Genomic DNA, 144179 nt, shown 5'->3' on the forward strand with positions numbered 1-144179 from the left:
AGCGGGTAGATATATCACCTTCAAGGAGATCCGATAGAGTTGCTGCGAAGGGGCAACTAAAGAATACAAAGTTATCCCAATGAAGACTGTATTCTGGAATGTAAGGGGGCTTACAAACAAAAGGGCAATTGCCGCATTAAAAATTTGCTGAGATCATAAAATATAGAAGTCTTAACCATTGCAGAACCCATGATTACACCTTCAAAGGCTCCGGTATGTCTTTTATCTTCCTTGGATTTTGATTTAAATTTTGTTCATAATTCTAGAAATAATCAAAAGCCAAATCTTTGGTTTTTTTGGAAAAATATAATAAAAGCACCAAATGTTATTGTCTGTTCTGAATAAAGCGTTTCATTTTTTATAGTCAAGATGAATCGGTGCTCTTCTCTATCATCCATTCTCAAACCAGTTTGGTTAAGCGTAGGATCTTGTGGGAAGAACTAAAGAATCTATCTTGCAATTATGATATTCCTTGGGTGATCATGGGGGATTTTAATGCTATACTTCTCTCCTCTGAGAAAGCTGGGGGAAATCCACCTAATAGAACCTCTTGTGACGAGTTTGCAAATTTCGTAAACTCTTTAGACTTTATTCAACCCACTCATGAATGTATGAGATATTCATGGACAAATAATAGGAAGGGTGCTAAAAACATTAAAGCTTTATTGGACTGATGTCTTGTAAATGAAAGATTCCTGGATCTTCATGAAAATGCTTCTCGGAAAGTATTACAAAGAATCTCGTCAGATCATTCACCAATTATTTTACAATCTTGCCCTATGCCAAAAGCAAGAAATATCATGTTTCGGTTTCAACATGTCTGGACTGAACATCTTGAGTTCTTGGAAGTTGTGAAAGAGGTATGGAAACAACAAATCACATGATCTCCTATGTTCAGGATTGCAAAAACACTACAAATGCTTAAGAAAAAATTAAAAGTGTGGAACAAGAATATCTTTGGAAATGTGGACAAGAATGTTGTGATGGCAATGATTGAATTGGGTGACATCCAGGAATTACAAGAAGTGGTTGGGACCAATTCTATGATTGATGAGGATGAAATTATGGCGAAACAAATGTTCACAATGCTCTTGCAATCCAGGAAAAATTCTTGGCTTCCAAGTCTAGAGTTAGATGGTTACAATTGAGTGATAGAAATACAAAATATTTCCGCTCAATGGCAAAAATTCAGAAATCGAGAAACTTTATCCATTATCTGAAGATTAAATCAAACCAGGAATTGGGAGATCGTAACTCAATTGGATCTTATTGTGCGGAATTCTATAAACAAAATTTCAAAGCAAAAGGTTGCTCCATGAATAATGATCTCTTCAACCTCATACCAAATATGGTAGATCTGGCAGACAATAACTTCCTTGAAGTTGCTCCTGCGCCCTTAGAGATAAAAGAGACCGTTTTTTGAATGGATGCTTTTAGCTCACCCGGTCTAGATAGTTTTAGGGAAATTTTCTACAAACATTGTTGGGACATTGTGAAGTATGATGTTTGTCAGGCTGTAAGATGCTTTTTCATTGATGGATGTATTCCTAAGGGCTACAATAATAACGTTATTACGTTAATCCCCAAGGAACAGGGTGCAGATACCTTGTCAAAGTTTCGGCCAATTTGTATGGGGAATTTTTTCTTCAAGATTATTTCCAAAATTCTAGCCAACAGGTTAAGAGTAATTGCTCCAAAGCTTATATTGGAAGAACAAGGTGCTTTCCTCAAAGGCAGACATATATCTTCAAATATCTGCATGGCTTTAGAACTGCTAAATTCCTTTCCAAAAAAGAGTCATGGGGGACATTGTGGGCTGAAGATTAATTTTCAAAAAGCTTATGACTCCTTGAATGGCCTTTCCTTCTTGAAGTATTGAAGAGATTCAGGTTTACAACGAAATTTGTATCTTGGGTAAAGCAAATTCTGTTTTCAGCCAATATTTTGGTCCTGGTAAATGGGGGACCTTATGGGTTCTTAAGTAGAGGCATTGCTAATATGGTTCAAAAGAAAATGATATGTATTTTGAGGGAGCTATGGGTGTGGTTGTACTATCGCACTTTATGTTTGCAGATGACGTATTTATTTTTGCGAAAGCAGACTACCGCCACCTAAAAAGATTGAAGGAGTTTCTTTTAAATTTCCAAGAGGCTTCGGGACTCAAAATAAATTTCTCCAAATCACAGTTATTTTGTGGATCAATTCCTCAATCCAGACAATAGGCAATCAAAAGATTGTTGGGAGTCTTTTTTGGATGCTTACCCTTCAAATACTTAGGTGTGCCGATTTTTTTAGGTGCCCCAAAAGCAAAAATTTTGAGACCTCTACTACAAAGGATTCACAATAAATTATCGGGTTGGAAGGGCAAGATTCTAAGCTTCGCAAGAAGGATTCAACTGACAAGGTCTGTTATTGCGAGTATGCCTATTCACTCCTTTGCAATCTATCAATGACCAGCAAATCTGATAAAAGAAATAGAAACACATATGAGGAACTTTATTTGGATTGGGAACCATGAATTATCAAAAAGAATAATAGTCTCTTAGGACAAAGTCTGTAAACCTATTGATGAAAGTGGTTTGGGATTAAGAAGGCTAAGAGATGTTAATTTTTCCATTTTGATGAAGTTGGCTTGGAATGTTTTGAACAAGAAGGCAACTTGGTCAAAGTTCATTTTTGCCAAATATTTCAAGGAGGATGCTTCTATGAGATCATCGTTCCAGGTTTCTTCTGTGAGGCCTGGTTTAGTAAAAGTATGGCCGAAAGTACTTTCAAGGTATGGATGGATGATTGGAAATGGCTCATCTATTGATTTTTGTAAGGATGTGTGGATCGGAAATACATCACTTGCCTCTCTATCAGGTCTTCCATTGTCAGCATTGAAGAACTCAAATGCAAGGGTTTCACACTTCATCTCAGGTAACCCTCAAACATGGTGTTTTTCTATGGTTAATTCTACATTTTTAAATGAATATTTAACATCTGCATCTGGAATTGATTTACCCCATGCCCCTATACCGGATCAAAGAATTTGGAAACATACTATCTCTGGTGAATTCTCAACTATCTCTGCTTGGGAGTTCATTAGGGAACAAGGATGCAAGTCATATTGGAACGCCTTAGTTTGGAATAAGGGCATCCATCCAAGAGTTTCTTTTATGAGTTGGAAAGTTGCAAACAACGTCATTGCTATTGATGAGAAAATTAGGTCTATTGGCATCTCTTTAGTTTCATGTTGTTCACTATGTGGAAATAGCATAAACACTAGGGATCATTTATTTGTTACTTGCTTTTTTGCTAATAACATATGGAGCCGGTTTTCCAAGTTGTTTGGATTACCTCTTCCATGTGACATGTCTTTTTAAGCGTTTAGCAAGAAATGGAAAAGACCAGGATGCCATGGCAGAACGAAGGATCTATGGATTATTGGATGGTCCCACATCATCACTGCAATATGGATGTCAAGAAATAAATGTCGATTTGATGATGGCCGGCCAATGTCTCAAATTCAATGGTCAAAGAAATGGATTATGGAGCACATCTCTTCGATAACTTCTAATTGGCGAGATTTCAAAGCAAAGGTTATGAGTGATTTATTACTAATAAGAAGCCTTCTTATAACCCAAAATCCAGGGATTGATCCGTTCATCCTAGAAATAGTTTTTGCTTTTGCCTATACCTGGATGCATCAAACTCAATATAAATGGGTGCTTTAAGGGGAATCCAGGAAGATCGAGATTTGGAGGTATATTAAGAGATTCGTTAGGAGTCGTGCTTGGCTTTTTTTCAGGACCTATCCCTATAGGAACAAATTATCTTGCAGAGCTTAATGCATTTATTTATGGTGCCGAATATGTTATCAAAAAAGGTTTCACAAATGTCTGGATTGAATGTGACTCTTTTGGTATTATTTTGGCCATAAGATCTAGTATGGTACCTTGGTGTATTCAAACCAGATTGAAAAATGTAATTGCGTCCTTAAAAAAAAAGCTCATGGAAAATCTCACATGTGTATAGGGAAGCAAACACCGCAGCAAACAAAATAGCGAATATTGGTTGCCATATGACTTCATATCAATAGTGGGATACACACCCAAATTTTGTTGGATATCATATCTCATGAGATGTAGCTGGAATACAGATATACAGATTAAGTAATGGATTATGTGATGAAGAATCAGGGTTATAAATTTATCATGGGAGTGAGTTCGGATTTGTCATATGCCTGCATCCCTCATTACTACTGGCTATGTAGTGGACGATAATATCGGGAAATTTTGTTTTTTCTCACTACTCAATTGCAATGTAAACCACCCTCTCTATCTTTTTAAATTTTTTTAATGAAATTTGCTTGCTTCTAAAAAAAATAAATAAATAAATGATGAAGTTTGGCACGTATTAGTTTGGAGCATTGCGTCACTCAGACTAGACTCTCTCCAGTTAATGGCGCCTCATCTACTATATCCTAAATGTCTATTATTTTGCGTACATAATGGAAGTCATCATATGAGTTGTAGTTTCCCTCCTCATTTTCTTCTTCTTGTTCACATCGTTGTGATGTGCATGTTGTACACGTGAAGGAGATCAATGTTAAGAGTTGTTGGCTTATTTCTGCCCATCATTCACATCCATTGTTGGCCTTGGGCCTATAAAAGGCACATTCTCATAGAAAAATATTTTAATTACCTGATTTAGGGCTGAGAAATTACTCGATTTGGATCCCATCTGGATCTGGGTATAGATTTAAGATTTGGATCCGACAGGTTGGATCGAGATCCGAATAGCAATTTGGATTGGATCCGATATAGGTGGATCTAACCTAATTATTAATATATTATATCTTATTATATATATAATGTATATGTATGTACATATATGTTATATAGTATTTTTTGTTATATATTTTTATAGATATAAAATAATTTTTTTGGATCCGATCGGGTCTAGATCCGGATCCAAATATTCTGGATCCAATCAGAATCGGATCTTGATCCGGACACCATGTATACTTTTAAGATCCAAAACTGGATCTGATCGGACCCATTCTCAGCCCTAACCAGATTCATCCCTTTGACTTGAGGCACCTGCAGGTCATTTCCCATTTGTTTTGTTACAACATTGTAGTCGGCGTGTTTTTCCTAAAAGGTTTGGGTTCATTTCTGTTTTCTTATTTTGGGTGTTTTTGGAAGGCTAGATGGAAATAATGCATAAATTTAGGCTACTCATCCGTGATTAGCCTTTTGAATATAATGAATAATAATATAGTGGAATCTCAACTGTCAGATCTTCATCATGTGATTCAAAATGCTTGTCACGAAATGAATTTTAATTTTTTTAGAAATCTGATTATAATGAAATTTTAGAAGTCTGTACTAAAACATAGGGCACACAATTAAAAAATATATAAAAAATATTTTTTAAAATATAAAATGATCGAAATACCCTTGAAAAATGATAGGGGTGATTTGGTGATTTTAAATTATTGAAAATAATTTTTTTATAGTTTTATATGGTGCGCAATAGTGTTAGATAGATATACCAAAAATTTTATCTTAATTAGATTTATAACAAAATTAAAATTGAAATAACGACATATATTTTGAACCACTCGCTGAAGATCTGACGGCTGTGATTCCGTCTAGATCGCTATTCATTATAGCTACCTGTGTTTGTTTGTTTGCTTCGCTCTCTCTCTCTCTCATTATATATATATATATATATATATATATATATATATATATATATATATATATATATATATTGGGATTAGCCCACTAGCTCATATGAACATATGAGCCCAACAGCCCAGATTGAATATGAGCCGATCTAACGGTCACAACCTCATTTCATGTTTGAATTTTAATTATTTTTCAACAAATCCAAATAATTTAAAATTTTAGACGCTAATTCTTCTCATCAACACGCACACCTAATAAAAATATTTAAAAAATAATTTGTAAAAAATAAATTCATCAAAATACCCCCGAAACATTTCAGGGGTATTTTGATCAATTTATTTCTTGCAAGTTATTTTTTTGATATTCTTCTATTTTTGAATAACACACGCCCAAAATTTCAAGTTTTTTGGATTTATAGAAATGAAATTAAAATTCAAATACACAATAAGGTCTTGACCGTCAGATCGACCCTAGTTCAATCTAGGTCGTTGGGCTCATATGTTCATATGAGCTAGAGGGCTAAACCCATCTCTTATATATATATATATATATATATATATATATATATATATATATATATATATATATATATATATATATAGGGCTATGATTTCATGCAACCGTTGTATAGTAATATGATGCAACAACCATAAAAAACCATCTTATGGCCATTTGTTTTATCCAAAGTTTGAAATATACACTCTTTTCATTCTAATGAACAATCACAAAAAAATAAAAAATTCAAAACACAACTTAGAAAGTATGTTTTTAGCCCAATTAACATAGGCCATTCATTTTAGTGAGATGCTTAGATCTAGGCCTTAGAAGGATTTTTCATTTCCAATTTTTTTGGATGGCTTTATTATCATTAGATGAACAATGTTAAAAAAGAAAAAAAATGATTTTGAATGATAAAAATCATGCAAAATACCCCTATAAAGTTTTAGAGGGAATTTCATAATATATTACACAATATATATATATATATATATATATGGAAAAAGATGTGATTAGCCCACTAGCTCATATGAATATATAAGCACAACGTCCTAGATTGAATTTGGGCCGATCTGACGATCACGGATGTCCGGTAGTGTTTAAATTTTAGTTTTTTGTTTTACAAATCCAAATCACTTGAAATTTTAAGCGTGACTTTATAAAAACTAAATATCTTTGAAAAATATCAAAAAACTATTTTACATAAAATAAATTGACCAAAATACCCCTGAAATATTTTGGGGCTTATTTTGGTCATTTTTTTCACGAATAATTTTTTTAAATATTTTAATTAGATGCACCTTGATGAGAAGAACACACATCTAAAATTTCAAATGGTTTAGATTTGTAGAAAAATAAATAAAATTTAAGCACTATCGGACATCTGTTATCGTCTGATTGGCCCAGATTCATTCTGGGCACTTGGGCTCATATGTTCATATGAGCTAATGGGCTAATCCCATCTTTTCCCTATATATATATATATATATATATATATATATATATATATATATATATATATATATATATATATATATATATATATGAAAACAGTACAAAATGCCTATAGGTGAAGTTCTACAATACTTCACCTACGAGTTTATCATCTTTCAAAGTTTATCACACAGTCACAGATGTCTGATATTATTTTAATTTTAATTTTTTTACAAATCATAATAATCTAAAATTTTGTAGGTGTGTACGTCTTAGTGAGATGCATATGAATAAAACATAAAACAATAATTTGAATGATAAAAAATATGCAAAATACCCCTATAAAGTTTCAAGGGTAATTTCATCATTTTATTTGGACTACTATTTTTTTTATTATTTTATTTTGGTGTGACTTGGTCATATGTACATGCGCCCCAAATTTTCGAAAAATTCGGTTAGTAAAATAACTATAAAAATTCAAATACTACAAACGTCTATAGGTGAAGTTTTATAGTACTTCACTTGCGGCTTTATCACTGTTCAAAATTTATCACATGGTCACAGATGCCGGATAGTGTTTGAATTTTAATATTTTGTTTACAAATCGTAATGATCTAAAATTTTGTAGGTGTGTGCGCTTAGTGAGATGCATATGAATAAAATACAAAACAAATAATTTGAATGATAAAAATTATACAAAATACGCCTATAAAGTTTCAGGGGTAATTTCATCATTTTATTTTATGACTATTATTTTTTTAATATTTTATTTTGGTACAACTTGGTAATATGTACACACGCCCTAAATTTTTAGATAAATATGATTAGTATAATAATTATAAAAATTCTAATACTACCGGACAACATGTGGTTCAGAATGCGTATCACTAAATGAATTTTAATATTCTTTTTTAGAAATTGGTTTATAATGAAATTTTAGCAGTATGTACTAAAAAATAGGGCGCACAATTAAAAAATATATAAAACAATATTTTCTAAAATATAATGATAGAAATACCCTTGAAAAATGATGGGGTAATTTGGTCATTCTAAATTATTGAAAATAATTTCTTTTTTATATTTTTATATGATGCGCAATAGTGTTAGATATATACACCTAAAATTTTATCTTAATTAGATTGATAAATAAAATAAAATTAAAATAGTGATATGTATTTTGAACCACTCGATGAAGGGGTGACGGCTAGGATTCCACCTATATGACTTAAAATTTGGATCGTGTGTTAATAAAAAATAGGCAAATCTACGAAAAAATATCAAAAAAATATTTACATGAAAAAATCACCAAAATACCATCAAAACATTTCGGGGGTAGTTTGATCAATTTATTTTTACGAATTAATTTTTTTATATTTTTATTAGATGCGCCTCTCTAATAAATAAAAATAAGGGACAAGAAGAGAGAGAAAAAGATCCATGAGAGAGACAAAAGCTGATAATATCTTCCATTTTAAAAAAAGATTTGAGAGACATAAAAGAGAGAAAAACAAAAAAGATTGATTATTCACTCTATGCAAATAACCAAAACTGATAAGCAACATCTATTCAAGAACCAGAAGAAATTGAGAAGCATCTATTCAAGAAACAGAAGAAATTGAGAAGGCCAACAGGGGAAGAGGGTTTCAAGAAACAAAAGAAATTGAGAAGGGCAGCAGGGAGAGGGTTTCAAGAAACCCAAGAAATTGATAAGGGCAGCAGGAGAGGGATCGATATATCTGAATAATAGTTTCTTGAGCTGAATTGTGAGATGTGAAAATGAAGCTGCTGGATCTCTTTTTTCAATCAGAGTAAGTGTATACTATGCACCCCTGGACGTACACTGCACACGCTGAAATTCCAACATAACTTCAGAAAGAAACTACTTATTTTTCACTCGGCGATCACCCTAGAGCTCCGTTTGTGGAAGCCCTATTTTAGGTTCCATATTTTCCAAGACCGTAACCAAATTGATAGCCACATTTTCGTTCATTGATATGTTGCCATGACATTAAATGGAAAATGTTTTGATAGGGTTGGGGCCCTATCAAAATGAACAAAGCCTCACCTCATAACTCATTGAAAACTGCAATTCAAGCGTATTAAAAAACCTTTATATCTTGGCTTGAACATTATATTTAAGAAAAAAAATTAGGATTTGAAGCTCTAAAATGCAACAAATTATCTAGGCCGTCCATCTTGCCCTAAAAATAAGTGTTGATAGATTCGCAAGACTTTACTTTTTTTTAGTTTCAATTTTATTGGTGATGTTGGAAATTTATTTTAAAGCCATTATATCTAGATTTATGAACAAATAATCTTATTTTTCTTTCTTTTAAATGGTACACAAGATAAAATAAAAACGATTATACTAGGAATTGTGCTTGGGCTTGAGTGTTTAGCAACATACATTTAACAACACTACATCTCAAGTTTGATTCCTATAGCCGAACTAAGCCAAAAAGGTTTAAAGTTGGAAATAATACTCAACCATTTTTTAAAAGATCTCGAGTCAATAAATCTCCTCACCATGGTCCTTTGCTTCATTTTGATACCACAAGGAAATGCGTATATATATCAAGGCTTTTTCTCAACTAATTGAGGCCGACAACACGAGTCTTGGTCTGCTATTCTGCTCTATTAATTAATGGGCATACCCTCAATGAGGCTATAAGAACAAATATATTTTCTTACTACTTCCAATCATGTCATTTTGAGCCCACGCCTGGCCTTTTTTTAGCCTTCCACTTGAACTAACTTGCACTGGCTATGCACCTTCTGACAGGTATTATATTGGGTTGTCACACATGCGCAACCCACCTATGCCTACTCTCTCTCATCTTATTTCCTATTGGTATCGCACCTAAATTTTCACAAATGTATTATTTTTGAATTCTATCCCTTCTTGTCGTGTCACTTATCCATCTTAACATCCTCATCTCCGCTACACATATTCTTTGGGTTTATTATTGTTTGATCGCCCAACATTCCTCCTCATAGACCAAAACCGGTATCACAGTTGTCCCACAAAACTTGACTATCAGCTTCATTGGTATTTAGCAATCACGTAAAATTCCAATCGCATATCTCCACCTTGTCCACCAAACTCTAATTCTATATGTGACATCTTCTTCAATTGCTCAATTTTTATCGATTAAGTATCCGACTATTTTAAACCCATGTAAATCTATTTTAATGGTAGAAATTATGATTTGGAGTCCCAAAAATTAGCGTTAGAAACAGGTCAGCCAGCCTAGACCTGGCCTAGGGTTGGCCCAGGCAAGGTCCCTATAGTACTGGTCTTAGCCAAGTCACGCCAGGCTGGCTAGGCCTAATAAAACACAAAAACAAATATAGGGTTGGGTAGGGTAGGGTAGGGTATATCGTGGCCCTAACCTAGCCAAGCCATTTTCAACCAGCCTAAAATGCTGGAAATTTGATGGACCATATTGAAATTAGCTGTTTGGTTTGCATGTTGAGATGACACTATTGAGGTCTAGGGATCCAATTTTTTTTCTTTTTTTTTTAAGAAAACTTGATCCTTGGGTGTCAAGAGGATAAGTTTGGATAGTTTTTGGGTCCTTAATCATTGAAAATGGGAAAAATGATCAGGCGCCACATATTTAAGGCCGAGGCCCCACCTCTTTAATGGCTTTTCCATTTACTATTGGATATCTAGAAGCCTAGACACTTGAGGCCTAATATAGGTGCGGTTAAGCTCCTGAAATCATTTGAAGGGAAAGTATTGTATGCATCAGCGACGTAGTTCAACATAAACATCCCTTGATGCATCAAACATCCAATTTAAAGATAGATGTGGAATAAGGTGGCCCAAAATTTTTTATTTAAAGTTTATTTATTTTAATATCTTTATATTCCCATGATTAAGATTCTTAGCCCCTAAATTTTTGGATCCAAAATCAATCCCTAGGATGGATTTTGTAGGGATAATTTATAAAAAGAGATAAACCGGCCGACTCACTTACCCTTATTTGGATGCAAGTTTGCCTCCAAATTTGAATGGGCTTAAAAGTTTATGATTGGCATTTGCACCTTTGGACTAAGAACATCTCTGTAACATAAAAAGTATAGAAAGAGACCATTTACTTTTGGTATAAAGAGGTCACAAATACTCGTCTGTCATATTTTAAATCAAGTGGTTGTAAGAATGTCATTAACTAGACTCAAAATGCCGAAAAATAAAATAAAAAAATATTGAACTTTGTGACACATCCCAATTGATCTAATTTGACATCTAACGGCTAGGAGTAATTATCACCTCCTTGAAACAAAGATAACAATCCTTGACATAAAAGGGATGTTTTTTTTTTTTTTTTGACTAAATAAAGGGATTGTTAAAAAAATAGAACTGAGAAAAAGATAAAACACAATGTATCAACGGACACATTTACGTGGTTTAGCTATTCAGCCAACATCTACGAATGAGGAATAACCTTATTTTCATTCATAGGATTACAATAGTTCCTCACCCTAATATCTAGATAAAGGATAAATATGGGTCAAAGGAAATCCCATGATAGTAGCCCAAAATATTGAAGAATCTCGTACAACACAACTTGAAAAGGAAAGAGTCAAAGATTCTGATGACACACAACTAGCATGGCTGGCACGGTTAATATTCTTCCACAATCTTCTCTACACTCCCCCTCAAGTTGGGATTGAATAATGTCAAAGGACCCCAACTTGGACAAAATTTCATAGAATCTCGACTTTGTGACAACTTTAGTAAATATCTCTGCCAATTGATCTTCACTTCAAACAAACGGAGTGTCTATGACTTTAGCTTGAACCTTCTCTCGAACATAATAGCAATCAATATCTATGTGTTATGTTCTTTCGTGGGAGACCGGATTACAGGCAATATGGATAGTATCACGATTGTCACAAAGTAGTTTCATTGGAAACTTTGTTTGAAATCCCATATCATGAAGAAGATACTTTAACCAAATCAACTCACTTGTTGTTGATGTCATGGCTCTGTATTCAGCTTCAGTACTAAAACGAGCTACAACACTTTGTTTTTTACTCTTCCAGGTGACCAAAGTTCCTCCTACCATTGTACAATAGCCAGTTGTGGACTTTCTATTGTCAGACCTACCAGTCCAGTCAGCATCAATATAGCCAAGAATATCAACATTTCCATTACATTTCATTAAAATACCTCTTTTTGTGATAGTTTTTAGGTACCTCAGAATTCTATTAACCGCTTCCAAATGAACAGTTCGAGGTTAATGCATAAATTGGCTTACTAGGCTAACAACATGAGTAATTTCAGGCCTTGTAATAGTAAGATAAATCAATTTTCCAACTAGTTTTTTATAACGGCTAACATCATGAAGTAATTCTCCCCTTGAACTAGTTAATTTGGCAATGCATTCGATAGGTGTCTCGACTGGTTTAACCCCCAATTTTCAGTTTCTTTTAACAAATGTAGCACGTATTTTCTTTGCGAAAGAAAAATGCATTTCTTTGAATATGTGACTTCAATTCCGAAAAAATACTTAAGTTGCCTAAGATCCTTGATGTCAAATCTCCTATGATTTTTTTTTTTTAAGTTTTGAAATTCTTTCTTTGTCATCTTCAGAAATGACAATATCATCAACATAAATAAGCACTATAATTGTCCCATTTTCACTTTTCCTTGTGAACATATAAGAATCAGCATAACTTCTTTTAAAATCAATGCTTAAGAGAGCAGTGCTAAGTTTATCATACCAAGGCCGCGAAGATTGCTTTAAACCATATAAAGCATTTTTTAGCTTGCAAACAAGACCAGGCTTTCCTTCTTGTGGATGACCTCGAGGTAGATCTATATAAACCTCTTCCATTAAGTCTCCATGAAGGAAAGCATTTTTAACGTCCATTTGATATAAAGACCATCCACAATTCATAGCAACTGATAAAGGACACGAATCGTACCAATTTTTGCGACCGGATTAAAGGTCTCCTTGTAGTCTACTCCATAGGTCTGCGTGAAACCCTTAGCCACTAACCTAGCCTTGTGTCTTTCTATGGTTACATCACTGCTATACTTAATTTTAAATACCCTCTTGCAACCAACATGCTTTTTTTCCATTAGGGAGTTGAACAGTATCCCAACTTTGATTCTTGTCCAAGGCTTGTAACTCTTCTTTCATGGCCATTTACCACATAGATTGTCAATTAGCATCATGAAAGTTTGTTGGCCCAAGAGCGGAAATATAACTTAGAAATGTCTAATATTTATATGAGATATTTTCATAACAAATTTGACTTTCGATAGGATGTGAAACAACATGAAAGGTAACAAAATCTTTTAAGGAAGACCTTCGAAGAGTAAGAGCTTGATCAGGGAGACGGGCCACATGGGTATATTCATAAGTAACTTCTTCATTTTCACCAATCTGATTAGCTTCTCTCTCACTTTCTTCTTGTTGGCTTTCCTGTCCTCTTTCGTTGACATAATCGTTTCCAGTTCTATTTCTTTCTCTATCTGCTTGCATCTCAAAAATATTGCTAAGAATGGGTAATGGAAGTTTGCCTAAATTCTCCCCTTGAATCCTATTTTCTCGAGATTTTTGAAAATAGGATTCTTTTTCATCAAATTTAACCTCTCGTGAGATGTGCAATTTTTTTGATATAGGATTGTAGCATTTGTAGCTCATTTTTGTAGATGGGTACCCAAGAAATATGCACTTAGTAGTCCTAGGATCAAGTTTGTCCCGGTGTTGATCAATATTATATGGGAAAAGTTTATATAAGGTTGCAACCTTAAAATGTAGAATCACATATGCTCCTCAAAAAGCTATCGGAACCCTCTACTCGATCATCTCGACATTGAGATGTATGAATATGAAAAAAAAAGTTTTTGAGTCTCGAAAATAGTGCATCTTGCAGCACATTATCTAGACCGTCCATTTTCAACATTTTCATATATTTATAGATCTACTTGATTTTAACCATTTTTGGAATTTAAAATTTTCTAATTAGGTATGAAAATAGATTTTAAGATGACACTAAGAATTTTTTATAACAAAATTACATGTTATGATGAAATTTTAAGGTTTGCCTTAATTGGATTGTTTAAGGTTGCATCCTTATAGAAATTGCACCCATATTATATACACAACAAATGCAGCCAAATACACGTAAGTGAGACAAGTCGATTAATAACATCAAGAGGAGACTTATTTCTGAGAATTTTGCTCGGAAGTCGATTAATAAGGTAATAAGCGGTTAAGACCGCATCAGACCAATAAAATTTTGGTACGTTCATTGAATATGACGGTTTTTCCTTTCTGACACACCATTTTGTTGAGGTGTTCCAATACAAGATGTCTGATGTATAATGCCATAATTAGAAAAATAGTTTGTGAATGCATTATTTGCATACTCTGTTCCATTCTCTGAGCGAAAAATCCTAATTTTGGCATTATATTAATTTGATACAAAATTATGAAATTCTTCAAACATAGGTAAAACCTCATTTTTAGATTTTAACATATATACCCAGGTGGCACGAGTATAATCACCTGTAAATGTCACAAAATATTTGTAGCCATTATAGGATTCAACAGGGGTTGGTCCCCACACATCAGAATGTATCAAGTAAAAAGGTTCATCATATTCATGCATTGAAGATTTAAAAGGTAACCTGGGGAACTTAGAATATTTGCAAACCTCACAATCATGAAATCCTAGAGTTAGGTTTGGCATCAAAATCTTCAAACATTTTTAGAGGGATGGCTAACTATAGAGTGCCATAATCTACCAATATTATCATTATTAATTTTCTCAACCATAGCATAATTCTTTTGATCCAAAAAATAAAGACCATGATCCTTTTTCCCTTCACCAATCTTCATCCCCGTGGCCCAATCCTGAAAGATAACGGAATGAGGAGAAAAAATGATATCACAATTCAAATTTTGAGTTAGTTTGCTAACCGACAATAGGCTTGAAGGGAAAGAAGGCAAATAAAGATCCTCAGAATTATGGGTTTCAGAAAAGAAATTTGTTCTTCCAAAGCCATGAACAAAAATTAAAGAACCATTGGCAATTGATACCGGAGTTTTATTGACCGCTTGTTGAAACTGAGATAAGCAATAAGGATTGCCTGTCATGTGGTCAGTTCTTCATGAATCAATCACCCAAGTATAGGAATTAGAACTCAAAGAAGACAAGAAAGCAAACTAATTACCTATGATTAGAGGAGAAATCATGAGAAGATGATGCACCATTCTTACCCAATTGCTGAAGGATTTGGGTAAGTTTATCAATGGAAAAGTGAGAGTAGGCAGAAGCACTGTGAGTCAATGACCTTTCAAAAGACTTGTTACGTGCAAGATTAAGATGAGGATAGAGAATCCAATACCTATCCTTAATGTGGCCAAGACCTTTGCAATGCTCACAACGGGAAGTGGTCTTCCTCCATTTCCTCAACCCCTTCCTCTACCACGATATCCTCCTAGAGATCTCCCTTCAAAGTTGCTATTGGCAGGTTTGTTATTTGTTTCAGTCTTCTCTTTAGCAAGAGTCATAGAAGATTTTTTACTACTCTCAACTTCAATTTTTACTTCAACTTTCATCACTTTTTTCCTAGTTTCTTCGCGTAATATAGTAGAAAAAACTGATGAGAAGCTGGGTAGTTCAGATGACATTAAAATTTGGGTCCTTACTTGCTCAAAATCAGGTTTGAGTGTAGCAAGAAATTAAAAGATCTTATCATGCTTAGCTCTTTTTTGAATAGTAGAAATATCAGTAGTAGCAGGGCAGTATATAAATAATTCATCCCACATAGGTTTCAGAATACCCAACAATTCAGTAGCGGTCTTATTCTCTTGCTTGGTTTGGTATATTTTTTGTTTTAATTCAAATATTCGAGCAATATTGTTTTGTTGTCCATAAGCTTATTTTATGGAATCCCATAAATCCTTAGCATTCTTGGTATGAGTAAATATCTCAACAATCCTAGGATCCATTGAGTTTAATATCCATGACATTATAAGTTGATCATGTGTTTTCCAATCTTCATGCTCAAGGCCATCACTACTCAGAGCCTTTTTCTTACCATTAATATGCTCGAGTTTTGATTGGCCCCGACCACCAAGAGTAAGAGAGATGGCTCTGTCCCAAGATAAATAATTTTAACCATCGAAGAGTGTCGAAGTTAATTTCATAGAGGTATTACTTAGGATTCATGCACTACCATTTTAAAAGATTCTACTGTATTCTTTTCGTCCATGATATAAAAAAGGAAACAAATATAGTGTGATTAGCCACGTACCAGCCAAAGATGACAACCATTTTTTAAAAGAAAAAATGGAAAACAAACTTTTGAAGAGACAACACAGGTCCTTTTGCCACAATAAACAAGTTACAGAACCTAAGAAAGCAGCGATGGGTGATGATAACGTTTTGCTTTCTTTCTCAACACCTCGATCCGAGTTGATAACTAACTTATTGGATGAGACAATAAGTCCGCATCAATATCAGGGTCAACTTGAGGGTGCACAAAGTGCAACTTTTAGCATTTCAAAAGAAATAAACAGTATGCACAACCTTTGCTTTGCAAGAGAGACATCCGCTTAATGCAAAATTAATTTACAAAGTCGATACCATTGCTTTGCAAGAGAGGTCCACTCAATGCAAAGTCAGTTTGCAACAAAGAATGGAAAGAAAGTACCAAGAATAGAAAATAAGTCTTCATGATGTGCAGAATCAGTTTGTAACGAAAACATCAGTCTTCACGATGCTTGAGCAGCACGCATGATGGGCCGTGCAACAATGGCTTCAAGTTATACGCAACAAAAATGGGAGAAATGAGAGAGATCTACGCTCACCACACGAAGACTAAATATATCGATTATAAACTTCTATAAAGGCCTCGAGACTTTCGCTCTGATACCATGTTAAAAAAATAGAACTGAGAAAAAGATAAACACAATGTATCAACAGACACATATACGTGGTTCGACTGTCAGCCTATATCCACGAAAGAGGAACAACCTTATTTTCATTCATAGGATTACAATAGTTCCTCACCTTAATATATAGATAAAGGATTTATTTTCGTTCATAGGATTACAATAGGTCCTCACCTTAATATATGATAAAGGATAAACATGGGTCATAAGAAATCCCATGATACTAGCCCAAAATAATGAAGAATCTCATACAACACAACTAATTAAAGAAAGAGTCAAAGATGCTGATGAGGCACAACACACATCAACTCCATCAATATCTTGGGATGTGTTTGATTGGTGGAAGGTACAATTACCAAAGTTGTATTTCCGCCAATTTCAGAAACTGCAACTTTTATGGGCTAGAATGGAAGCGTGACTTCCCAAATCAATGTCTTTTAACATTGCTTTGGACATAACTTTTGAACAGCATACTACTTCCCATTTAACAAACACAGGGAGCGTTGCGATGTGTTTACAATGCAAAATCAGAGAGATCTTCAGAGAAAGATCCCTTAGATCTGAACACCACAAACTGATTTTAAAAGATGATGATAGAGAATGTGGGGAAAATCAAATTATGATATGAGGCTAGATCCACCCAGAAACGAGCGGATCTGTTCTCAGATTAGTAGCAGTGCCAACATTGATCCGAATATGAAACACGAAATAAAAAGCAGTAAAAACTAATCTAATATAATTAAAATGAAATAAAGCAGAAAATAAATAATAAAAGAGTAAGAAACGATACTAAACCGGACCAGATGGCCCGAGACTCCCGAGGCTTCAAGGGCTCGCTCGTATCAGAACCGATGTCCTCTTTGTCTCTTTTTCTCCAAGTGTTGACCAGGCTTTAGCCTGGTTGAATGATTTTTTTGATTTAAAGACAGCTTAGAACTAGGGTTTCTTAGGTCTAGGTTTTTCTTTCTATGGGCTCTCTCCCTCTCAAACTTCCCGCCTCCCTTGTCCCAGCTCCTTTCTTTTTAACCTACACGTTCGACCTTTTTAAGAGGTGTCCCTAGTCTCCCATGTGCCACCTCCTTTTCAAAAAGAAGGAAGTCAGTTTTATTTTTCTTAGAGACTTAATAGGAATGTAGAATAGATAACAACTAAAACATGGGGATTTGCTAGGTGTGGAATGGATAACTACTAAAAGCTGGGGATTTGCTAGGTGTGAATCATAGGATGGGACCATGGATTGTGGTGGTCTATGGTTTAGGGGTCTACTGAAATAGTGTGGTCCTATGGGTTTTCTAAGGTTAGAAAATTATAAAATTTGCCAATTTTAAAAATGGGGTGTCTACAGTTGCCCCTCTTTGGCACTCCCTGTCCTTCGAGGGACAGGTGAGTGGCAAAGAAGTAGACACTCTTTGGCGTTCCCTATCCTCGAGGGGCAGATGCACGATAAATATAATGTAGATATTTTAAATTTCATCTTGAAGTTTCGTAGTCAGAGGGCATACCAACTATCCCTCCAAGACATTGCGCTCCCCGCTCACCCACCTAGGGATCAACATCACATGCAATACATCATATTATATATATTATTGAGATGATGGTCACTAAGACCGAGTTCCATCAGAACACTCCCTTCTTGCTTACATATTTGAATGAGCTACACCCATCTCTTGTGTTTTATACTTAGGATTAAAGCCCTCGATCAAACTACATCTCCATGTAAGTAATTCATACTCAAGCACAAGGAGGCACAAAAAAACATAGGATCTTCAAAACAGGCTCTTTCAAATTTGTTAGCACCTATCAATTAATGTTCATACACTCCATACATATTCATAAAACAATTAGCTAAAATATAACTAAAACATATAAAATAAAAAGATATTGAATCATCTTTCTCTATATGACATTATCATGTAATGTGGGATAGATTTCATACCTAAAACTATGTAGTATGGTACTTGGGCTTTCTTGATTCATTGCTTTTATTTGTTTGACAAGCTTTTGTAATTTTGGAAGAGCACACAACTAATGGAGAATATATTGGTCATCGGTTTCACATGTCATGAAGTGTCCAACTTTTTGGCACTTGGATTTTCCCTATCTCACACTGTGAAGAAATAATCTTCTTCATCCCATGATTTCAAATATCACAATTTCAATTCTCCCACTAATCTTTAGCGTTTCTATGCTACCACCAAGTCTATCTATATATCCCTTCATTTCGAAAAAACCAAGATGGTTTTATGAGTATTGTGTTTCTTCTTCTTTCTGCTATTCCCAAATCGAACATTTTTTATATAAAGTGGCTTATCTTGCCATCTCTGTATTACATTTCTTTGAAGTTGTACTATAATAAACCATACTCATGGCACACTATAAAACTTTTTTAAAATGAGCTTTAAAAAGATCTTCATAATTAGGAATTCAAAGATATGCCTTAACATGCCACATCTTTTAATATACTGCAGCATAGAACATGAGCATCTCACAATAAAAATATGATATCTCTCAACTTATAAAGAGTTTCTCTCCGAATCCTTTTGAGGATTGAAATAGACTCAAAAATATAAAATAGCGCTCAGTTCCATCCCTAAATCATACCATTTAGTGAGTCTTCAGTTTAGTGACATTTAGGTCACTATGCAGTTTTCTCAGCAGAAAATCAAGTTGAGCATCTCTAACTAAAAAAAATTGTTTACCTCAATTCTCAAAGAAGTTCTTCTTGAAATATTTAGTGTTGAAAACTTGACTCAAAATTAAATCGCAACATCATTGTGTGAATCCCAAATAATACCTTTTTTTCAAAGAAATGAATCAGGTGACATACACATCACAAAATAAATCATACTACAGAATTCCAGAATGAATACTGCATAATAAAATTGTATTTTCTCTCTACCTTTATGGAGTTTTCATTTCAAACCAATTTTGTTTGGAATTAAACACATATTTATAACACATATATTTCGACAAGCATCATATGACTATGTTAAATAGGTTTGATAAATATAATTATTCATGTCTCAATGAAGAACATACTAAATTGCAAAAAATTTAGGATGAGACCTCTTCAATCCAAAATTTTTATTCTCCTGTTCCAATAGATATTTTTCTTTCAAATAAATTTTATTAGAAAATAGACTCAGAATGGAAGTCTAAAAATTTAGTGTGGACCATAAAACATTATGTTAAGTATAAAAATAAAATCATGACTTCCAAGTCATAAAAATAGTTTTCTTTGCAGAAAACTGCACTTGCGCATTCTTCAATAAATTGATTATATCTTTCAAACCACATAGACTTTCTTGATGAGACATTTTTTATTTGAAAGTAGACTCAATTTTATGAGTTGCAGTAGAATTTCAATGATAAATAAAATCATATCATTGGTGAGAAAAATCACAAAACTCAATGGACAATTTCTGAATTTTACAGGGTCAGAACTGACACCCTTCATTGATGATTCCATAACTCTCACTTCCCTTAGGATCTCCCACTAAAATTTTGCAGGTAGATCCTAATCTTAAAGACACAAAATATCACTGAGTATGTAATAAAAAAATGCCTCATTATCTATTTCATATCACTACTCCAAAATAGCCTAGAAATCTCATTATGCAGAGTGCTTGTTTGGTGTTGGAATATTTCAATAAGTCATAACCGTGGGTGTATTTCTTGAACACAAATGTCATTAGTTTTTTTATATCTCATTCCTAAGCTTGATCTAAACTCAATAAAGAGAAAATACAACTAATGGTATCAAGTAGCAATAGCTCTAATACCAATGAAAGAAAGACCTATGTGATCTTTTATCGAGGAATAATATATATATATATATATATATATCACCCCTTTTGTTTTGGCAAAAGATCACTTATAGGTGGTCTTATTACAACAACATATACTTCAAAATAAAATCAACATGACAATAAAACCAAGATCTTAAAACTTGCTGCTATTGAAATAACTATGCATTATGCTTGAAAATTAAAAATAAAATAGCAATAAATAAAAGAGAAGGGTGTCGGAGATTACCTCAACTGGGTTTATTACACCCCACACCGAGTCACCATTATTCGATGGCGCGGGATCAACGATCTTGCGTAAATCTTAAACTGAGAAAGCAAATTTAAGCCAAGCCACACCAATAGAATATGAACCCTTTTGATCACAAACTCAATCCCTAGATGAATTATCTTAGCAACTTAGTTTGAGAGAGATGGATTATCGTTTTGCTAACCCTAAATAATCCTTAGCCAAATATCCATAATTGAGAGATAGAAGAGAGAAAAATTTCATAACCTAAACCCTTAGGTTCTTTCACAATATAGTAGAGAGAGAGATCAAACATGAGAGAGATAGAAAGATAAGGTGTAGAGATTTTGGGTAGAGACAATCAATTTTGTATAGGCTTGAACAAGATTAGGGTTTCTTAAGGTTTTCCTTGGCTTGCCTCTTCTTGTGAGATTGAACATAGACCATCAATCAAGAGGGACTTGTAGGGTGAGAGATATGAGTCATCCATTTCATAGATGGGCCATCAACATTATGGAAGGTACATGAACCCTTATCCCCCTTTCCTAAATCATTTTCCCATCAATAAAAAATAAGTTAAATTAATTTTAATTAACTATTGTGCATTCTATAAAATAGCATATCTCTGCACATATTTTTCATAAAATCTATCAAAGATATATCAAGTCAATATCTACTTCTATATTAAGTCAATATATCATCAATACATACTCAATCCATAATTTGACCACATGTCATAATTTAAATTTACTAAAACATAAGGTCACATGGACCACAAAACAAACTTTCCATAAGATAGAAAATAGTAAGAGGTGGGTCGTGCCACCCATGGGAGGCACATGTGGGGCCCTACCTTTTAGAAACATGGTTGGCCCATGTGCACAATGGGCTCCCATGATTATTTTTTTAGGCATTTAAAATGAACAAAATAAATTTTAGTGAATATTAAAATATTTTAAAATCAATATCTTTAATTTTATAAATCAAAAAATTATAAATAAAATATCCAAAAGTCAAAATTCAAATAACAATTCTAAAATAATCATTATCATAAAACAAACACAATTAAATTAATTTGATGGAAAATGGATCCATATGGTTTAGGAATTAAATCAACAATCATGAGGCACTCCACCTTTAACTGTGGACTACGAGCCACACTTGCTTTATTAAATCGACCTAGTATTTTTCATGATCCACAGTCCAAGCAGGGGCTCATTAGCAGGTCACCAAAGTCTGGTCGATGAGCCAAGGGATCGTAATCTCAATCTGTGGATTTCAGGTCCTCCCCTATAGAGGAGTCCAGGTCACCAAGACCTGATGCGACCATAGCTATATGACGCATAAAAAGATCTCTCGCACATACATACACTTTACCTTAAAATGTGGATTTCTGGCTTTCACGAATGATCTATTGATATGCATGCGTCTCTGTAGGCCACCATCACATACAATGTTCACACAGTCCCTCGATTCACGCATCCAGGCATATTCTCCGAACTCATCAAGGGCTAACCTATGAACCCTCCTTGGTCTGTTCTTTATGCCCAGGTAACATGGGTTTTTTCCAACCGACTGGCTTAGATCGTTAAGCACAGTTCGGTATCTGCAAACATTGTTTGCATGGTATGGTCCACGAGGGACCACACTCCCACTAAGTTCATGTTCCACTATATTATTTCATTTTACAAGTATTCATAAGGCCTTCAAATGCCACATAAACCCAATAATTATATCTTGTGACGATCGATGCAAACATTCGAATACATATCGTCATCATTGGTGCCTCGTGCCTCGTGCCATATGATATTTATTTTATGAGTTTTGTTAAATTAATTTGTTACATATGGATGTAAAAGTTGGGTTTAGTGGTATCTTGAATCTTGAATGTGTTGTTGTTCTACCAACAAGGTTAGTAGCAGCTATTCTAGATGATGTAGTAGCTAATACAATTATTCCTTTTGTACGAACAATAGCTAATACAATTCTTCCTATAGCTTTGTACGAATAATAGCTAAATTTGGATTTGTAGAAAAAAATTTAAAATTCAAATACAAACTGAGGTCGTGACCATCAAGATCGACCGAGATTCAATCTGGGTCGTTGGGTTCATAGGTTCATATGAGCTAGTGGGCTAATCTGAGAATTTTCTATAAGTATGTATGTTCAAAATTTGAGCTTGATTGGCTCTATAGAGAAATAAATAAAATTAAAATACACCATATCCTTTAAGAAAAGTAGGACATTTTCAAATTTATAAAAAAAAATAGGATTTTCTCGAACTTTGTGATGCACCTAAGCCATCAGACTTCACATCATATAGTTGTAATTCGTACATAGTTGTGACCTATTTATATCAAAGGTAAATGGTCTCATAGTATATAATTCCTTTTTCTTTTTTTTGGTTAAAGAGTGTTGTTCATAATACCAAAATCTATTCCATAAATAATAAATTTATATTTTTAGGGAAAATAAATATATTAAGGAAGTCCAAATAATATTTTATCATGTATATGCAAAGAAATCTCATTTCTTAAGACCCTGTTGTTTAAGTATAATATTTTCTAATTCCTTATTTTGATGCGGAAAAAAAAAAACACTTTTTCTAATTATAAAATAAGAGAAAAAAAGTAAATATGCTTATAACTTTTGTTTGAAAACTAAAATTATCCAAAAAATCAGAATTTATCATAGTCCCTTATGTATATAATGAAACCTTATTTATCTCAACTTTATGAGTAAGAAAACCGAAATAATTTTGGAGACCTTATATGGTAAGCTTGGTGAGAAAGAAGATGTTCTTTGTCAAGTGGGGAATGGTGGTTGTTAAATCGAATATAACAAGGGGCTTTTTATTCTAGGACGATTAAGAAAATTAGTATAGATAGGGACTTTTTTTCCATAAATAACTAATATACAGGAATTGATTATTGCCTATTGTATAAATCGTGTCACAAGAGTGAAAGCTTCTAAAAAAGCAAGGGGTATGCCCAAAAGGACATAGATGAAAATAATGAGGAAAGATATAGTGACTTATGTTCTAACTATGGGTATGACCTTTGATAGAGCGCAATAGCGGAACATGATTCGTGTAATCGACCCAATTAGTTGGGATAAAGCTCTGCTGATGATGATGACCATACACAGTGTTAAAGACTCGTTTCATTGTAATTTACCTTATTTCGAAATTAAGACTTTTGAATAACATGTTGGAGTAAATAAGAGAATTAGAACATTTATCTAAATTAATGGTATGAAATAGAAGAAAATGGAAATATATTTTGATTCATTTGTATAAATAGATTAGGGTGCAGTTTGTATAAGGCCAAGGCCTCAACCAATCAAAGTAAGGCACACCTGTGTCGAAATATGTTGTTTCAATATCAGAAATCTTTGTGATAACCTGAAATTTTATTTTCATATCTAATTGTGAAATTTAAATATTAAAAAATAGTGTAGATCAATTAGATCTACGAACACTTGCAAATCTTAAAAATTGAACGTCTAGATAATACATTACAAGATGCACTATTTTCAAGACTTGAAATCTAGTTTTTCTTATGTCCATACATCTTGGAGTCAAGACGATCAATTTGAGGGGCTTTTAGCATCGAAAACCTCTTCAAGTGAATTTTTTAGATGCGTGTTAATTTAATTGTTACCACCTCATCCTTATATAAACTTTTTCTAATAGATTATAGCACCAATTAAATGTTACGCACTTAGGATTTTGTAGAAGAATTTCTACTGCTATTGAAGATAGGTAAGTATGGTGGAATGCATGAGAAACTTTTTTATTTATTAGATTTGACATTCTCAGGTGTCTTTCATCGTCAAGAGTGCTTTCAAAAAACAGATTTCTTAGGCTCTGATTTTATGGTAGGCACATCAATTTGGGTGAGAGGCATTTGGAACTTCAAATGATATTATGCTCCTGCCGGAGTATGCTATACACTTACCCCCAAGTAAAACCTTATTTAGGGTCAATTTTGATCCCAAATTAAAAATATTCCCAAATTACACCTTATTTGTAGTTGAAAAAAAATTAATGTCTTACGAAAGAGGGATCATCCAGTTATTAGTTAGTGAGATTTAAGTGTTAGAAACTTAAAATGTGAATTTTTTTCTTTTGAGAATAATCATCTAGGTTCCCAATATCATATTTTAAAAAAAATCCTCCCAAGTGGATCTTATAACCAAGGGAGTAGATGCACACTAGACCCCACAAGGGCAATATACATGTGCTCTAAGGCGAAAATGACCCACCAAAAAAAAAAAAAAAACTTATTTTTTGTCCTTCATTTTGATTCCTGAAACGTCCTCGGATAAATGTTATTTTTGGACTACAAAATTTAAGGATCTAAAACAGAAATTGGTTTACAATGAATTTAAATGCATTTTGGACCCAAAATTCTTTCATACCCAAAGTTGACACATAGGAAAAGAGCCAGGACTTAATTTGTTAGCGTTTGAGGATTTGCAACGTGACATCCTAAGCTCAATTCCTACAAAGGTAAAGGCCCTCTCCCCCACTGACTCGCCAAAAAAAAAAAGTTAGACACATGAATCCGTGTGGACTCGCCAAATATTCTTATTTGGAAAAAGTTTACATAGAGCCAAGGTTCTAAAAAATCCAATTAGAGCCCACCTCAAAAATTTCACTAGAAAAGGTTGTTTTGATGCGCAAATATCTTCAAATTAATCATCTCGACATCAATATGTATGGACATGAGAAAAAAAATGGATTTCTATATGGATTTCTACTTTTGGAAATAGTGCATATTCTAACGTATTTTTTTACGATCAATTTTCAAGCTTTCAAATATTTGTTCGATCTACACTATTTTTAAATTTTATAATTAAAAAATAAAAATATATTTTAATGCTATCCCAAAGATTTTCAGTATTTAAACTATATTTTTTTATACTATTCGAAAAATACGTTTTACTTTGATTGTTTAGACTCTAAACTTTAGAGCCTCGGCCCATACGAACCGCACCCTTTCTTTATTAGTCAATGGGTATTGTAAATTAAAAGGTAGGGTTTGGGTGCATCCACCCATTCATAAAAGCCGTCTTGAAGATGAATTGTGAATCCAAAATTTTGTTGGCTTGTTATCTATACTACCACCATTTATAGGGTTTCTCTGGATTTCAGTGGGCCATAGCTTCAAGGTTTTCCTAGGGTTTCTTAGTCAGCCATGGCCTGTATATACATTCCCGTTCAAAACTCAGAGGAAGAGGTGAGAGTTGCCCTAGACCAGCTCCCGAGAGACGCTACTGATATCGTCGACGTTCTAAAACCCGAGCAAGCTCCTTTGGACCTATGGCTCATCATCGCCCGTGAATGCTTCAAACAAGGAAAGCTTGAACAATTTCGCCAAATCTTGGAGGAAGGTAAGTCCAGAAATTTAGGAATATTATGCAGGAGTCACATATGAGCGAATCGCTGTGCTTAACGCATTCGGGGTTTATTATTGCTAACCTTGGGAAAATTGAAAATAAGCAAAGGGAAAGAGCATCCAATGCAACCACACTTTTAGAAAACCATATTTGTGGTGTTTGTATGGCCTCAAAATTTTCACCCACACTCTTTTCATCTCAATAATCATCAATCCCCCCAAAAGAAAAAAGAGTTCAATTTGAGCCTTAGATATACTCAAAATGAGTCCCCTCCAAAAACGAATCTAGACCATTCATTTTATGAATTTCAAGATCTTAGCCTTTATAAATTCAAAATCATTTTTTTATTTTTTAACATTGTTCATCTAATGATGATACTAAAGCCATCTAAAAAATTTGAAAATGAAAAAATCCTTTTAAAGCCTAGATCTAAGCATCTCACCAAAATGAACAGCCTATGTTAATTGGGCTAAAAAAATGCTTTTTAGGTTGTGTTTTCATTTTTTTCTTTTTATGTGATTGTTCATTAGAATGAAAAGAGTATATTTCAAATTTGGATCAAACAAATGGCTATAAGATGGTTTTTTTAAAGTTGTTGCATCATATTACTATACAACGGTTGCATGAAATCATTGCCCAAAGGGAAGAGTGGGAAAGAGCAATGATCTAATGCAATGGTTGTAGCATAGTATAATAACGACACTTCTAAAAAACTATGTTTGTGGTATTCGTATGACCTCAAATTTTACACACACTCTGTTCATCTCAATTATTATATTCCTGCAACGCAATACTACAACAGAGCATGAAGGATTGATATGCAAGAACCTTCCACTTGGGTTGGAAAAGGCCGGCTTTTACTGGCGAAGGCTATCTAGAACAGGCGTCTAATGCATTCAAGATTGTATTAGATGGACAACCTGATAATATTTCAGCTCTTCTTGGTCAGGCATGTGTAAAGTTTAATAACTGGTGATACATGGAGTATACAAGAGGGCTTTGCAAGGAAATCCAAACTACCCTGATGCAGTAAGGCTTGGTTTAGGACTTTGTCGGTACAAATTAGGGCAATTTGATAAAGCTCGACAAGCGTTTCAGCGTGTCTTACAGTTCGATCCAAAAAATGTTGAGGCTCTTAGAGTTATGAATTTACAAACTAATGAGGCCATTGCGATTTATTGGGGAATGGAGAAACTGCAAAGAGCTTTCGAGATTTTCCCATATTGCGCTACGGCTTTGAATTATTTAGCGAATCATTTTTTCTTTACCAGGCAACACTTTCTAGTTGAGCAGGTGATAGAGACTGCACTTGCTTTGGGCGATAATGTTATGATCAAACCACACTCATACCATAACTTGGCTAGATCTTATCATAACAAGGGCGACTATGAAAAACCCGGACGATACTACATAGCATCTATCAAAGAAAGTAACAGGCCACGAGATTTTGTATTGCCTTATTATGGGCTGGGACAAGTTTAGTTGAAGTTGGGAGCAGTGTTCGAAAAACAGGCCGGTCGGAATTGGAACCTGCCGGTTAGCTCTCTACCGGTGGGGTGGCGATTCCAGTTAGGTTTAGTTTTAGTGTACTAGTAAAAAAACACATCATCCTGAAAAAAATCGGCTAAAAAACCAGCCGGTTTGGCCTCGAACAGGCGACTTTTTGACAAAACCGGCCGGGCGGTTTTGTAGAAACCGGTCCGGTTTGGCGTTATATCGGGCGATATAACAAAATAACGGCGCCACATAAAATAACGGCTGTTATTTGTAACAGTGCCCGTTATTTGGGCAGAACCCGTGATCCGCCATTTTTTTGCAATTTTTTTTATGCTTTTTCTTGCCGCTTTTTTATTTTTTGTGGCTCAATTATTGTACTATACCTTTAAATCTTCTATATATCCATCAATATTGAATCAAAAACTCGAAGATTAGATCGATTTTGGCGAATTTTTGGTGCGTTTTTTGTGTTCTTCAGTTTTTTATGAAAAATCCGCCATTCATTTGATTTTGGCCTGGTTGTTTAGTTTTTTTCAATAAAAAGGTGGGGATTTTAATGATCACTGAGATACATATATTTCAAGACTCTTGATTTCATTGAAATGGAGAGATTTGGGGCTCGATTTTGAGATTGAAGCAGACAAGGTAAGCTCGAACCCAATTTTTTTTAATTTTTTTCTTAATTTTGCAGCTTTTTAAGAATTTTCAAACAATATTTGACTAGTATTATTTATAGCAATAAATAAAATAACGATTTTTGAACAACAAAAAAAAAATGTGGACCTCGATTTTAGGAATTTAGGGTTTTTTGGAGCTCGATTTTAGGAATTTAGGGTTTTTTTGTTTTTACTATTATATAATATATATATTTATAAAAATATTTTTTTTGTGATGAATATGAGAATATATATACACAATATTTGTGTGAGATTATTGATTGCATAAAATAAATGAATGAATTTTAGAACAAAAACAGAAATTTAGAGGTCAATTTTGGGGATTTTAGGGTTTATTGAATGAAAAATAAAATTGATATTTTTTTTGTGATGATTGTTTTTAATGTTATATAATACATATATAATAAAAATATTTTTTTTTGATGAATATGAGAATATATATATATAAACAATATTTGTGTGAGATTATTGATTGCATAAAATAAATGAACGAATTTAGAACAAAAACAAAAATTTGGAGGTCGATTTTGGGGATTTTAGGGATTTTGGGGATTTTAGGGTTCATTGAATGAAAAATAAAATTGATTTTTTTTTTGTGAGGATTGTTTTAATGTTATATGATATATATATTTATAAAAATATGTTTTTTGTGATGAATATGAGAAAAAAAAAAAAAAAAAAAAATATATATATATATATATATATTCAATAAAAAAAAAAATTTGTATTCCAAGTATTCTTTAAATTTTAGGGAGACATTTTTTATGAATGATTTGATTTTGTGAAGTCATTTTGATTCAAGCCGTCAACCTCAAGAACATGTAGTACCGGGTCGGGGAGGATGTGGGCCTTCATTGCTTAGATCCACATCTAGTAGATTGAGACGTAGTTTCTCCAGTCTCCTATCCTCTTATAGTCGGTCATCTACTACTCAACGATATGAACCCATAGATGTGTCATCAATGACCCGCGAACCCTCTGGACTTGATCCCCATAAGTCACAATATCATCAAAAAAAATTTAAATTTTCGTCAGCAGGTGTATTAATAGAAAAAGCGAGAAAGATGATTAACATTTTTTGGTATGCTAATGCACTGCCATTTAATTTTGCAAGCTCAGACTTCTACCCACAGATGGTAGCTTCTATAGCTGAGGCAGGGCCAGGTGTTAGAGGTCCAACTGCGAAGGAGCTTGCAGGGCCATGTTTAGAAGCTGTTGTTCATGATGTTGATAAGCATATTGCACAGTTCAAAGACTGTTGGCCAAGTACAGGAGTGACCATCGTGACTGACGGTTGGAAGGACAAGTCCCATAGGTATCTTGTCAATTTTTAATAGGTTGCCCTAGGGGCATTGTTTACCACTCTAGCATTGATTTATCAAGAAAGAGATATACTGGGAGATTGATATGCGTACACTTAGACAAAATTATAGATGAGGTTGGCCTGAAAATGTGGTCCACGTCGTGACTGATAATGCTGCGAATTGCAGAAAAGCAGGCTTATTGCTAATGGAGAGAAGACTCAATCTTTATTGGACTCCTTGTGCTGTCCATTGTATTAATTTGATTCTCAAGGAAATAGGGAAGCTGAAGAGGGTTAAATATTGTATTTTGAAAAGCAAGTTGATTACAAGGTTTATATACAATCACACGTATCTCCATGCTTTGATGAGCACACGTATCTCCATGCTTTGATGAGGGAGCATTGCATGCGAGAGATTGTCAGGGAGTCCACTACTAGATTCGCTACAGCATTCCTTACGATACAATCGATATTGGTAAACAAGACAGGATTGAGGTCAATGATACGCTCTAATGAATGGCAGACTGATAGGGCAGCAATGAGTCAATTTGGAAGGTAGGTTGAAACCACCCTTCTCGATCGGCGGTTCTTGGCTTGATGTAACCATGTTTCTGTAACTGAACCTTTAGTACAGGTATTGAGGTTAAGTGACTCTGATGATAAACCCACAATGGGGTTTCTGTTCAAAGCAATGAGACGTGCAAGGGAAGCTATATTTGAGAATAACATATGGAATGAAGAGATATTGGAGGTTGTTGATCGTAGGTGGAGAGACCAACTGCACCAGGATATCCATGCAGCAGGTAATTTATGATTCACTGTCGCAATTCATGACACTTTCTCAACTCCGAGAAAAGTTACCGTAATTAATAATATAACAAACCATGTGCAGGGTTCTTTCTTAATCCACCAAATTTGTACTTCAATCACTTTAGATGATGCAGATATCATGGAGGGGGTAAGAAACTGCATCTACAGGCTTGGACCTGATCTTGAAACTCAAATGGAGTGTATGCAACCGGTAAACCATAATCAAAACGTATATGTAATAAAATTTCAATTTACAATAATGAATTGCATTTCTATGTAGTACTAATTTCTTTTATATGCATCTTGTTATTTCTAGCTTATCGTGTACATGGAAAAAAATGGGGAATTTGCATACAACAATGCCAAAAAAGCAGCTGCAAAATTGCACCCAAGTTAGTTTTAAGTTAAAACTATTTGAGGTTTTTTTTAAGTTAATTTATTTTCTATTGTTAAGTATTTCTATGTTTGTCTGTGTCAGCACAATGGTGGATGATACACGGAATTCGAACAAAGCAATTGCAAAATATTGCCGTTAGAATTTTGAGTCAAACCTGTGCTGCTGCCTCGAGCTGTGAGAGAAACTGAAGTACATTTCAGTAGATACTCGCCCCGAGGCGGAATAGGTTAAAGACATAAACGTTGCACAAGTTGGTGTACGTTCATTATAATTTGAAATTGAGAGAGAAACATAAGGAGGAACCCCACAAACTACACGTCGATCAACCTTGATTACATCTTCCGGAGGGACCTCACCGATGAGTGGGTGTCACTAAGGACCCCACTACTAGACCAAGAGTTTCTTAGTGGGGCAGTTGCCGATATGGATGATAATGTGAATGTTGCTGCATCCAATGAAGGAGACATGTTAATGGACATGGATGACGATTATACACAGGATGAGGCACAGGATGATGAAACAAATGGGACAATGAAAAACAATTGGCAAGAACCAGTCATCCAGGAATGTGAACGGGCGCAACATGATGCGGTGCCTGATGAACAGGAATATTTAATGAGTTGGCTCGGGAGGAAGTCCAGGCATTGAGGCATAGGAGTTACTCAACAACAAGGGAGAGACGATGCCGTAGCCGTCACCGTAAAATGGTTATTCATGATAATGATAATATTGAAGATGCTGAGGGCCATAACACAGAAAAGGGTCGGGGTAATACAGAACAGGGTGAGGGTCACAAAGAACAGGATGCGGGTAACACAGAACAGGGTGGGGGAGAGCATGAAGGCTGGACGAGTCTAGGAGACTTTGGCCAAGGGGGTGCCACAAGAAATATTCCTAACTGGCGAGGGGGCACAACTGCGGCATTACAAACTCCACCAAGCCTTATTCAGATTTTTTGCCCCCGTAAATCCTGATAGTGAAACACAACAATATCATGATCCCCCTCGCTGCTCTCATTACTACTAGCATTGTTAGTTGGACTTTGTAACTTCATTAATTGAATTAATGTCAAATTCTAAATTGTCTTGCATATCTTCATAGTATTCAAATATTAATTTATATAAAAAGTTGTTTCAATTTTTTTGTAAGATAAATGTATGTAATATAATAGTATACACTTAATCTAAGTTTTTCGATTTATTTTCAATTTTTTTTTAATTGTTTTGGACGTTTTTTACCTTTAAAAAAAAAAACTACTTGACCGATTAAAACGGTTAACCGCCCCGGTTAGTTTGGTTCTGGTTCAAACTGCTCCTAGCCCCAAAACCGATTAACCGTTCTGATTCGATTTTGCGAACATTGGTTGGGAGAGTTAAAAGCGCCTCTTCAAATTTCAAAAAAGTTTTGGACGTTTACCCAGAAAATTGTGAGAGTTTGAAGCCTGTTGGGCACATTCATGCTCAGTTTTGGCAGATAGAGAAGGCCTTGGATACCTTTCGGAAGGCAACAAGAATAGAACCTCGTGATGCATAGGCATTTCTTGAGCTGGGGGAATTGTTAGTATCATCTGATACCGGATGCCCTGAAAACTGCATGCGGTCTTCTAAAAATAGGTGGCGAAGAAGTATCAATTGAACTGCTCAACAATATTGGTGTCCCCCATTTTGAAAGGGGGGAGTTTGAGTTGGCTGATCAAACATTTAAGGAGGCACTGGGTGAAGACATTTGGCTCTCTTTCATCGATGGGAAGATATATCCTCCCAGTGTGGATGCTAGAGCATGTGCTATGCAGTACAAGGACTTTTCATTTTTCCAAAAGCTGGAAGAAGATGACATACCTTTGGAATTGCCATGGGATAAAGTCACAGCACTATTTAATCAAGCCAGACTGCTTGAGCAGTTGCATGACACTGAAAAAACATGTTTTTTGTACAAGCTAATCTTGTTCAAGTTTCCTGATTATGGGGATGCATATCTGCAGCTTGCTGCCATTTCTAAATCTCGAAATAATATTCGAATGAGCATTGAATTGATTGGTAATGTACTTAAAGTGAACGAAAAGTGTCCAGATGCTTTATCAATGCTTGGGAGCCTCGAGTTTAAAGGTGATGATTGGTTTAAGGCAAAAGAGACATTCAAGGCTGCTCGAGAAGCAACAGATGGAAGAGATTCTTCTGCAACCCTTTCTCTGGGAAACTGGAACTACTTTGCTGCTGTTCGTAATGAGAAAAAGGAGCCTAAGTTGGACGCTGGGAGTTGTATGGAAAAGTTTTGATGCAAAGACCTGGTAGTTTATTTGCTGCCAATGGTGTTGGAGTTGTCCTTGTATAGAAAGGTCATTGTGATGTCTGAAAGGACATATTTACTCAGGTGCAAGAAGTAGCAACAGGTAGCATTTTTTGTTGAGATGCCAGGTGTGTGGGTAAATCTGCTACATGTTTATTTTGCTCAAGGCCTTCAGTTTGCCTTGGCTGTGAAAATGTATCAAAATTGCCTGCGAAAAAGTTTTACCATATCACTAACATCCAAGTTCTTCTGTACCTTGCACACACTTATTATGAAGCTGAACAATGGCAAGACTACAAGAAAACTTTTATTAGAGTGATTCATTTGCAGCCTTCAAATTATATGCTCCGCTTTGATGCTGTTGTGGCGTTGCAGAAGTTCTTAGCCTCTACTTTACAAAAGACACAGGATACCTGATGACATTCGTTTGGCAGTGGCGGAACTGAAAAATGCATTGAGGGAATTTAGCCAACTCTCAGCAGCAACTTGTTATCACTTCCCTGGATTTGATGAGAAGAAGATAGAGACTCATGCTGGATATTGCAAACATTTACTCAATGCTGCTAAGGTTCATTGTGAGGCAGAGAAGCGCGAAGAGCAGCCGATTCGCCAGAAACTAGAGGTTGCTCGTCAGCTTGTCTTAGCCAAGTAAGCCCGCCGAAAAGCTGAGGAACAAAGGAAATCTCAGATGGAGAGGAGAAAGCAAGAGGATGAGCTGAAGCAAGTGATGCGGCAGGAGGAACAGTTTGAGCGTGTGAAGGAACTATGGAGAAGTAAGCATAAAGACCGACCCCATGCAGAAGATGAAGAGGAGGATGGGCATGGAGAGAAGAAAAAGAAAGAGAAAAGAGAAGGGACAAGCATAATAACCCACTTGCTGAAATAGAGGAGCATGAAGCCGACATGGAAGAACATGAGGGGAGGAAAATGACGCAAACATGCTCAATGAGAAAGTGGAAGATGGAGAAAATGCTCAAGATGCCTTGAATGCTGCTGGCCTTGAAAATTTTGATGATCAAGAAGAAATGATGCAGAGTGCTTCGGCGTCGAAGCCTTCTCGGAGGAAGCAAATATGGTCCGAGTCCGAGGATGATGAACCAATTGAGAGACCAGCAGCAATTGAGCAACCGCAATCTGATCAAGAGAGTGACAAAGAAATCCCATCTCATGGAAATGGAGCCCATGGGCTTGATGATGAAGAAGAGGATTGAGAAGTGATTTTTGCTCAATTTTGGAAATTTTCTTGTTCCTTTCTTTTTTCGGCTGGGTGGGTGTTGAATTAATTTTGGCTGGGTGGGTGTTGAATTAATTTTAAGAGGTGAAACACCTAAATGTGCAAAAAGGAAGGCTGATATTGGTCAACATTTTAGAAGCTTGTATGTTGGAGTGGGGTTGGGAAATGCTAATGTCTTATTTATTTGTAAAGGGACTGAACAAAAATGCTACCTGTTGCTGCTTCTTGCAGGTGTAAAAAACCCTTACGATAGTTTCAAAAAGATGCAATTCAGGTGTAGAAAACCCTTATGATAGCCTAACAATCCATTTTCGCCTCTATATAAAATTTAAAGCTTAAAAAATGGTGTAGATTGAATTGATTTTAATCATTAAATTTTTTTGAAAATACAATCCATATGATGTAGTGTAGATTGAGTTGATTTTAATCATTAAATTTTTTTGAAAATACAGTCCATATGACGTAGTGTATTACAAGATGTACTACTTTTAAATATAATATATTATAAAATACGATTTACAATCTTATTTTTTTATCCATACATTTTGAAGTTGAGATGATCAATTATAAGGATTTTCGAAATCAAAACCTTTTCAGGTCAATTTTTTTGGTGCACCTTACGCCTACAGTATGAAATTGACATGTTATACAAACTTTTTCCTTTATTCATTATTTAGCTTATTCACAGTCGGAAATAAAAGATCCTGCCCCATGAGATTAGTTGGAAGTCGGAACATCTGGTTATTACTTCAATATAATTTGATAGTTGTTCAAAAGAATGTATGGGAAATGTGACTAATGAAGTTAAACGAGCAAACGAGTTTTACAGGACATTCAAAGCAGTGCAGACTGCAGTAGGTTGCCTCCTTATGTCAATTGATAATGAATAACGGACCATATTGATTTCAATTAGTTTCAACGAACTTATTCAAAAATACGAAAAAAGAAATGACAGAAACATTAGTTTCATCAAAATGGTCTCACACACTTTTCCTTTAGAGAAGTGGAACATTTATGATAGCTTTCTAATGTTCGTAAACTACAGAAAGGCAGAGAACTGGAAATCCATGACATGACATACACATTTCCAATAGAATTCAAGAGCAAGTAAGGGATTCTATTAGTTAATACGCATCATTCAGAAGAAGTGCCAAACATCACTCTGATACATGTATCGTAATACCTTTCAGGGAAAAAAAAATGTATTGTAATATTCTTCCAGAAGGTGTGAGCAATGTAACCATTCTCTTAATACACCCTGTGGAATCAAATGTAACAAAATGCATTTGTATCAATTACAGTTCTGGAGAGAGATGATAGAAACATACAGATGCATGGGCTTAAGGATCATAGGTCAATATTCCCCAAGATATGTAACAAGACAATTCTTTTCTGGCTTATCCTGTCCTGTGGAAGATCAATGTGAACCAGCCCCATCACATTGGAAATATACAAGGCCCATCTCAAACACCTCTCTCTCTCTCTCTCTCTCTCTCTCTCTCTCGCTCATGAGTTGCCTTCCTGTGTAATTCCCCTAGTGTTCTAATGAACTATCACCAACTATTACGCACAATGGGATGCGAAACAAAAGACCCACCTACTTTGTGATATCCTGTACACATGATGTAGCCTTACGAAGGAATGCTATCTGATTTTACTTTGCATCTTCCATCCATTCCTATTGATGGACATGGAGGAACCAGAAACACCCATGATGCACACAACGTTATTGCTTTTCCACAGTTCAAAGAAATAGGGCATCATCTGGTTGACCCCGATATCCTTATGTCCATAACATCATTGTCAGCATGATCATCATATCTGTGTCTTTCAGGAAGCTGCTTCAATCTCTCAAAAATTTCATCCAAGGACTCGGAAGAAGAAACTCTTGAAGCAGGTCTGGTCTCCTGAACCTGACGGAGGGGCAAAAACTTCTTGGCTCCTATATTGGCCCTAAAACTCTGAAAACTTGTCTTCATCGAAGCCCATGTTGAAATACCAGATAAATTGTTCAATGAATTCCCAGACCCGAACTCGTCGTGCGAGTTGCTAGCCTGAAGTAAAGAGACGGTACCAGATGATTTGCCTTTGTCTTGGGATCCTGAAGTGGAAGATTTTCTGGCTTGATGTTCTCTAAATGCAGCATACTTGCTTTCGATGCTTTCTCTGCTGTTGGTGTAATTTCGATTCTCGTCTTTCAAAGTCTTGAAGTGGTTTCCTCTCCCATCCTCTTTGAACATGGTAGCTGTTGTAGATTTCATTTCAAAAGTATTTTTCTCAGGAGCCCCATTTTCATTTTTGAACAGTTTCTGCACAAAAGAAGAAAATAAGAAATTAACTTAGTCAGATTTTCATCAGCTGATAAGAGAACAGCAATAATCTCATAACTTCCAAGAAACAATTTGTCCGCATAAAGGCAACCAGAGATTAACAAAGCCAGGGATTGGCAGGGTGCAAGATGGTTGGCCATTGACCATCAATCAGAGGTACTCTTAAGCTCAATTTTTTGTATAAGCTCTCAGGTGACTCGGACCTGGAAGCGATCAGAGGTCCTCTGAGATGATGAAGCATTCTAATTTCTTATTTGGGGCCAGTTGGTATTTCCATGTCTCTTGGGTGGAACTGGAGTTGTGTGATTGATTAAAGGGAAAGAAATTTCACACTGCCAAGGGTGTGCCATTGCATGCCCCTGCACCATTCGATGAAAACAGACAGTGCACAATGTGCTGACACCATGTCAATGTCGCAAATCCCATGTAATATGTTTTAATTGGATAATGGACACGTGGCCACTTGCAACTGCAGCCATCTAAAAAAATCAAGGCTGTTTAAATGTTATTGAGCGGGATAGTAAAGAATAGAGTGGGCCTTGGAGGCTGGCTCCAAATTTTAAAGGAGATTGGGAATATTTGCTCATCGTGCTGTACCTGTTTTTGCATGGTAAGCAGAGTAGCTATTAGCATGGCAGACAGGCTTGCCAATGTGTGCAACATGTTGTGTCAGTAGGAATGAAACTTGACACATCATGTTTTTTTTTTTTTGATAATTGTTAACATTGTATTACTTAAGAGAGTAAAAGTCTACAGGGTGTAGGACTGAAGGCACCCTCACAGGGTGACTAACAGTAAAAATATACACTAGTCGTCCATTCTCGCTATAGGCTTATAAGATTCGCCCAATACAAGATATACAATGAGATTTACAAAAATAAAAACTGAGCTGTGGCATGCCCGTATGGCGACGGGCTATGTAGTAAGGCTGTAGTCCTGAACAAAAAAGGAGTTGAACCTGGCCTGGATATCCATATGCAAGCTAGCTCCCTCCTTTATCAGTAGATCCACGAGATTGCTGGACATCCTCCAAGTATGCTGCCATGAGATGCTCATACCCCTGCAGATATGGGAAATTTTATCAAAGATGGAGGACAGCTGCCAAGGTGGAGGGGACAAGCCTCTTGCCCAAGATATGGTGTTCAAGGAATCTCCTTCCACAATCAGTGTTGTGCCCCAGGATGGATTGAGGTTTCTCAAACCCAATAGTAGAGCCATAACTTCTGCATATTGGGAATCATAGGTCCCTAGATGCACCGAAAAGGTGAAGAGGATGTTTCGCTGGCAATCTCTTAAAACACCCCCTGCGCCTGAAGGGCCAGGATTACCTAGAGAGCAGCCGTCGAAGTTAAGCTTGATGCTGCCATCTGGTGGTGGTTGCCAGTTATTAGCTCTTAAGGGTTTGGAAGGCCTGTGGTTAAGGACATTTTTCCATTGAGAGAGAAGGGTGTTCCTAGAAAGGCCCAAAAAAGTCTTGTGATTTGAAGCCCAAAAGGTGGTCCACGAGACAATCTTGTGGAAGAGAGCTAGCAGTAGTAGCTGAGCACCATTGAAAATTTTGTTATTCCTTTCCAACCATAAAGTCCAAATGGTGGCAGCTACAGTAGCCTTCCATAATGATTTTCCAGCCAAGAGCCACTGAGAATCAAAGTTGTGAGCGATCAAAGCACGGACCGTGGGTGGGGTGACCCATTGGATACCAAAAAGTTGAAGCACATGGGACCAAAGTTTATGGGAAAAGTCACAAAGGATGAAAAGATGGGGGTTAGATTCCTCTGCGCAGAGAAATAGAGCACATCTGTTGCGTGTGGAGAGGCCTCTTTTTGTAATTGGTAAAATGTGAGGGCTCTTTGAGAGCAGGCAATCCAACTAAAGAACTGAATCTTTGGTGGAGCGATAGTGGACCACACTTTAGGCAGGATAGAGGTGGGATTGAGAGGCAAGGTTGGGTGAGAATTTTGTAAAAAAAAGCTACTGAAAAGAGGCATGAGGGGGATAGGCTCCATACAATAGTGTCACTCCCAAAAGATGGGAGGAAGTGAGAGGAAAGGGCACGCAGAAGTTGTTGGAATTGGATGCTCTCATCATCTGAGAAGTTTCTACGAAAAGAGGGACTCCATTTCTCCGGCTGCCAGAGAGAGGTATTTCCTCGGCGATGGAGTTTCTGTCAGAAGAAAGTGAAAAGAGGGTAGGGAAAGCCTTGCACAAGGGGGATGTGCCAAGCCAAATATCTATCCAGAATTTGACCCTGAAGCCTTCTCTGGCATGGAATCTAATGTGCATTCTGAACTGTGGCAGTGATGAGGCTAAGGACAACCACACTCCTGCCACCCTGTGTTTTTGAATCCTCTCTGGTACCCAAATTTCATCCCGTATATTGTATTTGGTACGCAACACCTGAGCCCAGAGAGATTCAGGTTGAGGGGCTAAGCGCCACCACCATTTTCCTAGGAGAGCAGTATTATGTTTTCTGAGGGTCCGAGTCCCTAAACCCCCTTGCTTTCTTGGTAGGAAGATGTTTTCCCATGCTACAAGGTGGAATTTGGTCTTCTCTGCCTGGCCCAACCAAAGAAAATTTCGCATAAGTTGTTCTATGCGGTTGGCCACCTGTGCTGGCATCTGGAACAGGGACCTGAAGTAGACTCGAGTGCTTGCCAGAGTAGCCTTGATCAAAATTACTCTACTCGCTGGGGAGAGGTATTTGCCTTTCCAAGTGGCAAGGCGCCTCTCTACTTTTTCTAGGACCTGAGACCAGAGTCTTTTTTTGGGTTTCCCAAACCCAAAGGAAGGCCCAGGTAGGTGGAAGGGAGATCTTCCACTTTGCAATCCCAGTCTGGGATGAGGACACGAACCTCGGCATTTGTCATGGCAACCCCCATCATTTTGGACTTCTTCATGTTAAGTGTGTCTATTTCCTCTCGGGAGGCGTCAAGGAAGACCAAGGTGTCATCTGCGTACTGTAGGTGTGACACCGTGGGACCCTGATTACTAGTAGTGAAACCAGAGAGTAGACCAGACAGGTAAAGGCAGGAGAGAGATCTAAAGAAGACTTCTGCGACTATGGCAAAAAGGAAGGGGGAAAGGGGATCCCCTTGATGAAGCCCCTTGTGAGCTGGGAAGTAGCCTTTCGATGACCCATTGATGAGGATGGATTGATGGGGGTTAGAGTAAGATCCCCTCATCCAACTTCTCCAACGTTCCCTGAAACCCATTCTCACCATGGTTTCTTCCAGGATGGACCAGTCGACATGGTCATAGGCTTTCTCCCAATCTATTTTAAAAATTAAACCTAGTTTCTTGGTTAAATGTCTCGAGTGGAGACACTCATGGGCTACTAGGATCCCATCAAGAATCTGTCTATCTTGAATGAAAGCCGACTGGGAAGGAGAGATCACTGTAGGGAGGACTTGTTGGAGTCTAGAGGCAAGGACCTTAGCCAGAATTTTGTAGGTCGAGTTCAGGAGGGTAATTGGTCGAAGTCCTTGATTTCCTCAGCCCCTTCGATTTTAGGGGCAAGGGCAGGCATTAATGGCTTTATGGATGATTCCCCTTTGGAAGAATTCCTGGAAGAAATTGAGGAGTCATAACGAAAAGTAACCTAGAAGGTTTTGAAAGGTGCAATCGGGAAACCATCTGGGCCTGGGGCTTTATCAATGGCAAGGGCATTTAAAGCTTGTAGGACCTCATCCTCAGAGAAAGGTTGCTCCATTGAAGCTGCTAGGTCCTCAGTTAAAGGCAGGAAATCAAGATCAGTCATTCTAGGCCTCGGGCCAATGGGGGTAGAATAGAGAGTTTGAAAGAACTCTACGATGGCGTGCTCAATTTGTGTTGGTTGGGTCAAATAGTTGTTGTTAACTTTGAGCACCGAGATGGTGTTGTCCCTTCGACGACAATTAGCGATAGGATGGAAAAAAGCAGTGTTATGGTCTCCCACTTTTAACCACTTTATCCTAGATCTCTGGAACTAGTAGATCTCTTCTTTTTTGAGGGTGGATAGGTAGTCGAGTTTGGTTTGGCCCCTGAGGTTAAGTTCCAAGGTGTCAAGGGCTCTGGATTCTTCCAGTGGTCAAGACATTGGATAGTGTCCAAGAGGAGTGCTTTGGTTTGGGAGTAATTGCCAGGTAGGGATTTGTTTCAGTTTTGAGGGAAGCTTTTAGGAGCTAAATTTTAGTCTGAAGTCTGTATCCTGCTCTACCCCTTACCTGAGGTGAGAAAAAGTCCCACCAGATAGGTATCAGAGTAAAGAGGAAAGCCTCTTCTAGCCAAGCTAGTTCAAACCTGAAGGGTTTTGGCCCTCTTTGTACAACATTGGTATCCAAAAGAATGGGACAGGGGTCTATAGTAGGTTTGGGTAAGGCCAAAGCAAGGGATCCTGAGAAGAGTTCGTCCCAATTGGTAAAGAAGAGGAAGGAGTCAAGTTTAGAGAGGGAGGGATTAGGAGAATGGTTAGACCACGTGAATTGACTGTCTTGAAGAGGAATATCGATGAGTTCATTCTTGGTGATGAAATCAGCGAAATCCCTCATGTCCTGGGAGATGGAGGTCGAAGTATTTCGCTCGTGGGACCATCTCGTGACGTTGAAGTCTCCTCCCAAACACTAGGAAGGGTGTGGTAGAGCTGCAACGTGGACAAGTTCAGACCAGAGTCTGTGTCTGAGCAAGGAGGAGTTAGGCCCATGGACGGCCGTAAATTTCCAAGGGGAGCCGTCAGGGATACTAGAGAGGAGAATGGTGACCGAGTAGTCCCCTAAATGTGAGGAGATGAGGGTGTGTTCCAGCGGATTCCAAACCACCCAGATGCCTCCTGAAGCACCCTTCGCCGGTAGAGCCACCCACTGGGTAGGTTTTTTACCCCAAATTTGGTGTATGAGCTGCAAAGTGGGCTTTGGTTGCTTGGTTTCAACAAGGGCCAGAACAAAGGGGGAATGTTTGAGAGAGATGCCTTTGACAGCGTTCTTCTTGGACTGCTGTCCCAATCCCCTAATATTCCATGTAAAAATCTTCATGGAATAGAAGAGGAAGGGGGGGATGAGGCCAACCTGGAAGACCTCTTGGGGCAAGAAATAGAGGGGATAACAAGGGAGACTTGGGTAGGCTTGTCCTGGAAGGAGGGGGAAGAGAATAGGCTGAGTAATTCTCTCTGGCCTTTGGGTCTTACCTTGAACCTGCTTTGCGCGTCTGCGGTGAGGAATTTGTGAGCCGGTCCTTCTGGTCTATCATAGTGGAAACCCATGATTATATACATTTCCTTCATGTTGTCGTCAATGATTAAGTTCCTATCACCAGCTGCCTCCTCCTCCCCAAGACAGAGGGGGGGTGGAGGGTGGGGGTTAGGCTGACTTGGGCCTTCAGAAGGATCTTCAACTGGGAGCAGCTGCATATCAGGGCTGATAGGGGGTAGAGATCCAAGGGTAAGGGAGGGAGGGGTTCAGGAGGTGACCCAAGTGCAAAGATAGGGGGGAGCATAGAGACAGGCTCGGTCACTAGAGATGGGGTGGGGGAAAGAAACCCCTAAGGTGAGGGTGGGGAAGTGGCTGGGCAACTGAAGACTGGTCTAAAAGAAGGTGGGCTCCTGGTAGGGTCAGAGGGGTAAACAAGCGAACTAAAAGCTTGTTGGATCCCAAGGAGCTGAGACAAAAGGGGGGACGAAAGGGAAGAGGGGAGATAGGCAAGGTAATGGAAAGTCTGAACAGAGGAAAGGATAGCAAGAAGGGTAGAGTGGGAAGAGGGCCAAGTGAAGTGAAGAGAGTTGACCCTGGTAAAGCTAACAAGGTCAGGGGTGTAGGAAAGATAGGGAGCCAACATGGAGGATAAGGAGTCAGTATCCAGGGGGGAGAGGTCCCAGGTTTGGGTGGTCACGATGCCTTGGGGGAGGAGGTTTCTGTCCATGGAAAAGAGGTGAGGAAGGTCAGAAGACTCCAAAGGGTTAAGATGGGGCGAAAGGATATCAGAGAGGCAAAGAGCGTGGTAGGTAATGGTAAGCAGAGGGAAGGAGGGGGGCAGGGCCAGAGAGGAAGGAGAAAGGGAGAGCAAAGTGGAGCGTTGAGGCGACGAAGGAACCTTCTCTGCTAACTCAAGCCGGGGAACAGAAAGGCAGGGGTCAACTGGATCGGAGCAAGAGATACCGGGAAGCAGGGAGGGGGTCGGCAGGAGAGCAAGATGAGAGAGGGGGGCAGGCAAGGTCATTTCGTCGGAGGGGGGAGAGATCGGGGTCGGCTCTGGTGACTGATGGGCAGAGGGGGTGCTCGAGGAAGACAAGTAGCAGGGGGCTACGACCGAGGAGGGAAGGTCGGCGAAGAGTGCGCGGGAGGTGATCGCGGAGGGAGGGAAAAAGGTGTGGGGGATAGGTGGGTGGTGTCAGTCGGCGCCGAACAGGTACCTTGAAGTGATGTTGGTGGGCGGGTTGAAAGTGACGCGTGTATTGGGGAGAGAGAGGGAGCCACGTGGGCCAGGGTAGGTGAGAGAGAGGACAGGCATATAGGGGGCATCTGTGTCGGATAGGGGGGGAGAACTTTCGAGAAGGACAAGCCCGGGTCAAACGGGATGCCTGAAGAGAGGGAGAGAGGCAGCAAATCGAAAATGGGCGAGTCAAGGGGGGTTGCTCTCGGGGGAGCGAGTCAGGGATGACCTGCTTATCGCAAGGCGGGGTAGGAGGAGGCGGCTGAGCCGACGACTGGATCGGCAGATGGGGATGGAAAACGCGGTGGCAACCATTAGCATCAGACTGATCTGGAGGCCGTCGACGCCTGCTTCTCAGTGGAGCTTCTTGGAGACCAGGGTCCAAGAAGCAGACCCGCCGTCCTTTGATTTGGCAGGGGTGGCTTGGTGGAGGAAAAAGGGAGAAGGAGGAGAGGCCAAAGTCCAAAAAGTCGAGATTGGAAAGTAGAGGTCGTCTACTTCGATCCACAAAGTTCTGGGAATAAGACTGGGATCCAAAACTTCCACCAAGACTCGTATTGTACCCAGGGGAAGGGTTTCAATCGAAATCCAATGTATTGATATGAGGGATCCACAAGCAGCCGCAAGGCACCGGAAAGTTTCAGGTGTCCATGCTAGGAGAGGGATATGGTTGAAAGTTAACCACACCCTTTGTTTCCTAAACGACCCCTTAGACGACAACCATGGCCGAAGGAGGCAAGAGGCTCCATGGAAGGAGAAGGTATTGGAATCCTGAAGAGCGAGTTGGGCGCAACTCGAAGAGGGAAAGGAGAAAGGGATTTCGCCATTTGCAAGGTGGCTGCAGGTGATGTTGGGTTTCCTCCAGTATTTTTGTGCGGTCCTTTCAATTCCTCTAATGTTATGGCGCCCAGGTTGGAAAAGACCAATTAAAGACGCAAGCAACTTGGGCTTCGATTTTTCAGTCTCTTCTGGATTAATGGAGATACAAAAAAGGAGGAAAGGGGACCTTTCAGAAGTAGGTTTCCTTTGCTCTTGCTGTAGCAGTGGGGAGTTGCGGGAGGGGGGGCAGTAATCGGCTTAGAGGAGGCTACTACCTGAGAGAAAGAGGCCTTAAGTAGGGGACGAGAGGAGAGAAGGGCAGTGGTGAGCAAAGACCTTAGGGGAGGAGGGAGAGATGGAGAGGACGGTAGGGTTCTAGGGTAGAGATTGTAGATGTCGTTCCAGCATTTTGAAAGGTGAGAGGGAAGATAACGGGAGCTAGACGGCATTGTTTATAACTTGACACATCATGTTGTGGCACCTTTCCACCCTGACCACCTAAGCCTATACCCCATTCTTGAGAAAGCAATGCATATCAATATCAAATCTGTATAATACACTTATTAAACATCATATTACTGATAAGGATACTCTCCTAGGCTAATTCCTAATAAGGTTAACCTAGATTCTCATGTCACAGATTGAAAACATTTTTGAACATTTCACGCACTTATAAAGGGGAACAAAGATTCAAAATTCGATTCCTCATGCAATCATCATGTCATTCTTTATGGCCAAAGACGACAGAGTGAACAATAATAAGTCCGCAACACTTTTCCTCAAAAATAAAAAGCCCTTAACACTAGAAGCCCTTGTGCTTCAATGCAATTTCAAAGACTTTGAAATGAACTCTGAAGCCTGACCTATTAAACAAAAGGAAAGCTTATTGCAGCCTAAGCTATGCAATTTCACCGAAGCCGTCATCAATGGATGAGGCAATTTCAACACTCCCAATGGTTATCAATATGATATGCCATAAGTAGAAGAGCGAAAAAAGGAACAACACCATCAAAGACACATTATGCTAATGTGAAACTCAATGAGAAAATCAATGACATCTTTAGAGCTTCTTATACGTAATACAACGGCAAGAAAGCAAAGCTGCACTCTTTTGAGTAGGCAGTACCTAGGAAGCACTCGAGATGTGTTGACCACTCAAAGCTTAGACAACAACTGATGACACTTTACCCTGTGTCCATGGATCGCTAACTTGGGCACACAAGTCACATTGAAGCCACCTTTTTTGTCTTTTACCTAGTATAGAATTTCTTTAGTGAGACTTGTTAATGGTTTGTCACCTCCTATTGCAATTAGCAAATCAGTTATTTGGGGGATTACTCTCTCCTACATTCAAACTTTGTTTGCATTTGGTCACTTTGATGGAGCTGGTAATCATAGCTTTAGTAGCAAAAGATACTAGTTCTACCGATTGTTGGGGTTTTGTGGCCTTTAAATGCATAGAGAGCATGTAAATAAAGAATTATGGTAGATTGGGCACTTCAGTGGGAATGCGTGCATTGGTTGGCTGGCAGTCAATGGCCCTAGCCATGTCCAAAACCCTTATCTATAGATATGTAGCACTATTCTTGATGGTTTCTAAATGGTCATCCCTTGTTGAGGTCAGAAAGATGCCCAATGATGGTTTGTAAGCGAGGAAAGCTTCACGGTCTCTTGTGTACAGATGTAGGCCTATGAGATTGAGGGTTAAATCCTCAACAAACTTCCACATGGCATGTATAAAAAAAATGTGTCGTGGGAATTAACCCTGAAAAGGGATACGTGTATATGTGCATAGAGAGAGTTCCTTTTGCACCATAGTGATATATACATGTCTTGCTCATACAAGGGGAAAATGTGATTTACATCTAGTATTGTGGTTCCACTATTTATTTGCCAGCTTTGATGAGCCAATCATGAACTCTGCATAAAATTGTGAGTCATGGGTCTCGTTGGGATGGTTTGAGAAGATATTCCAGGATCACGGTTATTAGGTCAGGTGGAGTGCCCTAATAGTCGCTTTTCTTAACCCATCGGTACCAGCCCACTTGTTGGTATCTTGTTTTCCGTGCAATAAATGTTTCTACAAATTTTAGAACATTTCTAAGATTTTTCTTTAAAAATTTTCAGTAGTAAAAGCCCTTGAAGCGTATTTTGAAAATTATAGGGATTGTGTAGGATGAGGAGGAACATATGGAGGCTTTTTGGATCCAATCGACACATACCCCACTCTCACATGTGTGGGGCATGGAGCCCATGGGGCTCACACCTCACACCCATGACGTGGCATGCCCCCTCTCTTATTCTTTTGTTTTTTCTTAAAACGTGTTTTATTTAGTAAGGAAATCTTTGAAAAAGATATTACAGCCTTATTTTGTGGGAGTTAAGAATATTTTATTTTTTAAAAATATTCGTCATATCTTTGACCATATCTTTTATCTTTTTGACTTCCTAGAATATTGTGAGAAATAAGGGAAGTTCTTGAAGATTTTGTTTTTTTATTAATCTTTTATTAGATTGACTAGAAGTGGATATGGGTCAAAACTCCAGGGGATAATGTTCTTAGATTCCTCCCTAAATCATGATGGTTGATTTATGACATGGATGGCTCAGATTTTTATTCCTCTCTCACCTCATAGATTACCTAAAATCCTATTGGTCATGATGACTCATAAATTGGATAGACATACCTAGGTCCCTTAAGGCCTATATAAGGAGAGGACCCCCCTCATTCTCCTAGCCTCTCTCTTTCTCTCTCTCCCCCCCCTCAAGCCATCCATTCTCTCTCGTCCAAGCCACCCACTCTCTCTCTCTCTCTCTCTCTCTAAATCGTAGAGGGTGGAATGCACCACCCTAGCACACCATCCAATGGCTAGTAAGAGAGGGCACACCCAGCCTAATTTTAGCCAAGGGATGTGCCACTTGTGCATGCCCTAAAAGGTCATGTTAGAGAATATAGAGAGAAGAGGAAAAGAAAGAAAAGAGAGAAGAGAGAAATATGAGAAACATGAGAGGAAAGAGAGAGACGTGAGGTTCCACCCACCCTCACGAACCTCTCAGCCTTATATTCTATTAAAATTTATGATATGGACAAAACTACTCATACAAATATAATTAGGACACTCAGGTCCAACACTTAGATAACAAAGGATTTTAACACTCCCCTTCAAGCTGGACCATATATGTCGCCCATGCCTAGCTTGGAAAAAATTGTTTGAGGCATATTCCGACCAAGGCCTCTTGTGAAATGTCTGCCAGCTGATCCCTAGATTTCACATATGGAGTACACACCAGCTTATTAGTAACTTTCTCTCAGATAAAATGACAATCTACTTTAATATGCCTGGTCCTTCATGAAACACTAGATTACTGGCCATACAGGTGGCAGCTTTGTTATCGCAATACATCTTCATAGGTTCAGCTCAGTCTTTTTAGCCACATCAATTCACATGTAGCATGCACCATTGCTCTATATTCAACCTCAACACTAGATCTAGCCACAACATTTTGTTTCTTACTTCTCCATGTTACCAAGTTTCCACTAATGAATGTACAATAACCTGTGGTAAACTGCCTGTCAAATGGTGATCCTGCCCAATCAGGACCTGAGTAACCTTCAATGGCTAAATGATTATTTGGCTTGTAAATCAGACCTCGTGTTGCGGTTCCCTTCAGAAACCTTAAAATTCTACGAACAGCATCCTAGTGAGTAATCATTGGGGCATGCATAACTTGACTCACAACACTTGCTGCAAAAGTAATATCAGGTATGGTGATGGTAAGATAATCAACCTGCCAACCAATCTTCTGTACGTTCCTGGATCCTCAAACAACTCCCCCTGTTCAGCCACTAATTTCATATTTGAATCCATAGGAGTATCCACTGGTCTAGCACCCAACATTTCAATTTCTTTCAACAAATTAGTCACATAATTTCTTCAAGACAAACTAATGCCATACTTTGATCTGGCTACTTCAATTCCTAGAAATACCTTAGCTAGCCCAAAGTCTTTAGTATGAACATATGTTTTAGATGTCTCTTCAAATGATTGATCCCTTCTTGATCAATGCTAGTAACAACAATATCATCAACATAGACAACAAAAACAATTATTCTAGAGTCTTGTTTCCAAATAAACATTGAATGATCTGCATGACTACACCGAAATCCATATGCTATAACAATTTCATTGAACTTTCCAAACCATGCCTGTGAAAACTGCTTTAGGCCATCAATGGCTTTCTTCAACTTACACACTTTATCTGACTGCCCTTTGAGCAATAAACCAAGTGGTTGCTCCATGCACGCCTCGTCTTGTAAATCACCATGGAGGAAAGAATTTTTGACATCAAGTTGCCACAACGGCCATCCCTTGTTGGTGGCCACTGATATGACAATCGAACTAAATTAAGTTGAGCAATAGGAGCAACTATTTTAGAGTAGTCAATGTCAAATGTTTGCAAGTATCCCTTGGCTACCAATCTGGCCGTTAATCTTTCTATAATGCCATTCAGGTTGATATTTTACTGCATAAACCTATCGACACTTAACATAACAATCCTTTTCTAGCTGGTAACTTGGTGAGTTCCCATGTATCATTTGAATTAAGTGTATCCATCCCCTCTTTTATTTCTATCTTCTATCCACTATGAAAAAGTGCTTCCTTATACACCTTAGGATCAGAAATAGATGAAAGGGCTAAATCAAAATTTTGATGTCATGAATACAAAAATATATGAAAGGGCTAAAGCAAAATTTTGATATGATGGAGACTAATATGTAAAGGTAACAAAATGTGCAATTGGATGTTGAGTACAAGACCTGATACCTTTATGGATAGTAATAGGTACATCATCATCACAAAAAGGAAGTGGATCAGCAAACGAAGATGATGATTGACAGGCCAGCCAAGTTGGTAAGGGACATCCAGCCTGCATTTTTCTTCCGGTGTAAACCTTTATTGGCTGCTTTTGAGAAGCATCATCATGTATAGGTGCAGTAGATTTAGTGAAGTTGGGCAACTAGAGTGAAGAAGAAGTATGAACAGGAATAGGAGGAGGAATCATAAAGAAGGTAAGGACTTTGAGGCTTCTTTAGATGTAGGATAAAAATTATTTGTTTCAATCACATGGCTCCTTTCGAAAAGTATAGAGTATTTCGGAAAAGGGTAACATCAGCGCAATTTTGTAAACCAGGATCATGACAACGATAACCTTTTTAGAAGCTTGAATACCTAAGAAAGATACACTTGACAGCTCGGGGATCTAGCTTATCACTACGAACACCTTACATATGAACAAAGCAAACACACCTAAAAACTCGAGGAACAACAATGAATAGTAGAGCATTAGGAAAGAGGACCGAGTGATGTGTTTTTCCATTTTAAGACTGAAGAAGGCATACAGTTAGCAAGTCATATCCCAATTAATAAGCAGAGAACGGGCTACTTCAAGTAAGTGTTGACTTTTTCTTTCAGCAACCCCATTCTGCTAAGGAGTGTGCGCACAAGAAGTTTGGTGCAAAATTCCATGTTCAACAAAATAATTCTGAAATTCTTTAGAAAGATACTCTTTAGCATTATCAGACTGAAAAATACACACATTCTTATTGAATTGAGTATGAATCTCCTTGTGGAACAATTTAAAAATGGAGAAAGATGATTTATAAATGTAATCATGTCATTCTTGAGAGAAGAATGGCCCAGCCGACAATGCCCTATATAAGGAGAATCAATAGAGTGAGGAGCAACACCAATGAGGTTATTATCCAAGTAATACAAGCTGCCTGACTCATACCCGCCACTCACCACAAATTGTCCTCTTCATCTTTAGATCATAAAAGACACAAGAAGAAGGATAAAGTTAAAGAGCAATGAAGAGATTTGGTTAATTTGCTCACAGACAATAAACTACAGGAAAACTTTGGGATGTATAGTACAGATGACAAAGAAAGGGAAGTATGTACGCATAACTGTACCCTATCCTGAAACACTAGACAATGATCCATCAGCCAGGTTCACAAAAGAATTAGGAATGCACTTATTAGAGATACAAAAACAGAGGATTCACCAGTCATGTGATCAGATGCTTCAGAGTCAATAACCCAGAGAGAAGGTTTACGAGAGGCAAGAAGCACAAAAGCACCTAAATATGTGATGTAGGAGAACTTGAAGAAACAAAAAAAAATCAGCAAGAAACACACAATTTTGGAGAAACCCTAGTGTTTACTCGCCACCTATGGTTCAATCCTTAGGCTTCTTTTACAAGACAAAGTCTTTCATTTCTTAAAGACGAATACATGAATGACTCTCCAGCCCATCCATGCCCTTCTTTATATATTCAAGAAACCAAGAAAAATCAGCAAGAAGCACACAATTTTGGAGAAACCTTAGGGTTTACTCCAACCTAGGGCTCAATCCTTAGGCTTCTTTTACAAGACAAAGTCTTTCTTTTCTTAACGATGAATACATGAATGATTCTCTAGCCCATCCATGCCCGTAATTATATAGAAAAATTATTGTTTTGGACAATATTTGTCTATACAATTTAACTTTTGATCAAAAAGTACTAACTTAAATATAACTTGAAATTAAACTCCCTAATTTTAATTAAAATATCTAAAAAATCCCTAACTGGTCCAACAATGAAATAAATAAATAAATAACATCTAAAATAGCCTAAAAAACAAAAAAACACAAAAATTATTTCTTGTTCTTCTTGAAAGCCCTCCTAGGGTTTTCATCCTCCAAATATGAGTGAAAATTACGAGGAATCTGTCGCTCCCATAGAAGATACTCATGGCTACTTGTGCTCTGACCTCCATAAATATGTAAGGGTGGCAGTAGAAGAGGCAAAGAGAACCATAGATTGTTGTACTTGTTTAGCAAGTTTATTATATTCTTCTTTGGAAATCACAATAGAGTCATCAGCAGAATCTAACTGTTGTTGGTGATCACTAAGTCTACTCAGATAAGGCCCATTACTCTCAAATGTGTAAGTAACCTTGTTTGCCCAAGCAAGCATACCAACCTTGTCCCAACACTTATCAGCAGTATGATTTGTACACCTAGAAGGCGTACACTTGCGAGTTCCTGCCACCATCACCTCTACCTGAGCTTCTTCCTTAGTCATGACCACATCCCAACCTCAGCCTCCATCACCTCTCCCTGCAACTGTATTCAATGTCGATCCATCACTAGTACTTGAGTTAGAAGGGAGAGGGAGAAGCAGATATATTGACTTGTTGAATGAGCGAGTAAACATTAGCGAGAGATGGGAATTAATTGCTTGCCAAGATCTCTCCAGATATAGAATAGTATTCAAAATTGAGGCCAAATACAAACAACCCTAAGTTAGTCAAACTGCCTCTTTTGTAATTCCACATCACCAGCTATAGGGTGATATAGATTCAGCTCTTCCCACATACCCTTGAGGTTGTTATAATATTCACTCACATTGTCATTACCTTGTTGCAATTGAAACATTTTCTCAAACAACTCATGTAGGAGATATTTTTATGTGATGAATACGTTTCTTTCAAAGTGTCCCAAATTTCCTTAGTCATATTAAGAAACATCACGTTGGCACTTATTTGGAGTTTCATACTACACAACTAGGTCATGATTATGTAATTCTCTCTCATCCACTCTCCATATCTACTATTAGAATTATTAAGCTTGTCCTCAGTCAAACAGTCAGGCTCCCCCTTGTACCAAGGGATACCTTGATAGATTGAGCCCAGACAACATAATTGGACTTATTTAGTTTTACAAGGGTGATTTGTATTCCCACAGTTTCAAGAAAGGAATCCAGGTTTACTTTCCATGAGCATAAAAGATAAAGGAGAAGGAGAATAACCCAGGTTGGCCAATTTTAGTCACTCACACAAGCCTAGAACAATGTAAAAACAACTTAAAAAGATCAGAGATACTTATCATTCAGATCTAGTCACATTCTCACACTTGAACACATTGAACACATCTGAGCATCACCACGTTGCCAACATTGAAACTAGGTCATGATCCCTCTATAGATCTTGATACGTACGAACGGTACTGTAGCATGGCACTGTATAATGTTACTGTAGCACAGTATTGTGGCATGTTACTGTAGTTTTACGATTTAAAAAAAAGGAAGAAAAGGGAAGATCATGATTTCTCTCTCCATATTTTTTTTCTAAAGGAAAGGGCTAAAAAAAGAGAAGATGAAAAGAAAGGGGAAGATGAAAAGATAAAGAATACAAGAAAAAAAGGAATCAAGAAACATAAAGGATCAGCTCTGATACCATGTTAGAGAACATAGAAAGAAAAAAAATAAAGAGAATATGAGAGGAGAAAAGAGAGAAATATGAGAAACATGAGAGGAAAGAGAAAAACATGAGGTTCCACCCACCCCTCACCGACCTCTCAGCCTTATATGTTATTAAAATTTATGATATGAACAAAACTGCCCATACAAATATAATTAGGACCCTACGGTCCAAAACTTTGATAACAAAGGATTTTAACAGGTCATTCTTTAATTTGGTCAGTGGTCTCTTCAGGAACTTTCTGTCTCCTCCTTTTACTCATCACTTCTCCCTAACCAGAACCTTAAGCCACTTCTCAATTTCTCTTGGGCTCTCCCTGTTCCCAACAAAGTCCAGTCCTTCATTTGGGTCCTTCAAGGATCGACTCTCACCCTAGATCAACTCCAGAGGAGAGGCTTCTCTCTCCCTAACCAGTGCATTATGTGTCTAGAGGAAGAAGAATCCATTCCACACTTCTTTATCCACTGAAAAGTCTCTGTCACCCTCTGGTCATCCCTCCTCCAACTGTTTGGTCTGCAGTGGGTCACACCTTACAACTGTGTCGAGAGGAAAAAGCTTTGGCACCTTTCTATATCTGCTTTAATCTGAAGTAGTTGGCTAGAAAGGAATTCTCGAACCCTTAGAGGCACCCTGAAAAACATTGAATCCATATTCGATTCCTCTTCCGCTCTCATTTTTCTTTGGGCCAAAAACATTCCAATATACGAAACAATTCCTATACAACATTTTCTCAATAATTGGGCTTGCCTCCTACACCTATCAACCCAAACAGACCAACCTAGACCTCTGTAGATGACCCCCCCCCCCCCCCCCCCCCTTTGGGATTCCTAAGATTGAACACCGATGGGTCTGCATTAAGAAATCCAGGACCTTCGGGCATAGGTGGCTCACTTGCAAACAGTACAACTGTTATATTCCTTTTCTCAGAGTACACTTGGATACAGGACTCCACTTTTGCAGAGGCAGTGGCTCTGCTTGAAAGACTAAAGAGGGTTGCACAGTTGGGAATTAACTCCCAGAGCATCCTTGTAGAAGTTGACTCCACCAACAGCCACACTTCTTTGGGCCACTCATCAGCAACAGCCCCCCTGGAGGCTAGCTTGTACTTTTGACCAAATTGATTTCTTGTGCAGCCTTCTCCCTCAGATCACCTACACGCATATTCACAGAGCAACTAACTCTGAGGCTGACTGACTGGCAAAACAGGGAGCATCTCTAGGCGTGGGAGCCCATCAACCTGTTTGACAGTAGTTTTACCTTCCCCTTTCTCTCTCCTTCTACCTCCCCCATCTAAGTCTCTCTCTCCCCCTCTTATTTCCCAGAAAAAAAAAGAGAAAAAAAGGAAAAAAATGAAGAAAAAAAAAAAAAAAAAAAACGAGAAAAAGGAATGATATAGTATTTGCATGTTGGCACTGATTCGCCAATAACTCTCCTGTCTCTTCATTCCAAAAAAAAAAAATTCTCTTCGCTCTCTTCCCTCTACTTCAATTCTGGATTCTTGTTTGCCATCTGAGCAAAGCTTCACAGCGAACTTTGGAAGGTCTTCCTCAGCAACTCAAAGGTACGTCCTTCTCGACCTTGCACCTTTATCACCTCACCTCCACCCCTCAAAACCTACACTATTCCTTTCTTGATCCCATTTTCCTGCAATCCCATTTTTCCCCCTAAACTTCTGCTTCATCTATAGCACAGTACCTGGAAAAATAGAGAAACCTTCTTTGGGTAAATAGGAGCTTCTTTAATACTCTTTCCACATCCCTCTCTAGCCTCCTCACACCCATATTCACCTCTCTCCCCTAAGTATTACATCTCTACTCTTGTCCACATCCCTACTTATATCTCCCTCTCTACCCTCCTCAAACCCACACCCTTCTCTCTAAGGCAATTCTACTATGCAGGTCTTAGCAGCATTCCAAGAAAACTTCAGTGGATAAAGTCTATATTGGCATGTTACACCTCTCAGTTATGCACAGGGTCGCAAAGGCTTCACAAGATAATTCTGGTGTTGACATGCTCAGGATGAAGACAACAAAGGATTTTTGGATCTCTTACTTTTAGAATCATAATGAACTTAGCAAGTTATTTCTTTTCTCTCTTTTGTCTTGATCTCACTTGTATCGCTCTCCAGCTACCTCCACTCCGACTTTTTCTTCTACTTACCTCTCGCTTTTTAGTTGTATACGGAGCACCCGACATGTGGGCTGCCTTTTTTTGATATTACAGAGAACCCAATTGGTGTGCTGCCATTTTTTGTAAACATTTTGTAATTTTTACCTTTTATATAAAGAATTTCTCAAAAAAAAAAAAAGGTTCAAAGGGGTATGTGGGAACCCTAATTGTTGTTTATGCTCTCAAACCCTAGATCTGAAAGGTATTGCCTAAAGATTACAAGAAAAAAAGGATTCAAGAAACATAGAGGATCAGCTCTGATACCATGTCAAGGAATATAGAGAGAGAAAAAGAAAACAAAGAGAAGAGAGGAGAGAAGAGAGAATATGAGAAACATGAGAGGAAAGAGAAAGACATGAGATTCCACCCACCCTCACAGACCTCTCAGCCTTATATTTTATTAAAATTTATGATATAGACAAAACTGCACATACAAATATAATTAGGACCCTAAGGTCCAAAAATATAACAAAAGATTTTAACAGGTCCAAAGGGGTATGTGGGAACCTTAATTGTTATTATGCTCTCAAACCCTAGATCTGAAAGGTATTGCCTAAGGAAGCTTCCCAACTCGAAAAATTCAGCAGGGCCAATATAGGATGAGAGTGCACCATCGATCAGGTAATCACGTGTGGGGTGTACAAAGTCAAATAAGTCTCCCCGGCTCTCTAAGTTTATTTTCAGCCATTATTTTTCAATTGTATTGTAATTCCACAAACACTATTTGCATTGGAATTCCTAATCTAAGCTTGTTTTAGTCCCAGATTTTAGCTACTTCTTTTGACAGTAAAAAGGAAAGATCCTAGTTTATATTTAGGATTTTATTTCTTATTTATAGCAGTTTCATGTGGCACTTATAAGTGAGATTCAGATACATTAATAAAATAAAACAGAAAATTTTTTATTTTACTCATTGAATTACACATAGCCACTTCCTTCATCGATAATATATTAGGAAGTTCTATGGATATATTTTCGATAGAAAAGTTGGTTTTGGTGCTTCTAGGCATTTTACATTAATAGTTAGACGACCCCAATTAATTGGGAAAAAGCTCTGACGATGATGATTATTGCCCAGTCTGGAAAGTACATCAAAGTATTATCATCTAATGAGATCTGGAAAATACATCAAAGTGTTATCATCTAACCAATGACGACAAACATATCAGGATATCGGCAGTTATAAAAGATGGGTTCGTTCAACACCTTTTAGTGCGCCCAGATCCTGAGCAAACAGGTGCAAATAGAAAAGAATCGTTAGAAGGTCTAAGAATTTGTATATCAAAGAAGGAAGCTCATAAACATTTCAGGTCAGAAATGATGAAAGCTGCATATCTGACAATTAACCAAAGATAATAGATTCCTCCATTCTGAAATCGGAAGTGGCCCTATTAATTTACTCCGTAAACACTCTCAATTGCAATTACTTGTCCTATATGATTTCAAATGTCTCACTGTGCAGTCCTCTTGCCTATTTCATCCAACCCTATCCCCTAATTCATTCACAGAATATTTATCCAAACCTTGCATGCAGCAAAGCAATACAAGAAGAGATTTCATTAGAGCTCACGAGGGAACATAGACATGCCAACTTGTCTTTGTTCTTTAGAAAACATACTTTGCTGTATTGCTGTAGATAGGTCAAGCATAAAGAAATACGAAATGATACTATATAAGGAACAACATATGAATAATACTTGTCCAATTAAATAAATTAACTACATGCACTCTGTTGTAGTCATCAAATCTTGAGTAGGTAAAGGAAACTAATGCATTTTCTCATGGGAAATTCTATACCAGAGGTCATGCTTCAAACCAGAATAAAAAAATCCTATTTGTGACATGAAGAAAGTGATCTGTGGGTTAAAGGTAGAACAGAACGATCGAACAAGTTTAGTGAAACAGTACAAGGCATTTCACTAAAGCAGCATAATCCACAGAGCAAATGAATAGAAGTAATCTTTTTCTTTTGAGAAGAATAAAAGTAGTCCATTTCAACTAAGCGTTCCAATCTCAAAATACTCCCTCCATAATCCATATTAAAAAGATATGTCATCATGTTCCACATGGCATTTCTAATATGACATCATTACAAGTAACTTCGTATTTCTCAGGGCAATATCAAATCTTGGAGCTCATTATGTGTGAAATTAAACATTAAAATATTACTCACTTTGACTAAAACAAAAAGATTTAAATGTGATGAAGATGTTCTCAGCCTATTTGTACTCCAGATCAGTATCAAATAGATGTCAAAATAATCCAGATATTAAATGATCAAGTCAAATACAGTGTAAGGAAAAGATTTTAAGGTCACATCACGTTAATAATTTGATGCAGGCTCGAGGGTTCCTGTTTCATTATTGCCATGTCACTGGGAAAAGTTATAGCTAGAATGTATCTCTAGGCCCTTTACAGAACAAAAACAGATCTATTAAGTTTATGGTAGAGATCATGCTCTCATTGCATGAAAGCACACTGAAAATGACACGACATACTCTCCACTCTGAGACAGATTTAGCAAACATTTTAGTTTACAGAGCATAATCAAGGTACTTCAGTTATTTTCATATTGTGATACTATGATTTTTGTATTGGTGGTGATTTAGACATTGACATGCAAACTTTATTTTGCCGAACATAAGCAATGTGGGAATCAATTAATCATGCTTTTTGCGTCAAGTTGTAGTTCAGCAAGTTTGTAGATTTATTGGTGTATCATCACGTGGTTTTCCCATGTGATCAATGGAACAATGTTATTATGAAATATAAGAATTGAACTTATCATTAAGTTAAATATCCTTCTTCTTTTTTTGGTGACACTCATTAGGTTAGATATTTCTGGTCTTCCCCACACTAATAACCAAAAATTGGAAAACTCCAAAAACAGCACCAGGTAGGATTTACATTATTGCATGTGCTCCCTAAGTATGGACAATTGGTCCAACACGTTAAATGTGACCGACACATGCTAATTAACTTACAATCTTGAGAGAAAATTCTTCATATAGATGTCCTATCCGGCCCACACAAAGTTGTTAATATACTCTCTCATCATTAAATCCACCAATAAGTAATTAAATGGTCCCAGTTAAAGTCTCGGAAAGGGCTTTAATCAGATAGTGTTTTGCCTAAGATTCGTTAAAATATCGTTAAGAAACCCAGGGACACTCCCATTACGTTCCTTTGAAAATGTAGCAAAAGCAAGAGAACATACCCCAGGCATACTCTCAGAGTCAATCTCAATACTCATATTGTTGAAATTTCTAGCTAGCGGGATTACATGCTCCCCAACATTACTCCCTTGTTCAAGCCAGGAACGCTCTGATCATCAATCATGCCAAAAAAAAAAAAAGATGACGAATAGCAAATGTTAGTCCCTGGCATGCAACAGACACAGAGCAGCAACAAGATCATCAAAAAACAGCAGACAAGAAGAGTACTCACCTTTCTGCAGGATAATAATTCCTGAAGGATCAAATCCATCCATATCATCAGCCTCATTTTGGAACCTAAACCTTTTCCAGCTCCCAAAAAAATTGAACACCCGATCAAAGAAATTGCTTGCCACTAACAAAGTGTAGACAACCATAATAAGCGGATATATCTTGTTAAATCCCTTCCCAAAGAACGGGACGGCATCATCGATGTTTCCCATCCTCTGCAATCAAAACATAGAAAGGTCAGGGCAAGGCATTCATTAGAAATACACAATTTAGAGAACACAAAGTGGATGTTATATAAAACACAGATAGAAATATGGAGCTACACTTCTAAGTCGGTAGAACAGAAACCATCAAACAAAAAAACAGATGGTAGAACAGAAAATTTTTAGCACTGAGAAACTCCCAGGGTAGTGACAGAGAACTTCAGCTCAACCTTCTATAATAAGATCGCAAGAAATCAGCCTTAATAAATGCTTTTATCCAATTTAGTATTGAGGAAAGTTAAGTAAGGACACGTAGCAATACAAACAGCAATTGCGAAGTAAGATCAATGGCTGAGAAATTTCATTTGTTACACAACAGGAGGGCCAGGAATAACCAGGACCCAAAATAGACATAGAAGGATCAAAGACAGAGAATTAGCATTCACAATGAGAACTTTAAAGGATTCAGAATGCAGAGATCTACAGGGAGATTGACAAGTTGGCCAAAAAAAAATACATTTAGATAACAACTTTTCACAGGGTAGAGTGCATGACATGAGGGATAGCAAACCATTGAATGATACAACAATCTGTCAAAGAAAATTACTTTTAAGCATGGATTGAAATAGTCTACTCCAGAATAGTAGCATGTCAGATGAAAGGCCAGTTTCCAGGGAGAAACATTGAATCTCATCAAAGAGTAGCAATATATGGACAGAATACAATAAAGAAATAGGGTTATTCTGTGCATCATGCCGATACTACCTTCCATTCATGAGCTGCACAGGAAATGAAGGAACATTGCAGCTATTTCAGATAAGTTCTGGGAGTGACATTAAACACTGAGAAGACCCAAAACATGCACCCAAAAGAGAATGCTGATAGAAACTAAGTTGACGACCTCGTGTTTGGCACAAGCTCCAATATATGTGTGTGGATAAGTACATGAAAATTGCTTGGAGCTCCAAAGATACTCCAAATCTACTGCCACCCAATTTGCCCATCCATTTTAATGCATGGTGGACTTAAGGGATTTGGAGCTTCTTTGGCGCTCCAAATTAAATCCTATTTGGAGGTAATTTGGATATTTCAGTCCCACAACCGCCTGAAAAGTGGTTTTGAGGTGGGAAAACATAGTCTACTATACCTTAGGGGCATGCAAAAAGTTATCTTTATATTACATATAAGGTGCCGCGCCCTTCATTTTCATTTCTCCATCATTTTGGGTGTTAAGAGGACTCAAAACTCTGCCAGACCATCCAATTTTCAACTTAGATCATAGATTGGCAAAAATAACGGATTCAAAGCCCAAAAAATGGTTCATCTTGAATGCCACTTCTACAAGTGTTAAGGATCGTCCATTCTATGGATCCCAGATTAGATCTTCGCCATTTTAGGGCCTTCAAATCCAAAGGAAATGGATTTACAGGAGCTTATAATAAAATTTGGGGCCTCAATCCATCAAAAAGATATATTTGGAGGGGGGGGCTATGTAGCAGAGATATCAACAAAACTACCCTGTAAAGTTTCGATGTGCACAAAGTTTTGGGTCCAACAAAACCCTATCCCTATAGCTTTAAGGGGTTTATAAGCCCATGACCTCATACACAAACAAATAAATTACATAAACATGGCCAAAAACACACGCACGCGCTCGCACACACACATTTATGAAAATTACAAAAGACAACAGGCTTATATTGTAGCATAAGCCATTTGAAAAGTACGCATCTATAGGACCCCAAATTTTGTACACAAGTATATCTCAACCATAGTTGCAGGGATCTTGGTCAAGGGGTGGTGTTCCCCTCTTGAAATCTCAATATGGCAATCCCGGAGCTGGTGCCCGAGCAGTACTTGCTTGCTCCTATGCGGGGATCTCGGTTCCTAACTTAAAGGGACCTCAATCCTTGACTCAAAGGATCTTGATCCCTATAATGGCAGATCATGACTCCTAAAAAAGGTTGCGCTCCTATTTTGAAGGCATCTCGGTCCCAAAGGAGCTTCAAGATTCTTTGAATCTTTTTTCTCCCTATCTCTGTCCCCGATGAAAACCTCTCGTCTTTGTGTTGCACTTTGTGTCTCCACCCTTCGATTCCTCTCTTTTATCTCTCACATAATAAACCTTCTCTTCCCTCTGTCCAGTGATTCAAAAAGCGGACCGCCCAATGCCTGGGCGGCCTCCAAGGCGGTCCAGAAGGCTTGGGCGCATTGCCTAGGCCTAGGCGCCAAAAAAATGTGGAAAACCTTGAGCGCCCAGTGCTCAACGCCTATGCCCCGCCCAGAGGCGAAAAAGCCACTCGGTAGGGGCATTTTGTGTCATTTGTTTTTATACTAAGGGGACAAAATTGTGGGTTTTAGGTTCATTTGAAACCTAAAAACCCATTAGAGCCCATTTTAGAGAGAAAAACCTCAAAACACTAATTTTTGGTAATTTCTTTAAGATCGAAGGGTTTCTCAAAGTTATGAGAAATTGATCAAAACATCACCCATTGAAATTAGATTTAATTTTGAATGTTTTATAACTCTATTATAGACATTTTTAAAATATTTTGAGTCCTTAGAAGCATCTTAGAGGTGGAAGTTTAGAGATCGAGCATTCAAAGTAAGTGATTTGTTTTTTTGATTGCTTGTATAAGTGGTATCATTTTCATATTTTGAGATGTCTTCATATTTTCCTGTGTTGTGTAGTATACTTTTGAATTTTGATGTGCCCTAAATCCCTAATTCTTATATTTTATACAATATACAATTATACTTATATTGTTAGATACTATAGAGACCAATTTTTTTCTACTAGGCCGCTCAAGTTTTGAGTGCCCGCTTAGGCACTGAGAGGCTTGGACCCCCCAGGCCGCCTAGGACCCGCCTAATGCTTTTTGAAACACTGCCTCTATCACATAGCAACTCTGTATGCATAGACTTGGATGACCCCCAACAATCCCTCCATAGATTAATCATGCTTGATCCATCTAGTTACTTAAAGAGAAGAAAGAGAAGATAGTAGAGGTAGTTGTGGATTTTGGCGAGTAGAGAGAGAGAGCCATAGATTATTTATTTAGCAAGATGGAGAAACAAAAAAAGATAAAAAAGGTATCTTACGGTAATTTGGTAAAAAAAAAACTATTGTATAACATAACATGGTGAATTCAATGTTCAAAAATGCAGATTCGGTCACCTAGCCGGTTTGGGTGCCTGGCCACCCAGGGGTCCACCCAGGAACAGGGTACCCTCCCAAAAATTGAACCCCCATCTTAAAGCATTAAGATATATGATATATTGATATCATTAAGATATTAGTTTTAAAACAGTTTGACTTAATATTCAATGAATATATAAGATCTTAGTTTGACTTTCACATAAGACTTAATTCATTAAGATATCACATAATCAATAATTTATCAAATAAAATGAAATAAAAATAATAGAATATCAAAACATACACATTGTACAAAAAAGGAATCAACTATTCATAAAAGAATACGATACATGCTCAATTTCATCGTCCAAATGAGAAAACATTCAATTAATCACAAAAAAAAAATCAATCTTTCAACTACAACCATGTAAATATATCGTAAAAGAAAAAAATAAAAAATAAAAAAACGCATGATTCATAACATAATATGTTGTAGCAAAATCAAATCAAAACCCTCTTTCGAATATGATAATACTTTAAAAATCTCAAAATCAAATTGATGTCGGTGCAAACCTTGTCTATTTGGTCGCCAAAAGTCCTCAAAATCAACTACTAGAAGCTCCAAATCCACTCACAAACTATTGCCTTTGTTTTGGGAAGAAATCGAAAAAATAAAAAATTTATTGATCTTTCGATAAATCACAAAAGAGCGATTTTTGGGGAGTTTTTCTCATCCTAAAAAGCACGGTTTTGGTTTTAGGGGTTTAAAATACCCCCAAAACCCTTTTCCGCCCTTTCTAGAGCGAGAAAAGCACATTTTTTTACCCTCGCCGAGACCCTTCTCCACCTTTTTTTAAAGTTGTCACAAGGCGGTGCCTAGGCGGGGCGCCCAGACAGTACAGCTTATGCAGCGCCTTGCCTGCCTAGGCAGGCGCCCAGAGACAGGGCGCATAGTGACCTCGCTCAAACAGCGCCTACGCATTTTTTAAACAAATTCGCTTAGGCAGCCGCCTAGGCTATCGGGGGGCCGAATTTCAAACACTGGGTGTATTAAAATTGAAAAAATACACCTGATGGCGTGATCATTAGCCAAAAGGGATTTTTATTCTCTAAATTTATTTATATTATAGTAATACAGTTAATGCTTCCATCAAAAGAAAATAAAAATGATCAATCCCATTAAAAAGGACTTGTCCTCAAAAAGAAAAGTACATATTAGTGTCCCCCATGGCTTTTCCCCTCAGAATTGAAGTCCTTTTCTGCAGCTTGTGGTTCAAATTTAACCAGCACTTTTTCCTCTATGACCAACTCTCGAGTTTGGTAGGGAGTACCAATAGGTAAGATGGCTGGCTGGGGTTAACGATTGGGTTGGGGGTGACAAAGTAGTTAGGAGAAAGAAGGAAAGGATGTAGCAGTAACAGTAAGCATTCTTTAAAATTCTCATTTCTGAGGGGATTGGGACCTAGCTATCTAATTCCGAATATTGGATATCTAAGCTTCCTGGATTTTGAAGGCAATATGGTACTTGAAGGAAGGGGGAGACGTGGATAAAGACTTGAAGAATATAAACTCAGATAAGACCAGAGAGACAAGGGCCCAAAAGTGGGAGATGGTGAGACTCGGAAGTCCGAAAAATATATGTAGTTTTGGGCAAGCAGCAACATGAAGCAAAAGGGGTCTTCCTTGTGAAAGGGTTCCAAAAAGAGGGGCTGGATTTTGGAGATCACTAGGGGAATTGGATGTGTGACGACTTTGTATACTATCTTGGGTCCAATGCCCTAGCCATCCTGGAACAGAGGGTTTCAGCTTTTGTCTTCAAGGGTATGTGTCCAATGGTATTGTAGGATTGAGGGGGAGAAAGAGAATGTAAAGCTTCTAGCAAAAGAGGAAGATGGAAGGGAAGATTCTCACAATTGAGAGGTTGGGTGGAGAAGATGTTGGGGGAGTTTATGAGGAAGTTGGAAGGCAAGGCCCTTGGGGTTATGAGAAGGGAGAAAAGGAGGGTCTTAATTAGTGTTGCTATTTGCAAAATTTATTTATTTATATCTATTGCCATTTATTATCTTTTATCACTGAGATTTTGGTTTTTTTCTTAGATTATGTTCTTGTACTATGATGAGACAAAACATGTTATTGTACAGTAAATCTTGATACTCTTCTCGAGCCTAAATACATTGTGGCATGAAGTACATAGCTTGCTTAGCAAACATTTAAGCACAATTCATATTAATATTTTGTGGCATGGAGAATGGCGTTTGTGCAGCAGTAGCATGACTGTGTTATAGTACTCGCGCATCAATACATAAGCTGTCCCCAGCCCAAATATGTTATGTCAAGAAATATATTGTGTGCAAAAAAAATATGTAAGCATAAAATGTTTAAGCATGTAGTGTAACTGTTGTGCAGCAATATGGGCATTAACAAAGACCTAAAACATAAAACCTAAACCCTAATCCCTAAATTGCCTTGCTTATGCGAGACCATACCAGTGGTTAAGGGCTTGTATGGATGTACTTGTTACCACTGATGGTAACAAGTTTGTAGTCCGTGAGAAATCTTTTAGTTCTGACCTTAATTCACAATCTCCCTCCCCCATGTCTCCTTTCTTCCTCCCCCTCTTCTCTAAGTCTCCTCTCTCTCAGCTCTCTTATTTCTGCCTTTTCCCCTCTTATACTCTTCATCGTACTCTTCATCACACCCCTTCTCTTATTCCTCTCCTCTCTATATGCCTGCTACTTATCCTTTATTTCTGTTACCTCTTAACTGTCCCCTTAGTTCACTATCTCCCTCCCCTATCTTTCCCTTTACCCTTTAATTATATTACCCCTTAACTGTCTCCTTAGTTCACTATCCCCCTCCCCCATCTTTCCCTTCTCTCTCCCCCTCTTCTCTTCGTCTCCTCTCTCTCAGCTCTCTTATTTTTTCCTTCTCCCCTCTTATACTCTTCATCGCACCCCCTCTTCTATTCCTCTCCCCTCTACATGTCTACTACTTTTGTTTCCATCCCTCTAAATTCCTGTATGACCTACTCCCTAAGATACCAATTTACGGATGAAAGAACACAGCTCTTGACCCTGGTACTCTACTCATGGTATAGAAAGGATGACTGCTCCTCAAGACCTGGCAAGCAAGATAGTCAACACTCAGCCCTTTGGGTCTCTGCAACCAAATATCAGCTGCCCTCCACACACATACCAGGCCCTGCATTGCTACCCTCGAGCATCCAAAACATCTGGTCGACAACCATCCAAAGTCTGCCAAACAACACTTACTTTTCTCTCTAACACTCATCCATGTATTAACTCTCACTGTTCTCATTGTAAAACTATAATGAGGGTACCTCAACGTCTCACACTTCTGCTCCCACTGTAATAGACCCCACAGCAGAACCTTTTTTGAGAACTTTCCCAGCAGTACCTTTTATTTAATTTTTCTCTCTCTACCCCGTGAGCATTCTTGCTCCTTCTGTTCGAATTGATTGCATTTTGAGCACCCAATATGTGGGATGCCGTTGGTAGATATGTCTTCATGAAAATTCCTTTCTTTATCAATAAAAAGTTAACATTCTCAAAAACATACTAATGATTATAAGTATATAGTCCCTGTACTCATTTCAATTATGCAGCATGGTCCATGAGAAATCCTATAGTAATACTATCAACATTAATTTGATTCCTCTATATCAATGTACTTTAATATAAAAAAACTAAGTACATAGTATCATCCTTTTAATTGTTAATATTTCATTTCATTGATTATTTTACTCAAAGTGTCCTTTACACTTTTCCACCTTCCAAAATGTCCAATTTTTTCTTGTCTTTTATATGATTTCAATGTGTAATAAAATGTTGACATTTCTAATGCATTTATTTTTTCTCTTTATTCTTGTTTATAAACTTTTATTCTATAATCTATAATCCTTTCATTTAAAAACATTAGTTTCTCTTTATTGTCTTTTGCATTCATCCAAATTGTCTGCTCAATTGATGACTATTATTATTTGGAATAACAAAATGTCTTGTGTTCCTTACAAAAGTGTCTACTAAACTTGACGATTTTTTATGTATAGATTAGTTGAAAGTGTAAAAGAATAATGACAATATTCATTGATTTATTTATGCTCTTAATTTTCATTTAAAAACTTGCACTTATAATAGAAAATATTTTGTTGGTTTCGTAATGCATGTCTTTCATTTATTAAATAATTCATTTCATGCATTTATTGCACCTCACATCACATCTTCCTAAAAATTTTTCCTTGATTTCTTTAAGTTTTAATATTTTAATACATCATTTTTTTTTAACTCGAATGGCTCTTTAATTTCATATAGATCCTGTTATTTATAATAGATTTTCATATAAATACTATTATTTATATAGAAGATCTATATTTTGGATTTCCTGTTGTACTTATGTCTATTTTCTGCTTTTGTAAGTAAACTATGTTATTCATAATAGAAGATCTACAATTTGGATTCTGTGTTTGCGCTTATGTGCATCTTTTGCTTTTACCAAGTACTGCTATTTCTAATAGAAAAATATACTTTCTTGGATTTCATGCTGTACTTATGTCTATCATTTGCTTTTTTCAAATACACTCTCATGTGTATAGACACGATCCGCCTAGAGACTAGTGTACTCTATGTGTGAATTTTGTAATTTTCCTTGGGTCTTAGGACCTATGTATACTCTATGGATGTGGTGATTTGCTCCATTCAGGGGCTCACCTGCCCCTCCATGCAGTTCCTCAGTTTCTCGATCAAAGATAAAGCAACAGGCAAGGTTTCACAGAATCACTGTTTCATTTCACATAATCAGAGTCCCCAGGCAAGGTTTCACAGTTTTTTCTTTTACATTTGTTTTCCTTCATTTAATTATTATTTTTATTTGCTTTTGTGTTCTTTCTTCCTCAACCCACTTTGAGAGGAAGGCTAGTTTTTGCACCACACTAGTTGTGATGCTCGAGTCATGATTCATGAAGTTGGTCCATGTTTATGTGGACTACATAAGAGTATATTGTTATCACATTACTAAGACTTTGGACTACTCTGTCGTCCATAAATTGTTTCTGTTTGACAGTTCTGGCATCAAATTTTGGTCTTTATTTTGCTTTTCTCATGAAGTTGGTCTATGTTTATGTGGACCATAGAATAGCATACTCTCATCAACGAAATAAAGCCTGTGGACCACATAATAGACCACTATGATCCATAATTTTTTTCTATATGACAGTCCCTGACATCATTACTTAATGTAAGTATGTTTACAATAGAAGAAAGGTTTTTAAAAATAGTACTAGTATGTATAACATTATCAAAAAAAAAAAAGAGAGTATTGGTATGTAGGAACGGATCTCCACGGGCCAAAAACAATACGTGGACAGTAGAACCGTAGAACACATCCTCTTTGGATCTTCTATTGTCTACATTCTACAATTGCATTACATTGTAATTGAAAATAACAAACCTGGTGATGTTGTTCATGCAGCACATTGTCTTATTAGCATGTCTTAAGCATATTGATAATGCTATAAGATTGATTGTTCATTCTTTTATTTTCTAAAATATCACTTTTAAATAAATTGATTGGACATATTATGCAAGTATACACAGATACATATATTATGGATTTATCAATCAGCTAATTGCAATAATATATAGCAGCAATTGATGATAATATCTATATATATATATATATAGATATATCTATGTCCCTCTCTCTCTCTCTGGGTATATATAGCAGCAATTGATGATAATATCTATATATATATATATATATATATATATGTCTCTCTCTCTCTGTATGTGTATCTCTCTCCGTCTCTGTCTCTGTCTCTGTGTGTGTGTGTGTGTATCTCTGTCTCTGTCTGTGTGTGTGTGTGTGTGTATCTCTATCTCTGTCTCTGTGTGTGTGTGTGTATATCTCTCTCTCTCTCTCTCTCTCTCTCTCTCTGTGCGTGCGTGTGCGTGTGTGTGTGTGTTGCTATTGGAATAATATATACAAAAAAATAAAATCATATAGATATAAAAAATATATATATTACATTCATACATATATACATACATATACAAATATATAAATGGGGCGCTCCCCCTATGCTCCCATATACATGTAGATCATATATAGGAGATCACACCTAGGTCACTCCCTAAGGAGTGATCCCAAGTGCTCCAAGGGTAAGGAACAGGGTCCCAAGGTCCCGCACCCGCACCCACTCCCGCTTCCGTTCCCAACAACTATGATCCCAACCAAGTGATCCAAAAAACAAAACAATACTGACTTACACAATAGGAGGGGCGAAAATAAATTGTGGCATTTTTGGTCAACACAGGCCATCCATTTGGTGGTCGGTGGATCTAGGCCTTTGAGAACTCATAATCATCTCTCTTCTTTTTTTTTCTGTTGAGATTTTTTTTTTTTTTTTTTTGAGTAAAGTTAACTTTTGTATTGTTGTAGAGTGTTGGAGTACAGAAGAGGTATCCGAAAGTACCCACAAGTCGGGTCTCTCGGTCAAAAAATAGGTCCAAAGACCCAATACAAAAAATTGGGTTTATAGACCTGCTTGATTACAATAGGTATAGTTTGGAGTTACAAAAAAAGGGGCTTATAAACTGGGCTTATAGACTTGCCCAGTTACAAGAAATGTACTAAGGTGTAGCTAAACACCAGTACGCCCACTAAGGTCCAGAGCAAAAAAGGAAGATGTACCAGGCAGGGTCTTCTGCTTGGGCCCTAGCTCTGTCTCTCGCCAGAAGATCGGCAAACTCGTTGCACGTCCCCCAAATATGCTTCCATAAGACGACCATATCCCTACAAGTGTAAGCAATCTCATGAAAAATCGAAGATAGGTACCATGGCGGTGGTGAAGTCTGTACTGGCCAGGAAATGACATTTTGAGTATTTCCTTTCATCAGCAAGTGGGATCCCCATGAATGGTTGAAGCTTTTAAGACCCAAGAGCAAAGCCATGGCTTCAGCATACTAAGAATCTTCATAGCCTAAGTGTTCGAAAAAGTTGAACGAGATATTGCGATGAGGGTCTCGGAAGACACCTCCGGTCCAGCAGGGCCAGGGTTCCCCAGAGAGCAACCATCAAAATTAAGCTTAATAGCGCCTTCTGGAGGTGGCAGCCAGTTGTTGGGTCTTTGGACCTTCTATGGTTGGAGATTGAGGATATTTTCCCACTGGCCATGAAAAGTGTTTGCTGAAATCCCGGAGAAGGCCTTATGGTTGGAGGCCCAAAAAGTTACTAGAGAAGTAACCTTGTGGAAGAGAGTTGAGACTACGTTTTTGTGGCCTTAGAAGACCCTGGTGTTCCTTTCTAACCAGATCACCCAGATGGTGGCTGCGATGGCAGCCTTCCACAAGGTTCTACCATCCTTTGGCCAATGAGAAGCGTGGTACGAGGAGATAAGAGCCTTGACCGAGGGTGGAGTGACCCATTGAAGGCCGAACAGCTATAGTGCTTGGCTCTACAGGTCGTAAGCGAGGCTACAGTGAATGAAGAGGTGTGAATTCGATTCCTCCTCACTTAAACACATGGCGCATCTATTGGGGATTGAAATCCTTTCTTTTGTAGCTAGTCAACTATGTGAGCCCGTTGAGAGCAAGAAATCCAGTTAAAGGTCTGTACTTTGGGAGGAGCAATGGTCGACCAGACCTTGGATAGGACTGAGATACGATTGAGTGGGAAGGTGGGGGGTTGGATAAGTCTTTTGTAAAATGAAGCCACCGAGAAGGTATCAGAGGAAGCGAGAGTCCAGAATAGAGAGTCCCTCCCCATGGAGCTATGAAGAGGAATGCCAAGCAGACAAAAAGTGAAAGGAAAAGGCTAGTTTCCTCTTCAGTGAGGTTTCTTTTGAAAGAGGAGTTCCAGACTCTTTGGTCCCCAGATAGGACCCTTTTATCTGCAATGGTAGAAAATCAGATAAAGCCTATAGCTGCCTTGAAGCATTTGAGATAAAGCCTCAGATTTTCAATTTCTTCCGGAGAAGCATCAAGGAACACCCAAGTGTCATCTGCATATTGGACCGTGAGGCTGCATTTGAAGCCAGTGAGGAGACCTTCCTGGTACAAACGAGAGGATTGAGCGACCGCAGACTTCTACTGTGATAGCAAAGAGAAAAGGGGATAGTGGATCCCCTTGGAGGGGCCCCCTCGAGGATGGAAAGGACCCTTTTGGAGTCTCGTTAATGAGGACCGAGAAGTGGGGATGAGAGTAGCAGCCTCTCATCAACTTTCTCTTGGGGACCCCGAATCCCATTCTTGTCATTGTCTCGTCCAGTATTGACCAGTCTACGTGGTCATACGCTCTCCCAATCAATTTTGAAAATAAGACCGGGCTTCTTGGAAATGTGCCTGAAGTGTAGGCACTCATGTGCCACTAAAGCCCCATATAAAATTTTCCTATCTTTGATGAAGGAGGACTGCGACAGCGATACTTGTTTTAGCCTTAAGGCCAGAACCTTGACCAGATTTTTGTACAAGGAATTGAGCAGGCTAATTGGACAAAAGTCCTTTAGTTCCTCTGCCCCTTCGACCTTAGGAACTAAAGCTATGAAAGTGGCGTTGATGGCTTTATGAAGGATTCCCCGTTGGAATAATTCCTCAAAGAAACTCTTGAAGTCCGGTTGGAAGGTTTCCCAAAAGATTTTGAAAGGGCCAATGGGAAACCCATCCAGACCCGGTGCTTTGTCTTTGGCTAACTCATCAATAGCCTCGGAAATTTCCTCTTCTGAGAAAGGGCGCTCCAGCCCCTTTCTTAGCCAAAGTGCCCAGTGGTCCGGAAGAGTTAAGAAATCGAGGTTGGTCATCCTTGGTCTGTGACCCAGAGGGGCAATGTAGAGAGTCTTGAACAACCCAAGGATGGCCGACTCGATTTCCATCGGCTGAACCAAATATCAATTATCCACCTTGATGATTGAGATCATATTGTCTCTCCTGCGACAGTTAGCTATCCGGTGGAAGAAACCCATATCCTAGTCCCCTGCTTTTAACCAGTTAACTCTAGACCTCTAGAACCAGTACAGTTCGTTTTTTAGAACGGAGAAGTATTCCAGCTTTGTTTGGATTCTAAGGTTTGATTCCATGGCAGTCAGAGGTCTGGACTCGTCTGTTCAATCAAGGTCTTGGATGGAATTCAGTAGGGAGAACTTGGTTTGGGAGTAGTTACCTAGGATGAACATACTCCAGGTTTTGAGGGAGGCTTTAAGGAGTTGAATTTTGGTTTGTAGCCTATAACCTGCTCTACCCGAAACCTGGGTAGAAAAGGAGTTCCACCAAGCTGGAATCACGGTAGAGAGAGAGTCCTCTTCAAGACAGGCTAGTTCAAATCTAAAAAGCTTCGGTCCTCTCCTGACAGCTTGAGTGTTCAGGAGAATGAGGCAGTGGTCAGAGGTGGGTTTAGGCAAGGCCAAAGCATGAGAGCCCGGAAATTGTTCTTCCCAATTCAAAGAGAGGAGAAATATATCTAGTTTAGAGAGGGATGGTTGAGAGGAATGATTAGACCAAGCAAAACAGTTTCCTTGAAGAGAGATATCTAAGAGTTAATGGCAGAATATGAACTCCGAGAAATCCATCATTCCCTGAGAGATGGTGGGTTTGGAGTTTCTCTCATGGGACCATCTGGTAATGTTGAAATCCCCACCCAAACACCAAGCAGGGTGAGATAGGGAAGCAACATAGTCCAATTCAGCCCAGAATAGAGGTCTGAGAGAGGCTGAGTTGGGGCCGTAGATGGCCGAGAATTTCCAGGGGAAACCGTCTGAAATGTGTAACCGAGTACTGCCCTATATGGGAAGATAGGAGGTGTTCTGATGGGCTCCAAATCACCCATATTCCACCTGATGCCCCGACAAAGAAGCCCAATGGCAAGGCCTTCTACCCCAAACGAGGCGAATGAGTTGGAGAGTGGGCTCCGGCTGTTTGGTCTCAGTGAGAGCCAAGACTGAGGGGAGGTGTTTAATAGTCAGGTCCTTGATTGGCTCTCTTTCTGTTGAGATTGTTTGCTTTTCAAATCAAATATGATGTGCAAAATTTGGAAGAACATCCATCTAGCTATGTATTTTGGACCTACACTTATAGTGTAACCCAAAGCCATTGGCTTATCAAATATATTTTTCCTATAGTTTGATTAATTGTGAATTACATTCCCCCAATAAGCAAAATTAAGCATCACAAATACTATTAAGTCAATAATTAATACTTCCATTAGTTGCTTTTGTCACTTATAAGTGGACTTAAAAGACAACAAACTTGATGTAGTTATACTTAAAGGGATATGATAACACTTGAATCTGTCTCAAATTGAAGGTTATCAGAATCTCTATCAAAACATATGCACATGTACATTGTCAGTCAAACACGAACAAAAAAAAGGGGATAAAAACAACAACATAGTCCAAGTACCATCATCAGAAGAAATGGATCACCTTTTCAAAGGTAGTTTTCTTCCCATCAAGTCGAATGAAATTGAGAAAGTTGTAAGATATTGGAGGTGCATATCGAGCAACCATCCTAACAAAATTCATAGGGTCAGTAACTAAATATCAGAAACTTACTTCCAACAATACCCATAAGAACAAACTTTTTAAGAATCTAAGATGCATAAAAGAAACACTTACGAGCATATCATTAGCAAACTCACAGAACTCGTTTGCCTCGGAGTCAAAGAGTAGAACATCAGCATCCCAATCTTGAACAACGAATAATATGTACAAATGCACATGTACATCAAAGGGACGAAAGCAGTAACCTGCATGTAAGATTTTGTAAAGTCCAAGATGATATTTAGCAACATTGAAAGACCTCATGAAAAAAGAAAGTCAAATGGAGCAATCTGAACTGCAAAAAAACCAAAAAAGGTAGGAACAAGAAAGTACACAATTCATCATCATTAAGGGATGAATACACCTAGGGTGCGGTTGAATGGCACTTGCAAACAATCTAGAACATCATCCGATATGTAGTAATAAAAGGAAGTAGTTCCCCTTATTGTTACTTACAAAATAAGATATCTCTATTGGGATTTGGATCTTCACATACATGGATGTAATTATGCTACTTGAATGTAAGTTTGTAAACATTTTTATAATTACAGGTTAACATAAGATTAGATTATGGTAAAAATGAATTCCATTTTCATCCCTTTTATACAAACACAAACAGAGTGACCAAAGTGCGGATGATGGGCAAAATAGAAACACATAAACAACCAAGGAAATTCTAATCATGCAGATAATAATATATGCAGAATTTATGAATAACCATCAACAACCTTCCTCAAATGGGAATCCATCAAACTGAGCAACAATTCATAGACCATGTAATTTTCCTTCTATTAATGACTTTTTGAACAAATCTCCAACCTATGATGTAGCAGAGAATTACGGTTGTCACTTTTTGCAAGTCAGTCCCTGAAAAAAACATGTTTTGATTTCTGCGACAAGAAACTCAATTAACAATATATGGGCAGTGCTACTTTTATCATCTCTCTGGAGTTGTTTAAACCCAGCCAGACATATAAATTGTAGCCAGTGCAACAAATTGGGTAAAAAGCACTGGCTGAATACAACCTATCTCAAAAACTCAAACCCGTGATGGTCTTCAAAAAATATTACTTTGTACCACACTAGGTTTAGACCAGGTTTTCTTCCAACCCAAAATTTGGGGATTTCTAGGCACAAATATATCTAGTAAGTGGTCTAAAGTTTTTTATCACATGAAATTCAGGTTGTAATCAAGTCACCTCAAGTGCAACCCTTTGTGGATTCAAAAACTCAAAAAGTATAGAGTTACCTATTACTAGAAGATGTTATAAAATTTTATTTGACTGCATCATTCTAACATAGAGCATGTCGAGAGTGCACATAAAAGAAAGGAATCAATTCAGGGTCAACTACCAAATTTCTAGTCTGAGTATATCATATTCCTCCATAAGAAATAAAATACCAAAATACCCCTAAACACGAGTAAAATATGAAAATGAAAGAAGGCGTTAAGCTATCACCTGTACAAGCATCTCTTGCTCCCCAACTGCCTTAATTAGAATGGAAAAAAGTGATAGATCGACTCCACTGGGCAAAAGTGTAGCCTCAGCTAGAAGAATGGCAGCTGACATGCAACCGAGAATGATAGCCAAGAATTTCTCCAGCTGCTTTCTAAGAACACAACGCCATACCCATTCTGCACAGCAATTAGTAACTTCCAGATAAGACTTATACATGTATAGAATATGTTTCAATGATCAATCTAACGCACTGAAGCAGTTAGACTTGCATAGACACATAGAAAGAAAGAATGGAAAAAAAAAAGATCCATTATGGCTTCCAGTTTAAGAAAATGCAGTTCAGGGATACCATGCAAGCCACCACACACAGACCCTTTTGGATGCATCATGAAAAATTATTTTCACTAAAATTTTCATTTGAAATAAGGTGCTTCTAGTGCATATCGGGTGTTAATGCAGTTCCTCAAGCAGAAAGGGTGAAAATTGGATGGCAATAGCATTTCATTCAAAATCAATTACTTCTGACTGCAGAAATATAGAGTTTTCTTTAAACTGGTCACAAATAAAGGGCTTTCAGGGCAATTTTGAAGAAATGAAAACCTTTCTCCAAAGGAGAAGTGCATCAGAAATAATGAAATCCAATAATTCCAGAATACAGGAAATAATTACCCATCGTATCTAAGATGGGAGCAAGGGTCCCAGTCCGACTGGGTCGGAAACTTGAAATATATTTCCTGTAACAGTATAAATTTGGTAAGTACAATCACAAACATACAAAAAACATGAACTTCAATAAAGCATCTTGAAAACTCAAAACTGCAATCATTTTTGAGACCAAACAAAATCCCATTTTCATGAAGGATGAAGGGAATGGACACTGATTTTTCACTGACATGAGCAATTCTGTCTCGTACTATTCTAATTGAGGTCCAAAACTCCAAATTCAAAATCATAAACAGGCGCAAATGTGTAGGATGTTGCTTAATAGTGTCTAATGACCTTAAGAGTGAATGCAGAAGACCCACCATAATGGCACCACGAGATTTTTACTAACACCCAAATGATATATCAAACATTCAATAATTTCATTCTTCATTAGGTTCTCCACTGAATAAACATGAAGTTGATGCTCTTGCAAATAATTTCAGGATTCAGCCTAATCAACACTGAACTTCGATACTCTTATTTTCCATTAGGTTTTCCACTTAATAAACATGAAGTTGGTGCTCATACAAATAATGTAGAAATTTATCTAACGAAGTCCATTAGATTGTAAGGGCTCGATTAGAGAATCCCACAGCAAGTATACTTTCTAATCATTTCTGTAAGAGATGGTGTAATGTGTAGAGCATTATGGGTATTACATTACTGGGTTCACAATTTCGCTCTGTATTTATTTTGTGATTGCCTATTGTAGGACACATGTTATTAGTCACTATGTCCAATAGTACCTGTGTATCTGCAAACAGTATATCACCATAGATCCCGGATTCATAGAAAGTTTTGGCAAAGTTTTACCTTCACTGCCTACCTAACACAACCCACCTCTTTTATCCGGGCTTAGGATGGGTTAAGGGAAAGTTTAAGGTCCTCACCTTTCTTAGACCAAACTGCAGACAGTATATGTTAAAATGAATGGCCTGTGGATCAAAGCACGAGTGATATTAGCCTTTTTCTCCAATGGCATCTGCATAGAGTATATATTATAATAAATGGCAAGTGAATCAAATTGATCCATATGCCATTTCATTATTCTACTACTTACAGTTATACAGATTCCATTAGACATAAAGAATAATACCACCTGTGTCCTTATAGTGCGCAATCACAAAATACACACAGGAGGTGATATCTACAACACATAAACCATCTCATATAATTTCTTCCATAGCAAGCTTAAAATATTTACTAATGAATACTCAGTCCTGTGCAAAGAGAACTTAACTACCATACAAAGATTCTAAGAATGATTAGATAGAGAACCCAATAATTAAGGTCCGATGGTAACAAACCATTCTGTCGAACTTCCACGTTCATAATTTTTAATTGTGTCTTCAAGCTCGAGGGCCTCAGTGACATAGGTCATATACTCACTGCATGAACATTTTAAGGAATATTAGACATAGCACCACCAGTATCGATGAAAGAAGAGGGCCAGACTAGGAGCAAAGTAACAGAGAATGCATATGATTCTAACGTATCAAGATACAATGCACATAAATTCTTCCTATCCAAGGAAAACGTTTCCTAGAGCATAATGTGTCTGAGTGCATATGTGTGATAGACCTGCATTTCAAACCAAGTTAAAATGTCCACCTGATCAGTTTCTACCATATAGAGCAAACACACCACGTACTCATGCATAATGGTAGTTAATGAATTGGTAGGTCAGCAAGCATCTAGGTTATGTGAATCTAATTTTGCAATCGGAAAACTGTCCTTAATATTAGGTAATAACTACAGCATATCAAAGTCTAAGCAGCACTTGAGTTCAATATTTCTAATATCTAATTCTTATCTGAAAACCTAGAAAACTCACACCAGTACTCATCCCAAACATCATGGATTGAACCATTACAATTCACATATGATTTTCTATTTTGTCAATAATAAAGCAAACTATAGGGGTACTGGGTACTATATAAACCATTGTCTATATAGGGCAGGTTGAATTGACTCCTCTAGTGACATTGTGCTTGTTGAGGATGATATAAGATCATAGTTTCAAAAAGCACTAGGCAGGTCCTAGGCGGCCTGGGGGGTCCAAGCCACGCAACGCCTATGCAAGCGCCCAAAACCTAGGCGGCCCAGTTGAATCCAAAAAGGATTCTACTGTTATATATTGTATAAAATATAAGAATTAGGTATTTAGGGCATATCAGAATGGAAAGTATACTACACATTAGCACACACTCCATAAGTATAACCATAAGTCGGTCCATAATCCATATCCAATTAAAACTTAAAATTTACCATTCATAGTTCAATCAAAGTTCAAAGTTTAATAATTATTCAACATTCATCATTCATCATCAAAAAAATTAGGGTCAGCTGGATTGGCATCATAATCATCAGACTCGTCACCCTCCTCAACATATTGGTCGTCCTCCTCCGTTTTTTCTGAATCTGCCTCTTCTTCCTCATCTTCCTCCTCCACCCTCATTCTCTGTGCAGAAGATCTAGTGGCCCTAGGAGGGTCCGATGATGTCCCTAAAACATCCATGACCAAGTCCCATGTCAATCCTTCAAGCCCCTCGACCTCATCATTATCAACTAACCACTCCATAGCATTGTCTATATTTTTTATCTGATGGGCTCTCTCTTATCTCTTTTAGCAAACCTAACCTTCAAGAATCGATTATACTTGACAATTTGACATAAACAAAGTATTGAGCCTGTTTGATTCAAGCATGTTCCTTCTCGTCGTATGAATCTAAAAAAATCAAATGAAACTAATTAAAATCTATGGTTCATGTATTATTAATACAATTATACAAATTACCCTTACGGCCTTACCCCTTCAAAAGTACTCCAATTGCGCTCACAACCGGATGAGGAAGTGGTTAGGTATAAGATCCGAATGGCCAACTTTTGTAAATTTGGAGAACTACACCCATGTTGGCTTCACCAATTGGCTGCAAAGATATAGAATAAAATCATAAATAAATAACAGAATTATAAAAATGAAACATGATTACTTGAACTTGATAAACTTAAGAATATTATTACACCCTGGATCAATTTTGGTCGTCTGCCTAATCGTCATTGGACTTCTAAAGGACTTTAATGAGCACTTGTAATTTATCAGCGCATATAATATCCTAGATATCAGGATCAGGGACTAGCACATCTACACACTTATTAAATCCAGTCATTTGTGTGTATATTCTTGTCAACATAAAAAAAAGATGGGTTCAAATAATAACCAACTGCATGCAATCGCCGATGTAGCTTCATATCCCACTTCTCATCAATAATCTCCAAACAGGCTAGTAGCTGTTCTCTTCATTATCAAAATTTTGGGCTCTCTCTTTTGCATTTCTCCATAGTCTCATATATATAACCCATAGAAGGCTTGTCACTATCAACTATGTGAAGGACTTTGACTAGAGGAAAAATACCTTAAGAACGTCCTTCACCCCTCGTCAAAAAGCCTTAGAAATGATAATATCTCTCCCCTTCTTCTCAACCTGATCCTTGGACCACTTGCATGCTCTCCAATCATCCGAGGTAAACATCTGCCTCAACTGCACTCTCCTCGAATGTATGCTATCTAGGCATAAGTACCAGGTCACAAATCTCGTGACCCCAGGCCTCACAATCTCTTTCTTCTTTGAAAATCTACGCATCATGCTGACGGTGAGATGGTGGCCATAAATGAAATTTGTAACTGACTTTGCCTTCTTCAAAGCACCTGATATCTCGGTTAAACCGCCAAGAGCCTCAAGCATGAGGTCTATACAATATTACAATCTGCTGCATATGGTGTCCAAAAGATTCTAAGATAAGCTATGCGCAACAAATTAGCTACATTAGGAGAAGCATTGTCTGTGACAACCTGGACAACATGATGCTCCCCAACCTCTTTGATTCCCTTCTCTAAAACTTAGAATATGTAATGGCCATCATGGATATATTAGAAGTATCAATAGACCTCAAAAAAAAAGTCCCTAAAGGACAATTTACAGGCAAATTCATCTGACTTCTTCTCTTCCTATCACTCCAAGCATCAGTCATAATAGAAACTCCATATTGAGCCCATGCATCCTTCTTAACTTCTACAGCTTCCTTTGTGACACTCACCGCCTTTTTCAAAAGAGGCTCTGAAAGCTCATATGGGGTTGGAGGGTTTCATCCCAGGCCCAAATTGACCAATTTCCTCTACCGCAGCATAGAAGCTTCTTAAACGAGCGGTATTGCAAGGAATGCCCGCCTCATAAAACCATGTAGCAAGATAATAAGCAGCTCTATCTCTCTCTTCCTTCTCCATTCTATTTTCAAAGGTGATTTTCTTCTTTGTTTTCTCTCCTGCAATCCAAGGGGCAAGCCGAGACAAAAAACTATCCATAGGGCCTCTAACCCGAGGCCTATTACTCCCAGAACCAAAACCAAAACCAGAAGCAATTATAACTCCCTTTCCCTTTCCCCTAATAGTGGATTGTTCTACTTCTACCTCTTGACATCCCTCCCCAATCCCATCCTCATCACTATCATCATCATCATAATTGACTCGAACCCCAGACGCCGCCCAGGCGCTAGGCGATCCGCTTTTTGAAACACTGTATAGGATGCATTTGATCTTTCAGATCTGGGTGACTTTGAAATACCACCTGCAGATTGCAATGGCTTATTCGTAGAGAGAGATTTACTTATCCCAAATTAAGTATGCAAGATAGTTACTGACCAAAACTGGGACAGCGAAAAACCCTTTGATTTCCAATGGAAAAGAATTGCACATGTGGAATATAGAATGTAGAACCAGCTATGTATCTGGTGTAGAGGAGCTTGTTTTATTTGACTATTATACTTCTCATTATATTGAGAAAAATTCTTGAGGCTTACTCAGTTTCATCAGGTTGATTAGCTTGCAGTTTAACATATTTAGATATTCATAAAATTCACAGCTAACAAGCTCACTTATTTTTCGTCATTCAGAGAATTCTATTTCAACATAAGCCAAAACTGATAAAATTGCATACAAACAAGTATTTTTTTTAAGGTAACCACATGGAAGACATTAAGACATGGTATTTGTTTGGTCCAATGGTAGGTAGATTAATTGTGCCATCATAAATGATTAGGAAGTTACCACATATCATAAGCTGACTTTTGGGGTGCTAAATTCATGTATCCTTGGTCTTTGACTAAACCTCTATGGTGTTTTTCATGTATACAATCTCATGCTTTATTTTCATGGATTACACTCTTAAGTGGTATATGCTCTATTTGGGTACCTAGAGCAAGGAATGAGTAGGGAGCTGGGCTCTGTCTAGGACATAGCAGGCCCAGTCACTTTCTCCTTGGTATGCAATTAGGCCATGGCCAGATAAACGAACCCACACCTTTGGCTGTTCATGGTTAGAATCATGATGCACATTGCCAAAGAAGGTCCATCAGTAACCTGTCGAGGCCGGCATGGCAAGGGTGTTTTGTGGCTAGGAGATGAAAAAGGCTCATGTGGTGTAGGATGTATAGAGGCTTGTGAGGACAAGTGCCTGCAAACCTCGGCAAAGGAATCCTACACAACATGCATGTTACTAGTTGCCTAGGATCTATATGATCCTAGAGAATCTAGGACTTCTATAATCCTAGAGAGTCTCAGATCAGTGTGATCCTAGGTTTTTATTGGGTCTGTGTGACCATTTGCATGCATTTGCTCGAGAGAAGCTTCCACGTAAAACGAGGAAACCTAGGAACTCCCATACAAATATTTAAGGTCTGTGCCCTAGACCCTAAACTTGTCCTTAGGAAGAGCACCTGGAATCTATTACTACTAGCGGAATATGGCACTTCTACGTCTTGGCCAACTTTGATAGGCCAATTATGAACCCCTTGCAGGGGAGACTTGTGACTCATGGGTCTACTAGGTTGGTATGAGGTCCAGATGTGGTTATTGGGTAGTCGTGGACTGCGTCGTAGAAGGATTTATTTCAATGCTAGGACACTCTTCTAAGGTTTTTAAAAAGGATTTTTAAAAGTATCATCATCATCATCCAAGCCTTAACTCAATTATTTGAGGAAGCTTTTCAAAGTACGTTACGAAAATAAAAATGGTTATTATTTGCTCTATTTAGCCAAAACTTTTTGTTTAGTGAATTTCATATTTCGAATAAGAATACATTTGGAATAAATGTTATATTTTATAAATAGGGGACTACGGGATTTAAATATTTTCTTACATAGGAAACTAGATTGAAGAATATATCCCACACGTAGGACCTAGATTTCACATGCAGTTGTGTCTCTATGGCCGTGTGGTTTGAATTTTTGACCAATGTGAACCCTGCTGGCCATAGGTGCCACGTGGCTGGCCAAAGGGCTGAAGGTGGTTATGTGGGTCCACTAGATCTCCCAGTGCGTGTGTGAATCCAATTTGGTGACTCTATGTGATCTGAAACCATGAAATCGCAAGTAACTTGGTAGTTGAAAATATTTTTGAAATCTAGATAGTTACAAATTTTGAAAAGCCATAAACCTAGGCGGTTTGGAGTTATATACTAAGGTAGGAAATCTTTTGTAGTTTTGAGTCAATTATGAAAAATCCAATGAGATCTAGAAGTCATGAAATATCTAATTGGACTCCACCTAGAGCTAGAATGGTGTTGAATCTAGGAATCCCCCCAGGGATGATGATGCATTATCCATCCTTGATTCATGATGGTTTGAAAAGAGTTGGATGGTTAAGATTAGCCCTCTCACACCATGAATCTCTCATTAAAGTTAAAAGATAACTTCCTTTTATATCTAGCTTACCCATAGACTGCGCTATATAAAGGGTATTTCACTACATATTACACGAGTATCCACTCTCCAACTTTTAGAGAAAGCTCCATGTGAGGAAACCTAGGGTTAGGTCACATGGGATGCTAACAAAATAGAGAGGACGATGTTTAGAAATCAAGTTCTTGGGTTGTGAGAGAAATTAGAGAGAAGGAGAAATGTGTGTGGGTTTAGGCTAGGGTTTATGATCTTCCAGCTCTGTCATAGGAGATCCAAGTAGAGAAGAAATCATGCAAGATGCAACTCCATCATTGCTTTTTAACCCAATATAGGGAGGTATGTCTTCTTCCTTTAGGGTTTTGGTGAGAGAAAGAGAGAGAGAGAAGGTGAGGTATGCCTATAGGGATTGTGTGTGGAAGTTAGAGTTCTTCCAATCTGCTTCGTGTAAGAGATCTAGAGGGGAAAAATTCCTGCAACTTCAAAAACCTTCCTGCAACTTTCTTACCTAAATCAAGTGGAAGGAAGGGAACTTGTAGTATAGATAATGTGCCTATCGATCCGGGGAGATTCGATGGTGTGTATGAAGTCCTGTGGGATAACCCTAGGCAAAATCTGATTTGCGGGATTTCCAGCAGTATTAACCTCGTTTTGTGTGTTTGACTCTTAGTTTCATGAATCGAAGTTTCAAGGCAAGCACATGTGACACCAAGAAAATATAAGACTGTGATATATAGTGCTCATTCTCTTTTTGCTGAAAATTTTTCGAAGAGTTGCCCTCTGTGACACCTTGTCATACTGTCCACAATATGAATACGCAGAGTAGAGAGTACCTAGAAATGAAAGGCGTGCCAATCATTTATGTAAATTGGGGATCACATGATGAAAGAAACGGGAGGGGAGCCTAGGCTTTTCATATTATGGAACTTCCCTTTGCCCATTATTGTACAAGGTTATTGCCCAGTGTTGTGTGTTTATGATGCTCTATTAATGTATAGGCCACAATATTGATTTTTGAATTGGTAAATCTATACGCTAGAATATTATTTTTTATCTGAGAGTCTACATTACAAACTAAGGAAAATTGAACGGTCATATTAGCAAAGCCACATATAGTACTAAACCAGGAGGAAAAAAATATGTTGTAACAGCTAGGCTAACATTTCATAGAAGGTAGTGAGAAGATCTTACAGCACCAACAAAACCTAAGATAGGACAAAGCTCATCTTGGAAATCTTAGATTTGTTCATATCACAATGACTGTCAGGTGAGCAATGGTCATTGAAACTTCTAGAAACATGTTTGATGATAATTACGCAAGCAAAAACCAAGTCCAACATCTTTTTAATACTTCTGAGATGGAGAAAATAAAAAAAAAATACAAACAGGCTAGATATCACAAAATTTCCTAAGATTGAAAGAAGTAACACAGTAAGACAAACAACATGTTGACTAACTTGTTTATTGATTTTTTGCAAAAACTCAACAAGTTTAATAGCTTTACTGAAGTAGATTCCTTTTCTTATGTAAAGCGGGTTTGAACCAATAACCTCAAGGCTGCAAATCAGGTTCAATATAGTTGAAAATATTTACTAAAATAGATTTGCACACCTTCTGTATCTATAATATTCTTCACGAGCTATCCTTAGTTGCCGTCTAAGGGTAGCCATTGATTTCTCATCTGCATCATAGTCCATATCATTCTCTCCTAATCTTCCTCCCGACGGCTTAAAGCCTGGATCTTGTCTAAACTGAAACGAATGACATCACAGTTTAAGGAAATCAAGAATACAACCAATAACATTAGATACTTATCAGATTGCAGAACATGGATTTAGACAACTTCATGCCCAAGGCATAAAATTACCATCTCAACCAACATGTTGTCAATAACATCCATGTAGGGCCGCAGAGGATCACGCTTGGACATCTGATTAGATGTTGCTTGTGCAATCTAAGAAACAAACGAAATTAGTTCTGGGAACTAAAAACTAATGGTAGGTTTTAAGCAAGAGGAAAAAGAGTCAATCCAGACTGTTTCCTACGTAAAATCAGAAACTGCAGGATAAAAGATATTTTATAACTCAAGAACTTACTAAGAAGACATGCACAGTAATTTGCAGTTTTAGGCTTTGCATCCCATGAACAATTCACTAACCAAAGAAGGGGGATATGGAGTGGAAAGCACATGTTAAAGAGTTTGTTTTTTCTTTTTCTTTTTCTTTTTTTTATTTTGTTTTTGAAAGTGTTAACTTTGAAGCACATATTAAAAAGTTACGATCGCAATCGGCAGCCCAACACTTATCAGCTGTGTTCTGTTGGAGTTGAAAGAAAAGCAAAATGAATATGGTTCCTAGAACCTTTTAGTGCAGGTGAACAGCCCTGACTGAAAAGGCAAACTTTGAGTTTCAAGTTGGTCTCAGCAAATTCAACAAAACTCAAAAACAATCTAAATATTTCAATAGAAACAAGCCTTCAGCATTAGGGAGATAAGAAAATGAAACTCTTTAATGAAACATCCTAGCTTGTTTAGTTAACAAGGGAGTATATTATTGTCTGTTGTAACTCCAAAAACTTCAGGCATTATTCATTCTTGCCCATGGGCCTCAAGTCCCACAACTGGACAAAAATAGAGAAATACTAGAGACCAGGTTCACCCACTTAATCCAGTGCTCACAAAAAATCAAGAACCCACTTGAAGAATGAACATTCTTCAATTCATCATGTTTTATGTGGGCTTTCACCATTTAGTCCACATCCATGAGCAATTTCATAAATCCACTTCCTTGAACAATTTCATTAATCACCCACTTATTTGCATTGTGGAGGTAGTATCATCACTTTGGACATCCTTATAAATGATCAAATGGCGTTATTAGGGAATTCTTTGGTGCTTCATTTTTACATTAGGACTATGAAGTTTATGTACTCCTTAAGTGATGTACGAGAAATTGAGGGAACAATAAAATTACCAAAAAAAGCCAAACACAAGCAATTTTGGAGAAACCTCAGGGCATTCTCCCACCTAGGACTCAAGCTTTAAGCTTCTTTTACAAGATAAAGTCTTTCTTTCTTAAAGAGGAATACGTAAATGACTCTCCAGCCCATCCATGCCCTTATTTATATTGAAAAATTATTGTTTTGGACAATATTTGTCCATACAACTAACTTTTGATAAAAAGGTCCAAACTTAAGTATAACTTGAAACTAAACTACCTCACTTTAATTAAAATATCTAAAAAATCCCTAGAATTCTTAAAAACTAAAAAACCCTAAAATTAAACCCTAAAACTAAAATCAAAATATACATCCTTTAAAATAAAATAGAAATTAAAAAAAAGTATAAGTTTTCCCTCCATCATTCTCCCCTTGTTGCAGAAAACCCATTCTCAAGTTTTGAAGTGTTCTAAGATGAATTCAACATCAAAACCACATTCTTTAACCTTCTTTTTCTTTGTCAGCTCAAAAAATTCCTCAAGAAATGGGTCTTGATATGCATATTGAGGAATCCATGCAAATTTATCAAATTCAATTATTCGTGAACGCCCATTGAAAATCATGTAAGATACTCCTAACTCAATTTTCTGGCCTTTAGAGGTTTTCTCAACATCTATTTGATCACTTTCTAACATCAGGGCCATAATTTGCGGTTGAGACGGCCACATTTTCACTGCGCTACTCTGATTCCAATGCCCTAAATTTGTTGAACGCTCCACCTCTTCAATATTGATAAGATATTCAAAGGGCATGATTTTGATCAATCCTCCTGCTGCTTTCTCTCCATATTCTTCCCTCTCTTCAAAAACACCGTCACCATCATCTCGATCCATATCATAGATCGGATCTCCTAAGAAATATTGTCCTTCATCAGAGTATATGTCGAAGATTGGTGGTGAATTCCTATCAACAATTTGTTGACTTTCCATGAAATCTATGTCGAAATAAAAAATATCATCTTTCAAATCGAAACCCTAAAGTGATGTTCCTCACATCTAGGTCTTTTGTCACTTTCACATGCGGAGTGTGAAAGTGAAAAGGCTTGTACTCGAGATCCTCTTGGGCTGAAAGATCACCATCTTGCTCATTATTGAGGTAGAACTGCTACGCCAGCTGCTGTATTTTCAAGTTCCTCAATTACGTCATCTATAGGATCATGGAGTAGATCTACGAAAATCCCCTTACTATGGCCCCTTTTCGCTGCCATGGGTTTGCGAATCACAAACCCTAGGTAAATAATCAACAAAAAACTGCTGAAATTAGCAAAATCTAGGTTGTTTTGGTAAAACTTTGGCCAAAATCAACACACCCTAAACCCCAATATGACTTCCCCTCTTTGTTGTCAACCTAGGGCACCAAAAAGCGTGGTTCTACAGTAACTCCGTACTTACTACAGTAACTTCTGTACTTGGTACAGCTACAATAACTTTTGTACTTGCTACAGTAACTTCGTGTAGATCGCAGGCTCTAACACTACTTGATGCAAGAGAAATTGAAGGAATAATAAAAATAAATAGGAATATATCAAACACAAGCAATTTTGGAGAAACCCTAAGGCATTCTCCCACCTAGGACTCAAGCTTTAGGCTTTTTTTACAAAACAAAGTCTTTTTCTTCTTAAAGAGAAACACATAAATGACTCTCCAGCCCATCCATACCCTTATTTATATTGAAAAATTATTGTTTTGGATAATATTTGTCCATACAACTACTTTTGACCAAAAAGTCATAACTTAAGTATAACTTAAAACTAAATTACCTAACTTCAATTAAAATATCTAAAAAGTCCGTAGAGTTCTTAGAAACTAAAAAACCCTAAAATTAAACCCTAAAACTAAAATCAAAATATACATCCTTTAAAATGGAATAGAAATTAAAAATAGGCATAATTTTCCCTCTATCATTAAGTATTGAAAGTTTCTTAAGCAAATCTAGAGTCACTTGAAATACAATCCAAGCAAGGATCAAACGCCCAAAGATGAAAAGAACTCTAACGCATGTACTAGCAGCTCTATGGCTAAACAATTTTTTTTTTTTTATCATTAGCAAAATTTCATTACCGTAAATGATTGTTACAAGTATATATTCACAAAACTTGTCGACAACTACTGGACACCTACATAGTTACAAAATGTGGCTTCGAAAGAGGCTTCATGGACCCCTTAATGAGCCATTACAGCTGAGCAATTACATTTCTTCCCTCCATGAACAATGGAGAGTAGCCCAAATGCCACTAAATATTGAAAGAATCTCTTGAAAATGCATGAAAGCCTTCAAGGCGGGTTTGTTTCCTTCTTGCCCATGAAATGACATTCTTTGAGAAGACTTATACATCAAGCTTGCTTCATTCTGAGAATTGAAGTTGGCTTTCAATGTAAGACTTCATCATTGAGGTGTTCATGCCATGAAACCCTAGTTTTGTTTTAGTGTTGATTATAAAATAAACCCAAGTCTCATCAAATTGTGTATGTTGTTCGTTCCATACATATTTCTGGTTCAATCTTTCTCTTGATCCCCTCCCTCTTGCATCCACGCCCCACATCCATCTTCACAAAATACTAGCCTACCAAAACCATCAATTCCTCCATCTCAACCCTAGCCGACCACCACCTGAACCTTAAACCTAAAGCCCTTGACCAAGCTGATCATCTTTAACCTCCATGACCTTATATTCCTGCCTCACCACCCACAATCCATCTATTCCAGCGTTTTCAAAAACACAGTGTATGGCAGATCGTCCACCAAACAATCCCGATTGGAATTGGTGATTCGGGGAAAAAAAAGGATATAAAGTATATAGTATATAAAACATATCAGAGAACTTGAATACTTTAGTTGGCTAGACCTTGTGGTTGTTAGAGGTTCAAACCCTCTTCAAAACTGCATAATATATAATATGTTAGATATACTTGTATATGTATTTGTATGTGCACATGTATATGTATATGTATAAGTATATGTATAGACACACACACACACACACACAAGACCTTGTGGTTGCTAGAGGTTCAAACCCTCTCTTCTTTTTAACATTCAAAACTGTATACTATATATTGTATATATACTTATCTATGTATATGTATATGTATATGTATAGACACACACGCACGCACGCACTCACACACATGCGTACATATATATATATATATATATGGGCAGTGATTTCATGCAACGGTTGTATCATAGAATAATGCAACCACACTTCTAGAAAACCATGTTTGTGGTATTTGTATGACCCAAAATTTTGCGCACACAATCTCTTCATCTCAATAATCAATCTCAAAAAAAAAAACAAACTAAATTGAACCCTATATATGGTCAAAATGAGTCCCCTCCAACAATGAAATCGAGACCTTCCATTTGATGAATTTCAAGATCTAGGCCTTCATGAATTCAAAATCATTTTTTTCTTTTTTAATATCGTTAATCTAATGATAATAAAATTATCTAAAAAATTTGGAAAGAAAAAAGATCATTCTAAGACCTAGATCTAAACATCTCACTAAAATGGACGGCCTATGCTAATTGGGCTACAAAAATACTTTCTAGGCGTTTTCCATTTTTTCTTTTTTGTGATTGTTCATTAGAATGAAAAGAGTATATTTTAAAAATTGGATCAAACAAGTGACCCAAAAATGGTTTTTGAATGTTGTTACATCATAATACTATACAACCGTTGCATGAAATCACTGCCCTATATGTAAGTATGTAATATATATATATATATATATATATATATATATATATATATATATATATATATATATATATATATACACACACACACACACACATACATATGTATACACACACACACATGCATATGCATATACATATACAAGGAGTGCACTCAGGAGGGTTTGAACCTCCGAACTGGATGAGGTCTGCAAGCTTTAGCCAATCAAGCTATTTGAGCTTTGTGATATAAATTATATGTACAAACAAACCGCCAATTCAGACCAAGAACTAGCAAGCTCTTAGGTGATTGCTAATCCAGATCAGTAATTCCAAGTCCAGATTGATGATTTTTCAATAACTGGTCAATACTCCCAATCCTAACTCAATTTAAAACCTAATAACAACATCCCATCCATAACCCACCTTAATTGAGCACATCCCATCTTATATATAGATACCCTAAATGTTACCTAGGTACAGCGCAACGCAACCAGCCTCATACAACATATTCGAATCATTCCCTTGGTTGTAATTCTTTATAACCTTGGACATCTCATGGACAAGATATGAGAAATTTTCAAGTCTATAAATGTTAAATTCCACCATTTACACATGGAGCCAAAATGAAGCTGACCTGTTGACTAATATGGGAGTCATTCAGAATATGGAATTTGTATTTATCACTATTATTCAATTGTAAGACTCCACACAATAAAAAGACAAAAGTAATTGGGTATTATTGTCTATAAACGAGTTGGTTTAGGATATAAGTATTTTAAAAGATATGTGGGGGGCGGGGGGGGGGGGGGAGTAGCATTTAATCAGGCTAGAACATAAGGGTTAATCACGAGGAGAAAAGAAGATGCAAAACCATCACATGATACTTAAAAGGATAACGTTCTTCCAAAGACGAAGTATGGTTCACTGTGAGATGAACCTACATGGGTTTTCCCCTGTGGAATGTGTGATACCAAAACAAAAAGGTTCCATTGGTGAAAGAAAATCCATCAAGAGATGTGGCATCCAGGTAAGGTTCTACCTCAAAAGATCAGTAGACATCAAAGGTGGAAACGAAAAGCATAACAACCCAGGCATTGATTGAACTGGAATCGTTTGACTTTCTTTTGTCTTTTCCACCAAATGCACAAACTTATTTTTGCCAACCAGATTTGTACCTTCAAAATAGTTCATATCCACAAAAAGACCAAGAACAAACGAACCCCTTCATTTTCCAGAATATCACCACAACAAGCACTGGTCCAGTCAATGAGAAAAATGGAGTGAAAACCTAGCAAATTTATTATTGAAGGAAAGCCCACGCCCTTAATCTACCAATGAAATGTCCTGATTATTAGACAAGGCATATTGCCTTTCCTAGACAGATATATACGAGCTAGAGAGATGTAAAGCCCTCGATACTTGAGAGGCCCTTAATCTAAAATGAAACTTCCTGATTATTAGACAAGGCATATTGCCTTTTCTAGATAGATATATATGAGCTAGAGAGATGTTCATTCCCATAACTGAATTGGAAGGCACCTGTTCTTGAAACCATGAGGTTATGGGTTCAAAGCCAGTTGAACTACCCAAGGAAGAAAAGAAAAAGGCTCCGACAGAAACAGAGAGATTCAACATTTCACCCCCAAAGCCAGTTAAACTACCCAAGGAAGAAGAGAAAAAGGCTCCAACAGAAACAGAGAGATTCAACATTTCATCCCTGGATCAAGTCGGAAGGTTTGCATGGGAAAGTCATGTTGTAGCTATATACAACTGGATAGTTGTGAGCTCAATCTAGACTTTATTTTCAGGTCCAGACACTTTGTTCTTGGATTATCCACTTGACCTCTTTGGCATACTAAAAATCAATAAATTGATGAAAATGACTTTATAAATCATTAAACCACATTTGTTGACATAAATTGTCTCAGAATAACTTAGATGATGAACCACAGCATGCATAAAGGGCATTAATGGCATCAACCAAACTAAGTAGACAAAAAAACTTATAAATAGTCCAATAATAGATTCAGTAACACCTTATCGCCTTGAATAAATTGCAACTTACAACAATTGCGTTAGACAATTCTTGATGAGCATCATCAAGTTTTACTGCCATTTTAGCAACCCGGTGCGAGAGAACTTTTTGCCGATTGCTCCAATCTGCATTCTTCCAAATGCTTTTTGGGATTTCGCTCAAACCAAAGCCAAGTAAAAAAGCGCCTGTGACAAGACCAAAAGTATTCGAGCATGCCATGGCCAAGCCAACAACACCACCACTCCTGACAGTAATAAATCCATTAATTAATAAACACAAAGCTATGACAGAGGTAATCCTAGTTACTTATATTGGAAACTAAAAACTCATAAAACCCTGGAGAGGAAAACTTTGCCATGCTTGACTTATGAACATGTGCACCAAGAAGAAAAGGATATAGTGGTATTTTCAATTTGCATCGACAACAATTTTGGCTAAAGCATAACATAAACATAGTTGCACATCCGATAACGTGAAATAGTAGCCTTGAATCTCATCAATATACTAGTAGATATATGTGACAATAAATGGAAGAAATCGACCCAAAACAGATTTGGGTACTCTAAATAGAATGCTAGCAACAGGACGAACCAGAACATTAACCACTGACCCATGGACAAAAGCAGATCATGTGAGATCAAAGAGGAATTTAAGATAAAACACAAAAGAAAACTTTATGGACCTCAATCTACTACTACCCAATTCCATTAACTAAAAAGTGGCCCCACCTTTACACAATATTACCATTTTGCTTCGTATGGGCAAAAGAGGCCTAGCCTTCGGCTTTGGCCTCAAAATGAAGTAAACCAGTGGTTAGACCGAACCAGATCCTGTTTAGCCCACTTCAGTGAGCTTCAGCCTCTTTGGCCACAATAACTACTTTTTATGTATCCTTCTGTTTCTTTCTTATTATTCCTTTTGTTTTTTGTCACAAATTTTCAAAGACATTTCTTGAATTGCTGAAACAGTGAAATACTCCTCTGTAGACAAATGAAACGGGCTCTGAAACCTATCTGACAACACTGCTCTCACTTAATAAAGGCAGAGAGAGAGAGACGTTGCAATTTTAGAATTAGAACTAATCCCAGAGAATAAGAACTACAAGCGTCAACAACTTCCCCAGCATGATCCCTAAGATAAACATTCAGACAAAAGTTCAAGGGAAGAGGGAAGGACATGGAGAAGTCCAAAGTGTCATCCAGACGTTTCCAAAAATACATATTTACAGTGCATAGGGATGGACATACAACATAAATATCCCTCCTTCCCTCCCTCAGGTAAATGTTTATTTCAGAATTATAGCAAGCAGAGCAATCAACCCTCTATTTCTCTAATATCGCTCCCTCCCTCCCATAATGTTTCTTTCAGCATCATACCAAGCAGAGCAATCACCCCTCTCTTTCTCTAATAATAAATCTGTTTTACATTTCGATAAATATTTTTCTGTAGTCAGAGTGGTATTTCCCAATTTAAGTTATTCACACAGTACTTCAAAAAAATAAAAATTATTCACATGGTATTATGTATAACCGACCCCAAATAGTTGGGAAAAGGCTATGAAGACATAGTATTATCTATACAATAGTATATCTTTTGTAGCATTTTGTTATATTTGTTCCAAAACATGCTTACAGAATTTGGCTCTGTGCTTGTTTGAATAGTCAATAACATTTTGTCCTACGTATCAGAAAATATGTATGAAAGAAATATACCACAAAATATGTACTACATAAGACTTCAACAATACGTATAACTTACAAGGAATCTTGTGTTGTATACATTTTACATACAAAATGTAAGTTATTAAGTCTATAACATGTTGGAATGACATAGGTTAAATGTGGGCTTGTTCTCAGTAAAATAATGTGTATAAATTATGAAACAATAATTGCGTTGTCAGTACAGTAGTCCTTAGTACTATAAAGAATGAGCAGGTGCAATGGGACACTACCTTTGAACATGTTCAGGGTAGGGTGCCCGAGGATATGCATGCATAAGTGTATGTGTGGGTGTCTGTCTGTGTGTATGGGATATCCAATAGAATTTCAGTCCTTGTAAAAAGGATAAAGTCTAACAAATTAATAAAAAGATAAAAGAGAATAAAGTCAGATATATTGGTAGGATATTATCTAATCCCTAATTGTATGGAATCATTCTCTTTGAGCCCAGATTGAAGCATATTATACTAGTTCAGCAAAATGATATAACACCAGTTATTAACTGAGTGCAGATTTGAGTAAAAACAGTATTTCTAGAGCCTTTAGAGAATATGACAAGATCAGGAATAGTCAGTGAACCAAACTGCGAAGTAATATCTCTCAACAAAATGGAAGAAACCAAAGCTTGCAAACTAACATCAAAGCGCAAACTGAACCATGAAAAAAATATATATATAATCCACTGAAAAGAAACTACAGCAGATACTAACTTTTATTTTTGGTGGTGAAATTAGGTACTAACCAATTTTTGTGCATGATTATTAGGAGAATTAGCCCAAAGAGGCCAATAAATCCGACACTAAGATAGAAAACTAAATTCCCATGTATACTAGTCCTTAGTTTTTCTTTAAGTGTGAAGTCCCCTGCATCTTCATAGCCCTGAATAGTAGGCACCACAGCCCTGCTTAGATAAATAAGAGTAAATGAGGAGAGGACAAAATGAGAGTGTGCAAATAACAGAAGTGGAGATACAATTCCACAACTTCATATAGTCAAGATGAATCCAGAAAGCAATATAAAATAACGCATGTCACAAAAGAACTAGTTCGATAAATTAGCCTATTATGTACAGGAGGTATCTATGCTAGGCATTCAGTCTGCCTCCTGCAATTCAATCGGTAGTCTGGTACTGAGTTAAGGGCTTTGCATTCCAAATTTCCCAGCACCCAAGTTACACAGAGTATAATGAAAGGACAGAAAGCCCAAAGAGAAATTTCAAAACAAAAGAAAATTACACACTAGAAATATGAAACAAGAGAGCTTACACAAAGAAAGCATTAATCATTCTGCATATCAATATATAAATGTCAATGTGTGTGCTACTGCACATTTGCATGTAGGAACTTGCACACACACATAAATACATACACCATCAATAATCATTCTTTTTTTTAAGAAGAACAGGCATAATATTCAGTTGGAAGTGTCGCAGGAAAGGCAAAACCAAAATCCTATCCTATTTATTTAAAAAATTAAATACTCTTTGATATCTCTAGTGCCTTCTCTCAGCCCCACTTTTCCTGCAAACTCTATTCTCAATCTTCATCTAGATCGTCTTCAGCTCACCACTAGTCTTGTCTCTGAGTATAGAACCACATTTCTCAAAACTCCTTTATAAATAATAACCTGAGATAGTCCCAAGATTTAGTCTAGCGAAAATGTCTCTGACATGAAATATTACCTAGATTTCGATAAACTAATAAGAATGCAAATAATGTCAAACTTTTAGAATCTGTTCCAACATCCAATATTGTAATCATTAGTCCTTTTGCATGCTGCTGTTTTTTTTGTTCCTTCTACATTATGTTCACAACTTGCACACTCCTTTATTTTTATTTTTTTTCTCTTTTAACCTATTTCCATGCAATGCATGTTCCATTGACTGGTATAGGTGTTGTGTGTATAGATGTACGTAGTTGAAAATTCTTGCAACTATTAAAGCAGGATTGAGATATAAATACCATAGTCAAGTTACAATAAGTGATAGCAAAAATCCTTGCAATGTTTAGTACTCCACTGACTAGTAATGATTAACTATCAATGTGCATTTAGCATCAGTATTGGAATTCTGGACCGATTTACTCGAGCTTAGCTAGTAGCTGAGGCAAGTACCCATGTACCTACTCGGGTACATGGGAACCTGTACAGTACTCCCTCATTTTTTTTATCCAAATTCCTTTGAAATTTGGTTCTAGTTAAACATGCTTCAACCCTTGACAAGATCCCATGCTAATTGGTTGGCTTAAAGCCTAGAAATTGCGAAATTTAACCCAAAAATTCTCTTTTTGGGGAAAAATGAAGTTTACTCCTACCCCAATCTGCCAATGCTTTGATTTCAGCCTCATTTTTAAGCAATTCCGTTGAAATTTGGTTCTAGTTGAATGTGATTAAACCTCTACAAGATACTATTTGAGTTGGATCAAAGCCTAGAATTTAAGAGATTTGGGCCAAAAACCCTTGGATTTGAGGAAAAATGCAGTTCTTTTGTTAAAATCTACCTCAATCTGCCAATGCTTAGATTCCTCCATTTCTTATCCAAATTCCTATTTGTGTTCTTGATTAAGTTTTTAAAAAAAAAATTAAATGTATTTTCAGATATTTTGGATTTTTCCCTCTCTTTTTTTTTTATCTTATTTGTTTTACTCAGAGCCTTTGTAGGCTACATGGAAACTCGAGCAAGTGAGCAAGTTCACTTGAACTTGCCCAAGTTACTCGGCTCTGGAAAATGCCAAGTCCCGAAGCCGAGAAGTGTTTTGAAACCTTGGTTAGCAGTCAGTCTAGTCACCCTCAATCAGTATAATTAACTATCAATAGAGGCTATCGGCAAGTGCAGCAGCACAAGGAGCACCTACAGTTTCAAGAAGGCAGAAGCCTTTGGTCAAAAGAACCGCAAAGCATGCCTCAATTGGCAAGTAGGAAACCACAAAGCGACTAAGAAAATTCTTTTTTTTTTTTGAGAAAGGTTGACTTTTGTATTGCTAAATATAGTTGGAGTACAGTTGTGGGTTTATCCAAATACTAGACGGGTCTCCCAGTAAAAAATCGGTCATCAGACCCTATACAAAAAAATGGGCTTATAGATATGCCCGATTACAATAGATTTACAATGAGGTTACAAAATATTGGGCTTATAAGTACGCCCGATTACAAAGAGATTGTCTACTATGTGTACCCTCTGTGGTCCAGAGCAAAAAAGGAGATGGACCGGGTTTGGTCTTGTACTTGGGCCCTAACCCCGTCCTTCGCCAGGAGATCAGCGAACTCGTTTGACGTCCTCGAGATATGCTTCTAGAAGATGACCATATCCCTGCAAATGTAAGCAATCTCATAAAAAATCGAAGCAAGGTACCATGGAGTGTTGACCTCCCGGTTGCCCATGACATAATGTTACGTGCGTCTCCCTCCACTAGAAGGTGTCGTCCCCAAGACTGATTGAAACTTTTAAGGCCCAACAGCAAGGCTGTGGCTTCGACGTACTGAGAGTCTTCATGGCCCAGGTGCTCGGAGTAGGTGAACAGAATATTGAAAATGGTCTCTCAAGACACCACCCACAAGGCCGGGGTTCCCCAGAGAACACCCATCAAAGTTAAGCTTGATGATACCTTCTGGAGGAGGCAGCCAGTTGTTTGTTCTTTGCACCTTTCGTGGCTGGTGGTACAATATGTTTTCCCAATGACAAAAGAAAGTGTTCGCAGAGATACTCGAAAAGATCATGTGGTTGGAAGCCTAGAATGTTACTAAGGTTATAACCTTGTGAAAAAGTGCTAAGCCTTGGGTATAAAGGCCTTGGAAAATCCTAGAGTTTCTTTCTGCCCAGATCACCCATATGGTGACTGCCACGGCAGCCTTCCATAACGTTTATGCAGCCTTTGGCCAATGTGATGCGTGGTCCGAGGATATAAGGTCCTTGACCGTCACGGGTGTAACCCATTGAAAGTCAAACAGCTGCAATATTTTACCCCAAAGGTTGTGAGCTAGGTTACAGTGAATGAAGAGGTGAGGATTCGATTCCTCCTCAATCAAACACATGACACATCTACTGGGGATAGGAACCCCTTTCTTTTGAAGCTGGACTACAGTGAGTGCCCTTTCGGAGCACGCTATCCAATCGAAGTCTGTACTTTAGGGGGGGCTATTGTAGACCAGACCTTGGATAGGACAGAGGATGGGTTAAGAGGGAAGGTGGGGGTTGGATAAGTTTTTTGCAAAAAGAGGCCACCGAAAAGGTACCAGAGGGGGCAGAAGACCATACCATCAAGTCTCTCCCTTGTGGTGAGATGACCGAGAGTGAGAGGAAGTGATTGCTTTCCTCTTCAGAAAGGTATCTTCTGAACGAGGGGTTCCACACTCTTCGGCCTCCTGCCAGCACCATTTCCTCAGCAATGGTGGAGTCTTTATTTGCAGCGATGGAGTAAAGGGATGGAAAAAGGTCCCTTAGAGGCGTGTGTCCTAGCCAAAGATCTGACCAGCGCCGCACTCTTGTTCCTTCTCTTGGATAAACCTGATGAATTTTTTGAACAGTGAGAGGGAGGAGGTGAACAACTTCCACGCTCCTAAAGCCCTGCTCAGAGGTCTCCTCTCAGGCACGCAAGTTCCTTCAGAGATCCTATATTTGCTACGTAAGACCTGAGCCCAGAGGGAATCAGTCACCATTTCCCTAACAAGACCAGGTTATGTTTTCTTAGGTTCCTGATCCCTAGTCCTCCCTTATGTTTGGGTAAGCAGACTTTATCCCAAGATATTAAATGGTATTTTGTTCTCTCTGCCTGTCTCGACCAGAGAAAATTCCTCATGAGTTGTTCTAGGCGGTTGGCCACTGAGGTTGGCATATGGAAGAGAGACATGAGGTAAACAAGAGCATTAGCCAAAGTTGCTTCGATCAAAGTGGTACGGCCTGCCTGAGAAAGGTCTCTCCCTTTCCATCCTGTCAAACGCTTGTCAACCTTGTCTAATACGTGAGACCAATGTCTCTTTTTGGGTTTTCCCAATCCCAAAGGCAGACCAAGGTATGTTGTGGGTAGGTCCTCAACTATGCATTCCCAATTTGGGATAAGCTCTCTGATTTCAGCGTTGGCGAGTGCCACCCCCATCATTTCTTATTTTTCCATGTTGACTTTGAATAACCACTTGGAAACACTTGCGGTAAAGCCTCAAATTATCAATTTCTTGTGAAGATGCGTCTAGGAACACCAAAGTGTCATCTGCATATTGCAGATGAGACAATGTTGGACCTCGGTGATAGGTTTTGAAGCCCATGAGGAGGCCTGTCTGGTACAAAAAGGAGATAGATCGGCTGAAGATTTATGCTGTAATAGCGAAAAGAAAAGGGGAAAGAGGCTCCCCTTGGCAGAGCCCCATCGATGAAGGGAAGAAGCCTCTTGGGGTTTCTTTGATGAGAATCAAGAAATGAGGATGAGAATAGCAACCTCTCATCCATTTTCGCCAGCGGTCTTGGAACCCCATTCTTGCCATTGACTCATCCAGAATGGACCCATCAACATGGTCATACGCTTTCTCCCAGTCAATCTTAAAGATTAGACCATGCTTCTTGGACAAATGCCTAGAGTGAATGCACTCATGCGCTACTAAAGCTCCGTCTCGGATTTGCCTATCTTTGATGAAGGCAGTCTGAGACGGAGAGATGATAGAAGGAAGGACTTGCTGCATTTTAGAAGCTAGAACCTTACCCAGGATTTTGTAAGAGGAGTTGAGCAGACTGATTGGGCAGAAGTCCTTTAGCTCCTCAGCCCCTTCTACCTTGGGGACTAAGGCAATGAAAGTAGCATTGATGGCTTTGTGAAGAATTCCCTGATAGAAAAATTCCTCCAAGAAACTCATGAAATCTGGATGGAAAGTTTCCCAGAAGATTTTGAAAGGCGTTATTGGGAACCCATCTAGACCGGGGGCTTCGTCTTTGGCTAAGTCATCTAAAGCTTTTAGGATTTCCTCCTCTGAAAAAGGTTGCTCGAGCCAAAGGGCCTGGTCTTTCGTAAGCGCTAAGAAATCAAGGTCAATCATTTAGGTCTGGGACCCAAAGGGGCAGTGTAGAGGGCCTGAAAGAAGTCCAGAATGGCTGATTCGATTTCCCTAGGTTGTACTAAATAGCGGTTATTCGACTTGATAGTTGAAATAGTATTGTCTCTCCTGCGACAATTTGCTATCCGGTGGAAGAAACCTGTATTTTGATCCCCCGCTTTTAGCCAATTAACTCTAGACCTCTGGAATCAATAAAGTTCATCTTTTTTTAGGGTGGAGAAGTATTCCAACTTTGTTTGGGTTCTCAGGCTCGATTCACTGTCTATCAGAGGTCTAGACTCCTCAATACTGTCGAGCTCTTGGATGCAGTTGAGAAGAAAGGACTTGAGATGGGAGTAATTCTCAAGGATGGACTTACTCCAGGTCTTTAAGGAGGCTTTAAGAAGTTGAATTATGGTTTGGAGCCTATAACCTGCTCCTCCCGAGACCTGACCAGAGAAGGAGTTCCACCAGATAGGAATCTTAGTGGGTAAAGACTCCTCTTCAAGCCAAGCTAATTCAAATCTAAAAGGCTTTGATCCTCTTCTGATCGCTTGAGTGTCTAGAACGATAGGGCAATGGTCAGAGGTGGGTTTAGGCAGGGCCATGGCATGAGAGCCCGGATAGGTTTCCTCCCAATTCAGAGATAGGATGAACCCATCTAGTTTAGAGAGAGTGGGTAGGGGGGAGTGATTGGACCAAGCAAAGAAGCTTCCTTGGAGTGGAATGTCTAGGAGTTCATTTCGAAAGATGAAATCCGAGAAGTCCATCATTCCCTCGGAGATGGTTGGGTTGGACTTTCTCTCATGAGACCATCTCGTGATGTTGAAATCTCCACCCAAACACCAAACAGGGTGAGGTAGGGTGGCGACACAGTCCAATTCTGCCCAGAAACGAGGACGGAAAGAAGCTGAGCTAGGGTCGTATATGGCCGAGAATTTCTACAAGAAGTCATCTAAAATGCGAGAAAGTAGAATGGTGACGGAGAACTCCCCTATAGGGAAGGAGAGGAGGAGGTGATCTGATGAGTTCCAGATCACCCATATACCACCTGAAGCCCCGTCCGCAGATAGAGCGACCCACTGGCCAGGCCTTCTACCCAGACTTGGCGAATAAGATGAAGAGTGGGCTCGGTCAGTTTGGTTTCTGTGAGGGAAAGAATTGCAGGGAGATTTTTTGAGGTCAAGTCCTTGACTGCCTCCCTTTTGGACAATTGTCCCAAACCTCTTACGTTCCATGTAAGGATCTTCATGGTTTGGGGGTGGGAGTTGAGGAAGAGGCTAATCTGGCAAACCTCCTCAGTGAAGGAGAGGAGGTTGGGGATAGAAGGCCTTTTAATGGACTTCCTTCGTACGAGATTGAGGAGAACAAATTGAGTAGCTGCCTTTGTCCTTTAAAACTGACCTTCAGTCGGCTCTGAGCGTCTGCAAGTAGGAATCAGTGCGCCAGTCCTTCAGGGCCTTCATGTTGGAACCCCATGATCCAATATATTTCCTTCATTATGTCCAAGCCTCTGTTGTTCCCATCCCCGTCAACCCCCTCAGTGTTGTCATTCTCCGAGAGGGCAGAGATAGGCGTGCTAGGTTCCTCGGGCAACTCCATGACAGGCGCTGGAAGTGTGAGAGGAATGTGGTGGGAAGGGTAAAGGTCTGGAGGTAAGGTAGGAAGTGGTTAAGAGATAAGGGGTAGGGGGAGACAGGGAGATAAACAGAGCTGGGGGATGCAGGATGAACTTACATAACACGGAAATGTGACAAGCACGCCACTTACAAGACACCAATTCACGTGCTTCTACACTTGAAATCAACTCTCAACAAGTGCAGCCCTTTGGAAGCTGTTTCAAAGATATTTTTTATGCCAGCGCACCATCCCTTTTTACGGGAGCAATGAAAACAGAAAACAAATGTTTCTATCCTTCACATAAAGCACTTAGCAGCTAGCAGCAAAAGCCACTGGCACATATACATGAAAGTGATCTCCAAAGGCCCTAAACCAGCCTATAAGAGTACAACAAAAAAGAACTTTTGAGATTCACATACCAAGTAAGTGCAAATGTGCTCCAATAAGACCAGCTCCAAAAGAAGGCAATCCCACCTTTGTCATGGCCAATTATTGTCTGTGAAATTAATCAAAGAAACCATCAGACATACATATCAGAAAAGGGAAACACTTATCATATGAGTTCAAATTTATGTTTTCCAATATCACAGCCAATAGTAGGTTTATGATCATAACCATTCATAACTGTCTCATACTTCTCATTGAAAGAGCTTACTAATCCCTCAGCATTTACAGATACTGCAATCCTGTCCTCACTCTCATTAAGGACACAAAGTAGAATTCTAATATTAAAGGCAAGTGTAATTGATAGCATCTACAAGAACAAGAATCCATCAAAGTACTACATTAAAACATAAAAGGAAGATCATAAAACGCAGTGTTGAACTAGGATGAGTTGACTCGGCCGAAGTTACTCGGCCTTGGCCTTTGGGCAAGGTGAGTATTAGGTGAGTCCAATGTCCTGTCTTCATTACTATCTAAAATAGCAGGCACCAACCCCCTTTCATCACTTCCTATCTCTTGGCCACCTCTCTCTCTCCCTCTTTCAATCAGGTCCTCTCTCTCTCTCTCTCTCTCTCTCTCTCTCTCTCTCTCTCTCTCTCTACCCACAGGGTAGCATTGAAGAGAGTGGAAGAAAGGGAGTAGAAATCCACCTACGGGGAGAGAGAGAAACAGAGATGGATTGGTTGCTTGGGAGGAAAGCACCATGGAGCTTCTCATTTTCTTCAACAGCTGCGCACTTTATTTCTCTTTGATCCTTTTTCTCATGGGTTTTTAGCTTCTTATTTTTCTGAAAAATTGGGCTTTCTTCTTTCTTTTGTTATTGATGGAAGACAAGAACAGATGCACCAGGGGGATTGGAAAGAGGTCAGGGAGAATGGCGGAGTAGAGAGAGAAGAGAGATGACTGGGGAGGAGGGAGTAAGGCCAGCGAGAGATTGAAGAAGGAAAGAGAGATGCTGCAGGGCAAGAAGAGAGAAGTGGTTGTAGGGTGGAGAGAGAGAGATCAAGGAGATTGGGGGGAGAAGAGAGATGACTGGGATGGGGGAGAGAGACTAGAGAGAGATTGAAGAGGGAGAGAGAGACTGCAGGGCAAGGAGAGAGGTGGCTGTAGGGTGGAGAGAGAGAGAGAGAGAGAAAGGAGGCAGCAGCCCCTCACTCCTCTTAGCCACATGCCTCTTCTGGGCACGTGACCAGCTTAGGACCTTTCTTTTTTTTCTGAATTTTTGAGGATTTTCCCAGTTAAATTCTTAAAAGAGATTTTTTCTTTTTTTTTTAAATGTAGGTCACTACTCGGGCAAGTCCACTTGGACTCACCTGAGTAACTCGCGTCAGGCCACGGCGAGTAGGTGGCTTGAGGTGCACCTTGGTACACCAATGATAAGGTAATGTGGTCCACAGAAAATTCCTCATAAAACTGCAAGTTTTACTACTGACAAACTTAGAAGCGACAAAAATAATGGATCATAAAACATCCAAGCATATGGAGAGTTCATTCCTACCCAAAAACATCCTGCAACTATTAAATTGAGAATATATGTGCTTCAAAGGTCCAATCTCTGGCCTAAATGCCAATTATCAGGCCTTCACCAACTTTCTGCTCTTGTGACAATAACATGCTGTATCAGCCACAGCAGTTTGACTTTGACTACTCAAATTGTACTGCAAATGAATCAAATCATTTGGAACTGACGTAAGAAACTGCTTGACTTCAAGTTTCTGAAAATCATTTCATCGAATTCACTTGAGATCAAAATCTATTATTTTAAAATGTAGTTCATGTCATTCTTTCCAAGTTAATAGTCCTACAACAACCTGTTTCTCTGGCTTCAGGGTGGTCACCATGCTTTCACACCACATGATCCATGTTCTCCAATCTAATTTCTTATCTACCACCGTCTAGTGTTTGAGTCTAGCCTTGATGTGTGGAGGATCTTCCCCACTAGGCTTCTAAGCTGCTAAAGTTCTGCCTACAGAATCTTATAAGCCTATACTGATAATGGAAGACTAATGTACTTTGTACTGTGAGCCACTCAGGGAGGGTGCGCTTACAGTCTTACCCTTTGTAAACTACCATAGCAATACAATGTTAACAGTTCTCAAAAAAAAGTTCTGCCTACAGAGGGAACGTGTTCTACCAGGCCAGAAGCATGATTGTTAGCTTTTACATTCTTTTTTGGCTTAATCAGAATTTGGTTTATCAACCAACATCACATGGTATAGTTGTCCCAAGGGTATGCCTCCCAGAAGTAATGCAATAATTTTTAATTTTATATAGGTTTAACAGATATTGGCACCAAAACCGTATTGTTTAAGTATATTAACTATGTAATTTGTTGAGCAAAAAATTTTGATTCATATGATAAATATTCATATTAAGACTAATATCAAGTAAATAATTACAAACTAAAGATGACATACCATATTTTGCGCCAGCATATAGTTGGTAAGCTGTTCTATACTGAGAGTAACTACTGTATGTTGTGCCTAGTGCATTTCACTTTCAGTGCATTTCACTTTCAGTGCAATCACCTTGCTAGGACTCATGACTTGTTCCAAATGACTCAGCCCAAAAGACAGACAATTATGTCCCAAGTCTCATTGGACATGACAACAGAAAAGAACTTTTTCAAAGAATTTGCCCAAATCTCATAAAGAATTGTGAAGTCTTATAAACTCATTTGTCGTTCTTGAGTTCATTACTTTTTCAGAGTTTTCTGACTGCCAAAAACTGAATTCATCTTGTTGGTTTTCTTTTTTGTTTGTATATATATAGATATATATATATATATATATATATATATATATATATATATATATATATATATATATGTGTGTGTGTGTGTGTGTGTGTGTGTGTGGTCAAAAATGCGAATTCGGCCGCCTAGATGTTTGGGTGCCTAGCTGCCCAGGCGCCCGCCCAAAGACAAGGTGCCCTCACCAAAATTGAAGCCCCCCCCTCCCCCAACTCACACCTCCAAAACAAAAAAAAAAAAAAAAAAGAGTTCTTAGGTCATGGTTTTAAGCTTTAGGGAGTTTTTAGGGCAATTTTAAAGCCTCAAACTCCTCGTGAAATAGACAAAAAACATAATAGTACAATTACATAACAGATTTACGGATACAAGTCTCAAAAGAATATGATACATGCTCAATTTCATCGTCCAAGTAAGAAAAAATTCAATTAATCACAAAAAAATCAATCTTTTAACTATATCGTAAATGAAAAAAAAAAACGTCAAAGAAAAAACGTGATTCACAATATAATATATTGTAGCAAAATCAAATTAAAACCCTCTTTCAAATATAATAATACTTTAAAAATAGCAAAATCAAATCGATGTTGGTGCAAACCTCGTCTATTGGGACACCAAAAGTCCTCAAAATCAACTACTAGAAGCTCCAAATCCACCCACAAACTATTGCCTTTGTTTTGGAAAGAAATCAAACAAATCAAAAAGTTATCAATCTTTTGATAAATCTCAAAAGAATAGTTTTTGAGGAATTTTTCTCACCATAAAAGGGGTTTAGAATACCCCTTTTCGCCCCTTTTTAGGGGGGGGAAAATGACTTTTTTAAGCTTCAACAATACCCATTTTCGCATTTTCTCAACCTACCACGAAGCGGCACCTATCACGCCTAGGCAGCCGCCCAAACGCAAGACGCATAATGACGCTGCCTAGCAAGTGCCTAGTTGTCTTTAAATTTCCGCCTAGGCGGTCAGACGGCGAATTTTCGAACACAAATACATAAATATATATGGGCATGGATTCTGTCAGCCCACAGGCTGACTGCTACAGTGTCAGCCAATGGCCCAGATTCAATCTAGGTAGATCTGACGGTTACAATCTCATTTCGTATTTGAATTTTCATTTTTTTTCCACTAGTCCAAATCACTAGAAATTTTAGGCATTCATTCATCTCATCAAGGCACACCTAATAAAAATATAAAAAAATAATAATTCATAAAATATAAATTGACCAAAATACCCCCCTCGTAAAATGTTCCAAAGGTATTTTGGTCAATTTATATTTTATAAATTATTTTTCTATATTTTTATTAGATTCCTCAATTTTTGAAAAATAGACGCTCTAAATTACAAGTGATTTGGATTTGTAGAAAAAAAAAAAATTCAAACACGAAATAAAGTCGTGACAATCAAATTGGCCCAGATTCAATCTAGGCCATTGGCCTAACACTGTAGCTATCAGCCTGTGGGCTGAAAAGGTCTTTTCCCCTATGTGTGTGTGCGTGTGTGTACATATATATACATACATAGATATATATATATATATATGAAAAAAGCTGGGATTAGCCCACTAGCTCATATGAACATATGAGCCCAACGGCCCAAATTGAATCTGGGCCAATCTAACGGTCACGACTTCATTTCGTGTTTGAATTTTAATTTTTTTTCTACAAATCCAAATCACTCGAAATTTTAGGTGTGTGTTCTACTCATCAAGGCACACCTACTAAAAATATAAAAAACATTATTAGCAAAAAAATGACCAAAATACCCCCTAAACTTTTCGGGGGTATTTTGGTCAATTTATTTCATGTAAAATATTTTTTTGATATGTTTCGAAAATTAAACTATTTTTTATGAACACACTTCTAAAATTTCAAGTGATTTTGATATGTAGAAAAAAATTAAAATTCAAACACTACCGGACATTCGTGATCGTCAAATTGGCCCAGATTCAATCTGGGCCGTTGGGCTCATATGTTCATATGAGCTAGTGGGCTAATCCCAGCTTTTTTCTATAGATATATATAGATATATATATATATATGTAGATAGAGTACTAGCATGCTTAAATGTGAGATGAAAGTAACTGGTAACCATTGGCTCTCTGTAGTCCAGGATTGGGGATTTTGTCACATAAACATGCCAGAACATGGCTAGCATTGTTCCGTGGCATTGCAGTTTCTTTTACGTTTTTTATTTTCAAAAAATTTAAATAAATTCAGCATCACCCAGGATGTACAAGGGTAAATTTTGATTTCCATTTTGGAGATGTTGTCAGATTTGATAAGGATCAGGTTTGAGGTAGGGCTCGACCAAATAATCATGCAGCATTAAGTGGGATTTTTCTACTAAGTTGTGACCATTTAAAAGGAGGAAAAGCCTGCACTACTTGAAAGCTTGCACTACTTGAAGGAAAAGCCTGTTAGGCCTGTAAAATGCTGCAAAAACCCACTTAAAACTGCTAGAGAACACTATGAAGGTGTCAGAGATGGAGAAGGATGCAGTATTGCAGTATTACAGGCTTTGCTTGAGAGGCTTCATGGATCATAAATCACCCATATCCCACTCAAGGCACCCCTTCCAGCCAAACCAGCCCATTCTACTAGACCTCAACTTCCCACAAGCCTGATCTACACCAGAGTTTGTTCTTGCATAACTTTGTTTCATCGACCACCAAAACATCAGGGTTGTGGGTGCTGACACACTCAAAACTCGTCAACTCTTTTGAGGGGTCACCCAACCCCCTAATATTCCAGACGACCATCTTCAAGGCGAGCAAATCCCACTTTTGCACCAAGCTGAAGTTCTAGTTTCCTCGATGGGTGCCGTAACATTGATGCAATCATAGTTGATCTCTGTGACAAGGCTTTTCAGCTCTCTCTTTCCTCACCAAGGTTTTCTTATTTAGCCAGTAATTGACAGCCTTTAATCCCCGTTCAAGAGTTTGGAGGGTGTGTTTTTCTTGTGATCATTGTGGAGGATGCATTTAACAATTTTCTTAATGTCTCTTCTTATCCATTTTGATTACTTTCCCAATTCTTATAATTTCCTATTTTAAGATGTTCTAGGCATCTAAGAAACAGCTGCCAAGTCCAATTGCAACTCCTAAATCAACTCAACATGAAACTTGGATATGTCCAAGTCTTTGAAGTTTGATTTGCAGGGATAATTTAGTAATCATCCTTCTTTTTGTATAGGTATTTTGATCATTTAATGCTTATGTAAATCTGTAAATGATGGATTAAACTCCTATTCCTCAAGGAGAATCAATACTATCCAAACAAATCAAGTTTTGCTTTGGTATCTAATCCATTGGAATATGGCTTTCAGATAACCCACAGTGGCAACGTATGGAATGATTAGAGTGAGAATTTTCAAGTTCTTATAAAATCTGCAGATTAGTACTCAAAATTTTGACTATTTAACTCTCATGTGAGAACACTATTCACATATGGGGTCATCTGGTACAAGAAAATTTCACATCATCATCTTTTTTTTTTTAAAGCTGTTAACTCAATTTCACATCATCATCATCATTATCAGAGCCTTATCCCCAACTATTCAATCATCATATGAATGCTACTCAGCATGCATCTGCAACTATATCAATCAAGTTCATGTTGACTTCATTGCCCTGCAGTTAATGAATTGAATATAAGTTTCATATAAAAATCATGCTCCACCTTAATTACAGGTTGAGATTGTTCTTACTCTTGTTTATCAAAAAAAAAAAAAAGATTGCTTACGTTTTATCTGGTGTTACACTTATCAAATGCATGATATGCAAAAAACCTGATTTGGCTGTAGTTGTACTTTTGTTGTGTTTGCTTTGCATTTCTACCCTCTCATCAGCAAATCAAATGTCTTTTAAAGCTGCTAATAATACCTTTCTTCAATATGATGTCAATCAAAGAGATTATGATCCTTAAACAAAACATTTGAAAGTATCCATTCACATGAATTTTGCTCACATTGTGCTTTTGTCCCCAATGAGGTTCTCTCTTACCCTCCTTACATTCTTAACACCAATAAAATTTTAAATCAGTCACAAAAAGGAGTGAAGCTAGCATTTTCTCTTCCTCTAAATTCTTCCTCTAAAGACTGACATTACTAAAGTGGGATACGATTGAGTGTCTAAAAGGATCACAATTTAATGGCTCCTCTTCATTAATAATTCCAATTAACACTTCTGAACAGTACCACCACTTGGCTTCTTTTTAACCTTTTGCTTTGACAGTTTTTTTGTGCGGCATTAATATGGATCTTTTATTCCTCCCATGATTTATATATGGGTGTGGTTTGTCTAAGGCCGAGGCCCTAAACAAAGTAGAGCTCACCTTCAAATAGTGCTGAAATATGTTGTTTTAGCATCAGAAATCTTTATGATGGCCTGAAAACTTATTTTTGTCTCTAGTTATAAAAATTGAAGTTCAAAAATAGTGTAGATAGAGCAGATCAATGAACACTTGCAAATCTTGAAAATTGGCAGTCAGATAATACATTACATGATGCAGTATTTCCAAGACTTGAGGTGCGCCTTAATTCGATTGTTTAGGGCCTCACCCTTATATAAACTTTTTCCTTTATATATTATCTCGATAAATAATAATTCAGAATTGATCAAAAAAGCTAAAAGCCATTAAACAAAACAAAAATAGGATCAACATGAAAAATCACACAAAATGAAAAAAACTCGCCAAATATCGCCATTTTCCTCGAATACCCATATTTACCAGTTTATTTGTGAACATGTTTACCTCTCGGAGAACACATCATGCGACAATTATGCATGCATCGAGCACACTTTGGAAATTACATTATCGCTTCTCCAGGCATTGATTCTCCTCTTATAATCTATTTTAGGATAGTCAGTAAGCGCCCCCCTGCCCCCTTCAACAGTGAGAGGCTTTTCAGTTATTAATAATCAAACTTCAATCATACATGTCGCATCTGATGTCAAGCCCTCATCCCTAAGGCCAATCATAACATCTAGGAATATCGTTAGCATGTCTTCATGCCCTTAGGCTGACATCTTTCCATCTCCCTGGTCTCCATCTTTTTGTACAAGTTTGTCTTAATTTAATAAAATTTCTGTTACTGCTCCTCCCCAAAAGAAAAAGAAAAAAAAGACTATCACCATTGCTATGGCGGCCGACACTCCCATAACTTCCTAGGCCCTATTTAACTTTGACAGATTTGTCAAAATTGAGTTATAATCCATTCAAATTGAGAACCAGCTCCTTCAACTCCTTGTCATAAAAGTCTCTTTCGAAGGGAGAGATTAAACTGAAATTAACCATAATCTCAGGAAAAATACTCAAACCCAACAATCTGAAATGACCAGCCACCTTCAACACTCGAGGAAATTGGCTATAGAACTGTTTGCCACTCCCATTGCAATTATACTTGCCTTCCATCTGTATATTTTTATGTATGTTTATGTGTTTCATAAGAAAAGAAAAGAAAAAAAAACAAAAAAACTTAGATCATGGGGCGTAAATGACGTGCACAACTATGGGCAAAAAATGTTATTCACTGTAATAACCACTAGATCAATACTTTTTTTTTATTAATTTAAACTCTGCAGCATATAGTAGTACAGTTCCAATTAAACTTAAACAACAAGAAACTATAACGGTAATTACAAAAATAAATTAAAACAAAGCAGCCTGCACATAATGATTCCTAACAGAGTATCAAGACCAAAAAAAAAAAATACAAGATGGACATCATCATATCAAAATCAAAATACAAGATGGACATCATCATATCAAAATCAAACTTAAGACTCCAAGACCAACCCAATCAAAATGTGACAAGATGAAACGAGAAAAATGCAAAACCAATCATGCAAAGTGTAACATCAGTTACAGAAAATGATCCCAAGATCAAACATAAGAAACAAAGAGCGACCCAAAAAATGCCAATCAGTTATCGGCAAAAAAAAAATGAGAGAGGCCAAAATAGGTCAATTTTCAAAGCACTTATATGAAATACTTCAAAAATGCAAATCACGTCCATGCGGGAAATCAGTTCATAAATTCTAAAACCTAAAACTACCAGAAACCATACCACACCTCGTGGATGTCTTAATTGGATACCAACCCACATTCCGAAGACAAAATCATCATAAAATCTAAATCAAAGAACTTAAACAGAAACGAAAAAAACAAGAAAGGGAACCTAGGCATTGAGATCCCTAATCACCAACCAAAATTCCCAAAGTTTCTAGAGAGAAGAAAACTGAGAGATTATTGAATCATACCGTCCAAATATCGGCTGGCACAAGGATGATGATCGAAAGAGAGCAAAACCACGCATAACCGACCGTGAAGAGCACATAGCGAGGAACATCAGGGCTCGCAAAATACTTGAGCGTCACAGATACCATTCCAAGGGTCAGAGGTAGAGAGATGAGGTAGAAAACCCACATCTTCACAAAACCTCACCGTTTTCACGCCCGAAATAACTCTCTCTCTTGACAGAGCTCGCAAAAAAGGTTGCAGTTCAATTTTGGCGCATATATTTGCAGCGAAAACCCTGGTCAGACGGATCGGGAAGCCAATGGTTTGCGGGTCGGGCGTCTAAGAGAAAAAATGCCAGAGAGAGAGAGCTTTTCTCCCTCCGTCTTTGTCCTCCCTCTCTAGAGGTGTACGCACGTTCACCGAGAATTTAGAGGAAAAAAGGTCGTAGAACAAGGCGTGCAATTGAAAAACCTCCTTCCTTCGTCATCTCAAACTCAATTTCAACTCGTGTGAATGTAAAAAAACAAAAAAGAGAATTTTAAGTGGACCTATGCCCCGGTCGAGTATTCGCCTGAGTCCGCTAACTCGAGTCGAGTATTGTTGATGTGAAATTACTAAAAGATATAAAATACAAAAAAAAAAAAAAATAGAAAAATATATCTACTATAAGGAAAGCGTGAGTTCGCTTTACGCATACGTGTCGAAATAATAGGCATCCCGTAAATTTTGCCTTTCCTTTGCAGGTATAACTTCTCCTCACCTGTAGGTGTCCAAAGCAAGCATTTTTACGTTTGCAGTTTGGTGCGCCGCCAGACCAAAGCACAGGCATTTTTTCGTTTGAATTTTGGTGAGCTGCCAGACACAAAAGAACTCGGCACGTTTTTCCCACTCTTACTTGTGCGCCACCGAACACTACATAGGCAGTCCAAGGGTGTAATCTATGAAATTGAAGGCTTCTTCTCCAATGTTGAGCAGGTGATATTGAGGTAAGAACCAGGATCTCTCTCTGGTGTAAAAGGAGTTCGAAAAATTAAATTCGGCTTTCTTTCGATATTAAATAAATAAAAATTCAATAATAATATGGGGCAAAAAGTAGTTGTGATTAAGCCATAAAAAAAATAAACTCTATTTTCTTCATTCATAAACTCTCTATCATGTCTAGCTCTCTCCTCCTACACGTTAATCTCTTTCTCTCTCTATTTCTTTTATTATAATCTTTACATGGTAGTAGAGCAGAAGTCTTGACACCTGTACGAAAAATAACAGTCAATATATATAGGGAGTGGATTTTGTACGCTCACTCGCGGACTGCTACGGTAAACGTCAGTGGCCCAGATTGAATCTAGGTCGATCTGATGGTCACAACTTTATTTCATGTTTGAATTTTAATTTTTTTTTAATACAAATCTGAATCACTTGAAAATTTAGGCGTGTGTTCTTCTCATCAAGTTGCATCTAATAAAAATATAAAAAAAATAATTCGTGAAAAAATATTGACAAAAATACCTCTAAACTTTTTGGGGGTATTTTGGTCAATTTATTTATGTAAAATATTTTTTTTTTATTTTTCGCAGATTTGCCTATTTTTTAAGAATACAAGTCTAAAATTTCAAGTCATTTGGACTTTTAGAAAAATAACTAAAATACAAATACTACCGGACTTCTATGATCGTCAGATCAGCCCAAAATGAATCTAGACAGTGGGCGTTTACTATAGCAGTACGCCCATGGGCATATAGAATCTTTCTTATATATATATATATATGGAAAAAGCTAGGATTAGCTCACTAGCTCATATGAACATATTAGCCCAACAGCCCAGATTGAATTTGGGCGGATCTGACGATCACGGATGTCCGGTAGTGCTTGCATTTATTTTTTTTCTACAAATCCAAATCACTTGAAATTTTAGGTGTGTGTTCTTTTCATCAAGGCGCACCTAATAAAACTATAATAAAAAATTATTCGTGAAAATAAAATGACCAAAATACCCCCAAATCTTTTAGGGGTATTTTAGTAGCTTTATTTCAAGTAAAATATTTTTTTGATATTTTTCAAAGATTCACCTATTTTTTATGAATGCACACCTAAAATTTCAAATGATTTGGATTTATAGAAAATATAGTAAAATTCAAACACTACCAGACATCCATGATCGTCAAATCAGCCCAGATTCAATATGGGTCGTTGGGCTCATATGTTTATATAAGCTAATGGGCTAATCCCAGCTTTTTCCTATATATATATATATATATATATATATATATATAGTTTGTCTGGAGTTAACAATCCCTCAAAATACAAAGGTTAATGTTAAAAGGGGTTATGATGGATGTATTTATCAAAAAGATCATTACTTTTTGTTTAAAACATTATTTTAGGGTATGTTTGATAAGTAGAAGTTTCTGGAAGTGGGAGTTAAATGTCCAATTTCCATGTTTGATATTACTGTGTGGAAGCTGTAAAGTGGAAAGGCGACCTTCCATGCAGCTTTTTTTTAGTGCTAAACTGTGTTCATTTTTAGAAAACCTCTCTTTCGGCAGTCTGTCATAATTTATGGGAGAGTCCCTTCCACTCCCAAAAACTCCATGTGTCAAATATACCCTTAATATGTAATTTAACCATAAACAATGGTAAATTTGAAATTTTTATAAAAGTACAATGGCATTTTAGAAGTTAGTGTCATATGACTTTATTGGTAGAGTACCATTGTCTTTTAGTAAAAATTTCAAGTTTACCCCTCTTAGACATATAGTGATATTTACAGAATTACCCTTATTTAATGATGAACATATCACAAAAAGTAATTTTTTTAAAAAAATAAATCATAAAATTAGTAAATCCACCTTTCACAACACATTTCATTAACGTTTGTAATTTGAGTGGTTGTGAACTTAGATTATCCTCGCCTCCCCCCCCCCCCCCCCCCCCACACACACACACACACACACATATATATATATATATATATATATATATATATATATATAAGATAATGTCAATGTTGTTTACTATGAAAATCAGACATATCTTTTGACGAATGGCTCTCAGATCTTGACACCTTAAATTGATAAAATAAAGTGGTAGAAAAAGTGGGACAAATCGAATTCAGATATGAGGCCAGATCTTCCCGAAAATGAGCATATCAACTCTCAGATATGTGGCAGAGCCAGCATGATCCAAAACATCAAAAACACAATTTTAAAGCAAATTAATCAAAATGAAATGAAAACAACAACAAGAAGAAGAAATAAAGGGGAAGAAGCAATACCAAATCGAGCCGGATGGCCTGACACTCCCAAGCCTTCGAGTGGTCACCCGTATTTGAACCAGCGTCCTCTTTGCCTCTTTGATTCAGATGTTGACTAGCAGATCTCTGATTTCAAAGGGTTGTTGTGCCCTAAGGATGGTTTAGAACTAGGGTTTGTTGTGCCCTAAGGATGGTTTAAAACTAGGGTTGTTGTGCCCTAAGGATGGTTTAGAACTAGGGTTGTTGTGCCCTGAAAAGGTTTCTCAGGCTTCGGGTTAGGGTTTTCAAATTAGGGTTTTTCCCAGTTAACTCTTTTCTCTTCCAGAGATCTCCCTTTGAATGGACACAAAAAGGGTTTATAAAGGTTAAGGATCTGTTGGGAAGGGCCTCTTTTCATAACCAACAAATCCTGCAGCCGAAAATACCATTTTTGGGGATCTGGATCTAGGCGACACTAGTAGTGTCGTCGGGGCGACATGCCTAGTGCCGTCCAAATAAATATGGTAAACCCTTCTCAAATAGGGCAAAAAATCAGCAGACGAAGGAAAATTCCATTTTAAGTCTGACAAGGCTGGGCGACACTAGTAGTGTCGCCCAAGTCTGAGCGACACCACTCATGTCGCCCAGTCTAGGATAAGTGACACTCCTAGTGTCACTCAAACCAAAATTGGTCCAAATTGAATTTTGTTTTCATTTCAGGTGTTTTCTTCAACCTCTTGTGAAGCTCTCAGAGAAAATTTGGGTTTTGTTTTACTATTTTTAATGATTTATTTGGCAAAACAGAGCGTCTATAGGATTCTAGGTCAAAATAGGGTTCCTGTAGGGTTATGGGTAGGCATATTGGTTCTGGGTCACAAGGTAGGCTATGTTGGCTATAGATTTGAGTTTACTAGGATAATGCGGTCCTAAGGTTTCAGGAAATCACAGAATTTGCCAGATTTAAAATCGGGTGTCTACAGTTGCCCCTCTTTGGCACTCCCTGTCCTTTGAGGGACAGGTGAATGGCAAAGAAGTAGACACTTTGGTGTTCCCTATCCTTTGAGGGGCAGATGAATATCAAAGATAATGTAGACATTTTAAATTTCTTCCTGAGGTTACGCAGTCAGAGGGCACACCAACTAATCCCTCCAAGTCATTGCGCACACCGAGCTCACCCACCTCGGGCATTTTTCCTCCTAGGGTTTTCGCCGTGAGATATCAATGAGTTACATAAGCTTGAAACTCGAGTTGGATTTTCTGGCAATGCCACTTAACTTCAAGGTTTCACAGTTTGAAATTTTTAACCCTGGCATCTTCTTTGATTTCCTTAGGGTTTTCTAATGTTGTTTATAAGAAAAGGCTTTCTATAGGAAGAGACTTGTCTGGTCGATTCCGAAGAGAGAGACAATACGGCAACGCGGTAATCGCGGCAATGCAGTAATCATTATATATGGGTGTCCAAGCTCCTTTGTTTTAAAAATCGTGTTAGAAACTTTGAAAGTCAGGAGAGATTTAAAATAGAACCCGAAGCAAGGACATGTTACGATTTTAACAAAGAAATTAAAGTTTTTGAAAACACAAGACACATAGTGAAAATTTTGAAAAGAGAAAGATATTTTGAAAAACAAGGTTGGTTAGCAGTTTTAACTCCTGCAACCATAGAGCCCTCTAAGCAGTTTAGCGTCATGCAGCGATGGACCATACACCCGACCCTTTTATATCATACAGGGATAGACGAAATACACCCGACCCTTTTGCGTCTTATTGGGCTAAACGAATAAACCTGACCTTTTACGTTGTACGAGGCTAGATGTTACCTGCCTCGGCTCTTTACATCGCACGAGTTTGATGTTGAACTGAATACACCTGACCTTTTACGTCATACGGGGCTAGAGGGAATACACCTGACCTTTTACACCATACGGGGCTGGACGTTACATGTCTCGGCTCTTTTATGTCGCACAAGTTTGACGTTGAACTTGATACACCCGACTTTTTACGTCATACGGGGCCTAGACGAAATACCCCCGACCTTTTATGTCATACGGAGCTAGATGAGATACACCTGACCTTTTACGTCATACGAGGCTAGATGGAATACACCCAACCTTTTACGTCATACGGGGCTAGATGTTACCTGCCTCGGCTCTTTTATGTCGCACGAGTTTGACGTTGAACTGGATACACCTGACCTTTTTTGTCATACGGGGGTAGACGTTACCTGTCTCGGCTCTTTTACAACGCACGAGTTTGATATTTGAACTGTCTCGGCTCTTTTACATCGCACGAGTTTGATGTTTTTCTTGTCTTGGCTCTTTTACGTCGCATGAGTTTGACGTTTTTCCTGTCTCGGCTCTTTTACGCCGCACGAGTTTGACGTTTTTCTGTCTCGTCTCTTTTACATCGCACGAGTTTGACATTTTCTAGATTTGACTTTGGTCGGCAGTTTAAGCTCATGCCACAAAGGAGCATTTTCTTTTTTATTTTATTTTTGAAATTGGTCGATAGTGTAGGCTCATGCCACTAAGGAGTGTTTGAAGATTTTTGAAAATTAATAAAAATGTTTGAAAACAATCATAAAAACACATGATAAACCAAATTTGATCCCTGGAAGACCCCAAAATTGAGCAAGGAATTTTTGAGAAAATGTTTTTGGGCAACACTTGTGGTGCCACTCGGGCAGCACTGGTGGTGTCGCCCGTGTCTGGGCAACACGCTTGGTGTCGGCCCCAAAAACAAAAAAAAAAAAAAAAATTTACATGTTTTGCTGGGGATTGAAAAAAAAAGGGTTTTTGTAAAAAAGAATTTGGGCGACCCGCGTGGTGTCGCCCTCACAGGCTGGGTGACACTAGGCGTGTCGCCCATAGAATTTTTTTTTTTTTTTTTTTTTAGAAAATGTGATTAAGCAGAAAAAAAATGTGGCATGGAAGATTTGGACGACACCAGTGGTGTCACCCTCACAGGCTAGGCAACACTAGGCGTGTCACCCATAGAATCTTTTTTTTTATTTTTTTTATTTTTTTAATATTTTGAAATGTTGAGATGAGAGGGGTCTTTTTTCAAAAAAAATTTGGGCAACTCTGGTAGTGCTGCCTGGGCGACACTGGTGGTGTCGTCCAGCTTGGGTACGGAATTGGGCGGCGTGTCCCCCAGACCACCGACCTCCAAAATTGAAATTTCTTGTTTTGGAAGGTTTTGGGGTTGCTTAAACCTTCTGTTGGCCGAAGTGGAAACTTGCAGGACGAGTTTTGGGTCGGATTTTCTTTTTTTCATAAAATCCCCCTCCTCCTCATTCTTCTCTTGTCTTTCAATCTCTTCTTTCTTCTTCTCATCTTCATCTTCTTCCTTCTTCGTCATCTTCCCTTTGATTTCACTGGTTTTTCTTGCACTCACCCTTAGGCTTTCATGGCTCCTAGGAAGGATGATGCGATTTCCAAGGGCAAAGGGAAGGTTTCCGAGCACGCTGATAATGGAAGAGAGGAGGAGGTTCTTCCTTTGTTTCCTAGGGTTAGACACTTTCCTGAAGGCCTGCCCTCCCATATCTCGCAGGGCCTTTGATCGGGTGGAATTCCTCAGCATGTCAATGGCTTCCCTGTCATTGAGCCCTGGTTCAGGGATTGGTTTCTTTCCATTCGGCAGTGACCCGAGCTCGTGGCCTTTTTGGCTTCAATTTTGATGATAGGAATCTTGAACATGGCCTCTTGCCATGTGAACTTTTCGCTCCTTGAGGCTACTGAGAGGTTCCACTATCAAACAAATACCTTCTTCCTTCCTATGGGCGAGACAACGCCAACTTTGGAGGAAATTGTCAGGGTTTCTGGCTTGAGCTTGACCGAGATTGCGTATCAACCTTCTACTGCCACCGACGATCATTCCATCATGGGTGAGCGGCTTTTGGGGGCTGCCTACTCTTCATACAGTCAGTGGGTCGATATGGAGTTGTTGGTCCAAAGTTGAGAGCGGTCTCGAGCCACCGAATAGATCCGTATTTTCTTTTTTTGGTTGTTGGGATCCGTTCTTTTTCTGAGCGGTTGTTAGATGGTTCGCAGTTCTCTTGTTCCTTTAGCCCATGCCTTTTGGGCAAGAGCGGGATACATCATTGTTCCGATCGTGTTGGCGGGCATTTACCGGGGGCTTCATGATCGGGTCACCTGAGGCGACCTATTCATTGAGGGCAGTATCCTGATTTTGCAGGTATATTTGTGAACTCAAATTTATTTTATTTTTGCCCCTGCAACTCAGTTTTTGTTTTGATTTTGGTCTCTGGATCCCATATTTTTTACATAAAAAATTACTGGAAAAGGCTCGGACTGAACCGAGAGGTTCTGAGTTGGGCGACACTGGTGGTGTCACCCACATAGTCTAGGCGACACCAGTAGTGTCGCCATGGACTTCCTGCCCCGAATGGTTATGAGGTTTTGGGTTCCTATCCTGTGACCTGTTGGGGTTATTGTGGGTTCTGTTTTTCTGCAAATTTGGCCATATGAACACATGGCCATTATCTGTTCTCCACGATCAATGACGGTTATATCTGCTGCTCTAGGACTGGTTTATGTCAATGATACCACTCGACCTCGAGACGTCAACCATTATCGATGGGTTTTGGATGAGTTGTCGTCCTTTGATTGGATGATCATGCGTCTTGAGAGTGTGGCCCTGTTTCTACTTGCTATGGGGTGTTCATGTTTTATTCTCGGGGGGGCAGTACTTCACAGAGGGGTATTTCCCTCAAAGGTTACTTCGCCAGTTTCGCCATATTCAGCATTATACTTCTTCAGGAGAGGCGATTGATCGCTGTCCTATTTTTCCTCTTCGACGACCCTCTTCAACCCTTCTGGTCAAGGCGAGTTTGTCATGTAAGGGGAAGAAGTCTTATTCTAGTGAGGGGTTAATCAAGCAAGACAAGCCCATGACCACCTCCAATTCCAATTCTTGGTGGGACCGTGCTTGCCCTCCTCCACTATGTCCCAAGGCTTCGAGACTTCGTGATGAATCTTCTGCTCCTGTCTCGTGTTAAATCGAATGAGGATGATTCTATCATCAGTTTGGAAGATGCTAAAGTTGAATTGGCTCGATGGGTGGCCTTCATGGCGGAACTCAAGGAGTAGGATGTTGATCCGAAGCCGAAGACTGAATAGCCAAAGCATTTTTCTCTTCTTCTTTGTTTTTTGGCATGAATAAGTTGATCTTATGATCATTCTCATTTTCAGTACTTCTTTCGTTTTATTGAAGTCTGTTGGGACAGTAGGAATTTCGGTCGTATGACCAAGTTTAATTGCGTAAATGCATGTAGTAAGCTCATTTTCAATGGATGAATAAAGTTAGAGTTTTGAGATACCCGAAATTTTATTTTCTGTTCTGATTGATCTTCTGTGATTGTAGAATCCTATTTTTTATTTACTCCTTGTTGTTGCCCCTGTTGGGAGGCCTTTTCAACTTGCCCCTATTATGGGGAGTTTGAAAACTTTTTTTTTTTTATTGCCCCTATTGGGGGGCCTTTACTCAACTTGCCCCTGTTGGGGGGTTCTTGCTCATCACTAAGTGTTCGATTTTATTCACTGAAGCATAATAGAACACTTTCTTTGCGCACACTTTTCAAACTGAATTCCTACACATTCAGTCCCCTATTTGTAAGGTTTTTGTCTTGAATTTCCAGCTATTGGGTCATCGTGCACACATACAGAGATGAGCTTGCCTCAAGGGATCCAGTCGAGAGAAAAACACTCCCAAACTAGCCAATATCGTCATTGGCGAGATTCACCCATCTTCGATATGTGGTAGTTGGTAGTTATACTCATACAACCATGGAGTGCCGACTAGTTTCAAGCGTTCATAACAGGCGTGAAAAGTTGGCTTCGATAGCGAGGCCAGGTCGACTAACAGTTTAACCTCTTGTAGTGATGGAGGAAGTCTTTTCTAAAAGGGTTTTGGAAATGGACGGTTTTAACAATCAAATTGAAAAAACATTTTCAAAAGGAACGGGCTTTACAATTTTGCCACATGTGGCCCCTTTGGTGGTCATTTTCTTTATTATGTTTTAACCCAAATATGATGAAAGGATTTCCTTATGGGATCATAAGAATCAAAAGTCTCGAAGTTGTCTTTTTACCTTTGGAGCTTTCATCATGTGCTTCATGGGTCCATGAAGAGTTCTCTGGATTCTTGTCGAGCTTCCATCTTTGAGAAGTCTCGACATTCTTCCAGGGCTCATCGAAGCCCCTTTGGTTTTCCATTCATGTCACGCTCCCACATCTTTCTGAGGTGGGTTCTGTTGGGAACCTGTAGGGTTTAGGAGGAGTCTTCATCCTTAAGGTCTGCTTGTGCAGTATTGTTGGAACTTGCAAGTACTTATTTGTACTTGAGGTTTTGAATTGGAAGCTCCTTCCTGGAGATTTTTTATTCTTTTTTTTTACCCGTGATGCCTTTGACCCTGTTACGGGTAGTATTTTCTGAGACACATCGCATTAATAGGGTTGTTGAGTTCGTACCCCTCCTGTTTTTTTATCTTGCAAGAATTGCCTGCGTGCACTCGGGTAACCAAGAATGGCCCCTCCCAATTAGGTTTGAACTTGCTTAGTGGGTGTGGATTTGTAGGAGTGTGGAAGATTTTCTTGAGTACCATGTCCTCTTCTTTGAATTGTCGAGGAACAACTTTTCTTTGGTATGCCCTCTCAATTCTACACTGGTAAGCAACGATATTTTGTGTTGCTCGTAGTCGTCTTTCATCCAACGTAACGAGGGCGGCGATTCATGCTTCAATCTTTTGTTCCTCCTTTGAATTTTTGTGGATAAGCATTCGGAGAGACGGTATCTCAACTACAATGGGTAGCACTGCTTGCATACCATACACCAATGAGTATGGGGTCATGCCAGTAGGAGTCTTCTCAGTTGTCCGATAGGCCCTTAGCGTGTCATTTAGCTTTTGGTACCAATCTCTGCCACCTTCTATTATTCCGTCTAAAACCTTGAGAAGTCCTTTGTTTGTGGCCTATGCTTGTCTATTTCCTTAAGGCTGGTAAGATGTGGAGAATTTTCGCGTTATCTCGAACTTTTTGCATACCTTAGTGACCCTCTTTATTTTTGAAGTTGGATCCATTTTCAGTAATGATTGACTCAGGAATGCTGAATCTGAATACAATGTTGTCCTTTATAAAACGGGCAACATGTTGTCCCTCAATTTTGACAAATGATGAGGCATCTCCCCATTTTATGAAGTACTTTATAGTTGTTAATATAAAATGGTGGTATTTTGAGGCTTTTGGTGAGATCACTCCGGTGATATCAAGACCCCACATGGCAAAGGGTCATACGAGCGGTCTTGAGTTGAGTGGTACGGAAGGTGCATGGATGAGGTCTCCATAAAGTTGACATTTGAGACACCTCTTAACAAACTTCCAACAATCCTCAGCGATGATGGTCCAGTAATAGCCTTAACACCTAATTTTCTGAGCTAAGGCGGATGCCTCAAAATGACCTCCTTCATTGTGTAACTCTGTCTATACTTGGTCGATTTATGGCTAATCGAGACACCGTAGAATGATGCCATCGAAATATTTCTTAAACAGAAGATCACCTCTCAGTAAGAATCCCATAGAAAACCTTTGAAGGGCTTCTTTATCATTTTTTATGCCTCCTTCGGGGTATAACCCATCTTTCAGCAATGACAGAACATCGTGGAACCAAGTTTTTCCTTAACTAGCGCATCTGAAGCCACAAGAGACACCTCCCCATCGTTCTCATTTTCTTGCTCCATTTCTTTTTCTATCCTTGGTGGGGAAGGGTCATGTTTGCTCCTATTGTAAAATGGCAGTATGGTGATTTCTGAAGGAATATCAACCATTGAAACAAGGGTCACAAGGGTGTCGACGAACCGATTATTTTCCCTAATTACATGCTGAAAGGTGATTTTCTTGAAATATGGGATCATCTTTTCCACCTTTTCTTGATAGGGTTTGAGCTTTTATTCTTTCAACTTCCAAATCCCTTGAACTTGGTTTATTACGAGTAAGGAGTCACCAATCACTCATATTTGCTGAATTTTCATTTTCATAAAGTTCTCGAGCCTGGCTATCAAGGTTTCATATTCAACAATGTTATTGTTATATGGGAAATTCAATTTGATGGATGTTGGCATTAAAGTCTTCTTAGGTGAGCATAGTACGACTCCAATACACTGTTAAAGTATAACTCCCAAATTGAGTCCTAAATTGTGAAGAGGTTCTCATCAGGGAGATCCATGTTGACGGGAGTGTTATCTGGCAGTGCGTGTTCAGCCAAGTGGTCAGCAATGGCTTGTCCTTTGATCTATTTTTGTGTAACATATTCGATCTCGAACTCGCTTAATAGCATTCTCCAGTTCGCCAAATGTCCGTTAAGGACTGGTCTTTCCAATAGGAAGAGTGGGTCAATTTTTGAGATGAGATTGACTGTATGAGATAAGACAGTGTCTTAACTTCTGCATGTCCCACACAAGCATCAAGCAGTGCTTCTTTACATTAGTGTATCTTGTCTCATAGTCCACCATAGTTTTCCTGATGTAGTATATCGTTTGTTCTTTTCTATAGTCATCGTATTGTCCGAGTATTGCTCTCATGGTCTTGTCTTTCACAGATATGGATAGGAACATGGGTTTATCCGGACTAGGAGGACTAAGGATGGGAGGTTTGGTGAGGTACTCCTTGATTTGATAGAATGCTTCTTGGCATTCATTATCCCATATGAATGGGGTATCCTTCTTTAGGAGCCTATTGAACGGCGCACACTTGTCTGTCAGTTGTGAAATAAAACTCTTTATGCCTTGTATGTGAACTTGAAGCCCACAGATTTCTCTGATGTTATGGGGAGAGGGCATTTCAATGATGGCTTGTATTTTGGACGAGTCCACCTCAATGCCCCTTTGGCTCACTATAAAGCCGAATAATTTACCTGATTCAACTCTAAAGGCACATTTATGTGGATTGAGTTTGAGTTGATGTTTTTGGAGTCTTTCGAAAATGGTTCTCAGATGATCAAACCTGGCCTTCGACTTGACCAGAATGTTATCGACATAGTCTTCCATGATGGTGTGCATCAAGTTTGTAGAAGATGCTAGTCATTGCCCGATGATTGGTGGCCCCTGCATTTTTTAGGCCAAAGGGCATGACACAGTAGTAAGAGGTTCCCCATTGCGTTATGAATGAAGTCTTGATCTGGTATTCTTCTGGCATGAGGATCTGGTTGTAACCTGAAAAGAAATTCATAAATGACAACATCTCATGCCCTACAGTGTTATCGACTAAGGAATCTATATTTGGTAATGGGAAATTGTCTTTGAGACACGCCTTTGTTGAGGTCTATATAGTCGACACACACTCGGATCTTCCCGTCTTTCTTCGGTACGAGCACTATGTTGGCCATCCACTCTGAGTAATTGACAAGGGTAATGAATTTTTCCTTGAGCAGTTTATCAATTTCTTCTTTAATTATGAGCTCAAGGTGAGTCTTTTGACGTCGGAGTTTCTGCCTTATAGGCTTTGCCCCTTCGTTGAACATTAGGTGATGTTGCACCAATGTGGGGTCTAGCCCTGACATATCATCATATGACCAGATGAAGACTTCGCGATATTCCTTGAGAAAGGAAAATATGATTTTTCGCTCCTCAGGAGATAGGGAGGTTCCAATCTTGGTTAACCTTAGGTCCTTCTCAATTCTTAGGTTTACGTTGATCATCCCTTCGATGATAGCCGTTGGGTCACCATCGAACCTCTTCTTGAATTGCTTAACATGGGAAGTGAGTTCCTCAGGTTGAGGGATTTCTTCATACTCTTGGCTCTCTTGATATTCGTCTTGATCGTCTAATTCGTCGTCTTGAGTATTGTGCACTGTTATTGGGCCATCTTAAGTGTTTGCCATTTTTGAAAATTCTTTTTCATTATTGTCAATTTTATCATGTTTTGAATTTTCAACGGATTTTGAAACATCGCAAGAGGTGTCCCTTATGGGACTCGTGAGAGAAATGTTGGGGACTGAACGCACAGGGTGGTTAGATGGCCATCCTACGCCTATCCATTTTTTAGCACCGGGACTTGAAGGTGTTGCTGGTATGCTTCCAGCAATTCTCGAGATAGAGGAATGATTGACCAATTTCGTTCCTAGGTTTGTATTGATGGATGAGTTTGCTTGGCTATGTTGGAGCCAATTTGTGCTTACCTTCAAATTTAGGTCAATAAAAAGGTCTTAAATTCCCAATTCTTGTGTGTGTTGAGGTGTGGAAGAATAATTATTCCCGGTTGGATATTCAAGGATTAGGCCGTTCTGAAGGACAGGCATCGACAGCATCGAGGCTTTGAATGCCCCTAGATACAAAGCCCGGATAGCTTGAAGGCTTCATCCAGCTTTGAAATAAGGTGAGAGAGCACCCGAGACCCCTTCGATCCTCTTTTTTAGTTTTGGCTTGGGGTGATTCAGAAGCTACATCCGTTACGCCTTGCCCTTGACTCCCCAAGCCTTGGCCTGGTTGGAAGCCTTGGGAGAAGAGCATGTGCCAAGCCTCGAGGGACCTGAAGCACATCGATGTTGACATTAGATGATGTCCTCCATCGATGCAAAAGTTTGCAAAATTTGAGGAACAAGATCGCCTGCCTCTAGGCGTAAGGTGACACAATCGACTTGCTCGAAGGAAGCAAGTGGGATTTCTCCGAGCTCAACCCCTACGGCTAGCTTCCCGTTATGTATATTAGGATTGAGAAAAGAAGGGGGTTCAACACATACTTTCGCGATGCCATTTTTAATATGAAATTTGAGGCATTGATGGAGTGTAGACGTGACCACGAGGTTTTCATGCAGCTATGGCCTTCCTATCAGCATGTTGAATGAAATTTTTAAGTCCATGACATAAAACTTTATCACCTGGACAATAGGGCCGATCTTGAGTGTGGGAGGCAGTATGCCTTCAGCTTGTCTCTTGATCTCGTTGTATGCAGCGATAGTTAGTTGACATGGCTCGAAGTCATTCGGGTTTTTCCTATCTGCTTCACTATTTTCATAGGGCATATGTTTAAGGATGCCTCATTATCAACAAGCACTCTTTGTATCTCATATCCTTGCATGAAAATGGTGAAGTGCAGTGGTTGGACATGAAAGCGGTTGAAGCTGGCTGGGATGTCATCGTCCGTGAACACGATTGGCATTGGTGTCATTAGTTGGTTGATCATTCCGCACAACTCATTCAACTGTGTGTTGCTTGGGATGTGTGTTTTGGCAATGACCCTTTCGATTTGGGCTCTATGTGCAGGTGAATTGGCAAGCAACTCCAAGATGGAGATTTGAGCCTGGATCTTCCCGAGATGAGCAGATAGATTGTAGGTGGTTGTCGATCCTTGAATTTTTTTATTCAGCTCAGGATCTGCGACACCTACTGGTTGGTTGGCTATTGAGGTATTTCCCATTCTTTCATCAAGAGTATCGACCATCAATTGAATGAGTTTGAACACTCAGCCTCTTCTAGTTAGGGAATCAACCTCTCAAGCCTGAAGCTCGACAGGGTAATGGGAGATTTCGGGGTGTTGGCCCTTTGTTTGGGAGATGGCGCATTCTCATTGATTCTGACCATATCGGTTTCTAGCGTATCATCTTCACCATATTGGTCCCATTTGGGAAGGTTATCGAGGTTTCGAGATAAAAGGTTTCCTCTTAGAAGGCTTAAAAGATCTTCTTCGGACTCTTGAAAGTGATGATCAGAAGCAAATATGAATTGACTGAGATCATCTTCTTCGTCTCCACTCTCAATCATGTGAATGGCGCGTTCTCTTTTGAGTTGTCTTGAGCTCCAGGCTTTTCGGTCGCTGTGACCATATTTTTAGGAAGAGGATTTGTGAAGAAACCCATCTTTTGATTAAGTTCTTCAACAGGTTGATTTCTTGGTGCGATAGTGACGTCCCCACTATTGTTTGACCCTTAAATCACCTGTTTCAAATACAAGCAGTTTTTAGTATCATGAGCATGGTTTTAATGCTATTTGCACCATCTGCTCTTATCCGTGATTTGAAATGGTGGTTTAGATGGTGGCGGGAGATAAACCATATTTCTAGTCAGGAGTAATTCCATCACTTTTTCTATTGGGTCTTTGAGAGGGGTGAAATTATCATCTCGCCTTTGGTTTTTATTTTGAGCATTAGCTTTAGATTGACCGCTTCGGTTTTAGTTCTGATTATTGCGTCGAGCAGCTGAACTTTAAGCCGGTTTGTTAACGACAATCTCATTAACCTGGCTGGAAGCATTCCCCTTGTTATTGTTTTTTGGGGAGTTGTTATCGGTGTATTGTCGGGCCTGGTGTTGAGGGGTGTCCCTCTGGCCCTTTCATGTTGTGCCACCCGCTCAATAATGGAGTCGCCACCGACTCAATCATGGAGTCAAGAGAGTGGGGAATAAGACCTTGGCTGAAGAAGGTATTGTATTCAGAAGCGGCATTCTCTAAGACTATGGAGATTTTGGTTGGGTCCGTAAGTGGACATTCTATGACCTGCATCGCCGCCTCGCGGAATCGACCGATGAAATCCTTGAAGGATTCTCCTAGGTTGTGTTTCTTTGCACTGAGCTCGCTCAGTGAGAGAGGTCTTGGTATCAACCCACGGTAGTGAGAGATGAATAGGTTGAACATTTCATCTGGAGTGATGTGTGGTCCAGCGGACATTGTTCTCCGATGCCAATTTAAGGCCTCGTCGATCAATGTTTATGAAAATATGGCATTCAGTTGGTTAGCCTGTCTCGCAAAGCTTGAACGGAGAGGAGGTACGCGTTGATGTGATTATCTGGATTTCTTTTCCCATTGAACTTGTTTCTAAATTCTGAGACGACAAATCCCAGGGGAAGGTCTTCCATGCCTCCAAGGGTCTCATGAACATAAGCCTTCGGGGGTAGAATTTCATGCATGCCCATTCTTACAAGCATATCTTGCATTGCTTTTAGGGTGCCCTCGTGTTGGGTATTTGACATGACAGTAGGTCCACTGGTCAGTGGGTTCCTAAGTGTTGACTAATGAGTCGAGACTTGGGGTACATGTTAGCCTACATGAGCCTGAGATTGATGAGCTGCAGTCACCATGGCGGTTTGAAATAATTGTGTCTGAGGGGCATACTGACCCATAGGTGTCGCCACTGATTCTGGAAATTGCATGGTTTGTTGGACTGGATGAACTAGAGGGACCGATTGAAGAATCAACTGACTTGGTTGATCTATGCCACTGAGTTGGTTTGGGATTGACTCGTAAGCTGGGGCATGAACAGTGTAACCTAGGTCAACTGGACTTTTAAGGGCAGCTTGGATACTTATCTCGCCTAAGGGTCAGTCTAGATTGACACATCTGCTTCGTATAGTGTTCAAGACATCATGAACTGTACGATGGTGGCTTGAGGTTGGGTTAGATCCCCTAGACCTAGGTGGGTCTTGGTTTTGAGATTGTTAGGCCTCAGGGTTATCTTAGTTTGAGTTATGAGAATTGGCGTTTGGTACTGCATGAACATCTTCCCTCACTCGACTCCTACTTTGGTCGCTTTAAAACCCTGTAGGACAACGCCCTGTCGGACCCCTTAGCTATGCATAGTTTTTCGGGGGGAGCCGACTTTTTGGATTACACAGATTTTAAGATTAGGAGTGGACCCTTGGGACTTTTTCCTCTAATTGAAGACCTGGGCGTTGGATAATGGATTGACCTGAGTTCTGGCCGTAATCCCAAGGGATCATGGCATACTGGTTTCTAGGTTTGGGCAGGTTAGGCTTAGAGTTGGCCGTGAAGCGTTCATCATAGTCGTTTTGAGTGACTGACATGGTGATTGCTTTTGGTGGTGTTGTAAAATCTAGACTTAGGTAAGGACTAGACTCGACAACTTAGGGCAGACCTAGTTTGACTCTAAGGGCAAAACCTTAATTGAGATTTAGACTAAGACTAGAATGGATGAAACCTACTAGACTCAATGGGTTTTGGTTCAGACCCTGAATTAGGGCAAGCCTAGTCTAGCTCTAGAGGAAACTCTAAGCTTAAATCTATGTTGGAACCTAGACTAGATGGGCACGAGTCTCAGCTCAGATCAAGAGTGAGTCTAGATTCGGACCTGGACTGGGCTAGGCACAAGCCTGGGCTTAAACCAACAGGGTTTTGAAGATCAGACTGGGTGTGGACCCGGACTGGATTAAGGTTGAGCTAGGTACAAGCCCTTGGCTTGGACCAAAAGACGGCCTAGGTTCGGACATGGGTGTGAACCTGCTTCAGACCTGGGTATGAACTTGGTTCAAACTTAGGCTTAGCTGGGTATATACTTGAACTTGGACCCGGAGATTTTTGATGATCTGACCAGGTATGGACCCAAACTGGATCAAGGTGAACTAAGAACAAGCCTTCGGCTCGGACCGAGAGGGGGCCTAAGTTCGGACCAAGGCAAAACTTGGTTCGAACCTAGGCTAAGCTGGGTGCAAGCTTGGACTTGGACCCAGATAATTTTGATGATCAGACCAGGTATGGACCCTGATTGGATCAAAGATGAGCTGGGAAGGAGCCTTCAGCTCGAACTGAGAGGGGGCCTAAGTTCAGACCAAGGTGAAACCTGGTTCAGACCTAGGCTAACCTGGGTATAAGCCTTGACTTGGACCCAGAGAGTTCAGCTCGGACCAAAAGCAAGTCTGGACTGAGATATAAGATTAACCAACAAAAATAAGAAAGCACAACACATGAAAACTTTTAACGTAAATTATAGGTAGGCTTGGCTTGAGAGTGGGTTTCTAACTATTGAAATGCGGCTAGGCTGATATAGGTCACCACATAGGTCCTGGCCTCCTGTTATAGGATTTTCACCAGGTCATACTATACGCGAAGTTGCTTTGAGGTAAAAGATTACGGAGGGACGCTCACAGTTAAAGTTACGTGAATCCCAACCGCCTCGACTCTTAAAAGTAGGTTTCCCTCATGCAGTTAATGCGGATTTTAGAGGTTTTCGAAATATTTGTTTGTTGGTTTCTCGGGCATTCCCGATCCAGTGTGTGCTGGAGTGTGTAAAGAAGCACACAATCAAAAATAGTTTTCAAGCACACAATGCAATGAAGAAATAAAGCGAGCGCTTGGCACTAATCGTGCCTAGCGATGCGTGGTTCGAGGTGAAGCTCGCTCAAAGCACAGTATAGATGGAGGGGTAAGCAACCCCTAAGAAGGTATAGTCAAGACAATGAGACCAAGCACAATCCATGCTAAGTCGAGCGCGGCTCGAGTCGAGGGTGACTTGAATGGGACACGGTTCAGGGAGGGTGCAAGCAACCCTCAATGTAATTTTTTATTTTTTATTTTTTTTGTCTTTTTAACTTTTATGAAACACAGTTAAACTAAGCATGGTGAAAGCAGGGAAAACATGATTTCAATCAAAATTAACAAACAAAAATAAAATAAAAAAGCCAAGAACAAAACAAACCCATCTGAAGAAAAATATTTTTTTTTTATTTTTAAAAAATTTATTTTAAGCTAAAAATTGTTGAATAGGAAGCCAAGAGTCTCTACAAGAAGATTGTGTGGTCCCATAAGTTTTCTAGGACCACTGCAATTGGGCGATACGAGTGGTGTCACCCGAGCGGCGCTACTGGTGTCGCCCTATATATATATATATATATAATTTTTCCTAATGAAATAAGGTTACAATAAACTTTTAGAAGTGGGGAAAATAATATTTTTGATGACATAAATTAAAATAAAATAGAAACGTGCAATTAGAACATACATGTATTAAGTAAAATAGTTTTTTGGTATTTTTAAAAATTTATTTTGATCTGAAAGTTTTTGAGCAGTCACAAGAGAGTCCCTAGAACAACACTGCAAATTTTCAGAAAGTTCTGAAACTTCTAGCTTTGGAGGGTGGGTGTGTCGTCACCTCGAACCCGGGCGGCACTGGTGGAGTCGCCCGGGCAACACTGGTTGTGTCGCCTGGGCGATACCAGCGCGACACTGCTGGTGTCGCTCAGGATAGACATGGTTTCATAGAACCAAAACTCTAGGTCCTGGTCACAGCCAATTTTTGGGACTTTTTGTGGCTGAAAATAGTAAAAAAGAATAGTGAATTAAACTCGTGTTTTGTCGCTTGGATCAAGCCCAAAATGCTGCACGGTGGGGCCAAACTGTTTACGAGGAAAATCGAACAGATCTTCTGATGAATATCTCTTGGATCTTAACACCTGAAACTGATAAAATAAGGTGGTAGAGAAATTGGGACAAATCGAATTCAGTTCTTAGGCAAAATCTGCCCGGAAACGAGCACATCTACTCTCAGATCTGTGGCAGAGCTAACATGATCCAAAACATCAAAAAAATGATTTTAAAGAAAATTAATCAAAATAAAATGAAAACAATAAGCAGAAGAAGAAAGAAAGGGGAAGAAACAATACCAAACCGGGCATGATGGCCCAGGACTCCCAAGCCTTCGAGGGCTCGCCCGTATCAGAACCAGCGTCCTCTCTGTCTCTCTGATTCGGATGTTGATCAGCGGATCTCTGATTTGAAAGGGTTTTTGTGCCCTAAGGATGGTTTAGAACTAGGGTTGTTGTGCCTTGAAAATGTTTCTCAGGCTTAGGGTTAGGGGTTTTCGCAGCTAACTATTTTCTCTTCCAAAGGTCTCCCTTTGAATGGCCATAAAAAAGGGTTTATAAAGGCCAATGATCTGTTCGGAAGGGCATCTTTCCATAGCCAACAGATCCTCTAGCCGAAAACACCAATTTTGGGGATTCAGATATAGGTGACACCAAATAAATATGGTAAAAACTTCTCAAATAGGGCAAGAAATCAGCACAATAAGGAAAATTCGATTTTGGGCCCCACAAGGCTGGGTGAGACCACTCAGTCACCTAGTCTAGGCTGGGCTAGTGTCGCCCAAACCAAAATTGGTCCAAATTGAATTTTTTCATTTCAAGTGTGTTCCTCAGCCTCTTGTGAAGCTATCAGAGAAATTTTGGGTAAAAAAGGATTCTTTTACTATTTTTAATGATTTATTTAATAAACTAGGGTGTCTGCGGGATTCTGGGTCAAAACAGGGTTTTGCAAGGTGATGGGTGGCAGATTGGTTCTGGGTCACAGGGTAGGCTATGTGGGCTACAAATTTGGGTTTACTAGGGGAATATGGTCCTAAGGGTTCAGGAAACCACATAATTTGCCAGATTTAAAATGGCGTGTCTACAAGCCCATGGGTTGACAGCTACAGTGTCAGCCAACGGCCTAGATTGATTATGGGCCCAATCTAATGGTCATTACTTCATTTCGTATTTGAATTTTCATTTTTTTTATATAAATCCAAATCACTTAAAATTTTGAATGTCTGTTTTTTAAAAAATATTATATTCTAATAAAAGTATTAAAAAAAATAATTCAAAAAATATAAATTAACCAAAATACCCCCTAAATTTTTCGGAGGTATTTTGATCAATTTGCATTTTACGAATTATTTTTTTATATTTTAATTAGGCGCTCTTTATCGAATGTACGGCTAAATTTTCAAGTGATTTGAATTTGTAGAATAAAAATGAAAATTTAAATACGAAATAAGATCATGACTGTCTGATCAGCCTATATTCAATCTGGACCATTAGCTAACATTGTAGCAGTTAGCCCGTTGGCTGACAACATCCACTCCCATGTTTATATTTGTGTGGTGAGCATGGTTTTCTCTCTACAGTTGTGCGCTGCGGAGATGGATCGTCCCCTCCATTCTCTAGTTTTTTGGCGAGGACAAGTCTTCCGGCCAAGACTAGCCTTCTTGAATGACGCATTGTCATCGTTAATCTTTGAACCCGATATAACTTGGTTTTGCCGTACCATTATTGTTCTTCCAATCAACATCCAACATTGCCTCAACCTCAACTAAGTTCTTCATCTCCTTCATGAATCCTTCCCACGGGATCCAAAGTCCAAAGTTCAAAAACGAAAAATAAAATGGTTGTTATATGGTGAGTCTGTTTGAGAGAAATAAGATTTAGCGTTACCCAATCTTCTAAAGGTTTTTTTTACAATCGGAAGGTTTATTTTGAGGACGGTGATTTGCAAAGGGTTTTGCACTTTGAGGACTTTGAAGACGGTAATTCCACAAATTGTTTTGGGAGAATTACAAAAAAAACCCCAAGACCGCAGTTTTTAGGCAATTTACCCCCCAACCTATTTTTTTCTTACTTTTTTCCCTAAAACAAACTTTCTATCCAAATACCCCCTAAGGGAAAATTTCATTTTTTTAGACGAAAATGCCCTTCATGTGAACAAAAATCCTTTTAGCCAGATTTGATGTTGACTTTTGGACTCCAGTAGCACATTGCCAGAGCGCATAAGTGTCGAACTGCCCTAAAATTATTACCGGACTGAAACTAAGTACTGCTGGATCACCCTCTACCTATTGCCGGAGCCTTGGAATTCAGTAACATCTACAATTGGGCCACCCTTTGCAACTGCCGGAATGCCCTTTGCAACTGTCGGACCGCACTTTACACAGTGGCGGACCGCACTTTACATGGTGTCGGAGCCTACTGCCAGACCGCACTTTACACAGTACTGAAGCCCTATTGCCGGACCACACTTAGACAGTGCCGAAGCCCCTATTTTGGTGGGATAGAGGAGAGAGAGGCATGGGTAAGGTAAAAGTAAGAGGGTAGTTTAAGCAAATTTTTTTGGTTGGGGGCTATTTACATAGAAAGTGTATTTTGGGGAAAAAAGTGAGAGAAAAAGTTAAGTTGGGGGTATGTTGCATAGAAAGTGTAGTCTTGGGGATTTTTTGTAATTTTTCCAAAAAAATTTAAATGCAAAAGGTTGCATTCTGTGCACGCTCAAGTTGATCAAGGTCAGTGCACCCTCAAGTTGACCTTAATATTTTGATTAGATACATATTGGCGATTTCTAGAGAGAGAATCAATAGTGCTCATTGAGGACTTCTGTTGGTTTCGATTGAGGCATCTTCCATTCTTTAATTACTTTTTACTGATCAGGTCAATTTCATGGCTCTCTTTATCTTTTTATAATGGTATATTCATAACCTCATTCCAGCATGAAACTTATTATTGTTTCTTTGAGTGGATTCAATTATCTTGCTTGGTCAAAAGATGCTCTCATTGGAAAATCCAAACTTGGATACATAACTAAGAAGAATTAACGAATCTTGATTTCAAAACCTCTAAAGAAAGCATTGAGAGATCTTTTGTGGTTACTAATAATGAGAAATATGAAACAAAAATAACTCAGAATAGCAGTAATATGACAGCATACAAATCTACCGCTCAAACTGCAATCACTCAAATCTATCACTATAACTGTGATCATTATAACCAATAACAACAATGGTTCATTTGACACTTATTTATTCCTTGATACAGGTAACCCTTATGCTTGCCTGTCTTCAAGCGACACTTTTTCTTAGATAATAGAATCAAGGGCCACATATCATATGACTAGGAACTTACAGTGTCTATCTAATCTCAAAATAATGAAAATATGAATCATGTGTCTACTGCAAATGGTTCCTTGATTTGGTAAGACCAAGTTATTCTTCTCCAAGTCACAAAACTCTGAAGTTCTTTTTATGCCATGTTTTTCCTCTAATTTGATGTTTGTTAGTAGAATTACTCAGAGCATGAATTGCAATGTTATTTTTTCCCGAAACTTTGTGACGTTCCAAGATCAGACCATGAAGATGAAGATTGGTGAATGAAGATTGTCTCATGGGCTATATTTGTTTAATCAAGAGAATAAGGCTTTCGTTGCCAGTCAAGATAATTTCGATATTAATAAATTATGGCATTGGAGATTTAGACACCCTTCAGATAAAATTGTAAAATGTTTTATACTATCTCTATCTTTAAACTCTCATTCTTGTGAAGTCTATAAATTCCCAATGTAGACAAGACTTCATTTTCAGTGTTCTATGCATGGTTCAAATGAACCATTTTCTTTAATACATTCTGATGTGTGGGGACCAACAGTTGATTCTTATGCCGACTTGAAATATTTTGTTACTTTTATTGATGATTGATCTCGTGCTACTTTGGTGTATTTATTAAAATAACAAACAAAAGTTTTTCTATGTGTTCAACGATTTTTCCAAACTGATTTTCACTCAATACAATAGCAAGATTAGAATTTTGTGGACTGATAATGGCATAGAGTAAGTGAACAAAGTTTTTTTTTTTAGCATTTATTGAATTTTGGTATTATACATTAAACATCATGTGTTGTAACACCTCAGCAGAATGGAGTTGCTGAAAGAAAAAATAGATACCTTTTGGAAGCTACAAGGTCTGTGATATTTCAGATGCATGTTTTAAAAATTTATTGGTCTGAAGTTATTTTAACTACTTGCTATCTGATTAACAAACTTCCAAGTAAAAATCTTAAGGATAAATCTCCCCTAGAAATTTTGAAAAATAAAAAACTTGATTTGTCTCATTTACGAGTATTTAGATGCATGTCTTATGTTCATGTGGCTGAGCTCAATCGGGGATAAACTTGATCAACGTTCCAGTAGATTATCTTTCTTGGATACTCATCTACTAAAAAAGGATACAAATGTTACGATCTCACAATCAAAAAAATGCACATTTCCAGATATGTTCAATTTATTGAAACTGAATCTTATTTCCATGACACATTAAGGAAAAAAGTTTATATAGAGGCCATGTAGATAAGCACCATGCAAAAGATACAGATAAACCCTAAATCTAGAGTAATCATCAACCTGCTAAAATCACAAGAGAGAGAGAGAGAGAGACAAATGAGAGAGTCACATTTGCTTTAACAAAATGGAAGCATGGCGAATGAGAGTGACATAGATATATACCTTCGAGCTTCTTAGTGAGAGCGAGAGCGACATTCTCCATGTAAAGAAACTTTTTTAAGGAGAGAGAGAGGAAAAATTTATAATATAACTTTAAAGAGAGAGTGTACTCAATTTTTTTAGAGACAAAAAGAGCGAGAGTGAAAGCATCACTATCCACACAACAAACATTTTTAGGGAGAGAGAGAGTGGGACAATTTTATATATACTCGAAATTGTGGGCAAGGGACGATGCCCCTGCGTTGATTTTTGGTGCACACAAATCGATGAGTTGTTAGAGTATGAGTCCCGTCAAATTACGCTCCGAGGGAGAATTGGGTCCTTAGACCTTATCCCTCTCGAATCGTCGATAAAGCTGGCTTCCCTTCTATCTCAACCTTGGAACTCAACCGAGAAGATTTTGGAAAAGGTTTTGAGATAAGGGGAAGATTTTGGGAAAATAGATGTAAAAAGATAACAAAAGAAGAAAACCACAGATAAACAACTAAACTAAGAAGGTGCAAGTAAATATGAGTAAAGAATCTAACTACTAGATGCAAGAAGAATAAGAAATTAAAAAGCGTGGAGGCAAAGAAATAAGGCTAATCTAAGCATGCATAACATGGGACAAAGGAGAGAAAATATCATGACGATGCAAGTATGATTGTGAAGAAGGAAGAGAATGACATCTTCATCAATGAGGCAAAGAGATATGAATATAAAATACGAATAAAGATAAGAGTATAGCATGAGAAGAATCAAAGTGGAAGAGAAGAAAGGGAAGGAAAACTAATATTAATAAATGGCATGTAATGAGAGCAACAAAAATAAATAAAAGAGAGAAATAAAAGGGAAGAATATAATAAAGAGCGTTAAGGTGAAAGAAATAGAGAGAAATAGGGAATAATGCATTAGGAAAAGGGGTAGAAATGACTTAGTACAAATCATTGGCAAGGGATAATAAAAGATAAGAAAGACAGCTGTAACTAAAAAAGAACAAAGGTGACTAACTTATCAAACAAAATATAAGGGTAAAAGATAAAATAAAGGTAAAAGAGAGTGGAAAGTGAGAGGGATGAAGATGATAGGATTCTAACCGCAAAATAAAATAAAAGAAAAAAGATTAATGCAAAATGTCCCAAACTAAAATGGAAAAGCATAGTAAAAGAAGCATAGACAAACATTAGGTTAGACTGCATGAGAGATATGAGAGGTCTGCCTTATTTCATAGATCAGAAGAGGAGAGAGAAGAGTAAATGCACCAAATCAGAGAAGCGAATGAAGCAAAGCAGGAAATACTATTCACAAATAGAGAAGATCAAATATTAAGATGCGGAGAGGGAATCTATACCATCGAGAAGACAAAATATAGAAGAGGCATAGCTATAGCAAACCAAGAAGAAGATTAGCTATTGAAAGAAAGAAAGACTCTACTCAATGAAGAAGAGAGTAGGGAAGAGAGAAAGATCTATGCCATCAAAAGGAGAAACAAAGAAAAGAAATAAATGCCCAATAAAGAGGAATGAAAGCACATCCTCTTAAATGGAAAAGTTCTCATGAATGAAGAGGGTAAAGAGGAGGGAATAAATATAACCAATCAAAAGAAATAAATGCAAATCTAAAAGTGGAAAATGATCATCTAATAAAGGAGATAGGAGAAGAGAGAAGAGATTAACTACAACTAACCTAATACAATAAATGTAACATTAACTAAGAGAATATAAAAGGTCAAAATTGAGAGAAATGAAAGAGAACAAACAAATCCAACTAAAAGAAATAAATGCAAAGTTCATAGTGAGAGAAAAAGGGAACTACATCAAGAATAAAGAAGAAGACAAAAGAAATCATTAATATAAATATGCGAAAATAAATTTCAAAAAATTAAATAAAGAGCGAAGAGAGGGGGAAAACGACATGTAGGCTGGGCCCCTAGGCCCGGCACCAAGAGTTAGTGCCCATTCAGATAGTAAGTTTTCACAATCAACCCAAACTTTCTCGGTTCTTAACATGGGGAGTAGAAATAGGAAGAACAGGACCTGTAAGATCCTATTATCCAGACTGCCTTCGGTTTGAAATATAGCTTGAAACAAAGAAAAGAAATAAATGCCCAATCACGAGGAATGAAAGAACATCCTCTTAAATGGAAAAGATCTTATGAATGAAGAGGGTAAAGAGGAGGGAATAAATATAACCAATCAAAAGAAATAAATGCAAATCTAAAAGTGGAAAATGATCATCTAATAAAAGAGATAGGAGAAGAGAGAAGAGATTAAATACAACTAACCTAATACAATAAATGTTAACTAAGAGAATATAAAAGGTCAAAATTGAGAGAAATGAAAGAGAACAAACAAATCCAACGAAAAGAAATAAATGCAAAGTTCATAGTGAGAGGAAAAGGGAACTACATCAAGAAATAAAGAAGCAGATAAAATAAATCATTAATATAAATATGCGAAAATAAATTTCAAAAAATTAAATAAAAAGTGAAGGGAGGGGGAAAACGACATATAGGTCGGGCCCTTAGGCCCGGCACTAAGAGTCAGTGCCCATTTAGATAGTAAGTTTTCACAATCAACCCAAACTTTTTCGGTTCTTAATGTGGGGAGTAGAAATAGGAAGAAGGGGACCTGGAAGATCATACTATCCGGATTGCCTTCGGTTTGAAATATAGCTTGAAGGGGTTTGTGTTTGTAGCTTTGGATTGAAGGGTTGGTGGGATGGAAATTGCTCAAAGGGATTCTTCTCTCAAGCTCAAGCTAAGGCTCAAGATCAAGAGATTTTTTGGCATAGTTTAGGCTTAAAATCATCAAGGTCTTAAGGGCTTTTTCTTGAGGTGAATGGGGCTTTTTATAGGCTAAATGAACCCATGACAGCCTGTATCCAGTTTTGGAATGACGCCAAGTCATTACTACTTGCCATAATGATAGTTAGTAGAAATTAATTGCTCATTAATGGCGGTCTGTACGATCTGTCAGATTCTACTGCCATTGGCAATGGTGCCGGTGGCATTCTGTCTGTCACCCAACAGTATTCACGACACGTGGTGTACCCTGATTGCTCTGATTTTGTCAATCGCTTTTTGGTCACTTTTGGAGCTTATCGGGGGGCCTTGTGTCTGACATCATTTGGAATTGAGCTGACGCCATTGGGACTGACACAAAACATCTGTTCATCTTTGGAGCTTGTAGGGAGGCCTGGATTCTGGTGGTAGTTGGAATGGAGCTGACGCCATTCAGAATAGTGCGAAATTTCTGTCTTTCTCGGCCGCCCATTCTGTGACTAAGGTGCCTTTGGTATTCCATCATCGGACGTGTGGTACTCATTGAGGTAACATCAGATTCTTTACTCTGCTTCATAGTCAAGTCGATTTGGGTATGCCTGGCCTTTGTTTAGCCTCTTGATGCCCATGGTCCCTCTTTGAGCAATATGACTTTGAGCAATATGAGGCTAGGTTTACGAAGTAGGGGTACTGGTGGGGAGAATGGTTTAAAATAGTCGGGTAGTCTACCTGGGTCAATTATACGTTGTTTTTTACGTACTTGTATCCTCAAGTCGTATAAGGAGAGAGCCAGTAACAACCTGGTCCTACCGGTACCCAAGACACCGCCAGACCACGGGAACGCTACAAAATAAACCTAAAATTGGGGGACCTCTGAAAAAGCATTGAAATGGCTTCGAGAGGCATGAAAAGGGTGGTTTGGGATTTCCAAAGGACACTCACAAAGTTTTGTTGAATTTCGATAAGTTTTGATATGATCAGAATGAAATTTGGTTCTCAAATCCAGTTCCTATCACGCTGAAAGGGGACCTTATAACTATGACCCAATTTTCAGAGCCTCAAAACAGTACCAGACCATGTCTATTGGATTGGGATCATCAAAAAACCCCCAGGGACCAAATTTGGGTTTAATCGTTACCATAAATGGGTGGGTTTACACTATTGTCGTGCAGCCCTGGTAAATTAGTTTCCATTTATGGAAACTGTGTTTTCACCTCTCGATATGATTTTCAAATACTTATAACTCATTTTTTTTTAGTCAAAACACGCTCAAATTTGGATACGAGCTAGGTCTCGATGACCAAGTTGTTTTGACATATGGCACCCGTCATGACATGACCCGAGACGAGGGAATTTTTAGAGAATATGAGCCCAAAAACATGAAAATCAAAATTTTAAAAGAAGACATCACATACTTTGTGAAGTCATAACTTGAGATCTGGGTGTCGGATCGTCACAAGGATGGGTCCATAGTGACCGCAATGCGAAGGGCTACCAATTGGTATAATTTTTGTGCTCAATTGAGGGTCGGATAGCATGAATTTCAAGGTTGAAAATGACAAGATTTTTTGGTCGCCGGAATCACACTTTTCGGTGACTTCCCAAATTGAGGATATGCTCAAACATAAATCAAATTGGACGAAATTTGGTGCAAACTAATCGTGATAATGTCCTCTTTAATTTGTGATCAAAATAAGGACTCGAAACATCATGGATCACACTAGATTATGAATCGAATTTTATGAATTTGGCCAGATTTTTGTCCCTTCATGAAAAATCCGTTTCAAGACGATCAAAACGCATAAAAATGTTCGTGATAGATCAAACATCGATTCTACGATGATCGATCGCCCGAATGTCCGCTGTAAGTGTCTGAAAAAGCTCACGAAGTCTAGCAGTGATAAGAGGCCCATCAGGGAGGAATGGTTTTGTCATTTTCTCAAAAGATTAAAGGGGTATTTTGGTAATTATGTCCAAAAACTAGATTTTATTTTAATTCCATTAAATTGTATTTTTTCCACAATTTGGTTTAGTTTTGAGTATTTCACCCATGTTTCATGGTTGTTCTATATAAACAAGCTTAGGTCATTTGTAAAAAGGTCTGATTATTCTGAATGAAATTGAGGCATTAAGCTTGTGTTTTGCTTTTAACTCATAGATCAAGTGGTGAGGAGTGAGAACTTTTAGAGAGAGAAACTACCCCTAGCCCATACACCCTAACCTACACCATGGTCCATACACACTAACCTTGACTCACGGCTAGCCACTCTCTCTCTTGTGTGCAAGAAAAGAGGCTAAGGTGATGCACCTAGGCTAGGTCACACCCCAAGCCCACTCTCTCTCCTTTATGTCTACTCTTTCCTCCTTCTTTCTCTCTCTACCTCATCTTTCCTGCGCAGCAACCTGGAGCTGCAGCTCCCTGCTGCGGCCCCGTCTCTGTCTCTCGTTCCTCACCCATTCTTTGATGCGCACAGAACTGCAGCAAAGACCACGACCCCATCTCTCTCTCTCCGCACGTCTCCTTTGCCTTTGTTGTGCACAGAGCTCTGCAACGACATGCGTCCCCGTCCCCCCTGTTTCACTCAGCGCCACATCCAGGACCTCAACAACTCGTGGTCCAAGCATCCTGTGGCTCTGTTTCTTCGTTCTGTCTTCATGTGTCTTGTCCTGCTTTGCTACATACGGAGCCGCTATAATGTGCAGCCTCGGTCTTTTACAGCTCAATTCCTCCTTTTCTCTCTTCTTCATTTTTGAGGCACAAAGCAGCAGCGACCTGTGGCTCCGTCATCCTGCAGCCCCGTCCCTTCCTTCCTAATCTTCGTCCTGCTACGCCAGGACTGCAATGACATGTGGCTTCGACATCTCGTGACTCTGTCTTCTAGTAGCCATATTCTTCCTTTTCTCTCTTCTTCCCTTGAAAGGGTATGAACCCGCACATCATAGTGGATAACCGTCTCTATCTTCTCACCCCCTTTGTACTCACACGCATGTTCGCCCCATAACGCTCCGACATGGACCTTCCCTTCATTCTTTTTCCCCACTCTCTCTTGTATACCAATAATATATCTTAACTACTATGCGTATGACTTACTGCTCTTTAGAGCCACTTTAAGAGTTTTAAAACTTCGATTGTCATTCTAACTTCCACTTCGTACAGTCGAGTTGAGCTGTGAGAGACATAGATGCTCTTGCCCTCACTCACTCAAGTGGAGTCATCCTGAGTTGGTAGTCAAGAGAGTTCCAAGTCTTTTGTTACTCTGATTGTTGAGTATTGTAACGCTCAGGTGGGTAAGAGAACCTCGGTCCCCCCTCTTCTCCATTCTTTCGTTGCCAGTCAATCCCCACTTGAGTGAACCATCATAGAGGAGTGCCATTTGAATTCATATTGCAAGTTTCGAGATAATAGAACGAGATGATGTGTTGAAGTTTGAGGAGAGTTTGTGCCAAACCGTGCTGGCAGACAGTCGGAGGGTTGCGTAGTTATTCTAAGAGGGCGACTGCCCGGGTGTATCCCCGACCCGAACGACGAGGTAAGCACCTAAGCGCATCCTTGTCAATAAAATCTCTCTTATTGTTAGTTCCTATTCGCATTATGAAGAACACACACGCTCACACAAATGCCTAGGAATGTGGACCCTTCGAGGTTGTTCGAGAGAGGGTTTTCTCCCTGCCGACTGGCCGTCGTGTACTGAAAGAAAAACCAGGCCCCGACCAGGGTCATTTCGACCTATCCATAACCTTTCCAATTGAGATCGGGGTGTCTACAATTGCCCCTCTTTGTCGCTTGTATCTCACTCGATGGTGAGACACAAAGTGTCAAAGAAGTAGACCCTTGCAGTAAAATAGTAGGATGGAGGAGAAAATCTGAACTCTTCTTCCATGACGTCATGGCCTCTTGAGAGAAGGGCCTGTCATGTCTAGTGGTCACTCCTGGGAACCGGTGGTTAGCTTAGCCCGTTGTTTGGGGCATCGTAGAATGGTCGCTACTTGAATAATAACTTCAGACCTAGAGGTTGTAGCTCCGTTTGTTGATTGTAGGGCCGATGTACTACTTTTTTGAAGATTTATAATCAAAATCATCTTGTATGCAATGTTGCAGTTGAGGAGGGCGGAGAAATTTCGACTGAATTGATCATAGATGGCTTCATATCTATCACAACCCCGCCCCCGAACCCTTATTACGTACTCGACGAAGGGTGACCAAGCGCGGGTTCGTGATCCCAAGGTAGCACATGTCACTCAGGTCAGAGTTGACTCAACACCGTTATATCGGTGATCAAAGCAAAGAATGGCGAAGAACTAAATCAATAACTCTTAAGTGCATAATAATATTTAAAATTGGAAGGATCCACACACCAATAAAAATGTACTACATCAAATACTTCTTTAAATATTACACTCGAGTCTGGGGCATCAGGGCCCAATATAGTACATATTTCAAAAATAAACAAAATTCAGGGCTGAACTACCCAACCACCTATAAGATCTGAGTTTATTCTCAAGTGAGTAAGACTTCAACTCCCAATTGCAAAACATGAGCTTTTAGCCCTCGACCTGACGCTATCATTCTACAAGAGGAGAGAAATAGGGGAATGAGCTATATACCCTAATAAGTAGATCTAGGTATTATGCATCAATATCGAGTCTATTCATGCATCATAAGCAGTTCTTCCAATTATAAGAAGTCATAATGCAGCAGTCATGTAAATCAGTAATCAGATCAATGAATCAATTATAGGCATCATATTCAAATGCTAGTTATCATTCAATCATTAGCATTCATATTCACTATTCACATATTACCCACTCACTCCTTAGTTCACCTACTCCCGAAGTAGAGGCCCTATCCATCGGGCTAAGCCAATCCTATTGCTTAGGACCTCTACCGTACCTCAAGAGGGAGAGCATTCACAAGTGGTAAATCCACTTCGTAATGCCATCATACTCACGCACGGGGTCCCTAGCGCGCATTAGAGTTTTTGATAGGCACTTACCTTGCAAGGCATCACTCACTAGTCTCATCATATAAATTTCAGGGGGTGCGACCCTTCCATTCCATTTTCACCTAACCCCATCCTATCATCTAGCAAGTTAGGGAACATTGCCGGCATCACTTTTCTCAGCATAACAGTACCCGCTACCAATGGGTATCCCATCGTATAGTGGGCAGTATCAGTATAACAGTATCCACTACCGATGGGTGTCCCATCGCATAGTGGCCAGTATCACAGTATCATAACAGAACGGTACCCACTACCAATGGGTATCCCATTTCGTAGTGGTCATTATCAAAACATCTTAACATGGTCAAGCATTAACTTCACTCATACTTAGTCAGTGCCTTAGGACAGATAATTCTAGTTTCATCATTCAAAGTTTGAGTCTTGCTCAGAACTACACAGTTGTCACATAACTCTATGATACTTAGCATAAAACATTCATCACATGAGAGCTGTCACATGACACTTATCACTTAACATTTGCTATGGAACTATCACATAGCATGGCAGTTATCAGTTTCCACATATCGTATAATTGCATAGTATCGCTCAGATAACACTATGGCATTCAGTATTCATCACATGAAAATTATCACATAGCACCCACACTTATCAATTATCGAGGATAACACTTTGCTGCTTGAGTTGATCAGTGAGTAGTCTAGTAAAAGATACCACAAGACGAGCACAGAACTAAAATTTTATGTGATGAGCAAAGGTGAAGTACCCCTCTTATCAGAGGCGTAACTCCCAATCTAGGGAGAATTTCAATATGGTTCAAATATGCAACTTTGGCTTACACGTGGATCTTTAACAGGGAAGTGGTTTGAAGGTGTTTGGACGACACTTGATAGTTCAAAAGCTCCGCACAAAGTGAGTGTCTGTTGCTGGAATTTCCTACAACTGTGAACAGAGATATAACCTCACATTTCGGGTCTACAGGGAATTTCAAAATGAGTTCAACATGCAACTTTAAGCTTATTCATAGATCTTTCAAATGGTGGTGGCTTGAAGGCATTTAGATATCGTTTGATTGGTCAAAAGCTCAATGCAAAATAGGTGACAGTTGCTGGAAATCCCAGCAACAGTGGACAATGTCATACCATTATATTTTGGGGCATATCTATTAACCCATATGAAATTTTAACATGGTATGAAAAAAAAAAATTGAAACATACGAGCATATCTTTCATTCAAACTGGTTTGGACAGATTTGGACACCATTTGGCTACTGACAAATTCAATGCAAGAACAGTCACAGTACTGAAAATTCTCATTCTCAAGTTTAACATGCTTTAAGGGACACTTAACATTTCATAAACCAAGACACCTCTTGATATTAAACCTTGTCCATATTAAACTAATACACAAGTGAACTATTTAGAGGCACGAATCTAGAATTTCATTCTCATTTTAACCCATTCACACTCATATTTTTCGTCTTATCATCTTACTCACTTTCAATACTTAAAATTGATTTCTACAAAATTTGTTGATGCATAGATGCTAAACTCACTTACCTGATACTCACGGTGCCTTCAAATATCCCACTTGCAAGCCACTTCAAGCTCCCTGCAATGGCTTCTCCAAGGGCAGCAGTTCACTCTCACTTGGTTCTTAGAGAGAGAAAGTATGAGGGCAAGTGAGGGAAACGGTGGTGGGATGGGAAGGGGAGAGAGTTTAAGTACTTCAAGTGTAGGTAGGATCCACTGTAGCTGACATGCACGCAACTGATAAGTGCGACGCTGACACGTACAGCGTTGACAATTGCGTCGCTGACAGTAGTCACATCTTCTCCTTACACCCGTGGCAGTAGTCACATCAGGAACATTACGCTCATTATGCCTCCCTGGAGGAGACATCTAGCCCTAATTTTGTCGGGTAGCAAGAGGTCTGCTAGGTCGGGCGGCCATAGGTCTACCCAGGTGGGTGCTGGATCTTACAAATCAGGGGGCAACTAGGAGGCTTCTCCATCAAATCCTTCTCCGAGCGGGGGATAGTCTTTTATGTTTGAAGTGGCGATAGTCTTTTATGTTTGAAGTTTTGGAATTTTATGGAAGACTGTTATTTTGAGGGCTTTTTGTGTCATGTTATGGTTGACTTGTTGAGTTTGTAATATTTTTGCTTAGTCACCATACTTTTGGATTTTGTTTCTTGCATGAATGATTCTCATCTTTTCACCAATCATATGGCATGCCCATTGATTTGGTTTATAATTGCATTTCTTGTATGTATAACTACCGTTTCCATCAAATGGTAGTTAGCAGTTTAGAGTCATGCAATCATGGACTATAGATCCCATTTTGAAAAATTCTAGAAAATAATTTGAAGTGAGTGAAAATCTATTTAAAACAGGAGTGGGCCTTATAGTTTAGACACCTATGGCCCCTTGGTGTAAATTAGATTACGTTTTTACGGGTCTAATTAAATCCAAAAACTAGTTCAAGACCCTAGTTTTGAAAGTGATCCTTTTCCCCCAAGAGTGGATTTTTATGAATCATAAGACCCATTTTCTCAAAGTGATCATTTTTTGAAAAGGGAAATTTAATTTTTAGGAAACCTGGTCACAGCTAGACCAGTTCTGTCTTAGACCAAAAGGACTTCGAATTATCAAGCATTTTTCTCCTCGAGCATCTGCCCCTTGTCTTGCGCATCAATAAATCTTCTTTGGTTTCTCTTTGACTTATCATCTTAGAAGCCAAGAAATGCCTTTCCTGAATTCTTTGGACTTCCCTAGAATGTGTGATAATTTTGGGAGGTTTGTGGCCCTTGAATTTATTGCGTGCCTTCCTTAGTAGATATGAGCTTTGAATGCCGCTTTTGAAGTTTTCATCCATGGCATATGGTAATAGTGTCCTTTTAGATTTTCACTATTCTTGGATTTTTGTTTCGACTGTATTGCCCATAGTATTTCTATTTTGTCTGTTGATTCCATTTTTACCCATGGCACCCTTTCGGGTTTTCACCATGTCCATTTATTTTGGCATTTTTACCCCTAGGCCCATTTTTTGGTTTTCGCCATGTATGTCATTCTTCTCTTCTCTATTTTTTTTCTTTTTGTATTTATATATATTTTTTATTTTTTATCTTTCCTTTATTTTTGGTTTCCCCTACAGGTAATATTTCTTGGGGTGTAACATGTTAATAGGGTCAAGTGTTTCCAACCAGTCTTGATTTCTTAACCTGTAAGAGTTACCTGGATGTGCCTTGGTTACCACGAATGGTCCTTCCCAACTAGGTTTGAATTGTCACAATGGGTGTGGGTTGGAGAATGAATGATATATCTTCTTTAATACCATATCACCGATTTGAAATTACCTAGGATTGACCTTTCTTAGATAGGCTTGCTCGATGCACTTACAGTAGCTTCGCATTGTATTGCTCGGAGTCACCTCTCATCTAGAGTGAGAAAGGAAGCTAACCATGCCTCATGTATTCCATTATCATCCAAAGTACGATGAGCAAGTATCATAAGGGAAGAGATATCAATTTCAATTGGCGTGACCACCTCCATACCATAAACTAGCGAATATGGGGTCATACCGGTCGATGTCTTCGTATTGTTCTAGTATGCTCACAAGGCATCTTGTAACTCTTCATGTCAGTATTTCCCATTCTCTATGGTTCTATCAATGATCATGAGAGGGGCTTTGTTGGTGGCCTCAGCCTGGCCATTCCCTTGAGGGTAATAAGGTGTAGAGAATTCCTGGGTTATGCCAAATTTCTTGCATACCTTAGTAATGGTATCATTTTTTTAGGTTTGTCCCATTATCAGTGATGATTGCTTCTGGGACCCCAAATCGTTAAATGATGTTGTTTTTAAGGAAGCGCGCCATTGTTGTACGTTATTTTTTATGTACCTACATCCCTAACACAAATAAGAAGGGAGCCAGTGACAACCTAATGCTGCTGGTGCCCAAGATGCCACCAGACCAAGGGAAAATTACAGAATAA

General features: G+C 38.4%; 2 protein-coding genes and 2 pseudogenes across 4 annotated transcripts; 3 read left to right on the forward strand and 1 right to left on the reverse strand.

Annotated features, from left to right (window-relative positions):
• The first annotated feature begins 1177 nt into the window (after positions 1 to 1177).
• On the forward strand, positions 1178 to 28089 carry LOC148782326 (uncharacterized; annotated as a pseudogene).
• LOC110007990 (uncharacterized) lies at positions 26308 to 32244 on the forward strand. 2 transcript variants are annotated; one of them, XM_088863785.1, is made up of 5 exons: positions 26308 to 26464; positions 29764 to 30750; positions 30840 to 30968; positions 31074 to 31149; positions 31236 to 31480. In XM_088863785.1, the coding sequence occupies exons 2-5, from the start codon at positions 30682 to 30684 to the stop codon at positions 31340 to 31342; spliced, it is 381 nt and encodes a 126-aa protein (XP_088719911.1). In that variant the 5' UTR covers positions 26308 to 26464; positions 29764 to 30681; the 3' UTR covers positions 31343 to 31480. The 2 variants fall into 2 exon arrangements, with proteins under 2 accessions (XP_088719911.1, XP_020528331.1); XM_020672672.2 differs by lacking the exon at positions 26308 to 26464 and having other exon boundaries at positions 30312 to 30750; positions 31236 to 32244.
• Positions 32245 to 32438: 194 nt separating this feature from the next.
• LOC18423312 (protein CTR9 homolog pseudogene) lies at positions 32439 to 34865 on the forward strand (annotated as a pseudogene).
• A 902-nt stretch (positions 34866 to 35767) lies between these two features.
• On the reverse strand, positions 35768 to 108825 carry LOC18423316 (LMBR1-like membrane protein). 2 transcript variants are annotated; one of them, XM_006827918.4, is made up of 14 exons: positions 108446 to 108825; positions 99410 to 99486; positions 92098 to 92256; positions 89668 to 89881; positions 82795 to 82881; positions 82539 to 82678; positions 75503 to 75583; positions 74160 to 74224; positions 73491 to 73666; positions 72106 to 72236; positions 71914 to 71998; positions 58144 to 58357; positions 57914 to 58020; positions 35768 to 36983 (listed from the first exon to the last, which is right to left on the reverse strand). In XM_006827918.4, exons 1-14 carry the CDS (start codon positions 108611 to 108613, stop codon positions 36435 to 36437), a joined length of 2253 nt encoding a protein of 750 aa, XP_006827981.2. In that variant the 5' UTR covers positions 108614 to 108825; the 3' UTR covers positions 35768 to 36434. The 2 variants fall into 2 exon arrangements, with proteins under 2 accessions (XP_006827981.2, XP_088719909.1); XM_088863783.1 differs by lacking the exons at positions 82539 to 82678; positions 82795 to 82881; positions 89668 to 89881; ... (1 more) ...; positions 99410 to 99486; positions 108446 to 108825 and adding an exon at positions 77007 to 77120.
• Positions 108826 to 144179: the final 35354 nt, after the last annotated feature.

This window comes from Amborella trichopoda, chromosome 4 (genome assembly GCF_054954075.1).
Source record: "Amborella trichopoda isolate Santa Cruz 75 chromosome 4, AtrichopodaSantaCruz75HAP2 v2.0, whole genome shotgun sequence".
Taxonomy (NCBI): domain Eukaryota; kingdom Viridiplantae; phylum Streptophyta; class Magnoliopsida; order Amborellales; family Amborellaceae; genus Amborella; species Amborella trichopoda.

Coding starts and splice junctions, on each gene's coding strand:
- LOC110007990 (XM_088863785.1), top strand. CDS start 30,682: ATGAAGAGATATTGGAGGTTGTTGATCGTAGGTGGAGAGACCAACTGC. Junction 30,751..30,839: donor CCAGGATATCCATGCAGCAG/GTAATTTATGAT, acceptor AACCATGTGCAG/GGTTCTTTCTTAATCCACCA. Junction 30,969..31,073: donor AAATGGAGTGTATGCAACCG/GTAAACCATAAT, acceptor TGTTATTTCTAG/CTTATCGTGTACATGGAAAA.
- LOC18423316 (XM_006827918.4), bottom strand. CDS start 108,613: ATGTGGGTTTTCTACCTCATCTCTCTACCTCTGACCCTTGGAATGGTA. Junction 99,487..108,445: donor TGCCAGCCGATATTTGGACG/GTATGATTCAAT, acceptor TTAATTTCACAG/ACAATAATTGGCCATGACAA. Junction 73,667..74,159: donor TCCCATCTTAGATACGATGG/GTAATTATTTCC, acceptor ATTGCTGTGCAG/AATGGGTATGGCGTTGTGTT.